Raw genomic sequence first — 144,179 nt, 5'->3', positions numbered from 1 at the left:
ATTTATGTCAAGTGGGGGCTTAGATTCCACATGGATCCTGGATGCACTCCTCCTGCTTTCAGTTGTAGGCACTCTAGGCTCCATGGTGTGGTGGTTGACCTTCTTCAACTCCATGTTAGCTGAGTAGGGTAAGTCCAATAAATAAGAGTGTAGGAGTTGAAGTCTGTTGAGGCTCTGGGCCTGGGTATCATATTGTCAGTCCAGAAATTCAAATCCCCTAAATATATCTTAAACCCCAGCACCAACTACAATTCCAGTAAAGTAGCATGCAAGTCTTGTGAAAAGAGATCCCCTCTGAGTCCAGTTCCATCACGCAGAAACACCAGCTCCAAAGAAGGGCCATCTGACATGGCAGGGAACCCCATCTGCCATGACCATAGAACCCATGGGTCTCTCTATCCCTCAAAAGAACCAATACTTGGGGTTGTATATACTTTATCTGTCTCTTAGACCTGCTCAGTTGTGCATAAGGGCATTCCTTCTGACAACCTCCAGACTCTTTTTTAGAGACTCGTAGCCTTATAAACTCATTTCTCCTTTCCATTTCCCCTTACATTAGGTCAAACAGCATTTTAAAGTCATGTTATTATATGTAGACAGGGATATTCTGCTGATCCGCATTGAACCTTTAATTCAAGATCATTTTCTAGTTGCATCTTCAGCTGGTATGTGGTAGTGATCCCTCGGTGCCAGGGAGGCTCATCCCCGGGTGTCATGTCCCACGCTGGGGGGAATGCACTGCTTCTACATGCTGAGTTTGGCTTTGAGAGTGGTCACATTTGAGTAACATGAAGGCTGTCAGGAGGAAACTCCCAGGCACAATGCTACTCTAGGCCTTGTTCTTATTGCAGGTGTATAGGCTCACAAGCATAGCCATTAGTATCAGGAGCACACTGTTGGGCACTCATTCCTTCCTGGTTCTTACTGTTGCACCTGGGAGACTGCAATTGCTCCCCCAGGAACCACAACAGAGACCCCCCGGCCAGGAACCCATTATCCCCCCAGCTGTTGTTTTTAATTGTTTCCACTATGAGTATATCTAAACATTACCATGTACCCTGGACATATGCCCTGTATAACTCCCTATCATATACAGCCTGTCAATAACATCCCATATCAGTATTCCTCCACCGCCATTGTTGAACCACTCTGTGATCCAAAACTTCCTGTAAAGTGAATCCCAACATAATGTCAGTTTCCCTTACTAGTAAAATGGAATATAGCGATGAGTTTAAAGGTTAGATCTAGAGTACATATTGATTTGGAAAAATTTCTACATCCTATCTTTTTCTTTTCTTTTTTTTTTTTCTAATTATTGAGCTTCTCTTCACAAGAGTCTTAGATCACAGTAATTCATATATACAATATACAGTACTCCCACACATCCACCATAAAACCTTTTCCCTTCCACAGTGATAATCTTTTAACTTATTCATATCATATTTCCTGAAACTGATGTACAGATTCTGAAACAATAGCTTTCAAACAAGGTGACATCTGTGCTTACAATGTGGTCCATACTTTAGGGTGTACAGTTTTCTAAATTTTTTAGTTATCCTATGTTTTGCATTATGGTTTACATTATTAGTCTGTCATCCCCTATATGATTTTGGTGTAATATTACATGTTTTATATTCATCCTCTTGTACTCTCACAAAATTCCTCACTTGCCCCCACATTTACCTTGGTTCCATCCATTCCACATCCATTTTCCCCTCCCCTTGGGGCCCACAGCACCAGCCAATCTCCATTTCCCAAGAAGCCACGTCCAGAGATACTTGCAGCAGTGTTCAGGGCCTGACTTTCTCACTGCCCTAATGCCCTGGGAGCCACCGTTTCTCACAAGAGATACAGTTCTCTCTCTTTGATGGCATTAGTCCTCCCCAGGATGTGGGTCCACCCCCACTCTCACTTCTTGGGTCTCTACCCAATGGTACAATCCACCCTGGCAAAATGAGCCTTCAGCTATTCCCCCGGAGTACGTCCCCCATCAGACCATCCCCCCTGAGCATCCTAAACAGGTAACCCTTCTAATTATATTTTGATACGATTTTCTCAACATTTTACTGTCGCAGTGTGGGCTCGCCCAGAGGGCCACTGCAGGGGCGGTGTGGGCTCAGGCGGAGGGCTGCAACACATGGAGGGGCCTTCCGAGAAGGCGCTCCGGGGCCGGCAAGGTGCGGAGGATGCGCGGTAGGAAGAAGACTACCGAAGAGACCAGGATCTGTGCAGAAGTCTGATTTATTCAGGAAGTACAGCAGTTAATATAAGGCGAAGATGGGGGAGGGGCAGGGGGCGTGGCCAGGGGGCGGCAGATGGCTGATAGGTTCGTGCAGGGGTGCATCACTGGTTGCGGGCAGAAGACGGGGTAGCCAGGGTTCTCGGCGGCAGCGAGGCGGGGCTGTCATGGCGCGGCGGTGGCCCTCGGGGGAGAGGCGGGGTTAGGCCACCGAGGGGGAAGTGGGTGCAACCGGGCAGAGGGGCGGGCAGTACACCCGAACCCCAAGCGGAAGGCCTTAACGCCCGTTCCCGCCACCCGGGTCCGACTCGCACCGGCGCCTGGAGACGAGCCGACCCTTGCTGTCGCCGCGCTCCCACACGGTGCCACCCTACATTTTACTCTCAACGAACACCTGACACTCTCCTATGTTCGTATGTTGCCCCTCCCTCCCCCCAATTTTTGGACAATATTACCCCTCCGCCCATCCCCAGCCCCCCTCAAACCTGCAAAGCCCCACCCAAAGTCAACCCCTTGCCCCATTTTGCCCCTTCTTTGTGCTCATACTTACCGCCAGCTCATCATAGATTCCACCCCTGCAGACGTTGGCTCACATCCTTCCTCCACCCCCAAATTTCCTATAAAGCCTCTTTTCCAGTCTCTAGCTCTCTGAGGCAGGTTGCTTATCTCATATCATTGAGGTCATGTAGTATTTGTCCTTCAATGCCTGGGTTGCTTCACTCAACATAACATTCTCAAGATCCAGCCATGTTATCACGTGTGTTTGTAGTGTATTTGTTCTTACAGCCGAGTAGTATTCCATTGTGTGTATATACCACATTTTATTGATCCACTCATCTGTTGATGGGCATTTGGATTATTTCCAACTTTTGGCAATAGTGAACAATGCTGCTATGAACATTGGTGTGCATATATCAGTTTGTGTCCTTGTTTTCAGTTCTGATGGGTATATACCCAGCAGTGGTATTGCTGGGTCATATGGCAAATCTATGGTTAGTTTTTTGAGAAACCACCAAACTGTCCTCCAGAATGGTTGGATCCTTCTGCATTCCCACCAGCAGTGGATGAGTGTTCCCCTTTCTTCACATCCTCTCCAGCATTTGTATTCTTCTGTTTTTTTCATAGCTGCCAATATTATGGGAGTAAGATGGTATCTCATTGTAGTTTTGATTTGGATTTCCCTGATAGCTAGAGATTTGGAGCATTTTTTCATGTGCTTTTCAGCCATTTGTATTTCTTCTTTGGAGAAGTGTCTGTTTAAATCTTTTTCCCATTTTTTAAATGGGTTGTTTATCTTTTTATTTTCAAGATATAGGAGTTCTTTATATATGCAAGTTATAAGTCTTTTATCAGATATATGGTTGCCAAATATTTTCTCCCATTGTGTGGGTTCCCTTTTTACTTTCTTGACAGACTCCTTTGAGGTGCAGAAGGCATTAATTTTGAGGAAGTCCCATTTATCTATTTGTTCTTTTGCTGCTCGTGCTTTTGGTGTGATATTCATGAAGCCGTTTCCTATTACAAGGTCCTGTAGATGTTTCCCTACACTGCTTTCCAAGATCTTTATGGTCTTGGCTTTATATTTAGGTCTTTGATCCATCTTGAGTTGATCTTTGTATAAGGTGTGAGATGGTAATCCTCTTTCATTCTTCTACATATGGCTATCCAGTTCTCCAGGCACCATTTGTTGAATAGGCCATTCTCTCCCAGTTGAGAGGGTTTGGTGGCTGTATCGAATATTATATGGCTATATATATGAGGTTCCATATCAGAATTTCAATTCGATTCCATTGGTCTGTGTGTCTCTCCTTATGCCAATACCATGCTGTTTTCACTACTGTAGCTTTATAGTATGTTTTGAAGTCAGGAAGTGTGTTTCCTCCAATTTCGTTTTTCTTTTTCAATATGTCTTTGGCTATTCGGGGCCTCTTTCCTTTCCAAATAAATTTCATAGTTAGTTTTTCTAGTTCCTTAAAGAAGGCTGTGTTGATTTTTATTGGGATTGCATTGAATGTGTAGATCAGTTTTGGTAGGATAGATATCTTAATAATATTCAGTCTTCCTATCCAAGAACAAGGAATATTCTTCCATTTATTTAGGTCTTCTTTGATTTCCCTGAACAGTCTTGTATAGTTCTCGGTGTATAAATTTTTTACATCTTTAGTTAAATTTATTCCTAAGTATTTGATTTTTTTATTTACTATTGTGAATGGTATTTGTTTCTTGATTTCCTCCTGATCTTGCTCATTATTGATGTACAGAAATGCTACTGATTTTTGCGCATTGATCTTATAACCTGCGACTTTACTGAACTCATTTATGAGTTCTAGAAGCTTTGTTGTATATCTCTCAGGGTTTTCTATGTATAGGATCATGTCATCTGCAAATGATGAAATTTTGACTTCTTCCTTTCCAATTTGAATGCTTTTTATATCTGGTTCTTGCCTCAGTGCTCGAGCAAGTACTTCTAAGACAATGTTAAATAGAAGGGGAGACAATGGGCATCCTTGTCTTGTTCCTGAGTTTAGAGGGAAGAATTTCAGGATTTCTCCATTGTAAACAATGTTGGCTGTAGGTTTTTCATATATACTCTTTATCATGTTCAAAAAGTTTCCTTGTATTCTGATCTTTTGGAGTGTTCTTATCAGGAAGGGGTGCTGTATTTTGTCAAATGCTTTTTCTGCATCTATCGATATAATCATGTGATTTTTTTCCTTCAATCTGTTTATATGGTGTATTACATTGATTGATTTTCTTATGTTGAACCATCCTTGCATACCTGGAATAAATCCCACTTGGTCGTGGTGTACAATTCATTTAATGTGTTGTTGAATATGATTAGCAAGTATTTTGTTAAGTATTTTTGCATCTAGGGTCATTAGAGAAATTGGTCTGTAATTTTCCTTTCTTGTGGTGTCTTTGTTTGGCTTTGGTACTAGGGTAATGTTGGCATCATAGAAGGAGTTCAGCAATGTTCCTTCAGTTTCGATTTTTTGGAATAGTTTCAGCAGGATTGGTGTTAGTTCTTTCCGGAATGTTTTGTAGAATTAACCTGTGAATCCATCTGGCCCTCGGCTCTTCTTAGTTGGGAGATTTTTAATGACTGATTCTATCTCTTTGCTTGTGATGGGTTTGTTAAGATCATCAACTTCTTTCGTCAATATGGGCTGCTTATGTGTTTCTAGGAATTTGTCCATTTCCTCTAAATTGTCATTTTTGTTGGAATATAGTTTTTCAAAGTATCCTCTTATGATAGTCTTTATTTCTGTGGGGTCAGTGGTGATATCGCCTTTCTCATTTCTCATTTTGTGTATTTGCATCTTCTCTCTTTTTTTCTTTGTTAGTCTCACTAAAGGTTTGTCAATTTTGTTGATCTTCTCAAAAAACCAGCTCTTGGTCTTGTTTATCTTTTCATATGCTTTCTTATTTTCTATTTCATTTAGTTCTGCTCTTATCTTTGTTATTTCCTTCCTTCTTCCTGTTGGATTACTTTGTTGTTGTTTTTCTAATTCCTTCAAAAGTGCAGTTAGTTCTTCAATTTTTGTTCTTTCTTCTTTTTTGATATATGAATTTATGGCTATAAATTTCCCTCTCAGTATTGCTTTTGCTGCATCCCATAAATTTTGGTATGTTGTGTTATCATTATCATTTGTTTCAAGGTAGTCATTGATTTCTTTTTGTCTTTGACCCACTGTTTGTCTAAGAGTGTGCTGTTTAATTTCCAAATCGTGGTGTGAAGTCTGAGCCTCTGTCCCTTGCAAATTTCCAGCTTCACTCCACTGTGGTCAGAGATATTGTTTTGTATGATTTTGATCTTTCTGAATTCATTAAGCCTTTCTTTGTGGCCTAGCATATGGTCTATCTTGGAGAATGTTCCATGTGCGCTTGAGAAAAATGTATATCCTGCTGTGTTTGCATGTAATGATCTATATATGTCTATTAGATCCAGTTCTTCTAATATACTGTTCAAATATTTTGTTTCTTTAGTGATTCTCTTTTGAGATGTTCTGTCCAGAGTTGACAGTGGTGTATTAAAATCCCCCACTATAATTGCGAATGCATCTATTTTTTCATTAGTTTTTCTAGCGTTTGCCTCACGTATGTAGAGGCACCCTTGTAAGAAGCATAAATATTTATGATCGTTCGATCTTCTTGACAGATTGACCCTTTCACTAAAATGTAGTATCCTTCTTTGTCTCTCACAATTGTTTCGCATTTAAAGTCTATTTTGTCTGATATTAATATAGCTACTCCTGCCTTTTTTTGGTTATTGTTTGCTTGTATGATTGTTTTCCAGCCATTCACTTTCAACCTCCATGAATCTCTGGGTCTAAGATGTGTCTCTTGTAGACAGCATATAGATGGGTCATATTTCCTTATCCAATGTCCCAGTCTGAATCTTTTGATAGGTGAGTTTAATCCATTGACATTCAGTGTTATTACTTTCAGGGAATTATTTGTGTTAGCCATATTTTGATTGGATTTGTGTTTGTCATATTTTGTTTGTATTTTTTTTCCCTTCTATTTTTGTCTTTTTTGTTGCTCTTACACTCTCCTCCAACTCTGCCTGTCCTGTTTTTTCCTTTCTTCCTGCAGAATTCCCTTTAGAATTTCTTGAAGGGGAGGTTTCTTGTTGGTATACTCTTTCAATTTCTGTTTATCTGTGAATATTTTGAACTCTCCATCATTTTTGAATGCTAGTTTAGCTGGATGGAGTATTCTTGGTTGGAAATTTTTTTCCTTTAGTACCTTGACTATATCATACCACTGCCTTCTTGCCTCCATGGTTTCAGATGAGAAATCAGCACTTAATCTTATGGAGCTTCCCTTGTATGTGATGGTTTTCTTTTCTCTTGCTGCTTTTAGAATTTTCTCTTTGTCTTGAGCATTGAATAATTTGACAAGTATATGTCTTGGGGTGGGCCTGTTGGGGTTTATGACCAGTGGAGCGCGCTGTGCTTCTTGGATATGCACATCTGTCTCTTTCAGTAGATTTGGGAAGTTTTCAGCCATTATTTCCTGCAACTCTCCTTCTGACCCCTTTCCCTTCTCTTCTCCTTCTGGAATGCCTATAATATGTATGTTTGAGCGTTTTTGCATTATCATTCAGGTCCCTAAGTCCTATCTGGATTTTTTCTATCTTTTTATTGACCACTTCTACTATCTGTTTGATTTCTGATGCACTGTCTTCCACATCACTAATTCTCTGCTCTGCCTCTTCTAGTTTGCTGATATTTGCTGCAAGTGTATTTTTTATTTCTTGAATTGTGGTGTTCATTTCCATCATATCTGTTATTTTTTTGCGTATGTCTGCAATTTCCCCTCCAAGTGTTGTCTTCATGTTGTTAACCTCTTCCTTTACTTCATCAAATTTGTCAGTGATAAATGTTCTGAGATCTTTCATTGCTTGTGCGAAGTTCTGCTCCCCTTCCTGATTTTTAGTTTGTTGATTGGATTCAGCCATGTTTTCCTGATTACTGGTTTGGTTTGTAGATTTTTGTTGCTGTCTGGTCATCATTTTTCTTGATGGGTTTAATCAGTTCCTTAGCTTCTTTGTCTAGTCTTGGAGATTAATTAGCTGTTGTTTTTGCGTGTTATATCTTCTCTTTGTCACTTTGTTCTTCTTATGCTAATTTCTTATTGCTGGTTAAGTTCACTTTAAAGGAAAGTATTAGTGCGGGGAAATGCAATTGTGTAAGGAAAAAGTGTAAAGTAGTATTGGTGATATATGTTAACAAAGCAACAATATGAGTTTTGGGAGGATGGAGGTTAGATTCATGTAAATTGTGTAGAGCTATAGCAGTAGGTAGAGTACCTATAATGAGGTAGATGACTGAATATGGGAGGAATATGGTACATTCTAAGAAGCTATTGTTTTCGTGAGAGAGGGAAAGAGAAAAGAAAGGTAATAATTTCAAGAGCGGACACCAGACAGAAAACAAAACAAAGGTATTAGAAATTAAGAGTTAGACAATTTGTGGATCAAAGAAAGGGAGGTGGAATATAGGAGAGATAGTAGATGGTGGAGGATATCAAGATGTAGGGGAAAGGGGATAGTGTAGATAGCCAAAATCTATTCACAGAGAAATGAGGCAGTGGAAGATGAGGTAACCCAGCAAATGTGAGGTGTTTCCTGCAGGACCTATTGTATTGTTAAGATAAAATAGAATAAGAAGAAGATGGGGGACAAGAAAGAGAGGGAAAAAAAAAACTTTGTGGGATATGCTGGGAGAAAAGACTAGGGGATAATGCAATGCCAGGAATCAGAACATTAAAAAAATAGAATAAAAAAAAACAAAACAAAGAAGAAAAAACACAAATGTTGAAGGCTAGGACATTCAAGTACCTCAGATGGACCTCAGGGCGTGGTGGATTCAGGGATGGAAAGTCTGAGATATTGAGGACTCAAGAGGTGTGAGTCTCTGGGGTGTGGGCCACCAGCGTCCAGGGAACTCAGACCTGGCAACCTCAAGTCCAGTTAACAGGAAGCCTGGGAGCACCCCAGCAGCTTGGGATCCCCGCAGCTGGGTGCCAACCCTATGGGCGAGGTCACATCCACAAGCTCTATCCTATGTTCTGTACCCTACAATTCACTCACTTACTAGGGTCTATTGTGTGGATATATCACCAATTGACTTCAGGAACCCTTCCACCCTGTGGTCCCCCGGATCAGCCACTTGGGGGTGCCTCTAGGCTGAAGCCAATTTAATGACTCAGATCAATATCCAGGTCCGGGGGAGGGGCTCCAGCCCAAAACGCTAATAACAGAGTCTAAACCCGAAATTCCCACGCTTCGCAAAATATTCCCCTAATCAGCTTCCAAATGTCTCCCACCCTACAAGACCCTGGTAGCGTCTCTTTGTTGCTATCACTTTAAGACTGCTGTAGGTCAGCAGCCGGGCTTGGGGGGGAGGGGGCATGGCTCTAGGTGGAAACGCTATTGTTTGTGTCCGCAATCAAAAATTCCCCCTGCTTTGCCATAAAACTCCCGTCTGTCTGCCCAAATCGGTCTGCAAGTGCCTCCCATCCCACCAACCCCCCAATAGGCCACCCAGGGCCCACGAAGTCCCCAGTACTGCAGAGCCTCCAAAAAAAAAAAAAAACCCCGCTGCAGCTCCCCGCGCTGCGGCAGCGCTGGATGCCGTGGCTCCGCCCACCCAAGGAGGGAATCTTCCGCGTGCAGCTGGGATCTCCGTGTATATTTCACAGACGCATCCTCTCTGTTACCTTCCCTCCAAATCGATGTCCAGACACCTCCCGACCAGCAAAAATCCCAAAACAGCCCGGTCCCAAAGAGCCTCCAATGCCACCCAGCCGACTCACCTGCAGGAGATAATATCAGGGAAGTTCACTCAGCCACCATCTTGCCTCATGTCCTGATATGATCCTATCTTAGACATTTTTGGTGTAATTTAACATATCCTATATCCATCATTGCATGACCTGTGGAACACTTCCATTGCCCCCCAGTTACCCTATTTTCATCTATTTTCTATCTCTCTCCCCTCTCCTCAGTGCCCAAAATGACAATCTTCCCTGCTTGAAGGATCAGATTCACAGATACTTGCAACAATGCTGAGGCCTTGACATACTAGATTGCACAAACCCAGTGGGAATCAACAATTTTCTTAAGAGACACAATTCCCTCTGTTTGAGAATATCAGGCCTCCCCAGGATGTGGGTACACTTCACACTCATTGTATGGGCCTCCACCCAATGACATAAAACACTATGATGAAATAAGTACTCACACCCTCCCTGGAAGTTTTCTCCTCTCCCAGATGCCTCCCTTAAGCACCTTAAACAGGTAATCCTTCCTTATATTTTCTAAAGAGTTTTCTCTACATTACAGTTTCAACCACATAGCAGACAGTCTCCCATGTTCATCAGTTGCCCCCAGCACTCCTCCCAATTCCTTGGGCCATCTGACCCACCATCCCTATCCTAGCCCCCCTCAAGCCTGCAAAGTCCCACCCAAAGGTATCCCTATACCCCCATCTTATTCCTTCCCTGTACAAATACTTACCTCTAGCTTATCATAGATTTCACCTATGTAGGCATCACTTCAAAACCTTTCTCTCTCCCCCCAATGCCCTTTAAACCTATCATCCAATCTCTAACTCTCTGAGACAACTTGGTTTACTTATTTCATATAAGAGATGTCATGTAGCATTTGTCCTTCAATACCTGGCTTGCTTCACTCAATATAAGTTCCTCAAGATTCATCCATGTTATCCCATATGTTTGTACTAATTTCCTTCTTATATCTGAGCAGCATTCCATTGTATGTATATACCACATTTTATTTATCCATTCATCTGTTGATGGACATTTAGGTTGATTCCAACTTTTAGCAATAGTGAATAATACTGCTATGAACATTAGTGTGCATATATGGGTTTGTGGCCTTGTTTTCAGTTCTTCTGGATATATATCTAGCAGTGGAACTACTGGGTCATATGGCAAATCTATAGCTAGTTTTTTGAGAAACTGCCAAACTGTCCTCCAGAATGGCTAGCTCCTTCTGCATTCCCACCAGCAGTGGATGAAGATGCTGATTCTTCTACATCCTCTCCAACACTTGTAGTCTTCTGCTTTTTTGATACCTGCCCATCTTATGGGAGTAAGATATTATCTCATTGTAGTTTTGATTTGCATTTTCTTAATAGCTAGTGATTTTGAGCATTTTTTTTCATGTGGTTTTTAGCCATTTATATTTCTTCTTTGGAGAAGCATCTGTTCAAATCACTTGCCTATTTTTTAAATGGGTTGTTTGTCTTTTTATTTTCTAGATACAGGAGGCCTTTATATATGCAAGATTTGAGTCTCTTATCAGATATATGGTTACCAAGTGATTTATCCCATTGTGTAGGTTCTCTTTTCACTTTCTTGACAAATTCCTTTGAGGTGCAAAAGGCTTTAATTTTAAGGAAGTCCCATTTATCTATTTCTTCTTTGGCTGCTCATGCTTTGAGTATGAAGTTCATGAAGCCATTTCCTATTACAGGGTTTTGTAGATACCTCCCTACATTATTTTCCAAGGTCTTTATGGTCTTGGCTCTTATATTTAGGTCTTTGATTCATCTTGAGTTGATTTTTCTATAAGGTGTGAAATGTTAATCCTCTCTCATTCTTTTGCATATGGATATCCAGTTCTCCAGGCACCATTTGTTGAAGAGGCCATTCTCCTACAGTTGAGTGGGTTTGGTGGCCTTGTTGATTATCATATGACCGTATATATGAGGATCTGTATCAGAACTCTCAATCAGTTCCATTGGTCAGTGTGTCTATCCTTGTACCAATACCAAGCCATTTCACTACTGAAGCTTTGTAGTGTGTTTTGAAGTCAGGTAGTGTGATTCTTCCAATTTCATTTTTCTTTTTCAATATGTCTTTGGCTATTTGGGGCCTCTTTCTTTCCAAATATATTTCATAGTTAGTTTTTCCAGTTCATTAAAAAATGCTGCGTTGATTTTTTTAAATCTCATCTTTGTGGTTCTTTGTGTGCTGTCTGCTCTCTGTGTCCATTTGCTCTGCGATCTTCTGTGTCTGTATTTACTTATTTTTTATTTCCCCTCCCCCCTGGCAGCTTGCTTGCTGTCTGCTCTCTGTGTCCACTTGCTGTGTGCCCTTCTGTATTTTTTTCTGTCTGTCTCCTTTTTTGGTTGCATCAACCTTGCTGAGTCAGCTCTCCACGGTACTTGATGACTGACCAACATTCTGCAGCATCTGTGGGCTGGGTGGTGCTCTGCACTGCTCTGTGGGCCGGGCAGCACTCTGCAACATCTGTGGGCCAGGCAGCACTCCACAGCATGTGGGAAAACCTGCCTCCACAAGGAGGCCCTGGATCATGAACCCAGGGCCTCCCATGTGGTAGAAGGGAGCTCAACTGATTGAGCCACAGCCAAGTCCCTGCTGTGTTGATTTATACTGGGATTGCATTGAATCTGGGTCAGATAGACATCTTAATAATATTTAGTCTTCCTATCCATGAACAGGGAATATTCTTCCATTTATTTAGGTCTTCTTTGATTTCCTTGAACAGTGTAGTGTCATTTTCATTGTATAAATCTTTTACATCTTTAGTTAAATATATTCCTAGGTTCTTATATTTTTTATTTACTATTGTAATATATTTGTTTCTTGATTTCCTCCTCAGATTGTTCATTATTTGTGTACAGAAATGCTACTTATTTTTGCATATTGATCTTATAACCTGCAACTTTACTGAACTCATTTATAAGTTCTAGAAGCTTTGTTGTAGACTTCTCAGGGCTTTCTATGTATAAGGTCATGCTGTCTGCATATAGTGAAATTTTAACTTCTTCCTTTCCAGTTTGGATGCCTTTTATGTCTGTTTCTTGCCTCAGTGCTCAAGCAAATACTTCTAACAGAATGTTAAATAGCAGGGGTGATAGTAGGCATCCTTGTCTCATTCCTAATATTAGAGGGAAAGATTTTAGGATTTCACCATTGTAAATGATGTTAGCTATGGGTTTTTAATATATACACTTTATTGTGTTCAGAAAATTTCCTTCTATTCTCATCTTTTGCAGAGTTTTTATCAAGAAATTGTGCTGTATTTAGTCAAATACTTTTTCTGCAACTATAGATATGATCATATGATTTTTTTCCTTCAATCTGTTTATGTGGTATATTACATTAACTGATTTTCTTATCCTGACCATCCTTGGATATGAGGAATAAAACCCAATTGGTTATGGTGTATAATTTGTTTAATGTGTTGTTGAATACAATTAGCAAGTATTTTGTTGAGAATTTTCACATCTAGGTTGATTACAGGATTGGTCTGTAATTTTCCTTACTTATGGTGTCTTTGTTTGGCTTTGGTATCAGGGTAATGTGTTGTCATCATAGAATGAGTTAGGCAATGTTCCTTCTATTTAGAGTTTTTGGAAGAGTTTAAGCAAGATAGGTGTTAGTTTTTTCTGGAATGTTTGGTAGAATTCACCTGTGAATCCATCTTGCCCAGGGTTCTTCTTTGTTGGGAGGTTTTAGTGACTGCTTCTCTCTTTACTTGTGATTGGTTTGTTGAAATTGTCAAATTCCTCTTTCATCATTGTAGACTGCTTATGTTTTTCTAGGAATTAATATAGCTACTTCTGTCCTTTTCTTTTTTTTATTGTTTGCCTGTAAGATTTTTTTTCCAGCAGTTCACTTTCAGTCTCCTTGAATCCCTGGGTCTAAGATGTGTTTCTTGTAGACAACATAAAGATGGGTCAGATATCCTCATCCAATCTTCCAATCTGTGTCTCTTAATAGGTGAGTTTAATCCATTGACATTCAGTGTTATGATTGTGAAGGAATTACATATTAGCCATATTTTCTTTGGATTTCTGTTTGCCATAATTTGCTTGATTTCTTTTTCTTTTTGCCTTTATAGTTGTTCTTACACTCTTCTCCAACTATGTCTCTGTTTCTTTCTTTCCTCCTCAAAACTTCTTTTAGTATTTCTTGAAATGCAGGTTTCTTGTTGGCATACTCTCTTAGTTTCTGCTTATCTGTGAATATTTTGAACTCTCCACCATTTTTGAATGCTAGCTTTGCTGGATAGAGTATTCTTGGTTGGAATTTTTTTTTCTTTTAGTACCTTGAATATGTCATACCACTGCCTTCTTGCCTCCATGGTTTCAGATGAGAAATCTGCACTTAATCTTATGGATCCTCCTTTGTATGCGATGGTTCTCTTTTCTCTTGCTGCTTCTAGAATTTTCTCTTTGTCTTGAGCATTGGATAATTTGACAAGTATATGTCTTGGGGAAGACCTGTTGGGATTTATGCTGTTTCAGGTGTGTTGTGCTTCCTGGACATGTACATCCATCTCTCTCAGTAGGTTTGGGAAGTTTTCAGCCATTATTTCCTTGAACACTCTTTCTGTCCCCTTTCCCTTCTCTTCTCCTTCTGGGATTCCTATAATGCATATATTTATGCATTTTTTACATTATCATTCAGGTCCCTAAGTCTCTGGTGGATTTTTTGTATCTTTTTATCAATCAATTCTACTATCTGTTTGAGTTCAGATGTACTGTCTTCTATATTACTAATTCTTTCCTCTGCCTCTTCAACTCTGCTGTTATTTGCTGAGAGTGTATTTTTTATTTCTTGAATTGTGCTGTTCATCACCATAATATCCATTATCTTTTTGTGCATGATTATAATTTCTTCTGTATATTCTCCAAGTGTTTTTCTAATATCCTTAATCTCTTACTTCACTTCATTAAATTGGCCCGTGGTATAATATATTTTGAGAGCTTTGGTTAGTTGTTTGATATTCTACTCCTCTTCCTGGATTTTATTTTGCTCATTGGATTGGGCCATGTTTTCCTGATTATTGGTATGGTTTGTAGATTTTTATTGCTGTCTGGTCACCATTTTACCTTGATGAGTTTATTCAGTTGATTAGCTTCTTTGTCTAGTCTCCAGGTTTAATTAGTTGTTGTATTTGTGTGCATGTTAAGTCTTCTCTTTGTCACTATATTCTTGTTATTCTATTTCTGTGTTCTTGGCTAAGTTACCTTGAAGGAAATTATTAGGGCCACAGAAAGCAAAAGAGGTAAGAAAAGGAAAAGTATAATAGTAGTATTGATAGTAAAGGTTAGCAGAAGAACCATGAGAGATCTAGGGAAATGGATATTAAACTCATGTAAGCTCTATAGTAATAACAGTAAAAAAAGTTGAGTACCTATAATGAGATAGTAAACCAAATATGGGGAGAAATACAGTGTGAATTAAAAGGTCAGTATTGTCAGGAGAGAGGGAAAGAGAAAAGAAAGGACAATAATATAGAGTGAATAAAAGATAGAAAACAGAAAAGAGGTATTAGAAATAAAAAGTCAGAAAAACTGGGTGCTAACAAAGAGAGGTGGAATGTAAGAGAAATGATAAATGATGGAGGGTAGAAAGATGTAAAGGAAAGGGGATGGCATTGGTAGCCAAAATCAGTACACACAGAAAAGAAGAAATCAAGGATGAGGAAAGAGAGCAAATAAGAAACACTGCCTACAGCACCTAATATAAAAAAAAGAAAAAGGAGGGAAAAAAGGGGGGAGGGAAAGTAAGCAATAAAAAGAAAAAAGGGCCATGGGGGGGGCGGGTAAAGAGGAATGAAAAGCAAGAAAACAAACCAACAAAAAGACCAGACAAGGCCTCAAGCAAGGAATCCTCTTTGCAATTGAATAAACTGCTTAAGAGTCTGATCTTCCCACTTTCTCCTTTCCTCACTTCCCTCTCTCCCAAGGAAGCAGGAAAGCTGTGTGAGGGGTCCTATAAGAGATTCAAATGGATCCCTGGTGAACCAACTCACCAGAGAAAATAATGACTCTTAAGTTCTTGAGAGAGAGCACTCACACCTTCCACGAACCCTAAATATGCTATTGGAAACCAGCAAAGCATGTCTTATGTCTTAACGTCCCTCTCCCTTAGCTGTGGTACAGGAGGGCTAATTAATTTTCTGACTCCACCTTCTCCCACACCAAGTTTCCTATCCCAGGGCATTTAAGTAAATTGGGCTCTCTCAGCAGATTCACCTCTCCTTTCTTCCTAGGCTCTCCTCAAGCCAACTGGTATGTTCCTCCAAGCTCAAAAAATTAAGGGGAGGGACCAGAAAATTGAACCTGCACTCCTCAGTCCCCTCTGCACTTCCCACCAAAATCCTCCCACTCCTGGAGTTAGTCCAAGAATGGAGGGCTAAGGGAATGCTGGATATCGGGGAGTGCTCACTTTGAGAAATGGAGGCATGGAAAAAATGTGGACTCAGGGTACATAGGTCTGTGGAATGTGGATTACAGTGGTTCAGGGAACACAGGTTTGGGGTCTCGTTTTTCATGAACACAGGGCTTGGGAGTGCTGCAGCATGACCGAACCTTTTCAAGGAATGCTGCATCCCTCAGCCCTGAGGGAAGGGTTTTGCCTTCCCACAGCATCCGACTTTACTGTTAGAAACCCTCAGTTTTACCTTGAGCAAGCACTACTTTGTCACAATCTCTCCAGATCGACATCCAAACACCTCCTGCTTTGTAGGTTCACTGAAAGTACACACAGTCAGATGCAGATCAAAGCCTTTTTCAGAAAATAAAGATAGAAAGAAAGAAGAAAAAGTATTTTACATGAGAAGAAAGTATAAACATTATATTCTGCCTATCAATTGGCATCACACTGGTAAGAAGGTAAAGGTGGGACATGTTAGGTTTCTCCATAGAGAGAGCCTTTTGACCATCTTGAATATTCTTTAGCTACATGCTTCCATGTGACAGTAAAGTGTCTTTTTGGCTAAAGGTATGTTTCCTGGAGAGAGAGAGGCCCTCATAGTAGCATTTTTTTTTAGAAAGGAAGAAGTTAACACCTTTTTTTTTTCTGCCAATATTATCATTTTTGTAGAAAAGTCTATAGAAGCTACCAAAATAATACTAGTAGGAATTAGTAAGTAAATTACAGTTGGAGGTCTTAGGTCACTACAACAGAATAAAGCCCAGAAATAGGCATACACATTATAGTCAAATGATTTTCCGTAAAAAGGGAAAGACTAGTCATTTCAGTAGCTTGGACTGAAAAAACTGGATAATCATACATGGAAAAATGATTCTTGCCCTACATCTCACATCATATACAAAAATTAACTCAGCATAGGCACTTATCTATAATGCTTCTAGAAGAAAGCATGTAGGAATTTGAGATAGGCAAAGACTTCTTAGGACACAAAAGTATTAATCCCAGAAGAAAAAATTGATAAATTGGAATTCATCAACTTTAAAACTTCTGATCACTAAAATACACTGTTAATTAAGCAAATAGACACCAGAGTCTTAGAAAAAAATATTTGCAGTATATATATCTGACAAAAGACTTTTATACAAAATACTAAAGAAGTGTTGTCATCCAATAATTAAAAAACAAAAAATCCATTTTCAAAACCAGGAAAATGTCCTGAATACCCAGTTCTTGGAAGAAGAGGTATGAATGACCAATAAGCTATATCAATAGTCATCAAGGAGATGTAAAATAAACCAGACAGAGACACAATTTTACACCCACCAGAATGCCTATAATTAAACAAATGTAATTACCACAGAGACTGTGGAACAGCAGGAAGTCTCCTATAATTTTTGATGGAAGAAAAAAATGTAAATTATTTTCAAGTACAGTTTATTTTCTCATACAGCTATCAAACATGCACCTATTCTACCGCAAGAAATTGTACTCTTTGGGTTTTATCCAGAAAAATTGAAAACATGTGCTCACAATCTTAGGCAAGAATGTTAATAGCAGTTTCATTACTGATAGCCAAAAAAGAAATTAACAAAACCAAAAACAGGACAAATACCCATCAACAAGTGAATGTATAAACATACACACCATCAGTAATGGAAGACTACTCAAAGGGCAGGGAGAGGGAAGAAGAGATGAGATGTGGGGACATTTTTAGGGACATGGAACTGTCTTAAATGATATTGCAGCGACTCATGCTGGACATTATATATCCTGCCATAACCCACTGAATGTACTGGGGGAGAGGGTAAACTATAATCCATGCGGTGCAGCAGTGCTCCAAAATTTATTCACCATGTGCAATGAATGTGCCATAATGGTGAAAGAGGTAGTTGATGTGGAAGGAATGGGGGGGGGGTACATGGGAACCTCTTATAATTTTAAATGTAACATTTTTTGTGTTCTACGCATCTTTAAAAAAAGACAATTTAATAAAAAAGAAAAGGAATGAATTATTTATAGGCAAAAATAATGAATGATTATTTTAATGTTGAGCAAAAGATCCCCAGCACAAAGAACAGCTTTTATATGATTATATTTTTTGAAGTTCCAGAACAGATAGGAGAAAGCAATATAATGGTTGCCATATCATGGGTTTAGAGTATATTTAAATGGAAAGGGGAAGAAGGGAACTTCTGCTTTAATGGAAGAAGCTTTTAAAATACTAAACTTCCCCTCCTGGCAGTTCTGGCTACATTATCAGATCAGATGACCAAAAGCTCTAGAACATATAAGCCTTGTCCCATAAAAGAAAATAGGTTAATAAACCAAGCCTTCAATTGTAATGCTTGCATCTATGAACCTTATTCCTGTAATAAGTAACCTAAACCTAATAACAATTAGTACCTAAGAGTTACCTCTTAAAATCAACTTGTTTCTCAAGCATGATCTCTCTCAAAGCCAAACTCTGCAAATAAATTCACTACTTTGTCCCCAACAAGGGACATGACTCCCAGGGATAAGTCTCCCTGGCACTGAGGAATTATTACCAAGCATTAATCTGTGATGTATTGAAGAAAGACCTTGATCAAAAAGGGGAAATATTAAATTTCCCTATTAAAATGGAGTTTTTATGCTTAAAGAGATTTCAGAGTGGGTCCACGATCATTCCAGAAGATTTTGCAGATCTCAGCCAGATTTCACTAACTGCCACAGTAAACAAAGCCGCAAACAAAAGTGCTCCTGAGGTCCTAGGAATGTTCAGATACCATGGGCAAGCCACACAACTAAATAAAATCAATACCCCATTGGCAGGTTCCATCTGGAAACATATGAAAAGATATTTTCCCAAAATAACATAGTTATGCTCATTTAAAAATCCCTAGTCTTGATTCTTCTACTTGTTTTACATTTCTCAGAGACTTAAAACCTTAAGATTTTTCTTATGCCAGGTGAGCCCTGAAACCCAGCAAATATGCAGCTAACTGCTACTTCCACTTTTTTAGGCCTACCTGGACAACTAAGAAAACAATGCTGGTGGACTGGCCCAGTCCAAAAGCAAAGGGTATCTTCAATAGCAAGAGAAAAATTTGATTCCTCTGCCTCAAAAGTATGTACTTTCTCAGACCAAAACAGAGTTGACATTTACCAAATCCCTCAAAATTAATGAATAACTGAAATAAGGGGGGAGTGTAACTGCTGACTAAAGCATATTTTTCATCATTGTAGTTACTATCTTTCATTAACTGAGTAACTTATAACATCATTGTTTAAAAAAAATAGGACAACTAAACAAACCAAGTTTCCTTTGAGAAATCACTGGTTGGTGAACTATGATAGAAAACTTACCTGGTGACCCTGGAATATCTAACTATGTAAGAAAATAGGAATTGCTCCAAAATAAATGGGGCAGGATTGTTGAAAACTGGCAACAGACTAATAGGCATTGCTGAATGCTCTCACAAAAACAAGGGAGAAAAAGCCAAAAGCCATCTGAGGGACCTGCTTTGAGAGTCAGCAGACCAGGACAGTGCTACACAGCTCCCATGAGGGTGAGGGAAAGAGAGAAAATGAAGAAGCTGAAATGACAGATTTGAGTTACCAAACCCTGGTGTAGGCCAGGAAGGACTCCTGTTCCCCAATCCCAAGATATATAACTGGGATAAAACACCAGCTCACTAAAGCTAACTGAGAGGAGTGCAGACATCATCTTCCATGTCAGCTGTTTCAAGGCACAAGTGATTGGAGGTCAGCAGACTTTTCTTCAGTTAAGTTGGCCAGCATTGCCTGCTTTGAATCTCTGATCTGCGGAAGCCCAGACTGAAATAGCTTCATGGAAAGGTGCACTGACCAGCACCATCTGCCAAGCAGTTTTGAAATTGTATGAACAAAACTGTTCATGGTCTCTGTATCCTAACCTGAGCAAATGTGCACCTCACTATTGAGTCACTGGCCTGATACTGAAAGCTTGAGCTAAGCAGTTTTAAAAATTTGGAATACGTTGAATAGAGTATCAAAGATAACTGAAAAAAAAAAAACAGTTAAGAGAAAAATTGGTCATAAGAATAATTTCACCAAAATTTTCAGATACCTAGACATGAGCAAAAAATTACAAGCCATACTAGGAAACAGGAAGAGATGACCCAGCCAAAAGAACAAAGCAAATATCCTAAGAGATACAGGATTTAATACAAATAATCAGTGATAATCACACAACTATCGTCAATCACTTCAAAAAAAATAAAGAAAGTATGACTAAAAAAAAAAAAATGCTATTATGAAGACACTGGGATAGCGTAAAGAACAATTTGAAAGCCTGCAAAGAAAAGTACCAAAACTTATGGGAATTAAAGACAACGGATGAAATTGCAAATGCATTAGTTGTGCATAAGAGCAGATTTGAATTGTTCAAAGACAGAATTGGTGATCTGAACATGGAACATTTTGAACTGGAAAAGACAACAGAACAAAAAGAAGAGAAGGTAAAAAAATGGAACAGTGTCTCAGGGAATTGAACAACAATGTGAATCACACATTCGCATTATTGGTGTCCAAGAAGCAGAAGAGAATGTAAAAAGGGCAAAAAGAATCGTTGAGGAAATATTGACTGAAAACTTTGCAACGTTTATGAAGGACATAAATATCACTATAAAAGAAGGACAATGCACTCCAAACAGAGTAAATCTGAATATCCTGAGGTATCTACTGTTCAGAATAACAAATATCAGAGATAAAGAGAGGATTCTGAAATCAGCAAAAGAAAAGCATGACATATATTGGAAACTCAATAAGATCAAGTGCTGATCTCTCATCAGAAATCATAGAGGAGAGAAGAAAATGGTGTGAACTATTTAAGGTGCTGAAAGAGAAAATCTGCCAACCAGGAATTCTGAAACTGGCAAAGCTTTCCTTCAAAAACAAGGATGAGTTCAAAGTCTTCACAGACGAACAAGACCTGATAGAGTATATTCCAAAAGACCAGATTTACAAGAGATAATAAATTGGGTGCTTCAGCCTGAAAGATAAAACAAGGGTAAAAGAATTGGAGAAGAGTTTACAAATAAACAAAAGGATAAGAAGGCAGACAATGGACAGATATGGCAACAGAGAATCAAAGGACAAAATAAATGAATTAAGTAATGAGTTTTACAATAATAATATAGAATGTTAATGGACTGATCTCCCCAATCAAAGCACATAGACTGATAGAATGGAATAAAAAAATATGAATGTTTACATGTTGTCAATACGAGACCCACCTCAGATGTAAGGACCCAACTAATTTAAAATTGAAAGGTTGGAAATGGATATTCCAAGAAATAGTAACCAAAAGAGAGCTGGTGTAGGCCAAATGAACGTAAAACAACTTTATAGTATTTGAACAGTAATTACTCGGTACAATCGGCAAATTGTTCCTGTGATCAGTAATCTGAAATTTTTTAACACTTGCTTTGTTTTTTACTTTTTATTTTTATTGAAGTATATCATTCATACATAAACACACATAAACAATAAGTATACGGTAAAGATTGCGAACTTACAAAATAAACATACATAACATCACACGGGGGTCTCATACATCACCCCTCCACTACCTCTTTGCATTGGTGTGAAACATTTGTTACAAACTATGTAAGTGCATCATCAAAATATTACTATCAACTATAGTCCTTATCTTACATTTGGTCTATTTTCCCCCCAACCCATACTATTTTTTTTTTCTTTTAAATTTTTTTTAATTTTATTAAAGTTAGTAGATCACATAAAATGTTACATTAGAAAAACATAAGGTTCCCATATAACCTATACCCCACACCCCACCCCATCATTTTTCTAAATTGTATTTATTTGAAGACACATACATCACAAAAAAGATTACATTATTAAAAACATGAGGTTCCTGTATACCCCCCATCCTCCCACCCAACTCCTCCCACACCAACAACCTCCCCCATCATTGTGGCACACTCATCGCACTTGGTGAACACATTTTGAAGCACTGCTGCACCACGTGGATAAGTTTACTCTGTAGTTAACACTCTCCCCCTGTACATTCAGTGGGTTATGGCAGGATAATATATTTTTGTTACAGATATTGTGAACTTCCAAAACAATCATACAGATGTGTAGATTTCCCATACAGCTCCACACACTGGTGGAACATTTGTTACAGATTATGAGACAATATCATCAGACTATTACCACCATCATGGACCATAGCCTACATTTGGAACACTTTTCCATTCAACAACATTATCAACACAGTACAGCTTTGGCATTGATGCAAGAATATTATAGTATTGCTGTTAATCACAGTCCACAGGTCGCACCAAATGTAATTTTCCCATGCTTCTCCAAATTCCCATCACCCTGCTATAGTGATGTACATCTACTCTAGTGCACAGAAGGACTCTCTTGCATTTGTACCCTTAACCACAATTCTCAACTGCCTCTGGGGACACTGTGTTATTCAGTCCCTAGATTATTCTTTAGCTTTCTTTCTATTGAAATGTACTTCCCCAAACTATCTTTTTCAGTCACTGTCCCATTTATAAACCAGTTGCTACTCACTGTCATGTGTTACTATCAAATCTATCAATCTCCACACTTACACAGTTAGGTTAATCAAAACTACATACATTAAGCATCCATAGTTCTTCTTAACCCTCCTCTTATCTCCTAATAACCTATACTCTAGCTTTTAATTCCATGTGTTTATTATTTGAATTTAGTGGACCATGCAATATTTGTCCTTTTGTGTCTGGGTTACTTAGTATAATGTCTGCAAGACTCATCCATGTTATCACATGTATCCCAATTTCATTTCTTCTATTGCAGCATAGTATTCCATCATATGTACACACTACATTTTGTGTATCCACTCCTTGGTGGATGGACACTTGGGTTGTTTCCATCTTTTGGCAATTGTGAACAATGCTGCTACAAACATTGGTTTGCAGATGTCTGCTTGTGTCATAGTTTTTAGTTCTTCTGGATATATTCCTAGCAGAAGAATTGCTGGATCATATGGCAGTTCTATATTTAGCTTCCTGAGGAACTGCCAAACTGTCTTCCACAGAGGCTGCTCCATTTTACACTCCCACCAACAGTAAAGGAGTATTCCTATTTCTCCACATCCTCTCCAGCAACTTATTGTTGTCTGGTTTTTTTAAATAATGGCCATTCTATGTGGTGTTAGATGATATCTTGTTGTTTTAATTTGCATTTCCCTAATAGTGATATGGAATATTTTTCATGTGATTTTTGGCCATTTCCTCTTTGAAGAAATGTCTATTTAAATCTTTTTAAATTTAAATGTCTATTTAAATCTTTTGCCCATTTTTTAATTGGATTGCTTGCTCTTTTATTGTTTATTTATGAAGAGTATGATCTCTTTATATAGAATGGAAATCAAACCCTTATTGGATAAGTAGTTTCCATATATTTTCTCCCATTGACTGGGCTGCCTTTTCACCTTCTTGGTGAAGTTCTTTGAATCACAGAAATGTTTAAGTTTGAGGAGGTCCCATTTATCCATGTTTTCTTTCATTGCTCATGCTTTTAGTGTAAAGTTTAAGAATCCACCACCTATCACCAGGTCTTGAAGATGTTTCCCTACATTTTATTCTAGGAGCTTTATTGTACTTCCTTTTATACTTAGGTCTTTGATCCTTTTTGAGTTAATTTTGTATAAGGTGTGAGATAGGGGTCTTTCTTTCTTTTGGCTATGGATATCCAATTCTCCCAACACCACTTGTTGAATAATCTGTTCTGCCCCCACTGGGAGATCTTGACAGAATTGTCAAAAATCACTTGGCTATAGATGTGAGGGTCTGTTTCTGAAGCATCAGTTTGGTTCCATTGGTCTATGTGTCTATCTTTATGCCAATACCATGGTTTGTTTTTTTTTTTTTTTTTTAACCACTGTAGCTAGGTAATATGATTTAAAGTCTGGAAGTGAGAGTCCTCCAACTTCTCTTTTCCTTTTTAAGATGTTTCTGCCTTTTCAGGGCATTTTACCCTTCCAGATAAATTTGACAATTGTGTTTTCCATTTGATTAAAAAATGCTGGTGGAATTTTTATTGGGATTGTTTTGAATCTGTATATCAATTTAGGTAGAATTCTCATCTCAATGATATTTAGTCTTCAAATCCATGAGAATGTAATGTTCTTCCAATTATTTAGGTCTTTTTTAAATTTCTTTTAGCAATGCATTTTGGTTTTCTGAATACAAGTGCTTTGCATCCTTGGTTAAGTTTATTCCTAAATATTTGATTCTTTCAGATGGTATTGTAAGTGGAATTTTTTTCCTGATTTCCTCCTCAGATAGTGCATTATTAGTGTATAGAAACACCACGGATTTTTGTGTATTGATCTTGTATCCTGACACTACTGAAATCATTTATTAACTCTAGCAACTTTGTTGTAGATTTTTCGAGACTTTCTAGGTATACAATCATATCATCTGCAAATAGTCAAAGTTTTAATTCTTCCTTTCCAATTTGGGTGCCTTTTATTTCTTTTTCTTGCCTGATTGCTCTAGCTAGAACCTCTAGCACTATATTGAACAACAGTGGTGACAGTGGGCATCCTTGCCTTGTCCCTGACCTCAACAGGAAAGCTTTTAGTCTTTCACCATTGAGTACAATGCTAGCTGTTGGTTTTTCATATATGGCCTTTATCATGTTGAGAAAGTTTTCTTCAATTCCTATTTTTTGTAGTATTTTTATCAAGAAAGGATGCTGTATTTTGCCAAATGCCTTTTCTGCATCAATTGATAAGATCATGTGATTTTTCTTCTTTGATTTATTAATGTAGTGTATTATGCTGATTGATTTTCTTGTGTTGAACCAGCCTTGCATGCCTGGTATAAAACCCACTTGATCATGATGGATAATTCTTTTAATGTGTTGTTGGATTCAATTAGCAAGCATTTTATTGAGGATTGTTGCACCTGTATTCATTAGAAAAATGTGTCTGTAATTTTTTTTTTTTTTTGTAATATCTTTATCTGGCTTTGGTATTAGGGTGATACTGGCTTCATAGAATGAGTTTGGTAGTATTTCTTCTTGTTCAATTTTTTTGGGAGAGCTTGAATAAGATTAGTATTAAATCTTCTTTGAATGCTCTCACCTGTGAAACTGTCTAGACCTGGGCTTTTCATTTTGGGGAGCTGTTTAATGACTGTTCCAATCTCTTTACTTGTGATCAGTTTTTTGAGGTCTTCTATTTCTTCTAGCATCAATGTACATTGTTTGTACATTCCTAGGAATTTTTCCATTTCATCGCCCTTGTCTAGTTTCTTAGTATGAAGTTGTTTATAGTACCCTTTTATGATCTCTATTATTTCTGCATCGTCATTTCATTTATTTGCATCTTCTCTCTTTTTTTCTTAGTCAATCTTGATAAGGGTTTGCCAATTTTGTTTAATCTTCTTGAAGAACTAACTTTTGGTTTGGTTAATTTTCTCTATTTTTTTTTTTTGTTCTCACTTTCATTTATTTCTGCTCTGATCTTTCTTATTTCATTCCTTCTACTTGCTTTAGGATTAGCTTGCTGTTCTTTTTCTAGTTCCTCTACCTGTGTAGTTAGGTCATTGATTTTAGCTCTTTCTTCTTTTTTTAATGTAAGCATTGAGGGCTATAAATTTTCCTGTCAACATTGCCTTCACAGAAACCCATAGGTTCTGATATGTTGTGTTCTCATTGCCATTTGTCTTGAGATATTTATTGGTTTCTCTTGAAATTCTAATTTCACCCTCATTTTAAAAGGTAATCTTGCTGGGTATAAAATTCTTGACTGGCAGTTTTTCTCCTGCAGTATCTTAAATATATCATACCACTGCCTTCTTGCCTCCAAGGTTTCTGATGAGAAATTGATACTTCATCTTATTGGGTATCCCTTATATTTTATGCGTTGCTTTTCTCTCACTGCTCTCAGAATTCTCTCTTTATCTCTGGCATTTGACATTCTCAGTATGTGTCTTGGAGTTGGTCTATTTGGATTTATTCAGATGGAAGTATGTTCTGCTTCTTGGACATAAATATCCATGTCCTTGAATAGGGTTGGGAAATTTTCCACCATTATTTCTTCAAATATTCCTTCTGCCCTCTTTCACTTCTCTTCTCCTTCTGGGACACCCATGATATGTATGTTTGCACATCTCTTGCTGTCATTTAATTCCCTGAAACCCTGCTCAATTTTTTCATTCTTTTCTTCCATTCTTTTGTTTGTTTGCTTTTGGAGGCCATGTCTTTGAGCTCTCCAATCCTTTCTTCTGCTTTCTCAAATCTGCTGTTATATGCCTCCAGTGTATTTTTAATTTCATATATTGCACCTTTCATTCCCATAAGTTCTGCTATTTTTCTATGTATGTTTTCAAATTCTTCTTTGTACTCACCTAATGTCTTCTTAATATCCTTAATCCCTTTAGCCATCTCATTGAATTTACTAAGGAGATTTGTTTGAACATCTAAGATTAGTTGTCTCAACTCCTTTATGTCATCTGCAGGTTTATCTTGTTCTTTATTTGGGCCATCTCTTCCTATTTCTGGGTGTGCATTATGATTTTTTTTTTTTTTTTTTTTTTTGGCATTTGTGCATCTGGCTTGCTAGATGTATTTATTCTGGGTGTAGTTTCTCCCTTTGGTTTAGAGATTCCTTATCTTTTCCCCCTTGCTGGTTGTGTAGTAGGAGCCCAGGATGTAGTTGGTGCTGTAAGTTATGGAGGCTGAAGCTGCCCACATTGCCCCAGCAAGTGATGAAGCTTCTCCCACCTTTCTCTTCTGTTGGCGGTTGGGACAGAGCTGTAGCCATGTATAATAATCCAAGTTGGGCACAACAAGACTCTCTGTAGTCACCCGGAGACACTGATGAAGCTTCACACCCCTTCCTCCCCTACCTTACACAGGGATGGAGCTATAGTTTTGGTGAGCAATCTATGCTGTGTGGGTCCAAAATGATCACTGTTGCTCAGGTAAACTGATGTAGCACCAGACCCTCTCCCTGCCAGGGGAGGGAATGGGCCTGCTGGAGTGCCAAACAATCTAATCTCTGTGGGCCAAATATGCCTGCAGTTGCCCTGGGAGGCTGAGAGAGTACTGTCCCTTTTGCCCTTTAGGGGGTGGGAACAGAACAACAAATGCTCAACAGTTCAGTCCTTTAAGCTGAAAGTACCCACAATTGCCCAGAGAGGCTGAGGAAACACCAGCTCCCTCCTATCCTATTGGGTGGTTGGGGTGGTACTATGAGTGCTCAATAGTTCAGTCCCTTTAGGCCAAGAATACCTGCTGTTGCCTGGAGAGGCTGAGGAAATACCAACCTCTTTCTATCCTCTTAAGGCATGGGGGTTGGATACACATGCAACCGACAGTTCAGTCTCTGTTGGCTGAAAATACCCAACATTGTCCAGAGAGGCTGTGGAGACATCAGACTCTCCTATCCTATTTGGGGTAGGGGTGGATTCATAGGCATCCATAGTCCAGTCTATGAAGGCCAAAGGTCTGCCATTGCCCAAAAATGCTGTGGAAAGAGCAGTCCCCTTCTTTCCTTTTGGGGGTGAGGATGGGTCTATAAGTGCCCACCAGACCAGGCTGTGTGGGCCAAAAGCACCTGCAGTTACCCAGAGAAGCTGGGCAAACACAGTCCATCTCTTGTCCTATTGAGGATGAAGTGGAGCCACAGGAGCCCAACAGTCAGTGTTGTGCAGCCTAAAACTGTTTGAAGTTGCCCTGAGAGGTTGAGGCAACACCAGCCTCTTCTTATCCTGTGGGGGGACAGAGGTGGAGATGGGTTCAAAGACACTCAGCAGACCTGTTTGTGTGGGCTGAAAATTTCTGCCATTGCCCAGAGAGGTTGAGGATACACAGCTCCTCTCCTACTCTCTTGGGATGTGGGGATGCAGCCCCAGGTGTCCGACGATTCAGGCTGTGCCAGTGAAGAACACTTGCAGTTGCCTGTAGAGCCTGGTGCAGGTGCCGCCAGCTACCTCTCTCCTGGATGTGGGGGTGCAGCCTAGGCTAGGGTGCAGTCGGATCTTGGTGGAAAGAAGCCTGTCCCTAACTTCACTGGATTTCAATCAGCCTGGCTTCCTCTCATGCCAGGGGCCAGAGTCAAAATGGCGGCTACCTGACTCTTTCCCACTTGGACACACTCAGACCCTAGCTGTCTCTAAGATTATACTTTAGCCAGCCAAGTCCACTAATCTGTAGCTGAGGTCAGTGGACATCCCTCTCTTCCTCCACCATTTATGGGAAATGGAGCTTCCAACCCCAGCCACAGAATAGCTCCTGAGGAAGCTTGTGCAACTAGAGTAGGATGGGTGCCACCTCTCTGGCATGGCTTGCAGCTTCCGAGAGAGGTGGTGCAGGTCCCCCCAGCTTCGTCCCTGCTGGAGGTGGGACTGGGGTTTAGGCTAGACCTGCCATCAAGCCTGCGTGGAAAGAAGCCAGTCCTTACAAACACTGTGATTTTCAGTCAGCGTCGCTTCCCCTTGTGCCTGGGGCAGTGTCAAAATGGCTGCCACCAGCTTCCCTATGACCTGGACAGGCTCAAAGTTTGTTTCTAGGATTCTACTTCAGCCCACTGAATCCACTAATCAGTAGCTGAAGCCAGTGCCACACCGTGTTTTCCTCTCATTTTTATTGGGGGAAATGGAACTTTCAACTCCAACCACAGAATAGCTCCCGACGTGAGTTGCAAGACACATGCACTGACATCCAGGGCATGGAGTACTCTACTCATGATTCCTATGTGCAGATGGGTAGTCTCCTACTGCCACACTGTCAAGAATGTTTCAGGATACTCCACTGGTCGCCTGGGTTCTCCAAACAGGTGTTTTGGGCAGCTCTGGGTGCACCAATTACCCTCTTTCACGAGGTGACTCCAGGAGCTCTTTAATCAGCCGCCATCTTGGCGCCACCACAGGAAATATATTTTTGTCACTATTCTTTATCCAATTAAGGATGTCCCCCCAAATCTTTTATTATTGTATTTTTTTAATTTTTAATTAATAGATCACAAGGAATTTTACATTAAAAAACATAAAAAAACAAAAACATAAGAAGTTCCCATATAACCCACTCCCCACTCCCCACCACACAATTTTTGTAAACTGTATTTTTTTGAAGATATATACATCACAAAAAAAAAATACACTAAAAAATAGAAGAGGTTCATGCATACCCCCACACCCCCACCCCACTCCTCCCACACCAACAACCTCCCTCATCATTGCAGCACCCTCATCGCACTCGGTGAACACATTTTGGGACACTGCTGCACTACACAGATCATAGTTTACCCTGTAGTTCGCACTCTCCCCCAGTACATTCAGTGGTTTATGACAGGATAAAGTCCAGCATCTGACCCTGAAATATCATTAAGGCAACTCAAAATCCCAAAAATGTCCCCATATCACATCTCTTCTATACTCATGTTTGTATAATTAATGGGTTCATAACTTTATCAAATGAATTCTCACTTACAGACATATATTTTGACCTCTCATTCCCCAGTATATACAAACACATGCACACATATACATATATATGTTCAGCTAGTATACATGTATTGATAAATGTATATGAAGACATCTGGATATTATTTTCTACATTTTGTATTTATATTCATAAAATATATTGATCTGCAATTTTTCTTTATTGAATTATTATTCTTGGATTTCTGATATGGAGGTAATATTTGCCTCAAAATAGAATGGAAATATTCTCTACCATGGTATATTTTATTGCCTCTCACCCAATTTTCTCTTGATTTTGTGACCACTAAGTCCTGTTTTGGGATAACTCATAATTTTTTACTAAATGCCAAAGATCATACATTTAAAAAGCGGAGGCACAGATAATGTTTGCCTTCTTCCAGAAAGCGTTCGTCACTCCTCCAATAATAAGATACAATGAAATAATATCTTACCTCCTTCAATATTGGAAATTAACATAGTTTAAAACTGACTGCAGGTGTCATCTTACTTACGTTTCCAAGTTTCTTCCACCTCTGGAATCTTGACACCAATTTTTGACCTGTCAGTTTTCCAATGCCTTCTAACACATGGTTTCTATATTTTTTCAGGTTTTCTAGTTGATATGTTGCAAGATATTTCATCCCTCAATTGATGTCAGCATATATTACTATTATATAAAATTAAATAACGAAAAATTATATTTTGATGATAAAGAATAGTTTCGGTATTTTGGTAAGGGTGGAATTTCTATGCCATTTCTGAAGAAGAGGGAATCAAGGCCATTATCAACAAGCAATGGATCTTATCACCATCAAGGGTTTGGAGTTCAAGTCCACTCTGTTTCATTCAAGGACACAACCAGGGAAAACCTTTTTTTTTTTTTTAATATTAGGCTGACAACAATTATCAATCAAACTTTCTTCTATTACTAGCTAATTTGAAACAGACCACAGATTCAGACAGGGACTGCCAATCTCACCATCTACTACATTCTGCTGCGCAGAGCATTGCATCTGCTAAGCAGACACTCATGCATCCCTCAACACGAGCTCATCTCCCACGCCCTTTGAGCTTAGAATGCTCAAAGCCTGAGGACAAAGTACCATCTCTTCTACATAAGGAACATACAACATGAGTCGCTGATTGTTCCTTTCTTGCCAATCAGGTAAATAATTTATTTAACACAGGATGGAGTCACCGCTTTAGGTGAAGATCATGATCTAAAACAGAAGTCTGCAGACTATTTTGGTAACAGATCAGAGAGTAAACAATTCAGCCTTGGGGCCATAAGGTCTCTGTTGCCAAATATTCAGTTCTGCCATTGTGGCAAGAAAGCGCTTGGAGACAAAAAGTAAATGTATAAAGAGGGCAGTGTTCCCATAGTAATGGAAACTGAAACTTCAGTTCACGTATTTTAACACTGTGAGTTGTTTTTTTTAATTAGAAAAGATAAAAAGGTTTACAGAAAAATCAGTCTTTCAATATTGAATTCCAAAGAATATCCTATGTCACACCTTGCGTTAGTGTGCTACCTGTGTTACAATTCATGAAGAAAGATTTTTATAATTATACTATAAACTGCAACCCATCATTTACAATTGGGTTTGCTGTTTGTGTTTTACAATCTTATGCATCCTTAAGTTTTTATTCTAGTAACATGCACAACCTAAAAATTCCGCCTTTAAACCATATTCACAAAAACACTTCAGCGCCATTAGCTATCTTCACAATGTTCTGCTATCATCACCACCATTCACTACAAAAACTTTTCAAAAATTGTATTATTCTTTTATATTTTATTTAATATTTTAATGAATAAATTGTCTGATTTTATTTTACTTACTCTTTTATCTTGTTCCTTTAGTTTCCTTAGATTCTTTGGATGCTTGCTGTACATTCCCATTTTTAAAGAATCCAACCAACTCTACGTAAAATGTTTCTCAGTCTGATTTTGTGTGATATATTTCAGGATGTTAAATTCCAAGTATATGCTTTTGATAAAACAACTCAATGGGTGATGTCTTTGCTCTATATCAGGGAAATGGGGGTACATAATATCAGATTGTCCAATTATTGGTGATAGTAAGTTTCTCACTTAGTGAGGAGTACCTACAAAATCTCTCCATTCCATATTTGATGTTTTTTTAACGTAATTAATAATAATCTGTGGTATAGTGCTTTAAGACCTTGAGTACATCCTATTTCCAAATCATTCACTCAACAGTTTACTATTAATTGATGACCTTGCCAGAACTGTAGCAAAATGATATTTCTAATTTTGCTATCCCTATTTAACTTGTATTCATCTGCAAAGAAAGCTCTTCCAAATTTTTTTAATTTACAAGCAAATTGCATTATTAACCTTCAACATTTGCTACTGGTCTTATTATTCCAGGAGACGCCATTTTAAATTAGATCAGACTGTATTTTTAAAAGCCCTATGAACTGATCAAGATAGTTCTGACTATTCCAGAACCAGCAGAAACTTCTATTTTAAACTATAATTCACATGTAAAATGTGCAAAACTGAAGTGATGAAATAGAGCAGGTGCTGCTTGGTCCAGCCTGATTATACATAAAGTAGAGGATTCAGAAGGTTTGACAATTAACTACTCAAGTGCTCACTACCTCAAATGCATTTGAGTCTATTTTAGCAAGATCAATGCCACTGGCCTTAAACTGATCCCAGCTTATTAAATGGTTTATCTTCCTGGAAATGTCATTTCCTTTCTTTACACATGGGTTTATTCATCTATACATTAAAGAGATTAAAGTAAGTGATTTCCTACACTTCCCCAGCCCCACAAATTCTTTATAATTCATTTTATCAATCTGTCCATTCTAGGGCATAACCTTATTACCAACGCTGCCTCCTGTGCTGCATGATAAGAAAGAATTCCCTAACCCAGAGAGGTTTGATCCTGGCCACTTTCTGGATGAGTGTGGCCACTTTAAGAAGAGTGACTACTGCATAGCTTTCTCAACAGGTAATAGAAATGGATGTCCATCTGCACTTCAAGGGATAAAATACTAATGGGAATCAGTTGGAATTTGCACGATGCTTATCCTGGAGCTGCTAGAACTGCTCTTTGTGGATGATCATGATACCACCATCATTACCAGTTATGTAATGATGCATTATTGGGCCAGATTAGTGGGGCTTTAGGGGAAGTGACCCTGTTCTGCCAAAGGAGGAAAGTAGAGTATGGGTTGATTGAATTCTACGTCCAGACTGATTTAGCAAACAGCTCCTCTAGAAAAGGAAACTCATCTAGATGGTCCTCAAAAGCCTTAAGAAAGGTATGACAAATACCACAGCTTTCCTGAGTCTCTTCTATAGGTGCCCCTCACCCCTTTGATGAGCTTTGATGAGCTCAGGAATATAAGTATGCATGAGAAGGAATAAGCATCAAGGGGCTCACACTACAGTTAGGGAAGGAGATGAGTGGCCAGATCATTATAATCAAATATGACCAGTTCTGTGAGAGAAGGTGTGGTGGTAATTTGATGCTTTGGTCCTAAAATCATTAGCATCGTGTTATCTCAAAAATGTAGATATTCAATCATTTTATACACTGCAAACCATAATCACCTTTTTCCTCCTTCTACCTGAAGTACTTATAAAGAAAATATATGTGAAAAGTACAGCTTTCACATATACCACCCTCCCTCATTATTAATACTTTACATTACTACGGTACCTTTGTTAAAATTGAGGAAAGACAGAGGGCGGGGCAAGATGGTGGCTGAGTGAGTACACCTTATAGTCTCTCCTGCAAAGGAGCGGCTGGGCACCATTGGAGGTTCTTCAGGACCAGGCTGTTTCAGGATTTTTGCAGGGCAGGAGGTGTCTGGACATCGATTTGGTGGGACGGTAACAGAGAAAATTCGTGTATAAGATATAATTGAGACTCTATTACACAGAGGTGGGAGCTGCGCGCTGGACACTCCCTCCTGGGGTGGGTGGAGCCACGGCACCGGCACTGCGGCGGCGATTTCTGGAGGCTCTGCGTTACTGGGGAATTCATAAGCCCTGAGCGGGCTATTGGGGGGCTAACAGGAAAGGAGGGCTTCGCAGACCGATTTAGGGAGACAAACAGGAGTTTTATTGCGAAGCGGGGAATTTTTGATTGCAGACACAAATAATAGCACTTCTGCCTAGAGCCCTGCCCCCCCAAGGCAAGCTGCCAACCTGCAACGGCCTTACATTGCTAGCAATAAAGAGACGTCACCAGGAGGCAGTTTCAGGGATTGGCAGGGTGGGAGACGTCTGGAAGCCGATTACAGGAATATTTTGCGAAGTCTGGGAATTTCGGTTCTGGACTCAGTTAGTGGCGTTTCCAGCTGGAGGCCCACCCGCCGGCCTGGCTACTGATCTGCATCATTAAATTGGCTGCAGTGTAGAGGCGCCCCCAGGTGGCTGTTCCAGGGGCTTACAGGGTGGGAGGTGTCCTGAAGTCGAATTGGTGATACATCCACAGAATAGACCCAAGTGAGTGAGTGAATTGCGGGGTTCAGACACATAGGATAGAGTTTGCGGATGTGACCTCTCCCATAGGGCTGGCATCCAGCTGCAGGGATCCCTGAAGGCTGTGTTGCACTGCGGTGCACCCAGGCTCCCTGTTAACTAGATTTGAGGTTGCCAGGTCTGAGTCCCCTAAACCTTGGTGGCCCACACCCCAGAGACGCACACCTCTTGAGTCTTCAATATCTCAGACTTTCCATCCCCGAATCCATCACGCCCTGAGGTCCATCTGAGGTCCTTGAATGTCCAAGCCCTCAATGTTTCGTTATTTCTTTTTTGTTTTGTTTTGTTTTTATTTTTATTTTATTTTTTTTATTTTTTAATGTCTTGATTGCTAACATTGTATTATCTCCTAGTCATTTCTCCCAGTGTATCCCCCAAAGTCTTTTTTTTTTTTTTCAGCTATTAAGGTTTTTTTGTTGTTGTTGCTGTTGTGGTTGTTCTATATCTTTTTTTTCTTTTCCCTACTTGTTCCCCGCCTTTACCCACCCCCTTTTTCTTTCTTCCTTTCTTCTCTCTCTTTTTTTTTTTTTCTCTCTCTCTTGTCCCTCATTTTCTTCTTGAAGGGAACATCTCACACTTGCTGGGTTTCCTCATCCTCTGCTGCCTCATTCCTGTGTGAATTGATTTTGGCTACCTACACTATCCCCTTTCCCCCACATCTTGATATCCTCCATCATCTACTGTCTCTCCTATATTCTACCTCCCTTTCTTTGATTCCCAAATTGTCTAAATCTTAATTTCTAATACCTTTGTTTTTTTTTCTGTCTTTTACACACTCTTGAAACTATTGCCTTTCTTTTCTCTTTCCCTCTCTCACAAAAACACTAGCTTTTTAATTCATACCATATTCCTCCCATATTCAGTCCACTGTCTCATTATAGGTACTCTACCAACTGCTATAACTCTACACAACTTACATGAATCTAATATCGATCCTCCCAGATCTCATATTGTTGCTCTGTTAACATTTATTACCATTACTACTTTACACATTTTCCTTGCTTACACAATTGCCTTTCCCTGGCCCTAATACTTTCCTTCAAAGTGAACTCAGCCAGCAATAAGAAATTAGAATAAGAAGAACAAAGTGACAAAGAGAAGACATAACACTTATGCAAAATAACAGCTAATTAATCCCCAAGACTAGACAAAGAAGCTAAGGAACTGATTAAACCTGTCAAGATAAAATGATGGCTAGACAGCAACAAAAATCTACAAACCAAATGAGCAATCAGGAAAACATGGCTGATTCCAATGAACAAAGTAAAAACAAGAAGGGGAACAGAACTTCACACAAGTAATTAAAGATCTCAGGACGTATATCACAGAAAAATTTAATGAAGTAAAGGAAGAGGTTAACAGTATGAAGACAACACTTGGAGGGGAAATTGCAGACAAACGCAAAAAGATAACAGATATGATGGGAATGAAACCACAGTTTTAAGATTTAAACAGACACTTCTCCAAAGAAGAAATACAAATGGCTAAGCAGCACATGAAAAAATGCTCCAAATCTTCAGCTATCAGGGAAATGCATATCAAAACTACAATGAGATACCATCTTACACCCATAAGATTGGCAGCTATGAAAAAAACAGAAGAATACAAATGCTGGAGAGGATGTGAAGAAATGGGAACACTCCTCCTGCTGGTGGGAATGCAGAAGGATCCAACCATTCTGAGGACAGTTTGGCGGTTTCTCAAAAAACTAACCATAGATTTGCCATATGACCCAGCAATACCACTGCTGGGTATATACGCAGCAGAACTGAAAACAAGGACACAAACTGATATATGCACACCAATGTTCATAGCAGCATTGTTCACTATCGCCAAAAGTTGGAATCAACCCAAATGCCCATCAACAGATGAGTGGATCAATAAAATGTGGTATATACGTACAATGGAATACTACTCGGCTTTAAGAACAAATACGCTACACACACATGTGATAACATGGATGAATCTTGAGAACCTTATGTTGAGTGAAGCAACCCAGGCATTGAAGGACAAATACTACATGACCTCAGTGATATGAAATAAGCAAGCTGCCTCAGAGAGCTAGAGACTGGAAGATAGGCTTACAGGAAATCGGGGGGTGGAGGAAGGATGTAAGCTGACATCTACATGGGAGAAATCTATGGTAAGCTGGAGGTAAGTATGTGCACAAAGAAGAGATAAAATGGGGGCATAGGGTTACCTTTGGGTGGGGCTTTGCAGGTTTGAGGGGGGCTAGGGATGGGAAGATGGGTAATACTGCCCAAGAAATTGGGGGGAGTGTGGAGCAACATATGAACAGAGGAGATTGTCAGGTGTTGGTTGAGAGTATAATGCTGAGAAAACCTTTGCAAAATATAATTAGGAAAGTTACCTGTTTAAGATACTCAAAGGGGATAATCTGACACAGGACAGACTCCTAGGGAATATCTGAATGCTCATTTTGCCAGAGTGGGTTATACCATTGGGTAGAGACACATATAATTAGAGTGAAGGTAGACCCACATCCTGGGGAGGACTAATGCCATCAAATAGAAGGAACTGTAAATCTCAAGAGAAAGGGTGGCTCCCAGGGCATTAGGGCAGTTGAGCAAGTCAAGCCCTCAACACTATTGCAAGTATCTCTGAACATGGCTCTTGAAGAAATGAAGATTGACTGTCACTGTGGGCCCCAAGGAGAGGGGGAAATACATATTGAATAGATGGAACCACAGTAAACACGAGGGCAAAAGAAGTGTTTCACAAGAGTACCCAAGGATGGATATAAAACATGTAATATTACACCAGAAACATATAGGGGACAACAGATTAATAATGTAAACCATAATGTAAAACATAGGATAACTAAAAAATTTAGAAAACTGTATAGTCTAAAGTATAAACCACAATGTAAACACAAATGTTACATTGTTTGAAAGCTATTGTCTCAATATCTGTACATCAGTTTCAGTAAATATGATATGAATAAGTTAAAAGATTATTGCTGTGGAAGGGAAAAGGTTTTATGGTGGATGTGTGGGAGTACTGTATATTGTATATATGAATTACTGTGATCTAAGGCTCTTGTGAAGAGAAGCTCAATAATTAGGAAAAAGTAAAGAAAAAGATAGGATGTAGAATTTTTCCAAATCAATATGTATTCTGTATCTAACCTTTAAACTCATTGCTATATTCCATTTTACTAGTAAGGGAACCTGACATTATATTGGGTTTCACTTCTCAGGAAGTTTTGGATCACAGAGTGGTTCAACAATGGCAGAAGAGGAATACTGGTATGGGATGTTATGGACAGGCGATATATGGTTGACAGGGAGTTACACAGGGCATGTGTCCAGGGTGCATGGAAATGTTTGGATATACTCATAGTGGAAACAATTAAAAACAACAGCTGTGGGGTACTGGGTTCCTGGCCAGGGGGTGCTCTGTCGTGGTCCCTAGGGAGCAGCAGCAGTCCCCCAGGTGCAACGGTAAGGACCAGGAAGAAATGGGGGTCCAACAGTGAGCCCCTGATACTAATGACTATGCTTGTGAGCCTATACACCTGAAATAAGAACAAGGCCTAGAGCAACACTTTGCCTAAGAGTTCCCTCCTGACAGCCTCCATGTTACTCAAATGTGGCCAGTCTCAAAGCCAAACTCAGCATATAAATGCAATGCCTTCCCCCCAGTGTGGGACATGACACCCGGGGATGAGCCTCCCTGGCACTGAGGGATCACTAACAAGTACCAGCTCATGACGTAACTAGAAAATGACCTTGAATTAAAGGTTCAACGCGGACCAGCAGATTATCCCTGTCTACATATAATAACAGGAGTTAAAAATGCTGTTTGACATAAAGTAAGGGGTAAATGGAAAGGACAAATAAGTTTATATGGCTATGAGTCTCTAAAAAAGAGTCTGGAGGTTGTCAGAAGGATTGCCCTTATGCAAACCTGAGCAGAGTCTCAGAGACAGATAAAGTAGATACAACCCCAGGTATTGGTCCTTTTGAGGACTAAAGAGACCCACAGGTTCTATGGTCATGGCAGATGGGGTTCACTGCCATGTCAGTTGGCCCTTCTTTGGAGCTGGTGTTTCTGCGTGATGGAGCTGGACTCAGATGGGATCTCTTTTCAAAAGCCTTTCCTGCTACTTTACTGGAATTGTAGTTGGTGCTGGGGTTTAAGATATATATAGGTGATTTGAATCTCTGGACTGACAATATGATAGCCAGGCCCTGAGCCTCAACAGACTTCAGCTCCTACATTCTCATTTATTGGACTTACCCCACTCAGCTAACATGGAGTTGAAGAATGTCAGCCACCACACCATGGAGCCTAGAGTGCCTACAACTGAAAGCAGGAGGATTGCATCCAGTGTCCATGTGGAATCTAAGCCCCCTCTTGACATAGATGTGGAATGGACACAACCAAGCCAAGGTCCACAGGAAGGAGGAAGACAGTAAGGATTAGAGTGGGCTTAATGATATCCTATTCATGAACTATTGTGGTTAATAATAGAGAAAATGTGGCATTGGTGTGGAAAAAGTGGCCATGGTGGCTGCTGGGTGTGGGGAATGGGAGGAAGAGATGAGATGTGGTGGCATTTTAGGGACTTGGACTTGTTCTGGGTGGTGCTCCAGGGACAACTGCCAGACATTGTAGGTCCTCCCATGGCCCACTGGATGGAACATGGGAGAGTGTGGGCTATGGTGTGGACCACAGGCCATGGGGTGCAGCGATGCCCAGAGATGTACTCACCAGATGCAATGGATGTGTCATGATGATGGGGGAGAGTGTTACTGTGGGGGGAGTGGTGAGGTGGGGGTGGTGGGGGTGAATGGGGACCTCATATTTTTTGAATGTAATATTTTTTTAAAAAATGAATAAATTCAGTAGAATTTGGAAAAAAAGAAAAAAAACAAAATGCGGGTTTGTGGAACACAGAGTTTGGGGAATACTTGTATGGGTATCGTGGTTCAGGGAACACAGGTTTGGGGACTGTGGGGTTCAGGTAATGCAGGATTTGAGGAACACTGCAATATGACCAGTGAGATTCAGGGAATGCCCTGGCTACCTGCTCTAAAGGAGAGGCTTAGACTTCCCATCACTCCACAAGTGCCCGAAACCCACAGTTTTACCTTGAGCAATCAGTTTTTCTCACACTCTCTCCAGATCCATGTCCAGAAGCCTCATACATTGTGGGTTCCCAAAACAGCTCACTCAGGCAGGATTTCTCCCCACTCAGTCATTTTTCTGTAGGAGAGATGATGTGGGTGCACTTATTCCAACACCATTTTCCAGTGTTGAATCGGGAGTATCTTTCAAAATACTAAACTTCCCTCCTAGGAGAGTCCAGCTATGTTACCAAGTAAGATAGTCAAAAGCTCTAGACCATATAAGCCTTGCCCCATAAAAGAAAACAGGTTAATAAATGAAGCCCTCCATTTTAGTGCTTGCATTTATGAACATTATTTCTGTAATAATTAAACTAAGTCTAATTACAATTAATGCCTAAGTGTTACCTACTGAAAACCTCCTTGTTGCTCAAGTTTGGCTTTCTCAAATCCAAACTCTGCAAATAAACTCATTATCTTGTCCCCAGCATAGGACATGACTCCCAGGATGATTCCCCCTGGCACTGAGGGATTATAACCAAGCATTAATAGGTGATGTATTGGAGAAAAACCTTGAACAATAAGGGGAAACATTATATAAAATAGAAGCTTATGCAGATCTCAGTCAGAGTTCACTAACTGCCACAGTAAACAAAAGTGCTCCTGAGGCCCTAGAAATATGCAGACACCATGGGCAAGTCACGAAGCCACAAAAAAATAAAAAATAAAAAAAAATAAACCCACCTCATTGGCAGGCTCTATCTGGAAACATATGAAAAGATCTTTTCCCAAAATAACATAGTTATACTCATTTACACATCCCTACTCTTGATATCTCAGAGGCTTAGAGCCTTCAGATTTTGCTTACGCCAGGTGAGCCCTGAAACCCAGCGAATATGCAGCTAATTGCTACTTTCACTTCTTTAGGCCTGCCTACAAAACTAGTAAAAGAATGTTGATGAGATACACACAGTCCAAAAGCAAAGAGTATCTTCGAGAGAAAGAAAAAAATTAGATTCCTCTCCCCATAATACGTACATGCCTTCTCAGCCTGAAACAGGGATTTTCCCAATCCCTCAAAATTAATGAATGACCAAAAATAAGGAGGGTGTGTAACTGCTGGTTAAAGCATTTTTTTTGTAATTGTAGTTACTATCTTTCATTAACTGATTAACTTGTAACATTGTTATGAAAAATAGGACAACTAAAGGCACCAAGGTTCCTTCAAGAAATCACTGATTGGTGAGATGGGATAGGAAAAATACCTGATGAGGCTGGAATACCTTACTGTGTAAGAAAATAGGAATTGTTCCAAAATTAATGGGGTGGAATCATGGGAAAATGGCAAGAGACTGACAGGCAGAGCCGACAGCTCTCACAAAAACAAGGGGGAAAGAGCCAAAAGCCATCTGAGGGACCTGTTTTGAGAGTCAGCAGACCAGGATAGTGCTACACAGCTCCCATGAGGGTGATGGACAGAGAAATGAAGAAGCTGAAATGACACATTTCAGGTAACAAGCCCTAGTGTAGGCCAGGAAGGACTCGTCTTCCCCACCACCAAGATATTGAACTGGAGTAAAACACCAGGCTCACTACAGCAAACTGAAAGGGGAGCAGATATCATCTTCCATGTCAGCTGTTTCAAGGCACAAGTGAGGGGAGGCCAGCAGAGTTTTCTTCAGTGAATTTGGCCAGCATTGCCTGCTTTGAATCTCTGATCTGCAGAAGCCCAGACTGAAACACCTTGGAAAGGTGCACTGACTAGCACCATCTGCCAGCCAGTTTTGAAATTGCATGAACAAAATCTGTTCATGCTCTCTACATCCAAATCCTGAGAAAAAATCTGCCTCCCACTAGAGAGTCACTGATCCGATTTTGAAAATTTTAGCTAGGCAACTTTAAAGACTTGGAATAAGTTGAACAGCATATCAAAGAAAAACTGGAAAAAAATAGGCAAGAGAAAAATTGGCCATAAGAATAAATTCACTAACATTTTCAGATACCTAGACATGAGCAAAAAATTACAAGCTATACTAGGAAACAAGAGGAGATGACCCAGCCAAAAGAAGCAAATATCCTGAAGAGATACAGGATTTAATACAAATTATCAGTGATAATCACACAACTATCCTAAATCACTTCAAAGAAATTAAAGAAATTATGACTAAAGAAATAAATGCTACTACAAAGACACTGGGAGGGAATAAAGAACAATTTGAAGGCCTACAAAGAAAAGTATCAGACCTTATGGGAATTAAAGACAACAGATGAAATTGCAAATGCATTAGTGGTGCATAAGAGCAGATCTGAATTGTTCAAAGACAGAATTGGTGATTTTGAACACAGTGTATCTGTGTATCTGGAAAAGACAGCAGAACAAAAAGAGAAGAGAAGGTTAAAAAAAATGGAAGAGTATCCAAGGGAATTGAATGACAATGCAAATCACACATTCACCTTATTGGTGTCCAAGAAGGAGATGAGAATGCAAAAAGGGCAGAAAGAATCATTAAGGAAATATTGACTGAAAACTTCACAGTCCTTATAAAGGACGTAAATAACACTATAAAAGAAGGACAATGCACTCCAAACAGAATAAATCTGATTATCCCAAGGCATCTACTGTTCAGAATAACAAATATCAGAGATAAAGAAAGGATTCTGAAAGCAGCAAAAGAAAAGTGTGACATACAAAGGAAACTCAATAAGAGTAAGGGCTGACCTCTCATCGAAAACCATGGAGGAGAAAAGAAAGTGCTGTGAACCATTTAAGGTGCTGAAAGAGAAAAACCTGCCAGCCAAGAATTCTGTATCAGCAAAGGTGTCCTTCGAAAATGAGGGTGAGTTCAAAGTCTTCACAGACAAACAAGAACTGATAGAGTATGTTACCAAAAGAGAAGATTTACAAGAGATACTAAAGGGGGTGCTGCAGCCTGAAAGGAAAAAACAAGGGTGAAAGATTTGGAGAAGACTTTACAAATAAACTAAAGGATAAGAAGACAAACAATAAAAAAAAAATGACAACATAGAGTTGAAGGACAAAATGAATGAATTAAGTAATGCCCTTTACAATAATAACACTGAATGTTAATGGACTGACCTCTTCAATGAAAAAACACAGACTGATAGAATGGATTAAAAAAAATATGAGGCATCTATATGTTGTCAATAAGAGACACACCTCAGACATAAGGACCCAATAAAGTTAAAAGTGAAAGGTTAGAAATAGATATTCCAAGCAAATAGTAACCAAAACAGAGCTGGTGCAGACCAAATGAATGTAAAACAACATTATAGTATTTGAACAATAATTACTCAATACAATTGGCAAATTGTTTCTGTGATCACGAATCTGTAATTTTTTTATCACTTGCTTTTAAGTGAAAAAAATATTTCAAAGGAACCACATTAAGGAAAATGGAACTTGAAAGAACCAAGTGAGTAAGATAAGCATTAGCCCAGGGCAGGCCTTTAAAGACCATTCTAGATCAGATGATCTCCAAAATACAGGTGACCCAGAAGGTGGATCCATGAATTGATTTCCAATGACATTCCATACAGTTATAAAGAAGTACAGCATAGCAAAAAGGACTACCTACAGAGTACTACATTTCGTGTGATTCCATTTATATAAAATGTAAATGTAAATCAATTTATATAGATGAAATTAGTTTACTGGTTATTTTGGATAGGGAAGCAATGTTAAGGAGTGTGGCGACTTTCTTTTTGGAATACTGAAATTGTTCCAAAATTTTTGAGATGATGAAAAATCAACCGTTGTTTATATTCTTTGGATAGATAATACGGTATGTGAATATATCTCAATAAAACTGTTTAATAAACAAATAAATAATTGTGCAGGAATATCCAGAATTAGTGGCTATGTAGTACAGGGGAAACATAGACTTAGAGATGAGGAATTTTCTTGTTTCTTTGTCTATTTCTTGTTTATTGTTATTATTATTGAAATAGTGAAAATGCTCTACTAATGGCTGAAGTGATAAATGCACAAATATGTGATTATACCAAATACCATTGACTGTACACTTTGGATGAATTGTATACTTTACTTATATATATATCAATAAAATTGATTTGTTTTTTAAAAATCTCATGGCAGTATGTCAAAGGAATTCAATCATTAGGAGACAATTTCAGCATCAAAATAAATAATATTGATAATGGATTATATCCCATTGATAAAATGTAATCTATGTGTTTTAGTTTCAGGCTTTTATATGGGGAATATATTTGGGGTAAAATCTTACAGTTCTGAAGTTTTGAAAATGTCCAAATTAAGACATCATCAGAGATGCTGTCGCACCAAACTGCAACTGAGGACAATTTTGGACTTCTGCCATGTGGAAAATCCAAAAGACCGCCAAGCTTTGCTTTATTCTCCAGGATCGCATGCGCCCCGGGTTCAGCGTGAGCAATCACACATATGGCTTTTCCTTCCAGGGTCTCCCCTCTTCAGCTTTGACTGCTCCTCTGATTCAAGTCTTCTGGCTTTCTCTCAGGTTCTTGGTGTCTTTCTCCTACAGCTGTAGGCCACCCTGGAGTCCTTTCTTACCTTCTGCATTAATCAACTGGTGCTGCAATTATTAACTGGATCAATGTTTACTTTGAAAGTCACTAATTAAGATGAGTCAAAAATACTGAATCATAGTACACTCAGTGAATCTTAGGGCCCCATGTTGAAGTGAATGCAGACTTCAAGAAAAGCACGCAAGACCCAGGGACATGGGTTGCAGCCTCAGTGCTACTCTCTGCAGACTCAGGATACTTGGCCAAGGCACTGAATGGCTGAGATTCAGATTCCTAATCCTGAAAATGGAAATACATTTACCTTAGGAAAAGGTACTTGAGAGAATCAAAGAAATATTATGGGTGTGAACATGCTCTGTAAAATGTCCATCTCCCTGTAAACAGGAGATATAAAACAGTTAATAAATAGTAACACAGTTTTTCCACTAGCAATAGACCATGAAATAACTGCACGTCAATTAGAACACACATGATGATGTCTTCACAGAACAGGTCTTTGGACATGTTCACAAGGTATAATAACCCCAGGTATGATTCCTTCCTCATGACCACTAATGTTTCTCCCTCACAGGTATATGGACTCTGCACACAGTGTTTGCTCTATTTTGAAATTCTGGATTGATTCATGAAGTCCTTCCCTCCCATCACATCTTTGCACATTCAATAATCTCTCTCTTCACAGATTGTTAATTCATTCAATTTTTTCAGACAACAACAGACCAAAAAAGCAACAGAAGCACTTGTGCCTGCAGATGCCTGGTAGGTGGGGAAACCATAATCTCTCCAGCCTCCCCTCTCAGTTCCTTTACACAGGCTCTTCCCTCAGTTGTGCTGAGCAAGTTCACCTCTGCAGTAAGGAAGAGTGGGAAAACTCCAGTCTTTTTACATTTTCTTGAGACCCTATGGCCTGGAGTCAAATGAAGGGATTCCATTTAATGTGCACCCTGTAAATCGAGAACAGTCAATGGTGTGTTCATCCAGTGTAACTAATGTCTTAGGAGTTCTGTTTCCTTTTGCTCTAATTGTTGTTGAGGCAGCTAGGGTATAAGAAATAGTACACAATGGACATCAGATTATCTAACTTCAAATCCCAGGTTTCATATTAATGATCCGTGTGAAACTGAGCAGGTCGCCGGTTCTCCCAGGTACTCCTTATACCCCTATTGCTTTTTGTAGGGTGAGTTTGAAGGAGTTACTGTTAAAAGGATTGTAAGTTTACTCAGCACTTATTAATTACTTGATGGAAATTGATCATTCAAGATGTATGATGTGTTAAGATGTGTTAGCAGTTTTGTTTAGGCAGTTTTGATGTCAGTAGAGTACATTAAAATATTTCAAAATGCTTCCATTTTCAAGGGGAAAAAAAGAATTTAGTGTTTGATAAAACATAAAAGGAGAAACATTTTTTTAAAAACATATAGAAAACACAGATTACTCTCAAGTCAGAAGTTGCCAAGTGAAAATTTGAGAATTGAGAATGTTCAGCAATTTATTTAATCAAACCATCTACTTCAGTAACCACCTAGAGTGTGTTCTTTTAATTTAAATATATTTAACAATACCTGGACCAATTAAATATTTAAATCCTATTAAATCAATTAAATCACAATCTTGAGGTTGTATCCTGGGAAAGAAGAAAAGCAAGACTAAATAACAATTTCTCAATATTTTCAATAGACCAAAGTCCATTTAGAAATGTTTTAAGTGAATCTAGCTGACTAGATACTTTTTAAGGTCCAAGACTCACAATTTGAATGGGTAGAGAGTGCTATAAAGCTTTGGACTGCACGTTCATAGTTGCCTTAGTGAGAAGAAAAGACTCCAATGGATCTAATCATGGTCCTGGTACTCTGCCTCTCTTTGCTTCTCCTTTCCCTTTGGAAAATAACTTATGGGAAAGGCAAGCTCCCACCTGGCCCCTCTCCTCTCCCAATTATTGGAAATATTCTACTGACAAATATTAAGGACATCACAAAATCCTTAAGCAATATAAGTATGCTTTAGTCTCTTCCAGTGCCTTGCAAAAGGTAAGTAAATTAATTCATGAGAGGACCTAAAGTACATACTTGGAGGCAATGTATTAAAATAGATCATTGCAAAATAGAAGTTCTCCTTTAGATTTTTGGTTGTTGTTGCTTTATTTTGTTGTTTTTCTGTCATATCAGAAATAGCAAATGAATTTATTCATTTTGTGGGAAGAGAAACTTTAAGGCGTTGTAAGGTAAAATCAAATTAATAAAATAATCAAGCAGCAAAGTAGAGAATGTGCTGCCTTCCATTGTTTTGCAGCCTTGGCTAAGATTTTCAGTCTGAAGGTCAAGCTAAAAGAAGTGTTCTCATGATTGTAGATATTCTAATAAGTCATCCACTGTCTAAACCCTGTGCCCTGTTCTGGTTAGCCAATAGGATTAAATTAGTCTGAGAAAGCCAACTAGGCCTGATGTAAGGAAATAGCCATGGGAGCTCAGGACCAGCATGAGTGATGAAACTGATCTGATCAAAATAGGTATTGAGAACTGATGAATTCATCAGGCGTCAGAGGTGATCAAGCAGCGTTCAAGTGTGGGTCTTGTATTTATTAAATGGGGGACCATGGATACAACATTTAAACTTCCTAAACCTCAATTTCTTTATCTGTAAAATGGAACTAAATAAAGCTAGCTTAATCAAGTAATAATGTGGGACCTCAGAGACCCTCCATAAATACCCATCATGTCGATGCATAAACTTCAGAATATTTTATGTGGCTCATGGCAGAATAAAAACATCAACAGACTGATAAAATCATCCTGCCTCATATATGCACAATATATAGGCCAAATAGTCACTTCCTTGCTAATATCTGTGCTTCCTTACCGTTTTCCAGCTCTCTGAAATCTATGGCCCTGTATTCACTCTCTATTTTGGCGTGAAGCCCACTGTGGTGTTGCATGGATATGAAGCAGTAAAGGAAGCTCTGAATGATCATGGAGAGGAGTTTTCTGGAAGGAGCAGTTTCCCACTGGCAGAAAAAGCTAATAGAGGAAAAGGTCGGTAGATGTGTGCCTGTGCCTGTGTTAGGCAATGGAGATGGGAGGGGAGGTGGGGAATTGAAACAGAGACTTGAGCTCCTCAGCACAGCTTGGTCCATACAGTAGCTCTCCACTATCAGCATCCTCATTGTTATCGAGGATCTCCTTCCTAGAGTCTATTTTCCCTCTTTGTAGGATTAATTTTGAGCCATGGAAAGACATGGAGGTATCTCCAACACTTCTCCATCATGACCCTGAGGAATTTTGGGATGGGGAAAAGGAGCATTGAGGACCGTGCTCAGGAAGAAGCTTGTTGCCTTGTGGAGGAGCTGAAAAAAAGCAACGATGGGTGAGTCTTCAAACTGTACCCCTGACCTTCCTAGAGTGCGCTCTTCTCTATTGACATCCTTAGAGAGCTTTCAGGATCAGCAGAAAGGTCATGGAATCAGCCTTCAGGGGGAGGAGGGTGGGTTTAATGCAAAGCCCCAAGGGAGCTGTATTTTGTGTGGTGTTTGTGTGTGTGTGTGTGTGTGTGTTGTGTGAATGCAGCATGCTTGAGGATAAAATGTGGGTATGCAAATCTCATTTAATCCTTTTCCACCATGAGCTGTCTATTTACTTGCAATCAGAATATCATGAAAATAGTGTGTTTTATGGTTTGTTTGTTTTTGCTTTTTTGGATAGAGGGTTCTGAATATCATTTTCCCAAGAGTTAAAAGGCCCATGTTTCCCTCTAGGCTTCATCTGGGTTACCTATTCCAGAACAGTGCACCAGGAAGCACTTATCCATGGACACCCTGGGAACAGACTCATCACTGCCCTGCAGGGCATGAAACAAGTGACATGTGCTTTTCCTCATGGGCATGACTGAGGGTTTCCTCCAAGGCCCATGACCCAGGCCAGTCATGATGCTCACCTGTGGGCTTCCCAGGGGAACGCTCACCATGTGACTTCCCTGTAAACTCAGCACTATTTATAAACTACCAACTTGAATTTTTAAGGTTACTCATACTTACACAACTGACTTATATAATAAAAGAAATATATGCTAAAACATTGTTCTCTACAATAGAGAACAGGCTATAAACTCTAGGCTGTAAAATGATTTACTTAACTGGATATCAACTACTCTTAACAATAATCAACCTGTCTTGCATGGTGTAAATTGTCCCTGCTTGCTTCTTAGCTTATCCTTCTCATCCACTTTACTGAACTTGTATTAACATGTTCATGGTAATTATTTAACACACACCTCCAGCTCTCCTGACCTGTGAAGTCCTGGTGAAATGATTCTGACTTTCAAGTGGGATTCCAAACTACCTTGTTTTTCATTCCTTCCTTCAAATGAAGTGAAAGGACAGGCAGAATATCAGTTTTACCTGTGAAACTCGTGTACACAAAGAAATCCCAGAGGCTTCCAAATTAGTCACGTCCCCAGCTAAAATAAAAACTTTCCTGAACTCTTAAAGCCCTGGAGTGTTTCTGTTCTCACCTGCAAAGGGTCCTGGTATTGTAGCAGCAACAATAACTGTTTCCTATTAGTCAACAGCTGGTCATTTCTTTACAACACCAGATTCAAGTTACCCTTAATTACTTTATAGACATGAATTTGTGGGCTTTTTTTGCATATAAAGTTTATTGATCCTTGATTAATATTATTTCATGTACACATGCCCCACCAAAAAATAATCTTTGCTCTGCTTTAATTTTTTTCATCGCTAAAATGATGGAATTGACCAAAATCGTGCTCAGTTTTAATATATATTAAGCCATACTGATTTCCATTGATGGCTAATATTGAGCAAAATCCCAGAAACCCACAAAGAGGGCAGCTTTGCCCAAATAAATTAAGTTTTGGGTTTTGATGTGTGATGACAAACAGAACTAGATCAGGATCTTGTTTTTCTATATTGAAATGAAGAAACCAAAGGACTGCATTCTTGGACTTAAACTTTTTTGCTTAACATACTTGTTACTGAAGTGAGAAAAAAATTTTCTTGATTTGCTTTTTTATTTGGCAATTAAAATATCTTCTCAGGTTTTATTATTGTATTTTTTTCTCATACAAAATGGATGGTTTGATTTTTTAACATTTGCTATTTAAAATATTGAATTTACCCTTAATTTTTTTTCACTTAGATCTCCACTCTGTTGTTCTCTATATGGTTCCATCAACTGCCTATAATATTTTAGAATTTTTGAGATGCCTAACTATCATCATCCTTGCTGGATCAATACTTAATTGTCTATAGTTGTTGTAGACAGAGGTGATCCTGCAGTGATATTTTGAATTTTTAGAAGTTTTAAAGAGTGGCCCCTTTTCATTCTTCTGCTTTCCCCCCCAAAGTACAGGTATGTTGGGTTAGAAGGGTGTTAAAAAAGGCAGTGAAGGTATTGGAATATTTGGAGAACCATTAACAAACCAATTATGATGGAATAGTCAATTGAGTTTGAGCGAAAAAAATGAAGTATTGCTCTGTGAATGCTGAATTTTTTACTGAGAAGAGAATTTGTAAATAGATAATTCTTCAGTAATTCTAAAATTACCTTTTCTTGTTTTCCTGGGAAAGAAAAGAGTTTCCTATGAGTATTTTAATGCTGTTGTAAAAATATTTCCAGCTCTTTCACATCACCCTGTGATCTCACTTTTATCCTGGGCTGTGCTCCCTGCAATGTGATCTGCTCTATTATTTTCCACAACTGTTTTGGTTATACAGATCAGGAATTTTTTAACGTAATGGAAAAACTCAATGAAAACATCAGGATTCTGAGCTCTGCTTGGACCCAGGTGATACCAAGACCTTTTTTTCCCTGAAGAACCATGTATTCTCTTTTGTCTGACAAGTTCTACATTCAGGAGAGATCAAAATGTGAAGTGAATGTTAGAACACCACAGTCCTGGGCCACAGCTTGGCAACAAACATTGAGGAAATACAGGCAACCTCTATATTTTGCATGCAAGAAAACACTTGCCCAGAATATTGAGCTCCAGTTCAAATCCTTTGGCTTCCTCTTCAGTGGTTTTTCCATTAAGCCCAAAGTCCAGTTTCCATAAAGTACTTTGTGACTTCCCAAAAGCATATCCACAGCACTCAAAGCAGTCCTGAGACCTTTGCTGATAAGCTTTCATTAGTGACAAAGCTAGTCTTCTTAAGAATTCTTCATCAAATTACTTGGCAGAAATAAACTAACTTAGGTGTTCAAGGAGGGAGCACGTTTGGGACCATGATGCCATCAGGAAACATTGACTAAGTAGAATGGAGTTTGATGCTCCAGTTGGGGCGATAGTTGACAAGGTCACGGGTTTCATGATTACAATATGATCCAGTTTATGCAGTATGAGCTGTGCTGAACTGGCCTGTCCAGCCCTCTACCTATATGATAATTGTGTGATCTTAGCATAGTCACTTAAGTGCACTGGTGTACAGCCACTTTATCTATAAATGCAAAGTTGGGTTTTATAGTACCTTCAATGTTTTAAAATACCAATTCTATATCTGAAACTGCTAGATAGAAGTAGAAACAGCAGATACTAACTTGTTGCTCTGTTTCATGTTGCCCTAATTTACTTAACCTGCCATCTCCATCTACAAAATGTGAATCATAGTAATCCATGCCATCCTTTATTTCAAAGTATAGGCAAGAATTATGAAACAGGAGAAAATTGTTATAAAGGCATTTTTAGTTTCTAAAAATTATGTATGAGTTAGGAAATGATTTTTATCATTGATCCAATGGTAAGAATTTTTCTCCCTCAATTCTATCAGCACAGAGAATTCAGGGTGGAGATGATTTTTTTCATCATTAAAGCTCCAGTTTCTAACCAGACTTGGCTTATAGCATATATGCTTCATTAAATTTTTATTAATCTAATAAATGATATTTTTTTCTATTTTAGGTCTGCCATACTTCCCCATTGTAATAGATTATTTCCCTGGCAGTCATAATAAATTACTGAAAAACATCTGTTTTTTAAAAACTTATTTTAAAAAAATGAAAGAACACCAAACATCCCTGGACATTTAAATCCTCAGGATTTTATTGATTGTTTCCTGATCATAATGGAACAGGTACAGTGTTACTGACAACTCGGTTATTTATTTGCCCATGAATTTTCTGGTCCATTGATTATTTCTCTACATACATGCACAAAGCATCACAGAAGATTTTTCTGAATTGTTACATAAATACAAACTTTGGCCTGTTTACTTAGGCACTGGTAATCTACCAGAGGAGAAACATAATGCCGAAATTCAGATGAAATGGAAGCAATTTCAAAGAACTTAGAAAATGCAAACTAGACAGTCATAAAATGAAGATGGAAAAGACTGTTGCACACAGTCTATGGGAAAATCAGACAGAAGGGTTAACCACAGTTCAAGTGCTTTCCACTGGCCCATCTTCAATTCCTGAGCACGACTTTACATCGGTTCCTTGGCTGTGACATCTGCATTAACGCTAGCATATCTCTCCCTTTTATCCCACAAGGGCAGTTAAGGCCCAAACTCTTGGTCTTTATGTTTGCTGTACTCTTCCACTTGCCTATTCCTACCCCTTCTTGCTATTTGGAGTAAGATGGCTGCTGACATCTATAAGGGTTCAGGCTTCCTGGTTCCTACATTCCTGGGGTTTGTTTTACTCTGGATTCAAGGTTCCTTCCATCCTGGGGCTGGCTTCTCTTTCCTCTGCTTGCTGACTTCCCAGGGCTCCAGTTTAAGTCTTCAGCATCAAACTCCAAAACCAAAACTCCAACATTAAAAGCCCTCAACTCTGTTCTTCGCTTTGCCTTTTATCTGCCCCTTTGCCACCAAGGGTGGGGACTCAACACCCTAAGCATAAGTCAATCATGCCCAGGTACAGATCAGATTACAAGCAAAACCCAATTTTCTTTTTGGAATTCATCAATTATATCAAACTGCTACACCGTGCATCTGTAATAAAATAGCCCTGACTCTACCCTGAATGGTAAATTCACTCTCTGTAGAGCATTCTAGGTTGTACTCTCATATTATCCTTTGAACAATTTAAATTTCATAAAGAGAGTGCAGGCAATTAGGGTCCGTAGCAATTCTTTAACAGAAGAAAATTAAAAACTCTTGGATGCAGGCTTATAACGACATATATGGTGCAGCCCTAATTTACCCTTTTCTATCAATTATTGTTAGTCTTTAAGTAGGAGAATCCCAGTTAATAATGGCTTAAGAAATAGTAAATTCATTTCTCTCAGATAAAAGAGTCACTTGGGACAGTCCAAGGGTAACACGGTCATCCTAAAGCATCCAGAAATTGGGTACCTTCCATTTTTTTTACCATATTTCCAAATAGACCTTTAGCCTCATGCTTATCCGTCTATCCCAAGATGATATCTGCCCCAAATCCATCTCCACATCTGTGTTTTGACTAAGACCTAAAGAGAAAATTCCCACCAGCAGGGTTCAGCTTAGATCTCACTGGGATGAACTGTATTGTATGGCCAATCAAACTCTAAATTTTATTGGGAAATGGAATTAATAGGCAAGGTAAGCTTAAAGGAGTAGGAAATAAAGATTGGAAGAAATAACAGAATGTCTCTTTTATATACTATGCAACATTTTTCAATACCTGTACTCTCCGATTTCTATGTTTCCATATTTTAAAATAATCTGAGTTATTTTGGATTCATTGCAATTAAATATGCAGGCAAACTAATTCATCAAATAATTTCATCATATCATCTCTAGGAGAAACACAATCAACACATTGAAATTTTGATAATGACTGTGTTAGATGCATTTTCTGCTGGAACGAAGACAACAAGCACCACCCTGAGATGTGGACTTGTGCTCCTGTTGAAGCACCCGGAGGTCACAGGTATGACCACATATGGTGGGTAAGGGGAATTTCAGAATAGAGGTTGGCAAGACACTGCTAGTGTACTCGATGTTCACTGTGTCCCAGAAGATCCATTACTAAGCTACCAGCTCTAACTTGTCCAAATTTGACTGACGAATAAAAATGACACCTTTGAATAAAAGGATGTTGACTGAAAGGGGTGAGGAACTCTGTGGACAGTAGACCCCCTGCAACTCCAGTGTGCTCTCTGAGTTCCAAGGTTGATGATTTCCTACAGGCACATTTGCATTGACCTAGGTTTACATTATGTTGTTGTTTGCACAAATAAACATATAGGCCCATATGGATCCAATGGTGGAATTTAATTTTAAAACATGTATTACTCTAACATAAAATTATTTTTGATTACTGCTTTTCTTTCTGTAAAGACAGTAATTTCTTAAGTTAATTATATACTACTCGTATTTTTAAAACACTTCATTGTTTCTAAGTATTATACATCTTGTTCTAATACATATGCATTTACAAATTTATATAATGCCTATCATATAGAAAGTTATATATAACTATAGTATGGAAATTTGATCTCTGTGTCCAGGTGTACTTCTAGGTATAAAATTAATGTTTATAATGATGTAGGACACTTTCATATACTTCCTGTAATCTTGAATTGCTATGGCAAATGTCCATTTTTACCCTTTTGCATCAGTGTTTTCTTCTGTCTTACCAGCTAAAGTCCAGGAAGAGATTGACTGTGTGGTTGGCAGACACCAGAGCCCCTGCATGCAAGACAGGAGCAGCATGCCCTACAAGGACGCACTGATGCACGAGATCCAGAGATACACTGACCTCCTCCCCAGCAACCTGCCCCATATGGTGACCCAGGATATTAAATTCAGAAACTACCTCATCCCCAAAGTAAGACTTGTTTCCCCTATCCTGCAACTAAGTGCATTCGAAGGGCTCATACCTACTGCATGATTCCCATGCTCTCTACTCAGGGGAGGTGAGGAAAGTTCAACCATCATACCTATGACACCTTGATGGATTTTGGATTGTTTCCAGTTTGGGATTATAAAGTTTCATAACAAAATTTGATAATAGGCAGTCTGAGTCTTCTGAATTTGCTCTCCTTTTTTACTGTTTTTGCCACTCTTAGCTTTTTACATCTCCAAATAAATTTTAATATCAACTTGTCAAATTCCCAAAACACTCAGCTAGGAGTTTTGTTAGGGTGGCCTAAAATCTATTGATCAAATTGGAAAGAATTGATTTTTTGACATATTGACTCTTCAATTTCTTTGTGCTGGCTTTAATTTCTAAATAATGTTATGTTCTCAGTACAGAGGTTTGCATATTTTAGTTAGGCTATTCCCTAAGTAGTTAATATTATTATGTAATTATAAATTGTGTAATTACTTTAAATGACCTTTCCATTTTTTTTCTGGTATGTGGGAATGGAATTGATTTTATTATTTTGATGCCATTAGAACTAACCTGGTTAAATTCACTTAATATTGATAATATTTTGTCTATAAATTCATTTGGAATTTTTACCTACACAATCCTGTAGTCTGGATTAATATTTCTTTCATTTCGTGTTTTCAAATTCTCATGGCTTTTATTTATATTTGTTGCATTATGGGGCAAGGTAGGATTTCAGGGATAGTTGTTGAACAGAAGTGAAGATAAGGGGCATTCTTGGTTTTTGTTGTTTTTGTTTTGCATCTCCAAGGAAATATAATTTTGCCACTATTCTTTACCCTATTAAGGATGCCCTCCCAATTTTTTTATTTTTGTGTGTTTTTATAACTCATGGGTTCATAATTTTATAAAATGAATTCTCAGTTACAGTCATATATTTTGGCCTTTATTTCCCCATGTATTTATAAATATATATGAAGACATCTGGACTTTATTTTCTATATTTTGTATATATATTCATAAAGTATATTGATCTATAATTTTTCTTTATTAAATTATTTTTTTCACATTTCTGATAAGGAGGTAATATTTGCCTCAAAATTGATGGGAAATATTCCCTACCATGGTATTGGTGTCATCTTACCTACCTGTCCAAGTTTCTTCCACCTTTGGAATCTTGCCAACATTTTTTCCTGTGTAGTTTTCCAGTGCCTTCTAACACATGGTTTCTATATTTTTTAAGACTTTCTAGTTGATATGCTGTGAGATATTTCATCCCTCAATGGATGCCAGCATATTTCACTATTACAGAAAATTAAAATAACTGAAAATTCTATTTTGATGATGAAGAATGGCTTGGGTAGTTTGGTAGGGGTGCAATTTCTATGTCATTTCTGGGGAAGAGGGAATCAAGGCCATTACCAACAAGCAATGGATCTTGTCCCCATCAAGGGTTAGGAGTTCAAGTACACTCTTTTTCACCAAAGGACAGAGAAAGTCTGTTCTTTTTTTTGACAAAAATTATCAATGAAACAAACTTCTCCTTCTATTACTAACTAATTTGAAATAGAACACAGATTCAGATAGGGACTGCCAATCTCATCATCTACTGCATTCTGCTGCGGGGTGCATTGCATCTGCTAAGAAGATGCCCATGCATCCTTCAGTATGGGTTCATCTCCCAACTCAGGCCTTTTGAGCTTAGAATACTCAGAGCCTGAAGAAAGGTACCAGTTCTTCTGCATAAGGAACATGCTAACATGGGTCGCTGATTGTTCTTTTCTTGCTAGTCAGGTAAATAATTTTTACCACAGGATCGAGTGACTGCCTAAGGTAAAGATCATGATCTAAAACAAAAGTCTACAGACTTTTTTGGTTACAGGTCAGGGAGTAAACACTTCCGGCTTTTGGGCCATAAGGTCTCTGTTGCCAATACTCAGCTCTGCCACTGTGGCACAAAAGAGCTTGGAGACAAAATGAAAAGGTATGAAGAGGATGGTGTTCCAATAGTAATGGAAACTGAAACTTGAGTTTCATATATTTTCATATAACATGAGTTCTTTTTTTATTATAAAAGATAAAGGTTTACAGAAAAGTCAATCTTTCAGTATTGAGTTTCCAAATAATACCCTGTAAGTCACAACATGCATTAGTGGGCTACATGTGTTAAAATTCATGAAAGAAAACTTTTATAATTATTCTATAAACTACAACCAATTGGTTACAATTGGGTTCGCTGTTTGTGTTGTACAATCCTATGCATCCTTAAGTTTTTATTCTAGTAACATATGCACAATGTAAAATTTTCCCCTTTAAAACCATAATCACAGAAATACTTCAGTACCATTAGCTACCTTCACAATGCGTGGCTAACATCACCGCATTCAGTAGAAAAGTTTTTCAAATGTTCTATTATTCTTTTATTTAATATTTTAAAGAATAAATTGAATGATTTTATTTTATTTACTCTTTTATCTTGTCCCTTTGGTTTCCTTGTTTCTTTGGATGCTTGCTTTCTTCAGTACATTCCCATTTTTAAAGAGTCCAACCAATTGTTATGTAAAATGTTTCTCAGCCTGATTTTGCATGATATATTTCAGGGTATAAATTCCAGGTATATGCTTTTGGCAAAAAAACTCAACTGGTGATGTGTTTGTTCTACATCATGGAAATGGGGGCACATATTATCAGATTATCCAATTATTTGTGATGTTAAGCTTCTCATTTAGTGAGGAGTACTTACAAAATCTCTCCATTGCATATTTGATTTTTTAATGTAATTAATAGCAATCTGTGGTATAATACTCTAAGTCCTTGAGCAAAACCCTTTTCTAAATCATTTATCAAACAAATTTCATATTAATTGATGACCTTGCCAAATTGTAGTAAAATGATATTTCTAATTTTGCTATCCCTATTTAGTTTGTATTCCTCTGCAAAGAAAGCGTTGCAAATTTTTTAAATTAAGAAAGCAAATTGCACTACTAACATTCAACATTTATTACTGGTCTTATTATTCCAACAAAGGTCATTTTCAATTAGAGCAGACTGTATTTTTAAAAGCCCTATGAAGAGATACAGATAATTCTGACTATTCCAGAACCAGCAGAAACTTCTTTCTTTAAATTATAATTCACATATAAGATGTGTAAAACTGAAGTGATGAAATAGAGCAGGTGCTGTGTGGTCCAGCCTGATTATACATAAAGTAGAGGATTCAGAAGGTTTGACACTCAACTACTCAAGTGTTCACTACCTCAAATGCATTTGAGGCTATTTTAGTAACATCAGTGCCACTGGCCTTAAACTGATCCCAGCTTATTACATGGTTTATCTTCTTGGAAATGTCATTTCCTTTCTTTAGACCTGGGTTTCCTCACCTATACATCAAAGAGATTAGAATAAGCGATTTCGTACATTTCCTCCAGCATGGAGAATTTTTGTAATTAATTGTTTATTAATGTTTGCATTCTAGGGCACGAACCTATTAACATCATTGACTTCTGCTGTATGATAAGAAAGAATTCCCAACCCAGAGAGGTTTGATCCTGGCCACTTTCTGGATGAGAGTGGCAACTTTAAAAAGAGTGAGTATTTCATGGTTTTCTCAGCAAGTAATAGAAATGGATGTCCGTCTGTACTTCAAGAGATAAGATACTTTTGGGGATCAGTTGGAGCTTGCTTGATGCTTATCCTGGAGCCGGTAGAAGTGGTCTTTGTGTATGATCATGACACCACCATCATTTCCAGTTATGTTTCCACCGCAAACTGTGTCCGCATTATTTTGTCGGGTCAGATTAATGGGGCTTTACGGGAGGTAACCCAGTTCTGCCAAATGAAGAAACTAGAGTATGGGTTGATTGAATTCTACCTCCAGATTGAGTTAGCAAAACTCATCTAGATGGTCCTCAAAAACCTTAAGAAAGGTATCACAAATACCACAACTTTCCTGAGTATCTTCTATAGGTGCCCCTCATGCCTTTGATGAGCTTTGATGAGCTCAGGAATATAAGTATCCATTAGAAAGAATAGGCATCAAGGGGCTCACACTACAAGTAGGGAAGGAGATGAGTGGCCAGACCATTATAATCAAATATGACCAGTTCTGTGAGAGAAGGAAGCACAAGTTTCACTAAGGGCCAAGAGAGGAAGTTGCCTACTTCTTGCTCACACATAGCCAATAGTGAAGTAAAAAATGGAATAAGTAACACTGGAATACAAGAAATGACACTTCAGCAGTCTCAAGGGGCAGAAAGCAAGGAAAGAAGAGAGTTCAAGACACGAGGGCAAAAGTAACAGGCACAGGGGAAGGAGCAGAATATTTACTTTAGATGGAAAAATTTAGAACTGTCTGCCAAGTAACTATGAGGTCAAGGAACACTTGGGATTTGGCAGGATACCATCATTCCAGAGCACCTTGCTCTTCCCTCTTTCATGACACCTCATATTGGATAGTGGGGTCTTCACTCCTGCAGTGTGCAGAGACTCTGCATGTAGAATTGCGGTAAGTTTTTCTATGGCTCTTGATGCTTGCTTTAGATCTGGCAGTATGGATTAGGGTTATGTTTAATAGTACAAACACAAGAATGTTCTTCTATGAACTGGAATAAATGTCTATCATTATTACAAGGTGGTAAGAATATGGAAATGTATGGGGAAAATATAATTATCGTAACTTGTTGACTATAGTTAACAGCAATATTGTAATATTCTTGCATAAAAAAATGTCAAAGAAAGTATCTTGTTAATGGAGGGTAGGAAAAAATATACCAACTGTATGCTACAGACACCACACTTTGTATATTTTTAGTGATAAGGTCTGAAGATGTTTTCTTTTAATCTGTAACAAATGTTCCACAACAATGTAGAATGTAATGTCCTTATGTAGGGATGGTATATGGGGAATCCTGCACATTGTGCACAATTGTTCTATAAGTTCACAATTTCTCTAATAAATATATATACTTAAACAGAGTTAAGCTTATTGAAAAAAGAAGAAAGAGGTAAAATAAAGACTTAACTGCACAACTGGAGGAACTAGAGAAAGAATAGCAAACTAATCCCAAAACAAACAGAAGAAAAAAAATAACAAATATTAGAACAGGAATAAATGAAATTGAGAATGTTTTAAAAAAAGACAATAACAGAACTATCAAAACAAAATCTGTTTCTTTGAGAAGATTAGTAAAATTTAAAAACCCTTAGATAGACTAACAAAGATAAAAAGAGAGAAGATGCAAATAAAATGAGGAACAAGAGAGGGGACATCTTCCTGACACCACAGGAAAGAAAAAGGATTATAAAAGAAAACTATGAAAAACTGCATGCCAACAATTAAGGCAACTGAGATGAAATGGGCAAATTCCTAGAAACCCACAAACAACTTACACTGACAATGGAAGGAATGTAAGACCCCATAAGATGAATCACAAGTAAAGAGATTGAATCAATTATCAAAAACATTCCAACAAAGAAAATCCCATGACCAGACTGCTTCACAGGTGAACTTGATTAATCATTCCTAAAATAACTAAAGTCAATCCTACTCAAACACTTCCAAAAAAAAAAAAAAAACTGAAGAGGAGGAAACATTACCTAACTCATTCTATGCTAGATCAAGTTGCCACAAGAAAAGAAAATTCTAAACCAACCTCTCTAATAAATTTATTTTTTTTCCACTCTAATCCATACTCTATTCCTCCATCTTGTGGACCTGGGATGGCTATGTCCAGTCCCCCTCTACATCAAGAGGGGGTTTAGATTCCACATGGATAATGGATGCAATTCTCCTGCTTGCAGCTGTAGGCACCCTTGGCTCCCTGGTATGGTGGTTGATCCTCTTCTCCTCCCTGTCAGCTGGCCAGGGTAAGTCCAACAAACCAGAGGGTAGGGACTGCAAGTCTGCTGAGGCCCAGGGCCTGGTCGTCACATAGACAGTTCAGAGATTCAGGTCTCCTGAGTATACACCAACCCAAACGCCAACCTCAGGTCCGGTAAAAGTAACAGAAGAGGCATGTATAGAAAGGTTATATCTGAGTCCAACTCCATCACACTCAGGAACACAAACTCCAAAGTAGGGCCAACTGACATGGCCTTGAACTCCAGAGCCATCTGCCTTGGCCATAGAACCGTGGGTCGCTGCAGCCCTCAGGAGAACCAGCACCTGGGTTTCCATCTATCTTGGTCTAATGAATTTAGATGCAAAAATCCTAAGCAAAATACTTGCAGATTTAATCCAGCAAAACATTAAACAAACTATACACAATGATCACATGGATGTTTTGGAAGTATGGTCCAACATAAGAAAATCAATTAATATACTTCACCACATTAACAAATCTAAGGGAGAAAATGACCAGACCATCTCTATTGACACAGAAAAGGCATTTGACAAAATCCAGCATTCTTTCTTGATAAAATTACTGCAAAAGATAGGAATTGAAGGAAACTTCCTCAACGTGATAAGGGACACATGAAAAATCCACAGCTAGCACCATACTCAAGGGTTAAAGACTGAAAGCTTTTCCTCAAAGATCCAGAGCAAGGCAAGGATGGCCACTGTAACCACTCTCAGTCAACATTGTATTAGAAGTTCTTGCTAGAGGAATAAGGAAGAAAAGAAATAAAAGGCTTCCAAATTGGAAAGGAAGAAGTAAAACTTTCACTATTTGCAGAGGACATGGTCCTATATAGAGAAAGTCCCAAAAAGTCTACGACAAACCTACTAGAGCCAATAAATGAGTTCAGCAAATTAGTGGGAATAAGGGCACCATGCAAAAACCTGTAGTGTTTCTATACAATAGTAATGAGCAATCTGAGAAGGAAATCAAGAAAAAAATTCTATGCATAATAACAACTAAAGGAATTAATTATCTAAGAATAAAACTAAAGATGAAAAGGACTTGCACACAAAAACAACAAAGCATTGCTAAAAGAAATCAAAGAGGACCTATATAAATGGAAGGATATTCGTTGTTCATGGATTGGAAGACTAAATATCATTAAGAAATCAGTTCTACCCAAAATGATTTATAGATTCAATGCAATCCCAATCAAAATTCCAACAGCTTCCCAATGTAACAGTTATACTAATTTATAATTTCCCTACTTGTGGCTCTTCTGCCCCTTTTATTTGAACCTATATGTAACACTATACTTGTTAAATATATGTCCCCCAGACTTAAATCTTCAGTCTGTTCATATGCTGTTTGAGCCCTGAATCTCAGCAGAGTGGGAGCCAACACCTATTCTCTGGTTCTTTGAATTCATTAATAAAAGGATGATGATGGACAACGGCCGTCACAAAAAACAGATTGTATTTATAATTGTATGCAAGACAGCTCCATCCATCTCCCCTTGCTGGTCTAAGTACCCTCTTAATCTGAAACATAGTGGGAAAAGCCATCCCCAAATCCTCAGGTTAAGGCACAAACAAACATAAGGGGGAATGCAACTATGGACTAAAGAAGACATTATTATTCTAGCAATGGAAGGAATTATAACATCGATATATACAGGCAGTGGCCACCAGAAGCTCTGAAGTGAGGAGAGGTAAGAATTGGTAGGACAGTGGAATTGTCCTGCATGACATGATGGTTACAGGCCATTATACATTCTGCCAAAACCTATAAAACTGTGTAGTGCAAAGTTTAAACTATAATGTGAACTATAGACCATAGTTAGCAGTAATGCTTCAATATGTGTTAGAGGTTCCCCCACACTAGGTTTGCAGTAATTAACAAGCTGTGACTCAGTTCCCCATGACATGCCCTGAGGACAGACAAGCCCCCCCTTAAGCCTACGTGTCTGAAAACACGGCACTCCCCAAAAGTTGAACAAAGAAACCACATGGAAACAGGAGTAAAGAGAGATAAAAACCTTCATTCCCTGCAAATCAAAGGAACACCTATTCCTCCAGCATTCCAAGAAAACATAATTCTCTAAACACCCTCTAGCCATACTAGGGAAAATTTTCACCTCTAGGGCTTCTTATTGGCCCCTGCACCTCACCTGGACTGTCGAATCCCTCTCTCTCTATCATTTCTCCACCAGGAATATACTGTATAAATTCAAATCCTCCCTTTCCAGAAGCAGGTTGAAGTCTCTTTAGATCCCTGCCATGCCAGCAGGGAGGCTGAAGTTTATTCTTCAGATCCCCTCCATTGAGAGAGCTTCCCAATAAACTTTCTACCTGCAATCAGTCCCCATGTCCCAGTAAGCAATCCCCCCTTTTCTCGAATATTTGGTGCTAAAAACCCAGGACTGGGTCATGTTGAAACTAATTGATGGGTAAGGAATCTCCCCTCTGCCACAGCCAAATGCCCATCCAACACTGGACATCAAATCTCAACTGGGTGAATTAAGGATTTCTGTGCTGAAGGATCCTGCCTAAAATGAGGATTTCAATTTCGACTCATCCAAAAACCTCACTTCAGGGCTGTTTCCTTCATAACTTTAGAACTCTATATCCAAAGGAGACATCAGACCTAAAAAGCTTGTTTTCTATTCGACCTCTGTGTGCAATCCAAATTGGACAATGAAAGTCAATGGCCGAACAACGGCACTTTTAATTTCCAAGTTCTCCAAGGCATAAAGAAGTTTCTCCAGTGTAATGGCAGATGGTCAGAGATCCCTTATGTTCAAGTATTTCTTTTCCTTCTTTCCCTCCCTCTGCCAATCCTGTTCTTCCTACCAAATTCTACTTTGACACCAGAAAACTCCTCGGCATCTTCATCCTCATCACTTTTACCCCCTAAAACTTGTGAACACTCCAACTTTGATCCCTCGGATCACACCCCTGCCCCCTACCTCCTCCATACAATACTCTGGAGTTATCTCTGAACTCACCCTCCACTCCTTCTCCCCCCCCCCCCCATCACTGCTCTTTCTACCTGTTCCATTCTCCTCTCCAAATCAGTGCTTACAGAGACTACCTCCTCCTCCTTCTGCACCGCAGCCCTCCACCTCCATCAGCACACAGGCTTCTAACTCCACACAGAGGCCAGCTCCTCTCTTATCCCTCTGGGAGCTGAAGGAACAGTCAGAGTACACATTTCTTTCTCATTCTCAGATTTAAGCCAGATAAAGAATCAATTAGGATCTTTCTCTGAAAATCTCTAAATCGTTCCTTCCACCTATCCCCAGAAAAAAAAGAGAATGTATTTGGTTGGCAACCCAAACCCTTGCAAATACCCTAAACCAATATAATGCTGCCAACAGCCCTGTCAGAGCCCCATAAAAAAACTAGCTGTAAATCCTCCACCACCCAGAGTTCCCAACCCTCCACTCGAGACAAGTACAAAAAACCCACCAAGGCCATGCTTCAAAGGCAATAAGCCTGGGCACTGGGCCAAGCAGTGTCCTAACCCACAACCTCCTTCAAGTCCATGCTATACAAGCAAGAAATCCACTGAAGTCTGATTGTCCCCAGGCCTCTCAAGGCAAATGAGCATCAGTTACCCAGTCAGACCCAATTCCCGGCTTCAATCTCCCAGACTTTATGGAGCCAGCAACAGATGATTAACGGTACCCAGAAACCATGCAGGCCCCCACGCCCATCTCCAAAGCAGAACCTCAGGTAACTCTGATGGTAGCAGGAAAGCCAATTCCCTTCTTAATACAAAAACCACTTATTCTGCCCTTCCCAAAGTCCCTAAAGACTTAACTACACTTCAGACTCAATAGTGAAGGTCAATAGAATAGTTTCACAATCCCTCTTTTACTGTACCCACTAAGAAGCCATCTGTTCACCTGCTCACTCCCTCCTCTGCTCCCCTTTGTCCACCAAATTCTGTCAATCCTGAAATCTAAAATACTGAAGTTCCCATCATTGCTGCCCATCATAAGCCAGTACAGTTCAACTCAAAAATCCTACCCACATCCCATTCAAACCCTAATATCCTGTCTTTCTTGATATTCTGTAAAGTATCAATTGTACAATTACTCACCTCTTACAAATAAACCTTTAGCTTACTCCTGAACTTTAAGTGTAAGTGTACTCTTAAAAAAGTCATAATTCAACATATATAGGTTCAATATCTTTCTATCTAAACTGCTAAGTTAAAGCTTAACTACATTTATATTGCTCAAATATTCCTAACTGGTTGCGAATTAGTAATAAAAATATTTCCAAGAACAAGCTTGCATATTACAGACAACACTGATCCCAGAAAAATCTTAAAAATCTTAAATGTAAATTAAAAATTGTGAAATAATAAAAAAGTTAATAACAGCCATATGAAAAGACTGAAAATCATAAGTCAAATTGGTGAGCTTTATGCTTCTGTTAATGTGTCTAACAAAGTCATTATTCTACCAAGTTTGTTTAATTTTAATGATAATTGTATGCTATAAGAAGTTTGCTTTGAAACAGTTTCCGAAATTGTTTTGGTAAATTAAATATGGAAAGTTTATAGAATGTGTTATTTTCTTTGTATTAAGAAAAAAGAAAGTAATTTTGTCCTAAAATAAAAAGCTGGTCATTAAGAGAGAATAAAATGTGGAACAAAACCTGAACAAGCTGCCCTGGATGGTGCTTCAGAGGTAATCACCGGACATTGTAAATCCTCACAGGGCCTACATGATGGAATAGAGGAGAGTATGGGCCATGATGTGAACCAATGTATATGAGGTGCAGAGGTGCCCAAAGATGTACTTACCAAATCCAATGGATGTGTCATGATGATGGGAACGAGTGTTGTTGGGGGGGGGGGAGAGGGGGGGGTGGGGGGGTGGGGTTGAATGGGACCTCACATATATATTTTTAATGTAATATTATTACAAAGTCAATAAAAAATAAAAAAATTAATAAAAAAAAAAAAAAACCTGAACAAATACAGAAAGTGCAAAAGGTGTGTGGTAAAGGAATTTTTGTGCCTAAAGTCGAATACTATTAATGGGTCTATCTATAAGTTTTAAAAGCTATAGTATCAAATAATACACTGGTGCAAAGTTAAAATTTTGTTTTCTCTGTTAAAGTAACAAAGTTTCTTAAATCATTGGTCTGTTTTAGCAAACGTTTACAAAGAGTTTTTCTCCTTACTAATTAATGTACAAAAAAGACTTTCATCAAAATAGTTTCTTGTACTTCAACCATATCATGTCCTTGGCTGTGTAAGAAAAACAAGTCTTATCACTCTCAATGAAACATAATGTTCAAAACCTATTTTCTCAAAATCAAATCCTGAAAAGTATCTTTTATTTCAAATTATTGCAAAAGATTTGTTCTTTCACCTTAAAAAATAAAGTAATAAAATAGTGTGTTCATTTAATGTTGAAATTTGAATGAAAGTGTTAAAAATGTGCTATAAAGTTAAAAGGAATTCTTTAACCCTCTGTTAATTAAAGTTGTATAAGTAAAAAGTTGATGTGAATACTTAAAATGAGTATAAAATTTCTGAAAATTTAACAATGTTCCCTCATAATATTAGATAAAAATATAATGTTGTTAATCATGGTTTTAATTATTATTAAAAATAGTATGTATCACAAAAACAACATCTCTGCCTGGAAATTAAAAAAAGCAAATGCTTTAACTCATACTTGTCTGATTTACACTGAAAGCTGTTGCAAATCAGAAGCTTTAACTCTTACTTATCCAATTAACATTGAAAGCTGCCACAGAATGATATAAAACAGTACGCTATCATAAATTAAAGTTACACCACTGCCGTATGTAGCAACCCCAAATATTGTTAGTTTATTACAAAAATTAATGTCCGATTATGTCACTATCATTTTGTTTTCAAACTTGCTAAAGCTTTCTCTAGTATCTCCTTAGGCAAATCAATTCAGCCTGCATTCACCTACATGTGAAAAAGCCAACAGTAGATTTTGCAGTGTTTTCCCAAAGCTGTGTGCATAACTGAGTCGTCTATCCGGACCTGGTGACAAAATTCTGACAGTGTGAAAAACCTGTAGCTATAACCCTATTTCATTTTATTGGAGATATTGTGTTAAAGAGTGATTCTTTTCACAGAATTGGAAAAATTATCTGAGACAATAGTATCTTATCTTAAAAACCTGAAATGAGCAAACAATTGGGACAAACTATTATGTCCAAGCTTTTCTGTCGAATTCTTTCATGTTGTTTAGTAGGATAAAACAAAAACTATTTCCTTCTACTGTAATTGATAAAGTACAGTGTTGTCTCAGATTAATAAGAGTTTGTAATATTGTTGAAATGCTGGGAACCCTTCGTCTCTCATTTAGCTTGAATATTAATACCATTGTATGTTTTAACTTAGAAAAGTTGTTCATGGAAATAAGAGAACCTCCAGCAGACTGCTTTAAAAAAAAAAAAAAGGAGTGAGGATATTGACACAAGCTTAAGCAGTAGTAAAAGATAAACTCTACTTTACCTTGAAAATTGAATCTAGCTAGCACCAACATTAGCTTTAAGTAAGGGTTGTGGTGGAGGCAACATTCTAAACAAATACCCTTGGGTTGTAATCGCAATTGTGAAAGGGACCAAATTACAGTATAGCTCCTTCATAAAATAAAACAAATAAATAAATAAATAAAAAGCTTTTTGCAGCATACACACCCTTTTGTAAGTAAAAGGCTAAAATCATTAATGTCTGGTCACTGAGGACTGCCACCTCTATCTAAAGGTGAATTGCAGATAGAAAAAACGAGACAAGAACAATGAACTGTCATAAAACACCCTCCGTAAAGAAGAAATCTATGGAAAGGCATCTGAAATGCCTGCCAGCAGAAACAGGTAACTGTCTACAATCCCTGCCAACTCCACTAAAAATTCCCCTTTTGAGACTATTAAAGCAAATACCCTCACAAAAATCCAGAGTCATACCATTGAAACCCAAAAAGCAGCAGAGAAAAACACAAGAATAACAAATATCATGACTACTGAAATCTGTAGCAGCATTTCCAGCTGCCTGTTGCTCACCAAGAGCTCATGGATATCACCCAGGAATATTCATCGTGCTCACTCAACAAATGAACATCAGGCCCCTCCTGCAATAATTAACAACCTGTGACTCAGTTCCCCCTAACATGCATTGAGGAAAGACAGTCCTCCCATAAGCCTATGTGTCTGAAAGCACAGCACTTCCCCAAAAGTTGAACAAAGAAACCATGTGGAAACAGGAGTAAAGGGAGATGGAGACCTTCACTTCCTGCAGATCAAAGGAACACCCGTTCCTTCAGCATTCCAAGAAAACAGAACTCCCTAACCCACTACCCTCTAGCCATACAAGGGAAAATTTTCACCTTTAGGGCTTCCAATTGGCCCCTGCACCTCACCTGGATTCCCAACCCTTACCCTATCTATCATTTCCCTGCCTAGGAATGTACTGTGTAAATTCAAATCCCCCCTTTCCAGAAGTGGGCTGGAAGAGAAGTCTCTCTTCAGAACCCCACCCTGCTGGATGGGAGGCTGAAGTCTATGCTTCTGACCCTCTCTGTCGGGAGAGCGTCCCAATAAACTTTCTACCTGCAATCAGTCTCCTTGTACCAGTGAGTGCCCCCTTTTCTCAACAATATGTGTTCATCAATTGCAACAAATGTACCTCACTAATGAAATGGGTAAAAAAATGGGGAAGGCAGAAAATGTGGCATATATGGGAATCGCCCTGTATTTTCAGTGTAATATTAATGTAATCTAAAGCTCCTTTCAAAATAACATTTTAAAAAATGACACCCAGGGGGAAAAAAACAACATACTTTGCAGAAATGGAAAAATCAGTTATCAAATTTACTTGGAATGCTAAGGGGCCCTGAATTGTCAAAAGCATCATGAAAAGGAAAAGTGAAGTTGGAGGATGCACATTACTTTAAGCATATATCAAACTCAAAGTTACAGTGGTGAAAACAGCATGGTGTTAGCACAAGGATAGACATACAGGAATGGAACTGAAATTTCAGAAATAGACCCTGACATCTACAGTTAACTGATATTTGACATGACTGCCAAGTCCACTCAAATGGGACAGAATAGTCTCTTCAACAAAATGGTGCTTGGAAAACTGAGGATCCATATTTAAAAGAGGACTCCTATTTCATATCCTAAACAAAAATTAGATGAAGATGTATCAAAGACTTAAATTTAAGAACCACAGTCATCAAACTCCTAGAAGAAAGTGGCAGGAAGTATTTTTGCAATTTGTGATAAGCAAAAGTTTCATGGTTCACTTTACACCTAATCCATGCACAACAAAAGAAAAGTTAGATAAATGAGATCTCCTCACAATTAAAAACTTTTGTGCTTCGAAGGAGTTTGTCATGAAAGTGAAAAGGCAGCCTTCTGAATGGGAAAAAATATTTAGAAACCATATTTTTTGTATGGGCTTAATATCAAGCATATATAATGAAAGCCTACAACTCAACAAAAAAAAAAGACAAATAACCCAATTAAAAACGGGCAAAAAACTGGTATAGACATTTCTGCAAAGAGGATATAAAATGGCTATTAAGCCCATGAAAAGATTCTCAACAATGCTAGCTATTAGGGAAATTCAAATCAAAACCACAATGAGGTAGCATTTAGTACCTACGAGAGTGGCCACTACTAAAACAAAAACAAAAACAGAAAACCAAAAGTGTTGGAAAGAAAATTAAGAAATAGAACACTTATTCCCTACTGGTGAGATGCAAAATATTGCAGCTCATGTAGAAGACAGTTCAGAAGATCCTCAGGAAGCTGATATAGAATTGCCATAAAATCTGGCAATTCTGCTACCATTAAATACCCGGAAGAACTGAAAGCAGGAACACGAGCAGATGTATGCTCCCCAATGTTCACAGCATTTTATTCACAATTGTCAAAAGATGGAAGCAACCCAACTGTCCATCAAAAGAGAAATGGGTAAACAAAATGTGGTAAGTTCATACGATGGAATATTATTCCCTTAAGAAGGAATGATGTGCTCATGAAAGTGACAACATAGGTGAACACTAACGATCTTATGTAGAGTATAGTAGGCCAGACACAAAAGGCCAAATATTGTATGATTTCAAAAATATGAACTAATTATAATAAGCGAACTCATAGAGGTAGACTACCAGATAGGTTACCAGAAGATATTTTGGGGTGAAAAATAGGGAAGTGATGCCTAATCTGTCAGAATTTATACTTAGTTTGATTGTAAAGATTTGGTAATGGACAGTGGTGATGGAAGTACAATATCGTGAGTTAATTATCAGAACTGATTTAGGCAGGATTGAGTCATATATGTTACTTGAAGGAAAACTACAAGATGAAATGGGATTATATAACAGTGAAACCTGTTGTGGTTGAGGATTGTGGTTAATAATACAAATATAAAAATGTTCTTTCAGAATCTATAACAAAATATGTTACTAATATAAGGCACTAACAATAGGATGTTATATGGGGAAAACACCCCTAAAGCAAATATGAACTATCGTTAACAGCAACATTCTAACATTCTTGCCTCAATTGTAATGAAAGTACCTCACCAGTGGTAAGTGCCAACAATAGGCAGTATATGGGAATGTATCCTTAGAAAAATGTTATATGTAACAGAAACAATAAAATTTCCTTCTCAGTTTTACTGTCTTAACTCTGAGACTTCTCTGAAAGTACATGCAACAGATGCAAGCTAAAGCTGCATCTTCAGTAAATATAGAAGGAAAGAAGAAGTATGTTGTACGAGAAGCAAGTGTATAAATTGTGTTCTAACTGTCGATTAACATAATGCTGTTAAGAAGATAAAGATGGGACATAGTAGGTGTCTAAACAGAAAGGATCTTTTAAACATCTTGAATCTTCTTTAACTACAAGCTTCCTTGGGAAAGTAATGTGTCTTTTTGGCCAAAGGTATGTTTTCTGCATAGAAAGAGACCCTCACAGTAGCTTTTTTTTTTCCAGAAAGGAAAAAGGTAACTCTTTTTTATTTTCTCTCAACATTATAGTTCATGTAGAAAAGCCTATAGAATCTACCAAAGTAATACTAGTAAGAATAAGTAAGTAAGTTAAGTAAGGTTACAGGTATTAGGTCATTCTAAAAGAATAAACCCCAGAAACAGACATACACATTACAGTCAAATGATTTTCAGTAAAAAGGGAAAGACTAGTCTTTTCAGTAGCTGCTGCTGAAACAACTGGATATCCATATGTGGAAAATGATGTTTGGCCTACATCTTATATCATATATAAAAATTAATTCAGCATACAGCACTTACCTATAATGCATCTAGAAGTAAGCATGTAGGAATTTGGGATAGGCAAAGACATCTTAGAACACAAAAATACTAAGCTTAGAAGAAAAAATTTATAAATTGAAATTCATCAAATTTAAAACTTCTGATCATCAAAATACTTAAAGTAGAAGAGATGCCACAGTCTTAGAGAAAATATTTGTGGTATGTATGTATATATCTGACAAAAAGACTCATATACAGAATACTAGAGAAGTGTTGCCACCCAGTAATAAAAACAACAACAACAACAACAACCCCTTTTAAGAAATGGGCAAAAGTCCTGAAAACCTACTTCACAAAAGAAGATATTGGAATGGCCAATAAGCATATCAATAGTTATCAAGAAAATGTAAATTAAAACCACACACCATATTATAACTATTAGAATGCCTATAATTAAAAGATTGTCATTAGAAAGTGTCACATGAGGAGGTGGAATAGCAGGAAGTCCCCTGAAATTTTTGGTGGGAGAAGAAATTGTAAATTATTTTCAGGAATAGTTTGTCATTTTCTTAATCAGCTATGAAATAAATACCTATTCTATGACAAGAATATGCACTCTTCAGTGTTTATCCAGAAAAAAATTGAAAACATGTCCACAAAAATCTTGGAAAGAATGTATGTAGCAGTTTCATTACTGATAGCCAACAAACAAACAAACAAACAAAAACCAAAAATCAGAAACAAGCCAAACACCCATCAGCAAGTGAATGTATAAACATATGTACAATCAGCAATGGAAGACTGATCAGTAATGAAAAGGAATTAATTTTTTATACAGGCAAAAAAGTGAATGAATTTTTTAAAAAATGTTGAGCAAAAGAACACCTTTGGTATGATTACATTCATTGAAGTTCTAGAACAGATGGAAGAAAGCAATGTAATGGCTGCCTTAGCATGGGTCTAGAATATATTTAACGGGAAATGGGAAGAAGGGAACTTTCTGCTTTAATGGGAGTAGTATTTATTCTTAATATTTTTATTTATTGTTTATCTTTTTTTCTAAAAGATACATAGATCACACAAAATGTTACATTAAAAAATATAAGAGGTTCCATGTACCCCATTTCCTACACCCCCCACACCTCCCATATCAACAACTTCTTTCATTAGTATGGTACGTTCATTGCATTTGATGAATACATTTTGGAGCACTGCTACATAGCTTGGATTATAATTTACATTCTAGTTTACACTCTCTCCCAGTCCATTCAGTGGGTTATGGCAAGATATATAATGTCCTGCATCTGTCCTTACAATATCATTCAGAACAACTCCAAGTCCCATAAATGCCCCAATATCACATTTCTTTATCCCTCTCCCTGCCTTCAGCAACTCCCGTGGTCACTGTCTCCACATCAAAGATATAATTTCTTACATTGCTAGAGTCACAATAATTCTATAGTAGGATATCAATGAGTCCACTTTAATCCATATTTTATTCCTCCATCTTGAGGACCCTTGGAAGGCGATAACCACTCCACCTCCAAATTGAGAGGAGGCTTAGATCCCACATGGCTAATGGATGGGATTTTCCTGCTTGCAGCCATAGATTTTCTCAGTTCCTTGGTGTGGTGGTTAATCATCCTCTCCTCCTTCTTAGCTGACCTGGATAAGTCCAAAGAACTGGAGAGTAGGTTTTGCAACTCTGCTAAGGCTCAGGCCCAGGTGGCACATGGACAGTCCAGAGATTCAAGTCACCTGGGCATACACCAACCCCAGCACCAAACACAGGTTCAGTAAAAGTGACGGAAGAGGCATGTGTAGAGAAGTCACATCTGAGTCCAACTTCATCACACTCAGGAGCACAAATTCCAAAGTAGGACCCACTGGCAAGGCACTGAACTTCAGAGCTATCTGCAATGACCGTAGGACCTGGAGGTCTCTGTAGCCTGCAGGAGCACCACTACCTGGAGTTGTAACTACTTTAGCTGTCTCTGAGTTCCTGCTGAGACATGTGTAAGCACAACCCCTCTGATGACCTCCCAACTCATTTTGAAGTCTCTTAGCCATATATACTCTTTTGTCTTTACCATTTCCCCCTTTTATTTAAGGTCTATTTCTGGTTGCATCAGAAGCCAGTTCTTGGTGGTAATTCCTCAGCACCAGGGATGCTAGGAATACATAAGCAGCCTACATTGATGAAAGAAGAAATGGACGATTCAACAAACCAATCACAAGTAAAGAGATAGAATTATTCGTTAAAAACCTCCCAACTAAGAATTTTTGGTGAAATTTAACACGACCTGTACCCATCATTGCATGATCATATAGAACACTTCTACTGCCCCCCAGTTACCCGCCCCCCCCCTTCCATTTATTCTATTCTTCTCTCCCCCTCCCCTCAGGGCCATCAGTGACAGCCAAACCTCACTGCTTGAAGGACAAGATTCATAGATACTTGCAACAATGCTAAGGGCTTGACACACTACCCTGTCCTCCCCCATTGGGAGCCACCTATGCTCTCAAGTGACACCTTCCCCTCTGTTTGAGAACATCAGGCCTCCCCGGGTGGAGGTACAATACCTTCCTGCTCATTGTATGGGTCTCCACCCACTGATGTAACACACTATGACAGGATGAGCACTCACACGCTCCCTGGAAGCCTGCTCCAGGTGCACCCTATGACAGCTGCGCCCCATCAAACACCTTAAACTCGTAATCCTTTCTTATTGTATTTTCTAAAGAAGTTTCTCAACTTTATAGTTTCAACCACCTACTTGACACTCTCTTGTGTTCACTTACTCCTCTCCAACCCTTCCCCCAGTTCCTAGGACCATCTGACCCATCTTCCCAACCCTAGCACCCCTCAAGCCTGCAAAACCTAACCCAATAGTATCTTTATACCCGTCTTATACTTTCACAGCACAACTACTTACCTCCATTGTATAATAGATTTCTTTCATGTGGGCATTGGCTCACAGTTTTCCTCTCCCCTTCCCTCCGCTCCCCCCCCCCCCCCATTTCCTGTAAGCATATCTTCCAGTCTCTGGCTCTCTGAGAAAGCTTCATTTGCTTAATTCATATCAGAGCGGTCATATAGAATTTCTCCTTCAACGACTGGTAGGGTTCACTCAACATAAGGTCCTCAAGATTGCTCCTTATCATCCTGTGTGTTAGTACTGTATTCCTTCTTACAGCTGTGTAGTATTCCATTGTATGTTTATACCACATTTTGTTTATCCAATCATCTGTTGATGGGCATTTGGGTTGATTCAAACTTTTGTCAATACTGAATAATGCCACTATGAACATTGGTGTGCATATATATCAGTTCGTGTCCTTATTTTCAGTTCTTCTGGGTTATATACCCAGCAGTGGTACTGGGTTATATGGTAAATCTATAGCTAGATTTTTAAGGAACTGCCAAACTGTCCTCCGTAATGGCGAGATCCTTCTACATTCTCACCAGCAGTGGATTAGGGTTCCCATTCCTCCACATCCTCTTCAACTCTTGTAGTCCTATGATTTTTAAATAGCCATCAGTCTAATGGGTATAAGATGGTATCTCATTGTAGTTTTGATTTCCATTTCCCTACTAGCTAGTGAGGTTGAGCACCTTTTCATGTGTTTTTTTACCCTTTGTATTTCTTCTTTGGAAAAGCATCTGTTCATGTCTCTTGTCCATTTTTTAATTGGGTTGTTTGTCTTTTTATTTTCAAGATGTATGATTTCTTCACATATACTGGACATTAAGCTCCTATCAGATATATGGTTACCAAATATTTTCTCCCATTGGGTAGGCTGTCTTTTCACTTTCTTAATAAAATCCTTTGAGGTTCAAAAGTTTTTAGTTTTGAGAAGATCCCATTTGTCTATTTTTTTCCTTTGGTGTTCATGCTTTGAGAATGAAGTTTGTGAAGGCATCTCCTATTACAAGTTCCTATAAATGCTTCCCTACATTGTCTTCCAAGGTCTATTTGGTCTTGGCTCTTATATTTAGATCTTTGATCCATCTTGAGTTGATTTTTGTATAAGATATGAGATGAGATGGTATTCTCTCTCATTCTTTTGCGTGTAGATATGCAGTTCTCCAAGTACCATTTGTTAATGAGGTCATTCTCTCCCAGTTGAGTGGGCTTGATGGCTTTGTCAAATATCAGATTACTTTATATGTAATGATTTATATCAGAACTCTCAATTTGGTTCCATTGTTCTGTATGTCTATCCTTGTGCAATACCATGCCATTTTGACTGCTATAGTTTGTAGTATGTTTTAAAGTCAGGTAATGTGATTCCCCTGGTTTCATTTTTCTTTTTCAATATGTCTGTATTAGTCAGCCGAAGGGGTACTGATACAAAATACCAGAAATTAGTTGGTTTTTATAAAGGGTACTTATTTAGGGTAGAAGCTTACAGATACCAGACTGTAAAACATAAGTTACTTCTGTCACCAAAGTCTATTTTCATGTGTTGGAGCAAGATGGCTGCTGACTTCTGTGAGGGTTCAGGCTTCCTGGGTTCCTCCCTTCCTGGGGCTTGCTTCTCTTCCCTCTACGAGCATAATTCCCAGGGTTCCAACTTAAGGCTTCAAAATCAAACTCCAACATCAAAACTACAACATTAAAACCCTTAATTCTGTCCTTTGCCGTGCCTTTTATCAATGTCCTACTGGCACAAGAGGTTTACATAATTACTTAATCAAGTAAACCTATGAATCCAATATAATCTAATATGCCCAGAGGAAAAGATCAGTTTACAAACATAACCCAATACTTCTTTTTGGACTGCACCAATAATATCAAACTGCTACAATATGTTTTGCTATTTGGGGCCTCTTTCACTTCCAAATAAATTTCATAGTTAGTTTTTCCAGTTCATTAAAAAATGCTGTGTGGATTTTTATTTGGACTGTATTAAATCTGTAGATCAGTTTGGCTAGGAAAGACATTTTAAAGATATTCAGTCTTCCTATCCATGAACAGGGAATATCCGTCCATTAATTTAAGTTTTCTTTGATTTCCTTTCAGTGTTGTGTAGTTTTCTGAGTATAAGTGTTTTATAGCTTTCATTAAATTTATTTCTAGGTATTTGATTTTTCTTATTTACTACTGTAAACGGCATTTTTTCTTGATTTCTTCCTTAATTGCTCATTATTAGTTTACAGAAGTGCTACTCACTTCTGTACATTGATCTTATAATCCACTACTTTACTGAACTCACTTATAATTTCTATAAGCTTTGTTGTACATTTCTGAGGACTTTCTATGTATAGGATTATGTTGTCTGCAAATAGTGAAATTTTTAATTCTTCCTTTCCAATTTGGATGCCTTTTATAACTGTTTCTAGTCTCACTGCTTGAGCAAGTACTTCTAACACAATGTTAAGTAGGAGGGGTGAGAGTGGGCATCCTTGTCTTGTTCCTGATCTTAGAGGGAAAACTTTTAAGATTTCACCATTTTTGGAAGGGAAAATGGACGTTAAATGTGTGGAACCAAAGTAAATGGGGGGCAAGGGAGGAGTTTCTTGAGAGTACACAAGGATGGATATAAAACATGTAATATTACACCATAACATATAGGAGACGACAGACTGATAATGTAAACCATAATGTAAAACATAGGAGAACTAAAAATGTAAAGAACTGTGTATCCTAAAGTATGCACCATAATGTAAGCACAGATATTACCATGTTAGAAAGCTAATATCTCAGACTCTGTACATCACCTTAAGTAAATATGATGTGAATAGGGTGTAAGAGTATCGCTGTGGAAGGAAAAAGGTGTTGTGGTGAATGTATGGGAGTGCTGTATATTATATATATGCAATGCTGTGGTCTAGGACTCCTACGAAGAAACGCTGAATAATTAGGGGGGGGGGGGAAGGATAGGATATGGAATTTTTTCAAGTCAACATTCTTTATCTAAGTTCTTTATCTAACTTTATCCAAGTTCTTTATCTATCCTTTAAACCCATCGCTATATGCCATTCCCTAGTAAGGGACCATGACATTATATTGGGCTTCAAATTTCGGGGAGTTCTGGATCACAGAGTGTTTCAACAATGGCAATGGAGGGATACTGGTATGGGATACCAATGACAGGTGATATATGGCTGACAGGGAGCTGTACAGAACATATGTCCAGGGTGCATGGTAATGATTGGATATACTCATAGTGGCAACAATTAAAAACCCAGCAGGGGGGGTACTGGGTTCCTGGCCAGTGGTGCTCTGTCGTGGTCCCTAGGGGAGCAGCGATAGTCTCCCAGGTACAGCGGCGGGGACCGGGAGGGAGTGAGGGTTCAACAGTGAGCCCCTGATGCTAATGACTATGCTTGTGAGCTGATAAACCTAAAATAAGAACAAGGCCTAGAGCAACATTGTGCCTGGGAATTTCCTCCTGTCAGCCTTCATGTTACTCAAATGTGGCCAGTCTCGAAGCCAAACTCAGCATGTAAATGCAATGCCTTCCCTCCAGCGTGGGACATGACACCCGGGGATGAGCCTCCCTGGCAACGAGGGACCACTATCAAATACCAACTGATGATGCAACTGGAAAAGGACCTTATATGGAAGGTTCAATGCGGATCAGCAGAATATCCATGTCTACATAAAACAACATGACTTTAAAATGCTGTTTGACCTAAAGTAAGGGGGAAATGGAAAGGAGAAATGAGTTTATATGGCTACGAGTTTCTAAAAAAGAGTCTGGAGGCTGGCAGAAGGATTGCCCTCATGCACAACTGAGCAGAGTCAGAGAGACAGATAAAGCAGATACAACCCCCAGATATTGGTTCCTATGAAGGCTAAAGAGACCCATGAGAGTTATGGTCATGGCCGATGGGGTTTACTACCAGGGCAGATGGCCCCTCTCTGGAAATGGTGTTTATGTGTGATGAATCTGGACTCAGATGGGATCTCCCTTCATAAGACTTTCATACTAATCTGCTGGAGGTGCAGTTAACGTTGGGGTTTAAGATATAGTTAGGGGATTTGAATCTCTGGACTGATAATGTGATAGCCAGGTCCTGAGCCTCAACAGACTCCAGCACCTACAATCTGATTTATTGGACTTACCACACTCAGCTAAGATGGAGTTGAAGAAGGACAATCACCACACCATGGAGCCTAGAGTGATTACAACTGAAAATGGGAGGATGGCAGCCAGCATCCATGTGGAATCTGAGCCTCCTCTTGACATAGAGGTGCAATGGACACAACCAATCCAATGTCCACATAGAAGAGGTGGCATTGGATTGGGAAAAGTGGACATGGTGGACGATGGGTATGGGGAAGGGCAGGAAGAGATGAGAGGTGAGGGCGTATTTGGGACGTGGAGCTGCCCTGAATGGCGCCTCGGGTGTGATCACCGGACATCGTGGATCCTCACAGGGCCCACTGGATGGAATGGAGGAGAGTATGGGCCATGATGTGGACCATTGTCTATGAGGTGCAGAGGTGCCCAAAGATGTACTTACCAAATCCAATGGATGTGTCATGATGATGGGAACGAGTGTTGTTGGGGGGGGAGAGGGGGGGTGGGGGGGTGGGGTTGAATGGGACCTCACATATATATTTTTAATGTAATATTATTACAAAGTCAATAAAAAAAAAAAAGGAAAAAAAAAATAAAAGGAGAAACAAAAAAAAAAAATGATTTCACCATTTTATATGCTATTAGCTGTGGGTTTTTCATACAGACACTTTATCATGTTCAGAAACTTTCCTTCTATCCCTATCTTTTGCAGTATTTTTATTAGGGAAGGGTGCTGTATTTTGTTAAATGTTTTTTGGGAATCTCTAGATATGATCATGTGATTTTTTTCCTTCAGTCTGTTTATCTGGTGTATTACATGGATTGATTTTCTTATGTTGAACCATTCTTGCATAACAGGGATGAAACCCACTTGGTCATGGTGTATAATCTATTTGATGTGTTGTTGAATATGAATAGCAAGTATTTTGTTGAGGATTTTAGCATCTAGGTTCATTAAGAGAGTTTGGCCTGAAATTTCCTTTCTTGTTTTGTCTTTGTTTGGCTGTGGTATTAGGGGCATGTTGGCATCACAGAATGAGTTAGGCAATGTTCTTTCTATTTCAATTTTTTTCGAAAAGTTGGAGCAGGATTATTGTTAGTTCTTTCTGGACTGTTTCGTAGAATTCACCTGTGAAGCTGTCTGGCCCTGGCCTCTTCTTAGATGTGATGTTTTAATGACTGTTTCTATGTCTTTACTTGTGATTGTTTTGTTGACATCATCAATTTCTCCTTTCATCAATGTAGGCTGCTTATGTGTTTCTAGGAATTTGTCCATTTCCTCTAAATTGTCCTTGTTGGCATATGGTTTTTCAAAGTATCCTCTTATGGTAACCTCTTTCTTTTGGGTCAGTGGAGATGTCCCCTGTCTCATTTCTTCTTTTGTGTATTGCATCTTCTCTCTTTTTTTCTTTGTTAGTGTAGCTAAGGGTTTGTCAATTTTATTGATCTTCTTAAAGAAGCAGTGCTTTGTTTTATTTATTTTTCTCTAGTGCTTCCTTATTTTTCTATTTCATTTAGTTCTGCTCTAGTCATTCTTATTTCTTTCTTTCATCTTCCTTTGGAGTTATCAACATTAGACAGAACATCTTGACAGAGACTCAATAAAGAAACAATGACTTTGAATAATATATTAGAAGATCTGGACCTAATAGACATAAGCAGAACACTATACCCAAATACAGCAGGATATACATTCCCTTTAAGTGCACATACATCATTCTCCAAGATAGACCACATGCTAGGCCACAGAAAAAGTCTCGATGAAGTCAGAAAGATTGAAATCATACAAAATAATTTCTCTGACCACAATGGAATAAAGCTGGAAATCTGCAACAGCCAAAGAACCAGATTAGGCACAAAGATATGGAAGTTAAGCAACATACTCATAGACAAACAGTGGATCAAGGAGGAAATCTCAAAAAAAATCAGAAACTACCTTAAAACTAATGAAAATGACAACACAAATATCAAAACTAAAAGTATGCAGCAAAACCTCTACTAAGAGGGAAATTCACAGTCATAAATTCATATGTTAAAAAAGAAGAAAGTGCCAAAATCCAAAACCTAACTGGACACTTGGGGGAGTAGCTTTTAAAATATTAAACTTCCCCTCCTGGGGGAATTCTGCTACTTTATCAAATAAGATGATCAAAAGCTCTAGAACGTATAAGACTTGCACTATAAAAGAAAACAGGCTAATAAACCAAGCCCTCAATTTTCATGCTTGCATTATGCTTATCCCTGTAATAATTAAAATAAGCCTAATTAAAATTAGTGTCTAAGAGTTACCTCCTGAAAACCTCCTTGTTGCTCAAGTGTGGCCTCTCTCTAAGCCAAACTCTACAAATAAACACACTTCCTTACCCCGACATTGGGGTTGAGAACCCTGGCATTGAGGGATTATTATCAAGCATTAATTAGTGAAGTATCGGTGAAAGACCTTGATAAAAAAGGGGAAATACAAAATAAAATAGAGTCATTATGGCTAAGAGATTTCACAGTGGGTCAAGAGTTCATCCCAGAAATTTATGTGGGTCTCAGCCAGATTTCACTGTCACAGTAAACAAAACCTCAAACGAAAGTGCTTCTGTGGCCCTAGGGAAGTCCAGACCCCATGGGCAAGCCACACAGCCACATAAAATCAACACCCCATCAGCAAAATCTATCTGGAAAAGTAAGAAAAGCTCTTTTCCCAAAATAACATAGTTATACTCATTAATAAATCCCTAATCTTGATTCTTCTACTTATTTAATTTGAAGTTATAATTTTCAATTTACTTGTTAAGTATATTCCTCAGGGACTTAAAGTCTTCAGATTTTTCTTATGCCAGCTGAGTCCTGAATCCTAGCAAGTATGCAACTAACTACAGCTTTCACTTCTTTAGGCCTGCCTGGACAACTAACAAAACAATGATGATGGACTGATCCCAGCCCAAAAGCTAAAAGTATCTTCAACAGCAAGAAAAAAATTCGGTGTCAGAGTTGACATTTTCCCAAATTCCTCAAGATAGATGAATGACTAAAATAAGGGGGGAGTGTAACTGCTGACTAAAGCATATATACTGTTATTGTAGTTTTTATCTTGTGTTAACTGAGTAGCTTGTAACATAGTTATAATAATAGGACAATTATAAAAAAGTGCTATCATCAATTCTAACACAGCCATGATGGTGAAAAAGACGACGACTCCTTGGTGGAAAGTTAGCCAAATTGGGTGCATCTCTGCTTCCAGAGGATGGGGCAGTAGTAGGAAATCCTCTTGCCAGAAAATTCCCTTTGCAAGTGGAAGCCAGAGGAAACTTCAGATTGGGGAACATAAGAGTGGGGAAAGAAGGAGAAGAAGTAGGAGAAAGAGGAGGTGGAAGCCCAGCAGCTAAGAAGAAGGTCTGGAGAAAAGGCTAAAGGACCCTTTTGTCTCAGGGGAAGTAGCACATTGCCCAACATTGGGGAGCAAAGGCTCCCTGCAAAGATGCCTCTGGGATCATCAAATGCTTGAACATCCATTTCTGGAAGCTTGAGTTTATTTGCTGTTCTAGTGTTCTTGTTGTTTTCTGAGTTCTGCAACAACATGTCTAAGATAAAGTATCATTCAGACTCCTGAGCTCCCAACTAATGATCATGATATTTTAGTTCAGGAACAGAATCTGCCTCTACGAAGAAGTAATGTCCATTCCAACTTTTATTGGGAAACTTTGGAGAGCTGCTGTAGGTGTCCAGCTCATCGTTTTATGGCTCAGTGGTTCATTTGCTTTAGAATATCCCATCTCTTTTTGCAAGTCATGATCTGCCTTGACAGGTAATACCCTGAGATGCTCCATTTCCTTTTGTTTGCAAATGCAATTATTTCATTTCCTCTCTCCTCACAATGTCAATCTCCCATTTGTACTGAGACTTCCTCAGTGTGGACACCTTCATGATGACCTGTCCGGTGGGCCTTTTTATTCTCTTCTACAGCCATATAGGCATAGGATGGAATTTCCTTTCTATTTCAAATGTTGAAATGTGCATTTGACTTTGCTGTATTCCTCAATTTCCTTCAGGATTTGTTTGCCTGGTCATCAGCATATTCTCCTTCCCCCAATTCTACATTGTCACGTGAGCCAGTGCTCATGTAGAGATGTGACCTGATGCCATGCAGTCTCTAGAAGTCACCATGGAGACCCTAAGTTCTCAGTTGCCCATACTACTTTCTGCATATATGTAGTCTTATTTGTACTGTTTAGTATTAATTTTTGATAATTGTCATTATAAAACAATAAAAGTACAGATTCTGCATCTCAAGGCCTCAATAAGAATTTATAAATACAAATGCGGAACATGTAGACCTCCCTTCTGTGATGTGCCTGTTCTTGTTTGTTAGATTAATGAATAAGTAACCTAGGGATAAGGTATTGTTGGCCTGTCCTGAGGATGCACACTGATCTCTGTAGACCCAGCAGATGGTTCCCCAAAGAATGGCTTAAAATCCCTGGGGATAAGGTACACATTACTGGAAGGTTTTAGGGGACATGTGAGGCCAACCCACCCACTGAGGAGGGTTAGGCAGGCTGACCCCACTACCTGAGAGGCAGGTGCTCCCCCATCTCTCTTGCTGTCATTCCCAGCCCTTCAAAACAGATCTAATAAGATGTTATTTTTACTTAGTCCTTTTCTAAAGTAGGTGCACTTTTTATATTTTCCTTAGCAGAGTATGAGAGTTCTCAGTTATTGACATCTTTGCACATTTTTATTCATGCTTTTTAAATTTAGCCTCTTTTTTTGTAGGAGTATAAGTGGTATCTAATTTTTCCTTAGTATTTCTGGTATGAATAGGGCTGCTGATAATTTTTCATGTGCTCCTTGAGCTGTTGTATTTTTTCATTGTGAATTGTCTTTTCAATGTTTTCCAATACTTAAAATTTCATTGAAATTTTATCCTTGGAGTTGAATAATTAATTAGTTAACTGTTAACATATTAGGGTATCAGAACTTGAGTGGGATGAGGATAGTATTAATGCAGAGAATGGGGCTGCTTGGGGACAGAACTTAGCACCAAGCAGGGTAAACAAGGTATTCCTGTGCAAGGGTGGCCTCCATTGGGTGCCTCAGTCCAAGAGACAGGAGGGAAGCACCCACACAGGGCAAGAGGGGAATGCTGCTTCGTTTGAGGAGTCACAGGCCAAGCAGATTGAGAAGAGTATCTGCATGTAGTTGGCTGCCTGATGTGGGGCAACAGAGAGAGCCCCAGCAGGTAAGAAGAGCTTCCCCACAGATGGGCACCCTGGTGTGGGCAATCAAAGCCTAGGCAGAGTCAGGAGAGAGTCCCCACATGAGGGTAGCCTGGAAGGAGGTAGCACTGTGAGGAAGGTATCTGCAAGGAGGAGTAGCCTGCTATGGATTATTATAGCCCCCACAGGGTAGGAAGGGCATGTGTTCTAGGGTAGGTGAGTAGGCAGAAATAGAAGGGTAATTCCAACGGAGAATTGATCAAACATGTAAATATATCAAAGATAATGAGAGCCAAGTTTCCCACTGCAAGCAAAGGAAGTTACAAATAAGGAAAGGAATATGTATCTACACAGCACTATTCACTCAGCAGGCCTGGGAGCTGTGACAGCCCAATAGCAATGAGGACAGATTTTGTCTTCTACATTATACTTTCAACTAAAGAACCCAGGTTCCTTTGAGATATCAGTGTTTGGCGAGTTGAGATAGGAAAAATACATGATGAGCCTGGAATATCTTACTGTGCAAGAAAATAAAAATTGCTCAAAAATAGATAGAGCAGGATTGTGGGAAGATGATGATGGACGAACAGGCAGCGCTGAATGGGCTCACCAAAACAAGGGAGAAAGAGCCAAAAGTCATCTGAGGGACCTGCTTTGAGAGTCAGCAGAACCAGGACAGTGCTACAGAGCACCTATAAGGGTGAAGGACAGAGAGCTGAAGAAGCAGAAATGACACATTTGAGTTACCAAGCCCTTGTAGTGACCAGGAAGGGCTCCCCTCCCCCACCGCCAACATACTAAGTTAGTAAAACACCTGGCTCACTGCAGCGGATTGAGAGAGAAGCAGATACCTTTTTGCATGTCACCTGTTTCAAGGGAATAAGGAGGGGAGGTCGAGGTGTTTTACTTCAGTGAATTCGGCCAGCAGATCTTGCTTTGATCTCTGGTCTGGAGATTCAGCACAGGAACCCAGGAAAGCCAAGACTGAAACACATCCATAAAAATGTGTGCTAACTAGTGCCATCTGCTTGCCTTCTGGAAATCGCATGGACGAAAACTGATCTTGCTCTTGTTTTCCAAACACTGGGAGAAAATCTGTGCCTCACTAGTGAGTCCTTGGCCCAATTGCAAAAACTTAAGCAGGGCAATTAAAGACTGAGAACAAGTTAAACCAAACATCAAAAAGAACTAAAAAAAAAAAAAAAATTAGGCGAGAGATAGAAATTGACCATCAGAGTAAATTCACCAACATATTCAGATTCTGAGACATCAGCAAAAAATTACAAACCATACTGGGAAACAAGAAAACATGGCCCAGCCAAAAGAACAAAGCAAATATCCTGAAAAGATATAGGATTTAGGAAAATTAATCAGTGATAATCACATAACTATCCTAAATCACTTCAAAGAAATTAAAGAAAATATGACTGAAAAATAAAAGATATTAAGAAGACACTGGGAGGCCATGAAGAATAATTAGAAAACCTGCAAAGAAAGGTAACAGACCTTATGGGAATGAAAGGCACAATGGTGGAGACAGTGGCTATGGGAGTTGCTGAGGGTAGGGAGAGGGAAGAAGAGGTGTGATGTGGGGGCATTTTTGGGAGTTGGAGTTGTCCTAAATGATATTTCAAGGCAGATGCAGAACATTATATATCCTGCCATAACCCACTGAACGGAGTGGGGGAGAGTGTAAACTACAATGTAAACTCTAATCCCTGTGGTACACCAGTGCTCCAAAATGTATTCACCAAGTGCAATGAATGTGCCACAATGATGAAAGAGGTTGTTGTGGGAGGTAGGGGTGGGGTTGGGGGAGGGGTATATGGGAACCTCTTATATTTTTTAATGTAACATTTTTGGGATCTTTGTATCTTTTATTAAAAAGAAAATTAAATGCAAAAATTTTTTTAAAAAGAAATACACAATGGATGAGATAAAAAATACATTAGAGGTACATAAGAGCAGATTTGAATTCCTCAAAGATAGAATCAGTGATTTCAATGACAGAACATCTGAACTAGAAAATACTGGAGAACAGAAAGAAAGAGATTGGAGGGTGGGGGTGGGGGGAATGGAACAGTGTCTCAGGGAATTGAATGACACTGTGAAACACACATTCATATTATTGGTGTCCCAGAATGAGAGGAGAATGGAAAAGGAGCAAAATGAATATTTGAGTAAATAATGATTGAAAACTTCCCAACCCTTATGAAAGACATACATAAATATCACTATCCAATAAGGACACTGCACCTCAAACAGAATAAATCTGAATAGACCTACCTGAGACACCTACTATTCAGAATGACAAATATCACAAATAAAGAGGATTCTGGTCACAGCAAGAGAGGATCAAAGCATCACATACAAAGGAAATTCAATAAGATTCAGTGCTGACCTTTCACCAGAAATCATGGAGGAGTGAAGAAAGTGGTGTGAGGTATTTAAGGTGCTGAAAATGAAAAACAGCCCTTCAAGAATTCTGCATCCAGCAAAGCTGTCCTTCAAAAAATGAGGGTGACTTCAAAGTCTTCACAGACAAACAAGAACTGATGTTACCAAAAGACCAGATTTATAAGAGGCATTAAAGGGCATGCAACAGCTTGAAAGGAAAAAAAAAGGGCAAGTGATTTGGAGAAGAGTTTAAAAATGAAGATTATTAGGAAGGGTAAACTAAAGGATAAGACAGACAATAGAAAGACATGACAACAGTGAGCCAAAGGACAAAAGCTAAAGTAAAGAATGCTTTTGCAATAATAACACTGAATGTTAATGGATTGAACTCCCCAATCAAAAGACTTGGACTGATAGAATGCATTTTTTAAATGAGCCATTAAATTGTTGTCTACAAGAGACCCACCTCAGATGTAGGGTTAATAGTGAAAAGTTGGAAAAATATATTCCATGCAAATAGTAACCAAAAAAGAACTAGAGTAGACCAGATAAGTGTAAAATAACAACATCATAGAACATGAACAATAATTGTTCAATGCAACCAGCAATTGTTCTGGTGATCAGTATTCTATAAGTTTTTCCCTACAAAATGAATACGTGATTTTAATTGAAAAAAAATTCAAAGGAACCATATTAAGGAAAATGGAGCGTGAAAGGAGAACCAAGTCAGTAAGATCTGCATTAGCCCAGGATGGGCCTTTGAAGACCCTTCTGGATCAGATGATCGCCAAAATACAGATGACCCAGAAAGTAAACCCATGATTTGATTTGCAATGACAATTCATAGAGTTAAAAAGAAGCAGAAACTCAAGGGGAGGAGCAAGATAGCACAGCTTTAAGTGCACACTCACCATCTCTCACGCAAAAAACAGCTGGGTTGGGGCTAGATCCTGCCCCAGGTAGATGTTTTGGGAACCCAAAGAGCAGGAAGCTTCAGGGTATCGATCTGGACAGAACTGGACAAAGAGATAAATTGCTCAAGGTAAAACCATGACTTTCTTGCCCTTGAGGCTGGAAACTGCAGGAGGCTAAGCCCCACCCTCAAGTCAAAAAGCCACCACAAGCCCTGACTCCCAGCAGCTGCCAAGCAGGAGAAAGCATTCTCTGAGTGTGGGAGGGTTCTGGAGCAGGGTGCAGAGGGATTTCCTTTCTGTGGGTTTGGTTGTCTAGACTTCCTTTGAGCTTCAAGGAGCATAACAGCTGGCACAAGATGGCACCAGGAAGAAGAAAGAGGTGAATCTACTGAGGCAGGCTGATTTACCTAACCACCCTGGGTTAGAGAAACTTGACCTGGATAAAAGTGGAGTCAGGCAATTGACTAGTTCTGTGCTGAAAGCCATCAAAATTTCAATTCCCCTAATGGAGGCAGGTAGTAGGAAGCCCTTAATAAGCTTCCAAGAGCCCATTTAGGGTCCCATGGGAGGAGGGGATGGTCTGCAAGAGGGTTGAGAGTCATTTTTTTCCCACAGTGAGTCAAGTCATCTGGGTCCCATTTGAATTTCAAAAGGGAACTCAACCTGACCAGGAGAGGTGATGGGGGAACAGCTCACACAGACTATTGCATCTTGCTGCTCTGGGAGAGAAAGCAATAAGAATAGAAAGGGGGCAGGGGCAGACTCTAATCAGCAGGAATTTATCAAACTGCAAAGAGTCAAATGCACCCGAGGGAAAGTGACTAGATAGATTTCTGAAGAGCTAACTGACCCAACAAGAAGGTTTAGCTCAATGGAGGACTTTCTGCCTTGAATATATGAGGTCCTTAGTTCAATTCCTGGCTCCTCTTAAGAGTAGTGATCTACTGGGACATCAAACATCCAACTGAAACCTTACAACAGGGAAAACATAGACATTATTTTTATATTAGCTTCTCTTGGTTCTCTTATTTTTCCTGAAAAAAAAAAAGTTTAATTATTTTAAAATTTTAACTTGCTTTACTTGCTAAAACCCATTTCAAAACCTGCAGAGCAAAGGCTGTAGGGTAATTTATTGATGAACACCAGCAGCCTGATAAGCTCCACAGGGTCCTAATAGGGAAGGCTTTCTTCCTAAATTTTTGTTTGAATTCATGCTTTGTGTTTGTTTGTTTGTATTGTTTTCTTGTTTTTCCTCCTTCTTTATTCCTTCCCCCTCAATTTTTTTTCTCTTCAATTAGTTGCTGCTGGCTTGTTTCTTCTTTGCTGTGTTTCCTCTTCAATGATTTCTCCTTTTCTGTGTATACTGAAATTGTCTACCAATGCTATCTCTTTTCTTTTCTTCATCTTTCTATCTTCCACTCTCTGTGATTGTTCTATAAGTTCCACCTCTCTTTGTTTAGTCCTCAATTTTTCTGGTTTTTATTACTATCTTGTCTATTCTAGTTTTTTTTATTTTCTCAATTTCCTTAATTTTTAGCCTTTCTTTTCTCTTTCAGTCTCTCCTCATCATTTGTGCCTTTTAACTCATTATATGTTTTTCTCTCTTCAGGTTCCCATTTTATTGCATATACTCCATTTTTTAATTCCTATTACTCTACACTGATTACATGAGTTAAATATTCATTTTCCTATGTCTTATACAGTTCCTTTTCTAAATTGTACTATTTTTATTACTATTATCCTTCTTCTATTCTTACCTCTTTCACTTTCTCTCGCCCTAATTTTTTTCCTTCAAGGGAGCATAGAAAAGAACAAGGAAATAGAACACAAAGAACAAAGTGTCAAAGAGAAAACTTAACACATACAAAAACAGCAGCAAAATAAAACCCTAGATTAGAGAGAGAAGTTAATCAACTGAATAAACCCATCAAGATAAAAGATGACCAGACAGCAACAAAAAATTACAAGCCACACCAAGAAAAATAATACATGGCCCAGTCCAATGAACAAACTGAAAACCAGAATGAGATGCATAACATCGAACAACTAATGAAAGCTGTCCAAACAAATATTATGGACAAATTTAATGAAGTGAAGGAAGAGATTAAGGATATTAAGACACTGGGAGAACATACTGAAGAAATTGTAAATGCACAAAAAAGATAATGGATATGATGGTGATGAATAGCAACATCCAAGAAATTAGAAATACACAGGAGGCACATAAGCACATAAGCAGATTCGAACAGGCAGAAGAAAGAATTAGTGATGCGAAGACAGCACATCTGAAATGAAACAGATAGTAGAACAGACAGACAAAAAGATAGGAAAAATCCAGCAAGGACTTAGGGATTTGAACAACACAAAAAGCACAAACATATTCATTATAGGCATCCCACAGAGAGAAGAGAAGGGAAAGAGGACAGAAATAATAGATGAAAATTTATTAACCCTATTGAGGGAGATGGATATACATTTCCAGGAAGCACAGCACACCCTAAACAGTATAAATCCCAACAGGCCTACTCCAAGACATATACTTGTCAAACTCTCCAATGCTCAAAACAAAGAGAAAATACTGAAGGCAGCAAGAGAAAAGAGAACCATCACATACATGGGAAACTCAATAAGATTGAGTGCTGATTTCTCATCTGAAACCATGGAGACAAGAAGGCAGTGGTATGCCATAGTTAAGATACTAAAAGAAAAAAATTTTTAGACAAGAATTCTCTATCCAGCAAAGCTGGCATTCAAAAATGGAGAGTTCAAAATATTCGCAGATAAACAGAAATTAAGAGTGTATGCCAATAAGAAACCTGCCCTTCAAGAAATACTAAAGGGAGTTCTACAGGTTGAAAGGAAAAAAACAGGAAAGAGAGTTGGAAGAGAGGGTAAAGAGAACTACAAAGACAAAAAGAGAAATAAAAACAACATAAGACATACATATACCCAAAGGAAATATGGCTAATGTAAGTAATGTTTTGAGACTAATAACACTGAATATTAATGGCTTAATCTCATCAGTCAAGAGACACAGATTGGCAGAATGGATAAGGAAATAAAACCCATCTATAAACTAACTACAAGAAACCCACCTTATGGGAAGCAGACTTGACCCAGTGGATAGGGCGTCCATCTACCACATGGGAGGTCCGCAGTTCAAACCCCGGGCCTCCTTGACCCGTGTGGAGCTGGCCCATGCACAGTGCTGATGTGCACAAGGAGTGCCCTGCCATGCAGGAGTGTTCCCCACGTAGGGGTGCCCCATGCACAAGGAGTGCACCCCATAAGGAGAGCCGCCCAGTGCAAAAAAAGTTCAGCCTGCCCAAAAATGGTGCCACACACACGGAGAGCTGATGCAGCAAGATGACACAACAAAAAGAAACACAGATTCCCATGCTGCTGACAACAGAAGTGGACAAAAGAACATGCAGCAAATAGACATAGAGAACAGACAACTGGGGTGGGGGAGGGGGAAGGGGAGAGAAACAAACAAAAAAATAATCCATTAAAAAATATCCATTAAAAAAGAAAGAAACCTACCTTAGACCTAGAGTTTCAAGGTGGCTAAAAATGAATGACTGGAAAACAATCTTAAAGGCAAACAATAACCAAAAAAGGGCTGGAGTAGCTATACTAATATCGGGAAAAAATAGACTTTAAATGCAAAACTATTGTAAGAGACAAAGATGGACACTATATATTAGTAAAAGAGGTAATCTTTCAATAAAAAATAACAATCACAAACATTTATGCACCTACCTAACCAGGGCGCCTCAAAATGCATGAGGAAAAAACTGGAAAATATACGTGGACAAGTAGATGCCTCTACAGTTATACTGGGGATCTTTAATACACCATTATCACCATTGGACAAAACATCTCAACAGAGAATCACTAAAGAAACAAAGACTTTGAATAATACATTAGAGGATCTGTGCCTAATAGACATACAAAACATGACATGCAAATACAGCAAGATATATATTTTTCTTGAGTGCACATGAATCATTGTCCAAAATAAACCATATGCTAAGCCAAAGAAAAATTCTTAATGAACTCAGAATGATTGAAATTATAATTTCTCTGGCCAAAATGGAATGAAGCTGAAAATCAAAAAGGGATAGACCACTATATTAGGCACAAAGATATGGAAGTTTAACAACTCACTCTTAGACAAACAGAGGGTCAAGGAAGAAATTTCAAAAGAAACAAGTAAATACCTTGAAATGAATGAAATGACAGCACAACATGTCAAACCTATGGGATGCAGCAAAAGTTATACTGAAAGGAAAATTCATAGCCATAAATGCATATATATATACACATATATATATACACACACACATATACAAAAAAAGAAGAAAGTTAAAACTGCAGAACTAACTGCTCACCTTGAAGAATTAGAAAAAGAAAAACAAACTAACCACAAAGGAAGTAGAAAGAAGGAAAGAGCAAAGATTAGAGCAGAATTAAATGAAATTAAAAATAAGAAATGACTAGAAAAAATAAAACCAAATTTGGTTCTTCAAGAAGATCAATAAAATTGATAAACCCCCAGCTAGACAAATGAAGAAAAATAGAGAGAAGATGCAAATACACAAAATAAGAAATGAGGAAGGGGTTATCACCACTGACCCCACAGAAAACAAAGAGTATCATAAGGGAATACTTTGAAAAACTGTATGCCAACATGAAGGACAACTAAGAGGAAAATGGACAAATTCCTAGAAACATACAAGTAGCTTACATTGATGAAATAGAAATTGATGGATTCAACAGACCAATCACAAGTAAAGAGATAGAATCTATCATTAAAATCATCCCAGATGACCAGCATGATGGCAGTGGAGTAAATTGCTACTAGAGTCAGCTCCTGCTACAAGGCAGTCAGTAAACACCCAGAGCAATAAGGAGCAAGCTGAAGCACCTCTTTGGGGGCTCCAGGAGGCCAGAAGAGCATCCTGCAACATCCTTGAAGGAATAGGAGGAGACTGCCCATCTGCAGGGAAGACTCATAAGTAGAGTGCTCCACACCCTGGAGGCTGGTGTCCATCCTCCACTGGAGGCACAAGTCAATCAGGAACTGTTCTGCAGCTGGAATTGAAAGCTCCACTTCCCAAAACTGTGAGAGGAAGAGATTGTTGAGCAGCAACCTCAGCTACTGAGAAATAAATTAAGTGGGCTAAAGTATAATCCTGAGAAAAGCTAAAGTTTGAGATGGTATAAGTCAGAAAGAGGCTGGTAGCCACCATCTTAATTCCATACCTGGTACAAGGGGAAGTGGTGCAGACTGAAAATCACAGTGCTGGTGGGGACTAGCTTCTTTCCATCCAGATCATATTGCAGCTCTAGCTGAGACCCCAGTGCCATATCCAGCAGGGAGGGTGATGAGGAGACCTGCACCATCCTCTCTAGGAAACTAGCTGCCAAGCCGTGGAGTCTGGTTATTATCCTACTCTGCTGGCATGAGCTGCCCCAGGACCTATTCTGTGGCTGGAATTGGAAGCTCCATTTAAACAAGGGAGAAGGAGATGGTTGGCTGCTGATTTTGACTACCGGTTGGTAGACTCAACTGGCTAAGACATAACCCTGGGAACAGCTGGGGTGTGAATCTGCAGAAGTCAGAAAGAGGATGGTGGCTGCCACTTTGACTCCAACTCCAGCCTGAGGGGAAGCTAGCTGGCTGAAAATCAGTGATAGTAGGAGCCAGTTTCTTTAACCCAGATCAGCCTGCAGCCCTAGACAAGGCTTCAGTTCTGCCTCTGGAGGGGAGGAGGCTGGCAGGCCCTGCCCTAGCCTATCCAGGTAAATGCAGGTACCTTTGGCTGGTCAAGATTGAAAATCAGAAATCTACTGGGGTGAATGCAGGCATTTTGGGCCCACACTGCATAGACTGCTGGCCACACCTATAGCACTATCAGGGAAAGGGCATGAAGCTTTCTGGGCAACTGCAGTACAGGTCTGCATGACTTGGATTATTCCATACAGCTGCAACTCTGCCTCTACCCCTGGCAAAGGAGAAAGTTGGGAGAAGTTTCATTGGTCCATGGCACAATGAGGGCAAATTGAACCTCCACAGCTTATAGCACCAATTGCAACATTGGTTCCTACTGCACAACCAGCAAGGGAGAAAGGTTAGGAAGCCTGAAACAAAAGAGAAAAACTGCACCCAGAATAAATACTCTAGAAAGCCAGATGCCAAGACACCAACAAAAAACTACAATCAACACCAAGAAACAGGAAGCTACGGCCCAGTTAAGGGAACAAGATAAGCCTCCAGATGACATAAAGGAGTTGAGACAACTAATCATTGATGTTCAAACAAATCTTCTAATAAGTACAATGAGATGGCTAAGAGATCAAGGATATTAAGAAGACACAGGATAAGCACAGAGAAGAATTTGAAAGCATGCATGGAAAAATAGCAGACTTTATGGGAATGAAAGTCACAATAAATGAAATAAAAAACACATTGGAATCATATAATAGCAACTTTGAGGCAGAAGAAAGGATTGGTGAGCTTGAAGAAATGGCCTCTGAAAGTGAACATACAAAAGAACAGACGAAGAAAAGAATGGGAAAAAATGAACAAGGTCTCAGGGAACTAAATGATGGCAAAAGGCATGCAAACATACATGTCATGGGTGTCCCAGATGGAGAAGAGAAGGGAAAAGGGGCAGAATGAATATTTGAAGATATAATGATAGAAAATTTCCCAACCCTATTGAAGAACATAGATATACATGTTCAAGAAGCACAACCTGCTCCAATTTTTAAAAAATCACAAAAGACCAACTCTAAGACACATACTCATCAGAATGTAAAATGCCAAAGACAAAGAAAGAATTCTGAGAACAGCAAGAGAAAAGCAATGCATAACATATAAGGATACCCAAAAAGATTAAGTGCCAATATCTCACCAGAAACCATGGAGGCAAGAAGACAGTGGTCTGATATATTTAATATACTACAAGAGAGAAACTTCCAGCCAAGGATCTTATGTCCAGTAAGGCTGTCTTCTGAAAATGAGGGCATTATTAGAATATTCAAAGATAAACAGAAACTGAGAGAATTTCTAAGCAAGAGACCAGATTTTCATACAATACTGAAGGGTGTGCTAGAGCCTGAAGAGAAAAGAGAGGAGAGAGAGACCTGGAAGAGAGTCTAGAAATGAAGATTGTATCAATAAAAGTAACTAAGGGAAGCAGACTTGGCCCAGTGGATAGGGCATCCGTCTACCACATGGGAGGTCTGCAGTTCAAACCCCAGGCCTCCTTGACCCACGTGCACCTGGCCCATGCACAGTGCTGATGTGTGCAAAGAGTGCTGTGCCACACAGGTGTGTCCCCCATGTAGGGGAGCCCTACATGCAAGGAGTGCACCCCATATGGAGAGCTTCCCAGCACAAAAGAAGTTCAGCCTGCCCAGGAATGGTGCTGCACACATGGAGAGCTGACACAGCAAGATGACGCAACAACAAAAAGATACAGATTCCCATGCTGCTGATAACAACAGAAGCGGACCAAAAAAAGAATGCACAGCAAAATGGACACAGAGAACAGACTACTAGGGTGGGGGAGGGGGGAGTGGAGAGAAATAAATTTTAAAAATAAATAAATAAATAAAAGTAACTGAAAGTGTCAAAAGAGTGGTGAAAATAAAATACAACAGATAAAATTCAAATAATCAGGAATAAATTTAACCAACAATGTAAAGCACTTGTATTCTGAAAACTGCAACTCAATGTTAAAAGAAATCAAAAAAATCCTAAATAACTGGAAGAACATTCCATGTTCATGGATTGGAAGATGAAATGTCATTAAGATGTCAATACTATTCAAATTGATACAAAGATTCAATGCAATCCCAATAAAAATTCCACCAGCATTTTTTAAAAAATTGAAAACACAATCATCAAATTTATTCGGAAGTTTAAGAGATGTAAAAAGCCAGAAACATCATAAAAAGAAAAGTGAAATCTCATCTCCAGACTTTAAGTCATATTACCTAGCTATAGTGGTAAAAACAGTACTGGCAAAAAGACAGACACATAGACCTATGAAACAATTTTGATGGTTCAGAAACAGATCCTCACATGTATGGTCAAGTGATTTTTGACTAGCCTGTCAAAACTTCTCAGCCTGGGGAGAACAGTCCATTCAATGAATTGGATATCCATAGCTGAAAGAAGGAAAGAGGACTCCTATTTCATACCTTATCCAAAAATTAACTCAAAATGGATCAAAAGCCCAAAAATAAAAGCAAGATACATAAAACCTCTGAAAGAAAATATTGGACAATGTCTTCAAGACCTGGTAGTAGGTGGTGAATTCTTTTTTTGTTTTTTGTTTTTTTTAATTGTCCTTTTTTAAAAAAGATATATAGATCACAAAAAAATGTTACATTAAAAATGCAAGGTTCCCATAAGTCCCGCACTCTACCCGACCCCTACCCCCACACATCAACAACTTCTTTCATCACTGTGGCACATTCATTTCATTTGCTGTATACATTTTGGAGCACTGCTGCACCACATGGATTATAGTTTACATTGTAGTTTACACTCTCCCCCAGTCTATTCAGTGGGTTATACCAGAATATATATTGTCCAGCATCTGTACCTGCAATATCATTTAACAACTCCAACTCCCCTAAATGCCCCCACATCACATCTTTTCCTCCATCTCCCTACCCTAAGCAACTACCATGGTCCCTTTCTCCATATCAATGCTACAGTTTCTTCCATTACTAGTCAAAATAGTTCTATAGTAGAATACAAGTAAGTCCACTCTAATCCCTATTACTTCCAATCTGCGGAACCTGGGATGATGATGATGACTCCACCTGTAAACTAAGAGGGGCCTTAGATCCCACATGGTTGATGGATGCAATTCTCCTGCTTGTAGTTGTAGACACTCTCAGTTCCCTGGTGTGGTGATTGACCATATTCACCTCCCTGTTAGATGACCTGGGTAAGTCCATCCAATAGAAGAGTAGGACTGGCAACTCTGCTGAGGCTCAGGGCCCAGCTGGCACATGTCCAGTTCAGACATTCAAGTCTCCTGAGTATGTACCAACCCCAGCACCAACCACAGTTTCAGTAAAAGTGACAGAAGAGGTATGTGTAGAAAGGACACATCTGAGTCCAACTCCATCACACTCAGGAACATAAATTCCAAAGTAGGGCGCACTGACAAGGCACTGAACTCCAGGGCCATCTGCCATGACTGCAGAACATATTTGTGTCTGTAACCCTCAGTAGCACCAGTACTTTGAGAGTCTCTGGGATCCTGCTGAGACATGGATAAGCATGACCCCTCTGATGACATTCTGACTCTTTTTTGAAGACTCTAAGGCATATAAACTCATTTGTCTTTACCATTTCCCCCTTTTATTCAAGGTCTTTTTCTAGTTGCATCACCAGCTGGTGATTGGTAGTAATCCCTCAGCACCAGGGAAGCTCATCCCCAGGAGTCATGTCCCATGCTGGGGGAAGGTAATGCAATTACATATTGAACTTGACTTAAAGAGTGACCACATTTAAGCAACATGGAGGCTCTCAGGAGGTAACACTTAGGCACCCTGAAGCTCTATGCCTAGTTGAAATTTCAGGCACACAGGCTCATAAGTATAATCATCATTATCAAGGGCTCATCATTGGACCATCCTTCTTTACTAGTCTTTGCCCTTGCGTTGCAGAATTGTTGCTGTTCCATTGGGGAATGTGACAGAACTCCCTGGATCAGAATTCAGCGCTCTCTCAGTTGTCTTTTGTACTTTTAACTTTAATGAAAATGCCCAATGAAACAGATGAAGATTGGAGATTGTTTGGTATGTGGTTGAAACTATAAAGTTGAGAAAACTCTTTAGAAAATATAATAAAGAAGTGTCACCTGTGTAAGGTGCTTAATGGTGGGCATCTGGCACTGGTACAGGCTTCTAGGGAGTATGTGAGTGCTCCTCTTGTCATAGTAATGTTATATCACTGGGTAGAGACACATAAAATGAGTGTGAAGGTGTAGCTCATGAGGAGGCCTGATGTTCTCAAACATAGGAAATTGTGTCTCTCAAGAGTATTGGTGGCTTCCAATGGGGGAAGACAGTCTAGTGTGTCTGGCCATCAGCATTAGTGCAAGTATCTGTGAGTCTTGTCCTTTAAGAAGTGAAGCTTGTTGTCACTGTGGGACCTGAGAGGAGGGGGAAAGGGGAATAGATTGGATGGAAGCAGGGTAACTGGGAGCCAACTGAAGTGTTCCACAAGATCGTGCAATGATGGATATAGGACATGTTGAATTTCACCAAAAATGTATAAAAATCTATAGGCTAAAATGTAAACCATAATGTAAATCATAATGTAACTTAAAATTTAGAAAATTGTAGAGTCTAATAAATAAACTGTAATGTAAACCAAAATGGAACCATGTCTGGTAGCTATGTTCCAATATCTGTATATCAGCTGCAGCAAATATAACATGAACATGTAAAAAGATCATTGCTGGGAAGGGGGAAAAGGGTTTGATACTGGATATTTGGGAGTCCCCTATATTGTAGATGTGACTTTAATGTGATCTAAAACTTTTTTGAAGATAAAATTAAAAATTAAAAAAAAAAGGATGTAGACAGTGAGGAAGGAATGAAAGAGATTGCCTTGCCACTGTGCATACAGGGTAACAACTATTACAGTGCTGAAATGCAAAATGTCAAAAAACATTTTATGATATTTTTCATTTTTTAATACCCCAATCTATTTTTTACTTTATTTTAGGTTTTCTAAATTAGTATGCATTCTATTTCTAATTTTTAAACCTATCATTTCTATTTCATTTTTCTACTAAGTGAATTTGACAATATATTAGGCTTCATTTTTAAAGAAGTTTGTACCACAGAGGGGTTCAACTATGGCAGGGAAGGAACACCAGTGTGGGTGTTATTGAGAGGATATGTGGTTGGGAGGAAGTTCTCCAGGGCGTGTATACAGGATGGTGTACTCTTAAAGGAGATAAGAGCAGGACTGAGATGGACTACTGATGTTTAATGTATATAGAAGTTTTAATTAGCTTTACTGTAAATGTGTGGAAATGTATAGAGTGGATGATAACACAGTGAGTAACAGCTAGTTTATAAATGGGGATATGGCTGAAAATGGTATAGTCTAGGTATGTAAATGCCAATTGACAGGATGCTAGATTATAATCTAGGAACTGAATAGCACAGTAAACCAAGAGGTGGATGAGAATCGTGGTTTAGGGTACAGATGCGAGAGTGTCCTTTGTGAGCTAGAGCAAATGTGCATCACTACTGCAGGATGTTGGGAATGTGAAGAAACATGGGAAAAATACAGCTGGTGTGACCTATGGGATGTGGTTAGCAGTAATAATAATAATATTCTTGAATCTTTGCAAAAGATGTACTGTGTTGATCATAAGGCAGTATGGAAAATGTGAGCCAAATGTGCACTATGGATATGGTCACAATCAGATGATATTATCTTACTGTACGAAATGCATCATCACAGTGTGGTGTATGTTGATGGAAGGGAGTTGTTTGGGAATACTGTACATGTGCATGATTGTTTTATAAGTTTACAACTTCTGTCATAAAAAAATATATATTTAAAAAACAATGGGAAGCAGACTTGGCCCAGTGGTTAGGGCATCTGTCTACCACATGGGAGGACCACAGTTCAAACCCTGGGCCTCTCTTGACCCATGTGGAGCTGGCCCACATGCAGGGCTGATGCACACAAGGAGTGCTGTGCCACACAGAGGTGTCCCCGCATAGGGGAACTCCAAACGCAAGGAGTGCGCTCCATAAGGAGAGCCGCCCGGCGCGAAAGAAAGTTCAGCCTGACAAGGAATGATACTGCACACATGGAGAGCTGACACAACAAGATGATGCAACAAAAAGAAACAGAGATTTCCATGCCACTGACAACAACAGAAGCAGACAAAGAAGAACACACAGCAAATAGTCACAGAGAACAGACAAGGGGGAGGGGGGAAGGAGAGAAATAAAATAAATAAATAAATCTTTTAAAAATAATAATAATAATAATAGAATGTGTTGGGGGAAAAGCACACCAAATGTAAGATATGGACTATGATTAGTAGTAAGATTTTGACAATATTCTTTCATAATTTATGAGAAATATCTCACTACAATGCAAGGTATTTGTGGGAGGTTGATGTATGGGACCCATATATGATGATATGCATGTTTGCTTTGTAAATTCACAACTTTTACTATACACTTAATTGTTTATGTATGTTCATATATAAATGATATAAAGATAATAATAATAGGATTTGTTGGGGGGGAAATGGTTAGTATAATATTTTGACATTGCTCTTTAATCACTACTATATAAAGTTTAACAACTGTGCAAGTTATTGATGGTAGGGTGAGTTATGAGAGTCCTGTATGACGTGATATGTTTGTTTTGTAAGTTCACAACTATTATTATACACTTATTATTTATGTGTTTTTATATATTCTTGCTGTACTTCAATAAATTACCTAAAATCACAAAACTCACAAATAAGAAGAGCCAAGGGTCAGACGATTTCACAGGTGAATTCTACCAAACTTTCCAGAAACAACTAACACCAATCTTGCTTAAATTCTTCCAAAAATAGAAATAGAAGGAAATTGCCTAACTCATTCTATGAGGCAAACATTACCCTAATACTAAAGCCAAAGCCACCAAAAGAAAGGAAAATTATAAACCAATCTCTCTAATGAACCTAGATGCTAAAATTCTCAATGAAATACTTGCTAATCATATTCAACAACACATCAAATGAACAATATACCATGACCAAGTGGGTTTCATCCTGGGTATTGCAAGGATGGTTCAATGTAAGAAAATCAATCAGTAGGATATACCACATGATTGAAAGAAAAAATGATATGTTCATCTCTATAGACTCAGAAAAGGCATTTGACAAAATTCAGCACCCTTTCCTGATAAAAATAGCTGCAAAAGATAGGAATAAAAGGAGAGATTCTGAACATGATAAAAGGTAGATATGGAAAACCCACAGTTAACATCATATACAATGGTGAAATCCTAGAAACTTTCCCTTTAAGATCAGGTACAAGACAAAGATGCCCACTATTGCCCCTCCTATTTAACATTGTGTTAGAAGTACTTTTTTGTCTTTATTTATTTTTTAATATTACATTCAAAAAATATGAGGTCCCCATATACCCCTGCCCCTTTCACCCCAATCCTACCCCCCTAGCAACAATCTCCTCCATCATCATGAGACATTCATTGCATTTGGTGAATACATCTCTGAGCACTGCTGCACCTCATGGTCAATGGTCCACACCATAGCCCACACTCTCCCACGTTTCATCCAGTGGGCCATGGGAGGACATACAATGTCCAATCACCCAGGACAACTCCAAGTCCCGAAAACACCTCCACATCTCATCTCTTCCTCCCATTCCCCACACCCAGCAGCCACCATGGCCACTTTCTCCACACCAATGCCACATTTTCTTCAATTACTAATCACAATACTTCATGAATAGAATATCAGTAACTCCACTCTAATCCATATTCTATTCCTCCATCCTGTGGATCTTGGAATGGTTGTGTCCACTCCACATCTATATCAAGAGGGGACTTAGATTCCACATGGATGCTGGATGCATTCCTCCTGCTTTCAGTTGTAGGCACTCTTGGCTCCATGGTGTGGTGCTTGACCTTCTTCACCTCCATGTTAGCTGAGTGGGGTAAGTCCAATAAACTAGAGTGTAGGAGCTGAAGTCTGTTGAGGCTCAGGGCCTGGCTATCACATGGTCAGTCCAGAGATTCAGATCCCCTGGGTATATATTAAACCCCAGTACCAACTATAGTTCTGGTAAAAGTAACAGGAGAGGCTTGTGAACAAAGATCACATCTGAGTCCAGCTCCATCACACAGAAACACAAACTCCAAAGTAGGGCCAACTGACATGGCACTGAACTCCATCTGCCATGACCATAGAACCTGTGGGTCTCTGTAGCCCTCAGAAGAACCAATACCTGGGGTTGTATCTACTTTATCTGTCTCTGGGACTCTGCTGAGGTGTGCATAAAGGCAACCTCTCTGATAACCTCCTGGCTCTTTTTGGAGACTCATAGCCATATAAACTCATTTGTCCTTTCCATTTCCCCCTTGATTCAGGTCAAAAAGCATTTTTAACTCCTGGTATTATATGTAGACTGAGATATTCTGCTGGTCCGAATTGACCCTTTTATTCAAGGTCATTTTCTAGTTACATCATCAGTTGGTATACTTTTTTGAACACTGAGGCAAGAAACAGATTTTAAAAAGGCGTCCAAATTGGAGAGGAAGAAGTAAAAAATTTCACTATTTGCAGATGGCATGATCCTATACTCAGAAAATCTGAGAAATCTTCAAGAAAGTTTCTAGAACTTATGAATGAGTTCAGTAAATTTGCAGGTTATAAGATCAATGTGCAAAAATCAGTAGCATTTCTGTACATCAATAATCAGCAATCTGAGGAGGAATTCAAGAAAAAATGCCATTTACAATAGTAAATTAAAAAATCAAATACTCAGGAATAAATTTAAATAAAGATATAAATGAGTTATACACAGAAAACTACACAACATTGCTAAAGGAAATCAAAGAAGATTTAAATAAATGGAAAAATATTCCCTATTCATGGCTAGGAAGACTAAATATCATTAAGATATCTATAATACTCAAACTAATCTACAGTTTTAATGCAATCCCAATAAAAATCAACACAGCATTTTTTACTCAATTGGAAAAACTATGAAATTTATTTGGAAGGGCTAGAGACCCTGAATATCCAAAGAGGCCCCAAATAACCAAAGACATATTGAAAAAAAAAATGAAATTGGAGGAATCACACTACCTAATTTTAAAATATACTACAAAGCTACAGTGTTCAAAACTGCATGGTACTGGCACAAGGATAGACATACCAACCAATGGAACCAAATTAAGAGTTCCAATATAGATCCTCACTTATACACTCATCTAATATTCAACAAGGTCAACAAGCTCAATCAACATGGAAAGAATAGCCTCTTAAACAAATGCTGCTTGGAGAACTGGATATCCATATCCAAAAGAATAAGGGAGGACACTATCTGACACCTTACACAAAAATCAACCCAAGATGCATTAAAGAAACTCAAAATGGATCAAAGATGTAAACATAAGAGTCAAGACCACAAAGACCCTGGAAGACAATGTAGGGAAGCATCTACAGGAACTTGTAATAGGAAATGGCTTCACAAACTTCATATCCAAAGCACAAGCAGTGAAAGAAAAAACTGATAAATGGCATTTCCTCAACATTAAAACATTTTGCACCTCAAAAGAGTTTGTCAAGAAAGTGAAAAGACAGCCTACCCAATGGAAGAAAATATTTGGTAACCCCTTATCTGATAGGAGCCTAATATCCAGCAAATATAAAGAAAACTTCTATCTCAAAATAAAAAGACAACTCATTTAAAAAATTGGCAAGTGATTTAAACAGACACTTCTCCAAAGAAGAAAAACAAATGGCTAAAAAGTACATGAAAAGATGCTCAACATCATTAGCTATTAGGGAAATGCAAATCAAAATGACAATGAGATACCATCTTATACCCAGTAGACTGGCAGACATTTTAAAAAAATGTGGACTACAAGTGTTGGAGAGGATGTAGAAGAATAGGAACCCTTATCCACTGCTGGTGGGAATGTAGAATGGGCCAGCCATTGTGAAGAACAGTTTGGTGGTTCCTCAAAAAAATAACTATATCTCTGCCAGGTGACCAAGCAATTCCACTGCTGTGTATATACCCAGAAGAATCGAAAGCAAGGTATGATCAGATACATGCACACCAATGTTCATAGTGGCATTATTCATTATTGACAAAGGTTGGAATCAGCCCAAATGCCCATCAACAGATGAGTGAAAAACAAAATGTGGAATATACATACAATAGAATATTACTCAGCCATAAGAAGGAATAGAGTACTAACACACAGGATAACATGGATGAATCTTGAGGACTTTATGTTGAGTGGAGGAAGTCACGCATTGAGGGAACTCTATTACATGAGCTCTTTGATACGAATTAAGCAAATCAAGCGGAGTCAAATAGCTAGAATCTGGAAGATAGGTTTATAGGAAATAGGGAGGTGAAGTTTGTGAGCCAATGCCCACATGGGTGAAATCTATGATAAGGTGAAAGTGAGTAATTGTGCAGTGAAGAATATGACAGGGTTGTAGGAATACTATTGGGATGGTCAGTGCAAGCTTGACATGGGGCTAGGATTGGGAGGATGCATTGGACTGTTCATGGGACTGGGGTAGGGTTGTGGGATGAAGCAAGTGAACACTGGGGATTGGTGGGTACATGGTTGAAACTACAATGTTGAGAAAAACTCTTTTGGCAATATGACAAGGAAAGATTACTAGTTTAGGGTGTTGGATGGGGGCAGGCATTTAGGACAGGCACACCTGGGCAGTCTTCTAGAGAATGCATGAGGGTTCATTCTTTCATAGCGTGTTGTATCAATGAGGGGAGATCCCCATAATGAGTGGGAAGGAGTTGGACTCTCTTACTAGGGAGGCCAATATGTTCTCAAACAGAGGGAAGGTTGTCTCTCGAGCACGGGCTGTCCCTAATAGGGGAAGATGACTAGTGTGTCAAGCCCTCAGCATTGTTGTAGGTGTCTATGAATCTTGTCCTTCAAGGAGTGAAGCCTGGTGATCGCTTTGGGGCCTGAGGGGAGAGGGAGAGAGAAACAGAATAGATGGAAGGGGGATAGTTAGGGAGCAATGGAAATGTTCTGCACTGTCTTGCAATGATAGATAGAGACCATGTTAAATTTCACCAAATATTTATAAAAGTGTATGGTCTAAAAGGTAAACCATAATGTAAACTCTTGAACATGGTTAGTAGCTATGTTTCAACATTTGTACATCAGTTGTAACAAATATACCATCTACATGTAAAAAGTTTATTAATAGGGAAGGGCTAAAGGGGTAGGATGTTGGGTATATGGGAATCTCTTTATTCTGTATGTGACTTTACTGTGACCTAAAACTTCTTTGAAGACCAAATGAAAAAAGTAAGACACTGGGGAAGAATGGAAGAAAATGCCACTGCACATACAGAACAACAGTTATTATAGTGATGAAAGATAAAACGTAAACAAAATTTTTACAATAGTTTTCATTTTTTAATACCCAATTTTTTAAACCTTATTTTAGTTTTAGTTTTTCTAAATTCTTATGTATTTTATTTCTTATGTTTAAACCTATCATTATTATCTCATTTTCCTATTAATTGAATTTGGTGATATTCTTGGCTACATTTTTTAAGAAGTTGTAGACCACAGAAGGATTACAATTATGGCAGGGGAGGATCATTGGTGTGGAGTGTAAGTGACTGGGGATACATGGGAGGACGTTCACCTGGGCATACATATACTCTATATAAATATGTTCAAATGTTCATGGGCCATTGCCACAGCAGGCAGAGTTTCACACAACTGAAAGAATACTGAATTCCAATCCTGGAGAGTTCTGCCACATACTCTATTGGAAAAACAATGATCCTCCAAGTACAGCGGCAAGGCCTAGTGAAGAAGCATGGTCCATTGATGGGTGGGCCTTCAATATTGATGACTATGCTTATGAACTATTTGCTCTTGAAATTGCAGCTTAGCTTAGTGTTGTAGGGCGAATGTGGCCACTCTCTAAGCCAAATTCAGCATATAAATGTATTACCTTCCCCCGAGCATGGGACATGACTCCCAGGGATAAGCCTTCTGGACACCAAGGGATTACTACCAAGCACCAGCCCTGGTGATACAACTAGAAAAATATCTTGAATAAAAGGGGGAAAAGGCCAAATGAGTTTATATTGCTAAGAGTCTTCAAAGTGAGTCAGGAGTTCATCAGAGAGGTAATGTTTATGCACATCTCAGCAGGACCTCATAGTCAAAGTAGATACTACCCCAAATAATGGGGCTCCTAGGACTCTGGAGACAACCAGGTCCTGTGGCCATGACAGATAGCTCTGGAGTTTGGTGCCTTGCCAGTGTGTCCTATTTTGGAGTTTGTGCTCTCGAGTGTGACAGAGTTGGACTCAGATGTGACTTCTCTACACATGGCTCTTCTGTCCCTTCTATTTGAACCTACACTTGATGCTGGAGTTGGTAGGTGTATGTCCAAGAGACTTGAATCTCTGGGCTTTCCATGGGCCAGCTGGGCCCTGAGCCTCAGCAGAGTTGCAACACCTACTCTCCAGTTCATTGGACTCACCCAGGACAACTAACAAGGAGATGACAATGCACAACCACCACACCAAGGATTAAAGAGAGTCTACAACTGCAAGCAAGAGAGTCCCATGCATCAGCCATATACACTCAAAGCCCCCTCTCATTTAGAGGTGGAGTGGGCATGACCATCCAAGAATCCTCAGAATTGGGGAATAAAATATGGACTAGAATGGACTTACAGGTATTCTACTGTACACTTACCATGATTTTAGCAATGGAAGAAATTATATCATTGATGTGGAGACAGTAGCCACTGGAGGTGCTGAAGGCAGGGAAAGGGAAAAAGAGATGGAATATGGGGGTATTGTGGGGACTTGGAATTGTCCTGAATGACATTGTAAAGACAGATACAGGCCATTATATATTCTGCCATAACCTACAGAATGGAGTGGGAAAGAGTGTAAACTACAATGTAAATTATTTTCTATGCTGTGTGGCAATGCTCCAAATGCGTTCATCAACTGCAATGAATGAATCACACTAATGAAAGAGGTTCTTAATGTGGGGAAAATGGGAGGTGTAGGGATGGGTGCATATGGGAATCCCTTAAAATTTTTTATGTAACACTTTATGTAAACTAGTATATTTTAAAAGTAGTTTTAAAAGATATTAAGAAAAAATAGAAGCATAGTCTAGCAATAAGGACTACCTACACAGTACTACATATTATATGAATCCATTTATATAAAACATAAATATAAATCAATTTATAAGGATGAAATTAGTTTAGTGGTTATACACAGGTGAAAAGAAAAGTTAAGGAGTCTTTGTTGTTGGAGTAATGAAATTGTTCTAAATTTTTTGAGGTGATGAATGTACAACATTGTGTATATACAGGCAGCCACTGATTATACACATTGGATAGATAATATGGTATGTGAATATATCTCAATAATACTGCTTAATAAACAAATAAATAACTGTGCAAGAATTGCCAGAAATAGTAGCTATGTACAGCAGGGGAACAAAGAGAGATAAAGAGGTGAGGAATTTTCTTGTTTGCTTGTCTTTTTTTGTTTTCTATTATTATTATTATGGAAATAAAAGGCTCTATTAATGATTAAACTGATGAATGCACAACAATGTGATTAAATAACAAATCATTGATTGGTACACTTTGGATGGAATGTATGCTATATTAATATGTATCCATAAAGCTGATTTATTTTTTAAAAAATTGATGGGACCATGTCAAAGTGATAGAGAATTAAATCATTAAGAGACAATTTCAGGATCAAAATCAATAACGTTAGTAATGAACTATACTCCATTGAATAAAATGTAACCCATGTGTTTTAGTTTTAAGCTTTTATATGGGGAATTTACTTGGGGTAAAATCTTAGAGTTCTGAAGTTGTGAAAATGTCAAATCAAGGCATCATCAGAGATGCTGTCTCACCAAATTGCAACTGAGGACGATCCTGGACTTCTGCTATGTGGAAATCAAAACGGTAGCCAAACTGCTTTCTCCTCCATGTTCACTTTCTCCTCAGGCTCAGCTGTGGGCAATGAGGTATATGGTTGATCTCTTCCTGGGTCTCCCCTCTTCAGCTTTAACTGCTTTGCTGATTCAAGCCTTCTGACTCTCTCTCAGCCTCTTGGGGTTTTTCTCTCTCTACAGCAGTAGGCAATCCTGGAGTCCTTTCTCACATGGTAGGGTTCGCTGGCAACTGGTCTTTTCCTCTGTGTTTCTACTTTCAGTTCTCTGCTAATATAGGACTCCTCCAAGATAGCAGAGACACAACCTGGTTCATGCCTCACACATATAGTCCAATCAAAGACCCTAAAATGAACTAATGAAAGGTAATCTAATCAAAGTTCCCTTAACTGACTCTAACACAGTCAACAGGCCCCAAACCCATAGGAATGGAGTAATTCTAACAATATGATTTTTCTGGGATTCCCAAAACAATGGCAAACTGTCACACCATGTTCCACACTAATAACATAGTGAATAAATTGACAAGTTGTTAAGGAATAGATAGTTACATCTACTTCTATTCAAATTATCTATCCACAAAGTACTCTTAATTATGAAGGTAGAAGAGTAACTTTACAGTAAAGTGAACTATTAGACACTATTTTAAAGAAATAATCAAAATTAGCAGCTTCCAATATGGAACAGTGAAATTGGTTGTCACCTAATAGGATGCAATGAGAAGAAAATCATCATTCCTGACAAAGATGCACAAACTGAATCTAATCATGAAGTAGCATCAGACCATCTAAATAGAGAGGTATTTTACAAACATGCAACCTATGTCTTCAAAGTGGAAATGCCAGAAAAGTTAAGGAAAGACAGGAAATATTCCAGACTGAAGTTGATGGAAGAGTCAACAAGGTTCCTATTAGTCAACAGCATTTCTTCACAATGCTGAATTCAACTCACCCTTAATTGTATATATGAATTTGTGGGCTTTTTGCATATAGAGTTTATTGATCATTGATTAATAGTGTTTCATTTACAGATTCCCCACCGAAAAGAAAAGTATCCTTGGTTTTAATTTTTCTCATCTCTAAAATGATGTAATTGACCAAAATATGGTCAGTTTAAAGATATATCATGGCATACTGATTTCTGTTGATAGTTAATATTGAACAAAATCCCAGAAATCCACAAAGTGGAGGATGACCAACACCATGAGATCAGGATACCTTGTGTTTCTATATTGAAATGAAAAAAAAAAAAACAAAAGGACTGCATTCATGGATTTAAACTTTTTTGCTTACCATAATTGTTACTGTAGTTAGAAAAAAAAATTCTTGATTTGCCTTTTTTTTGGCAAAGAAAAATGTCTTCTCACAAGTTTTCTTTATTATTGTAGTTTTTTCATATACAAAACAAATGGTTTTGACTTATTAACATTTTTCATTTAAAATCTTGAATTTGGGAAGCAGATTTGGCCCAATGGATAGGGCATCCACCTACCACATGGGAGGTCCAGGGTTCAAACCCAGGTCTCCCTGACCTGTGTGATGAGCTGGCCCACACGCAGTGCTGATGTGCACAAGGAGTGCCGTGCCATGCAGTGGTGTTCCCTGCGTAGGGGGGCCCCATGCTCAAGGAGTGCACCCTGAACAGGGAGCCACCCAGCACGAAAAAAGTGCAGCCTGCCCAGGAATGGCACTGCACATCCAGTGAGCTGATGCAGCAAGATGACGCAATAAGATGATACACAGATTCCGATGCCACTGACAAGAATACAAGCAGACACAGAAGAATACACAGCGAATGGACACAGAGAGCAGACAACTGAAGGGGGTGGGGAAAGGGAGAGAAATAAATAAAATATAAATCTTTAAATAAATAAAATAAAATCTTGAATTTACCCATGTTCTTTTTCCTTTGGATCTCTCCTCTGTTTTTTCTCTATATGGTTTCACCAACTGCTTAACGTATTTTAAAATTGTTGAGGTCCATAACCATCATTGTCCTTGCTGGATCAATGCTTAATTGTCTATAGTCTTTATAGACAGTGTGATCCTGCAGTGTTAATTTGAATTATTAGAAGTTTTAAAGTGTGGCCTTTACATTCTTTTCTTTTTCCCCCCAAAATGTAGGCATGTTGGGTTAGAAGTATAAATAAAGGGAGTGGAGGTAATGGGATATTTGGAGACCCATTATTAAACCAGTTATGATGAAATGGTCTAGTGATGTTGAGGGGGAAAATGATGTATTGAAGTTATGCACGTTGAATGTCTTACTATATTTCTAAACAGATAATGCTTTAGTGATTCTAAAATTACCTTTTCTTGTTATCCTGTTAAAGAAAATAGTTTCATATGTGTATTTTAATTGTGTTTTTAAAATATTTTCAATTCTTTAGCATCACCCTATTTGAGACTTCCAAAATTCAAGCCCATAGCACTGAATGGAGACCCAAGCCTTGGTTGATAGGCTTCCATTACCAACATGCTTGTCTTCGTGAGACTTCTTCATCATATTACTTAGCAGAAATATCCTAATTTAGGATATCAAGGAAGCAAAATATTTGGGACCATGATGCTGTCAGGAAACAATAAAATAGATGAGAGTTTGATAGTCCAGTTGGGACACTAGCTGACAAGGTCACTGGGTTATAGATGATGATATGATATAGTATATGAAGTATGAGCTGTGCTGAACTGGCCTGTCCTGCCCTCTGCCTAAATGATAATTGTGTGATCTTAGAAGAGTAACTTAAGTGCCCTGGGGCATAGTCACTTTATCTATAAAATGGAAAGTTGGGTTTTATAGCACCTTCGATGTTTTAAAATAGGAATTCTATAGCTGAGGCTGCTAGATAGAAGTAGAAACACCATGCTCTAGTTTTGTGCTCTGTTTTGGGTTGCCCAAATTGCCTTAAACATCATCCTCATCTATAAAATATGAATCATAGTACTACATGCCACCCTTTATTTCAAAGTATAGGAAAGAATTGATGTAAAAATGAGAAAATTGTAATATAGGCATTTTTAGTTTCTAAAAATTATGTATGAGTATAGTAAATGATTATCATCATTGATTCTTTGGTCAAAATTTTCTCCCTCAAATCAATCAGCACAGAAATTCATGGTAGAGATGAATTTTATTATCACCATTATAGTGCCAGTTTCTAATTACACTGAGACTTTATCATATATGCCTTCATTAAGTGTTTTAATTAAATTTAATGAATGATTTTTTTCTATTTTAGGTCTGCCAAATTTTCCCCATTCTCATAGATTCCCTGAGAGTCATAACAAATTACTTTTTTTTAAGATTGATTTTTTTAAAAGTTATACTTTGAAAAAAATAAAGGAACACCAAGAATCCCTGGCCCTTCCAATGCTCATGAGTTTATTGATTGCTTGCTGAACAAAATGGAACAGGTACAGTTTCAATGACAACTCAGTTATTTGTTTGTCAGTGTATTTTCTGGTCCATTGATTAATTCTCTACATACTAGGGATGTTCACATGATCAGACAAATAGTGATAGACGAACACTTTATGTTCCTATTGTGTGCATGAATCTGCACAACACATCATGGAAGATTTTCCTGAATTGTTAAATAAAATAAAATAGAATAAATGGGCCCTGCTCTCTTAGACACTAGTAATCTATCTGAGGAGAAAGAGAATGCACACTTCAGATGAAATGGAAGCAATTACAAAGAAATTAAAAATGCAAACTTGCCAGCCATAAATGAAGATGGAAAAGATCATTGCACACCATGTATGAGAGAATGAGATGGAAGGGTTAACCACAGTTCAAGGGCCTTCCACTATCATAACTTCAAATCCTGAGCCCCCCTTTCAATCAGTTCCTTGGTTTTGGCATCTGCATTAACCCTAGTATATCTATCTCCTTTAACCCACATGGCAGTTAATGACCAAACTCTTGGTCTTTAGGTTTCCTATGTCTCTTCTACTTGTGTATTACTACTCCTTCTTGCTCTTGTTTCCTAGACTGAGTTGTCTAATTCCTCCAATCTGGAATACAATAACCCTGTCTCCACCTAGAATGGTGGACTCATTCTTTACAGTCCATTCTAAATTGTGCTTTCATATTATCTTTTGGACAATTTAAATTTCATAATGAGAGTGCAGACAATATTGGGCCCCAGAAAATCTTTAACAGAAGAAAATTGCAAACTTTTGCATTCAGGCTTATTACAACATACATAGTACAGCCCTAATTTACCCTTTTCTATCAATTATTGTTAGTCTTCAAGTAGGAGAAATCTGAGTTAATAATGGCTTAAGAAATAGTGAGTTCATTTGTCTCACATACAAAGAGTCACTTGGGTCAGTCCAAGGCTATCACAGTAGCCCTAAAGCGTCCTGGAAATGGGTACCTTCCATTTTTCTTTACCATTCCTATATAGGCCTTCAGCTACATGTATATCCTCCTCTCCCAAGGTGATGTCTGCCCTACCTCCATCCTCATCTGTGTTTTGTTAAAGACAAAAAGAGGAAAGTGGTACCACCAGGATTCAGCTTAGATCACATTGGCATGAACTGTATTGCATGGCCAACCAAGCTCTAAATTATATTCAGAAATGGAATTAATAGGCAAGAGAGGCTTAAAGGAGTAGGAAGTAAAGATGGGAGCAATTAACATATTGTCTCTAATATACCATACAAAACTTTTTCAAATCCTGTACTCTCCAATTTCTGTTTCCTTAATTTTAAAATAATCTGTGTTATTTTGGATTCATTGCAATTAAATATGCAGGCAAATTAATTCATCAAATAATTTCATCATATCATCCCTAGGAAAAACACAATCAACACTCTCAAATTACCTTTGAAAGGTTGATAATGTCTGTGCTAGATGTGTTTGCCGCTGGAATGGAGACAACAAGCACCACTTTGAGATATGGACTCCTGCTCCTGTTGAAGCACCCAGAGGTCACAGATATGACCACACATGGTGGGTAAGGGGAATTTCAGGACTGAAGTTGTCAAGACACTGCTAGGGTACTCAATGTTCACTGTGTTCCAGAAGATCCATTATTATAGCCACAAGTTCTAACTTGTCCAAATTGATGAAGGAATAAAAATGACACCTTTGAATAAGAGGATGTTGACTGAAAGGGGTGAGGAACTGTGGGGACAGTGGGAGAAGCCCTGCAGTCTCCTGTGTGCTAAGTTCCAGGGGAGATGATTTGCTACAGGTACATTTGCATTGGCCTATGATTACATAATGTTGTTTGCACAAATAAGCATGTATGCCCGTATAGATCTGAGGGTAGAATTTAATTTTAAATCAAGTGTATTATTTTAACATAAAATTATTTTTGATTTCTGCTTTTCTTTCTGCAAGGACAGTAATTTCTTGAGTAAATTCTACATTATTTACGTTTTAAAACATCTCTTTATTTCTAGGTATTACACATCGTGTTTACATATTTACAGATTTATATAATGCCTATCATACAGGAAAGTTATATGTAATTGTATTATGGCAATTTGATCTCTATGTCTAGGTGTACTCAGCATAAAATTAATGTTTATAATGATGTAGGACCCTTTCATAATACTTCCTGTACTCCTGAATTGCTATGGCAAATGTGTATTTTTCTCCTTTTGTATGTGTTTACTTCTGTCTTATCAGCTCAAGTCCAGGAAGAGATTGACCATGTGGTTGGCAGACACCGGAGCCCCTGCATGCAGGACAGGAGCAGCATGGCCTACACGGATGCCTTGGTGCATGAGATCCAGAGATACAATGACCTCCTCCCCAGCAACCTGCCCCATGTGGTGACCCAGGACATTAAATTCAGAAACCACCTCATCCCCAAAGTAAGACTTGTTTCTCCTATCCTGCAACTCAGTGCATTTGAACAGCTCATATTTACTGCGTGATTCAAATGCTTTCTACTCAGGGAAGATAAGTTCAACCATCATACCTATGACAACTTGATGGATTTTGGATTGTTTCCAGTATGGGATTATAAAGCTTCATAACAAATTTTGATATCTGGCAGTCTGAATATTCCAAATTTGCTCTTCTTTTTTGGTCACTCTTAGCTGTTTACATTTCCAAATAAATTTTAATATCAACTTGTCAATTTCCGAAAACACCCAGGTAGGAGTTTTGTTTGGGTGACGGTAAATCTATAAATCAAATTGGAAAGAAGTGATTTTTTGTCATATTGGATCTTGCAGTTCTTGACTATGGCATGTGATTGCAATTTTTTGTGCTTTAGTTAACTTTCTAAGTAATGTTATGTTCAAATGCAGTGGTTTGCATATTTTTGTTAGAACTTTCCCTAGGTAATTAATATTACTAGGTTATTATAAATTGTGTAATTATTTTAAATAACTTTTCCTTTTTTTCTGGTTTATGGGAATGGAATTGATTTTCCTATTTTAATGTCATATGTACTAACCTGATTAAATTCACTTAATCCTGGTAATGATTTGTCTATAAGTTCATTGGAATTTCTACCTACACAAAAACTTGTAGCATATCAGCTAGAAAGTCTGAAAAAATTAGAAATATATGTTAGAAAGCATTGGAAAACTGACAGGACAAACATTGGTGTCAAGATTTCAGAGGTAGGAGAAACTTGGAGAGTTTCTGACCTTCAGTCAGTTTTAAACTGTGTTCATTTCCAATTGAGAAAGAGGGAAGACATTATATCATTCTGTCATCTTAGTGGAGGAGGGCTGAACGCTTTTGGAAGAAGGCAAACATTATCTGTGTCTCTGCATTTTTAATGTATAATCTTGGGCATTTAGTAAACAATTATGAGGTATCCCAAGACTGAACTTAGTCGTCACAAAAACAAGAGAGAATGGGGAGAGAGGCAATAAAATATGCCACGGAAGGGAATATTTCCCACCTTTTTGAGGCAAATATTGCCTCTGTTTCAGAAATATGAAATGAAAAATTTAACAAAGGAAAATTGCAGATCAATATATTTTATGAATATAAGTGCAAAATGTCGTAAATAAAATCCAGGTGACTTTATATACGTTTATCTATACATGTACATATCAGAGCATATAGATATGTGTGTGTGTGTGTGTGTGTACTAGGAAAATAGAGGCCAAAATATGTTATTGTATTTGAGAATCCATTTGACAAAATTATGAACCCATTCATGGCAAAAACATACAAAAATAAGAGAAGAGGGGGACTTCCTTCATTGGATAAAGAATTCTGACGAAAATATATTTCCTTGGAGTTACAAAACAAAACTAAGTTTTTCAGACTTTCTAACTGATATGCTACAAGATATTTCATCCCTCAATTGATACCAGCTTATATTACAATTATATAAAATTAAAATAACTAAAAATTCTATTTTGATAATAAGGAATGGTTTGGGTAGTTTGGTAAGGGTGGAATTTCTATGCCATCTCTGGGGAAGAGGGACTCAAGGCCATTACCAACAAGCAATGGAGCTTGTCCCCATCAAGGGTTAGGAGTTCAAGTCCACTATTTTTCACACAAGGACACAACCAGGGAAAGCCTTTCTGTTTTTTTTTTTAATATTAGGTTGACAATAGTTATCGATCAAACTTATGTCACCTCCTATTATTAAGTAAAGTGGAAATAGTCCACAGACTCAGAGAGGGACAACTATCTCACCATCTAAAACATTCTGCTGCAGGGAACATTGCATCAGCTAAGCAGACTCCCATTCAGGACTCACATCCCAGCTCAGCCTTTTGAGCTTAGAATGCTCAGAGCCTGAGAACATGGCACCATCTCTTCCACAAAAGGAACATGCAGCTATGGGGTACTGATCATTCCTTTCCTCCCAGTCAGGTAAATAATTTACTTACCATAGGATGGAGTCACTGCATTAGGTGAAGATCATGATATGAAACAGAATTCTGCAGACTTTTATGGTAACAGGTCAGAAAGTAAATATTTCCGGCTTTATGGCGGTAAGGTCTCTGTTACCAATACTCAGCTCTGCCATTGTGGCAGGAAAGTGCTTGGAGACAAAGGGTAAAGGTATGAAGATGGCCGTGTTCCTATAGTATTGGAAACTGAAATTTCAGTTTCACTTATTTTCATATGCCATGAGTTCTTTGTTTAAATTAGAAAAATTAAGGTTTGCAGAAAAATCAATCTTTCAGTATTAAGTTCCCAATTAAGACTCTATAAGTAACACCTTACATTAGTGAGCCAGTGAGTTACAGTTCATGAAAAAACATTTAATAATTATACTTTAAACTATTGTTCACCGTTTACATTTGGGATCACTGTTTGCATCATACAATCCTATGCATCCTTAAGTTTTTATTCTAGTAACATATGCAAAACCCCTTTTAACCATATTCGCACAAATACTTCAGTGCCATTAGTTACCTCCACTATGCTCTGCTATTATCACCATCATTCACTAGTAAAACTTTTCAAATATTCTATTATTCTTTTTATTTCCTTTATTTTATATTTCAATAAATAAATTGTCTGATCTTATTTTATTTTATTCTTTTATCTTGTCCCTTTAGTTTCCTTAGTTTCTCCCCAACCTAGAGAGGTTTGATCTTGGCCACTTTCTAGATGACAGTGGTAACTTTAAGAAGATGGACTACTCCATGACTTTCTCATCAGGTAATAGAAATCGATGTCCATCTGTACTTCAAGGGACAAGATACACATTGGGGTCAGTTGGAACTTGCACCCTGCTTACCCTCGGGCTGGTAGAACTTCTCTTTCTGCATGATCATGACACCACCAGTCATTCCCACTTATGTTTCCACCACAGGTTATGTGTGCATTATTGGTCAAGATTAGTAAGGCTTTAGGGGAGCTGACCCAGTTCTGCAAAATGAGGAAGCTAGACAATGGGTTGATAAAATTCTGCCTCTAGAAAGACTTACCAAAGAGTTTCTCTAGAAAAGAAAACTCAACAAGATGGTCCTCATCAACCCTAAGAAACCTATTGCAAATACCACAGATTTCTTAGAATCTTCTATCAGTGCCCCTCACTCCTTTGAAGAGCTTTGATGAGCTAAGGAATACGAGTATGAAAGAAAACAGAATAGGCCCTCAAGGGGCTCACACACTACTCTCAGGGAAGGAGATGAGTGGCCAGATCATTTTAATCAAATATGACCATTTCTGTGAAAGAAGGAAGTGTAGGCTTCATTAGGGTTAAGAGGGAAAGTTGCCTACTCCCTGCTCATGCTTGCCCAATAGTGAAGTACAATATGGAATAAGAAACACTGGAATAGAAGTGACACTTCAGCAGCCTCAAGGAAGCCAGGAAAGAAGAGCAGTTAAGGCATGATGACAAAAGTAATAGACATAAGGAAAGGAGCAGAATGTTTACTTTAGTTGGAAAAATTCAGAACAACCTGCCAAGTAACTGAGGTCAAGAAACCCTTGGAATTTGGCAGAATACCATCATAGATTCCAGGGCACCTTGCTCTTCCTTCATTCATGACACTTCATATTAGATAGTGGGGTCTCCGCTCCTGCAGTGTGTGCTGACTCTCTGGATATGGAATTACCTTAAGTTTTTCCATGGCTTTTGATGCTTGCTTTGGCAGTGTGGAACCAAGATGACAAGGACTGACTTCAAGGAAAGCACATTTCATAAAGGTAGATAACCAAACAAACAAAGAATTATGATTTAAAATGATATATGTTTCAATGGAAACCTGAATATAATGCTGAGGAAATCCAGTGAGGGCAATTTCTACAGCCTGAGGGGACCACAAAATGATAAAGAGGAAATTACATTTACCTAGGTTGTAAACAAGAGTAATACATTTTAGGCAAAACAAAAAACAAAAAAACTAAACACGTGGCATTATGACTTGAAACAACATAGTTTGCTGGAGACTGATGGAGAGTAGAGAGTGTAAGGAGTATAAGGAAAGATCATGGAAAGTCAGACTGAGAACAAAATATAAAGAGGAAAGTCACAATTTGGACATAATGCATAGGACAGGCACAGGAACCATTCAAAAATTTAAGTGAGAGGGTGACAGGTTTAGATATTTGCTTTAGAAAATACTTGAGGAAAAAAAATCTTTCTTTGAATTTGAATCAGAGGTAGAAAGTGAAGCACAGATATGTTTGGGAGCCCCCTCTTCTCAGTACTTCCCTTTTCATCCCACTTGGACAAGCAATGTGGGTGTGAGACACTCAAAAAGATTGACAGAAACTTCAGGGTCAAAAGAGTATTTGTAATGAGGGAATACTCACTGAAGTACTTGACATAATACTTGTTCTCAATAAATATTTTAGAGTGGGGAGTGCCTACTAAATAAGAATTAGGTGGTGTCGTAGTTTGATATTATCGATGAATTCCAAAAAGAAATTTCAGATTATGTTTGTAATCTAATCTGTACCTGGGCATGATTCAATTATGATTAGGGCATTGAGTCCCCACCCACCAAGTCCCCACCCACTCACAGATAAAAGGCATGGCAAAGAACAGAGTTAAAGGTTTCTGAAGTTGGAGTTTTGATGTTAGAGTTTGATGCTGAAGACTTAAGCTGGAATGCCAGGAAGTCAGCACACTGAGGAAAGAGAAGCCAGCCCCAAGAAGAAAGGAACTTTGAAACCAGAGAAAAGCAAGTCCCAGGAACCTTCACAGACGTCTGCAGCTATCTTGCTCCAAAGAGACTTTGGTGAGGGAAGTAACTTATGCTGTATGGCCTGGTATCTGTAAGTTCAGACTGATACAGGTCCCACTGTATCTCTGTCTTTCCTTCAATTCACCCATCAAGTCAATCATTCACCATATAGCTACTGAGTATTCTGTGGTAGTTCAGAAACAGAGTGTTATAGTAGTAGCTACCCCTGTGTTTATCATCTCCAGGAAAACGAATTTGTGTGGGTGAGGGACTGGCCTGCATGGAGCTGTTTTTATTACTGACCACCATTTTGCAGAAATTTAACCTGAAGTCTCTGGTTGACCCAAAGGACATTGACACCACCCAGGTTGAGACTGGGTTTGCCTCTGTGCAGCCTTCATACCAGCTCTGCTTCATTCCTGCTTGAAGAAGGGGCAGGTCATCTACCTGCTGCTGTGTCATCACCTGCAGCTGGTCTCCTTGGGGGCATTGTTCACCTCCTTCCCTCTACTGGGGATAACTTCTATGACCTCCCCTGTTCACATCCCTCTATGTCCTGAAGAACCAGGGGGAATCCAATCTCCATTAAGGACTGAGTCCTGCATTTCACTGTACAAGATTACCTGCTATTCTCCATGCTCTGTAGTATACTACTGCCCACCACATACCTTAATAACTTATCTAATACTGAGTTACTACTCTATCGCTGTGAAATATAACCCAAAAAAAATGATAGTGTGTATCAATTCAGTGACATGCAATGTTCTCTGTGATCTAATGAAATGTATTATTTTTGCTGTGTTTGCTCTGAGTTGTTCCTTTATTTGTACATAATAAAGTAAGAAATGAAAGAGGAGGGAAGTGGACTTGGTCCAATGGACAGGGCGTCCGCCTACCACATGGGAGGTCCGTGGTTCAAACCCCGGGCCTCCTTGACCCTTGACCCATGTGGAGCTGGCCCATGCACAGTGCTGATGCACGCAGGGAGTGCCGTGCCACGCAGGGGTGTCCCCCGTGTAGGGGAGCCCCACGTGCAAGGAGTGCGCCCCATAAGGAGAGCCGCCCAGCGTGCAAGAAAGTGCAGCCTGCCCAGGAGTGGTGCTGCACACAAGGAGAGCTGATGCAGCAAGATGACACAACAGGAATAGACACAGATTTCTGGCGATGTTGACAACAATACAACAGTGGACGCAAACATGGAAGAACATGCAGTGAATAGACACAAAGAGCAGAAAACTGGGGCAGGAAGGGGAGAGAAATGAAAAAAAAAAAAAGAAATGAAAAAAAGAAACGAAATCACATTCAAAGAAGCCTTGCTAATCTTCTTAATGGGAGCACTAGGAGTGGATAAGGAGAATTGGGTCCAATAAGATCTTATAGAAAATAGCTGCAGACAGTCTCTGGAGATTTGGGTTTGAAGGTGACAGAAAGTGTGTCAACAAGCAGTTCCAACTGGTAGGGACATATTGAGAAGATCAGTCATGGGGAGAAATGAGCATTGAACTATGAGAATTCATGTCCCCACTTTGGTGTTACCATCAAAAAAATGGAAGATTTGAACTATTTTAATACTTCTTATTTACTAACTTATGTTCAAGTAATGCTATATGTTTCCATACTGCTAATCATGTGTTCTGGGTGTTAGACTTCTTTTCCCAACAAGACAACAATATCTCTTCAAGATAGCATCAGGCTTTATTCTCTTTCTGTTGGCATCACACTGTTATACCCTTAACATGAGTGTGGTGGTAATTTGATGCTTTGGTCCTAAATCATTAGCATCGTGTTATCTTCAAAATATAAATATACGAACATTTTGTACACTTCAAACCATACTCATCTTTTTATTCCTTCTATCTGAACTACTTTAACAGAAAAAAAGTTTCTAAATAAGACAGTTTCCCACATACCTCCCTCCCTCATCATTTACACTTTGCCTTACTATAGTACTCTTGTTAAAATTGAAAAAAAGAATAGTTTCATTGTACTACTAACTGCTAACCATAACTTATATTAAGGTGTATTTTCCAATCTACCACCCTATTATTAAAACCTTCCATTGTTGTGGTTACCTTTGTTATAATTCATCAAAGAACATTTATGTCATTGTCCTAATTACTTTAGTCCATCATTTAAAATAGGGTCATTCGTATCATACATTCATATGTTTTATCTTAATTTTTATTCTAGTAATATTTATAGGACTTGGAATTGTACCTTTAAAACACATTCACATATATAGTTCACATATGTAATTCACTGCCATTAATTATACTCACAATGTTGTGCTACCATCAACACCGTCCATTTCCAAACATTACATGTGGGCATGTGGGAGAAGGTAAGAGAAGAGAGCATTGCTGAGCCTCCAGTACTGAGGAGATCTCCAATGTGAGGCCCAGGCCAGTCTCACCCTACAAACAACAGGTCACGTTGTGTGATCTGGATACTGCTCCACAGCCTCAACCCTTTATACCTCAGCATGGATGACAGTCGTACTAGTATCTGCATCACAACAACTTTGATATCAGCATGGTCAGTGTTTGTAAGTTTCAAGAGATTAGAGACCATCTGAGTGTCACCAAGCCTTAGGCTCCCGGTTCTTATAAGATGCAGCACTAGCAACTGCTTTTCAGTGTTTCTGAGATAGCAGTGGTGTGTTCAGAGGGTAACACTAGTACCTGGTACTTGGCAGGTCTCTGGATTGTACACTCTTGTTGTGCGAAAAGGATGGGCCAAGCAATCTGTGGTTTCAAGAAATAAAGGAGCATCGTGAAGGATGAGATTTTCTATATATGTGTGACAATCCAGTGACAATAGCAAAGGGTGAGAGGCAGATGGGAATATGTGGGGATACAGCTTGTGGACACAGGATTAAACTGCATCCTGCACCAGCTTCCCCATACACTCTATCTAGGCCTGTTACTGCACATTTGCAGAACATAACTTCTTAGAAGATTCTGTTAGAATCCATCTTTTGCAAGGTCAAAGAATTCCATGTTAAACCCTGCCTGAGATGTTCATGCTCTCTTCTAGTTCCTGTTACCTTCATGTCCATCATTCCCTTTGGTTTTCTTGTTTGTGACCCAAGGGAAGAGCAGTCCATCTCTGCCTCAGGATCATGCATCGGGGCAGTCAAGTGTCTACCTCCTTGCATAGGTGAGCATGGATAAGGGAGTATAGGCTTCCCAGTATTCCTAAGAGCTGGGGCATGGTCATAAGAACTGCGAGGGTAACTTAGAAGTTTAGTGCATGTTGGACATGAGGAGCTGGTGTTTCTGGGACCAGTACTATGTATCCCATCAGGAACTCACTCCAGGAAGAGTGTGCCTGACAGAGTAACAAGTTCTACCTCACTGGCCCTCAGCAACAAAGAAGGGTCTGGGGAAGGTGCACTGATGGAGAGACCAAAGGGTTGTGTTGGGGATTGAATTACCTTAAAAAGGACATGTTCTGGTCCTAATTCTCAGTCCTCTGGATGGGAACTCATTTGTAAATAAGATCCTTGAATATGTTATCAGTTAAGGGGAGACCAAAGTGAGTAAGGGTGGCCCTTATCCATTACAGCTGGAATCTGTATAGGGAGGTGACTGAGCAGGAGGAGAAGGAAACCAGAGGCAGGGCAGAGACAGGTCACCATGGGTCGCAGGCAGAGCTGCATCTATATGCCAAGGAACAGCAGGACACTAACCAGTCCCCACCAGAACACCACAGATGCCAGGAGGAAGCCTGGTGTGCCAGTGAATGATTTGGGGCACCTGGTCTCCAAAACTATCAGATAAATTCCTGTTAATTAAGCAAGCCCACCCAGGGGTATTTGTCATGATGGCCTGGAAATTGGTAAGGTGGGGAAGGGCATAGGAATTGGCTGCATCCTGGTTCAGCCACTGGTCTTACTGGCTTTCCTTTCCTGACACTCGCTTCTGGCATTTTGAAAAAAGTCTGCCATTTTAATATGGAAATTCAAAGAGATGTTGCTACTTAAACAAGAGCTAGCAACAAAAATCAGATGCGCAAAAAAAAAGCGCTCTGTTTTCTTGTCCTTACCACAGACAACAAGATATCCATATTCAAAGAATTGAAGGAAGACCTCCACCCCAATTCATAAACAAAATTTAAATATTAATGGTTCAGAAACCTAAGTATGAGAACCGGCATTATTACGCTCCTCTAATTACACATAACAGAGCATCTTCAAGAACTGTGTTAGACAATAGTTTCTTAGATTTTATACCAAAAACATGTGCAACAAAAGAAAAAATCAGATCAGTGGGACCATCCAAATTTAAAACATTTGTGCTTCAAAGGACTTCATTATGGATACAAAAGACAACCTACAGAATGGGAGAAAATATTTGGAAGCCACATATCTCATAATGCATATAATTATATGTGTGTGTGTGTGTATCTATGTGTATGTCTTCTACAATTCAAGAACATAAACAACCTAATTTAAAATTTGCAAAATTCTTGAATAGACATTTCTCCAAAGAATATATATAAATAGCCAATTGTCACATGAAAATTGCTCAACATCAACAGCGCTTAGGGAAATGTAAATCAAAATCACAATGAGAACCATTAAACACTCACTAGAATGGCTACTCTTCATAAAATGGAGAGTAATAAGTGTTGGAAAGAATGTCAAGAAATGGAAAGATTGGTTCATTGTTGGGGGGAGATATAAAATGGTGCAGCCACTCTGGAAAATAATGTGGCAGTTCCTCAGAAAGTTAAGAATAGAATTACCATATGACTCACCAGTTAGAGAAAAATGGCACCCACTGGGACACAGAGACTAAAGACTGGAGGCAGAAAAGTTTAGAGACACTTTCCCAATGGAGAGGGTCTGAAGAATAGATTTCAACCTCCCCGCTGGCATGTTGGGAGTCTGACTTATACAGTACATCTACAGGTAGGAAAATGCTTAGTAAGCAGGAGGGGGTTGGGACTTGGGAGTGCCAATAGGAAACTTTAGAGGCAAATTTTTTTCCTTGTATGTCTAGGGGTTGGTGGGCTAGTGGTAGTGGATTCTAGGGATGCAAAAGACGTCATGTGACTCCTTTGTCTATTCTTGTGAGGAAAAGAGCTGTATCTGAGCACATAGGCTATGGATGGGGGACTCTTCTATGTCATAGGGAATGCATATCACTATTTTTACCCATTATGAACCCTCTGATAAGTTAATCATTATAAACCTTGTACAGGAGAAATCTCTAACACCACCGATACCACTACTAGGCATACACCCAAAGACATGAGAGCAGAGACTCAAAAGATATTTGCACACTGATTCTTCTCACATAGCTAAATATAGAACTGTTATATGATCTGGCAATCCCTCACAAGGAATACCCAAAAACACTAAAAACAGTGATGTGAACATAAATTTGCACACCAATGTTTATAGTGGCATAATTCACAATTGCCAAAGAATGGAAACAATCAAAATGTCCACCAACTGGTGAAATAAATATACAAAATGTGGTATACACAGTCAATACAATACTATCCTTCTTTAAGAAGATATGAATTTGGACACATAATGATAACATGGATGAACCTTGAGGACATGATGCTGAGTGAAATAAGCCAGCACATGGACTTAAAACCTATAATACATGTGCCAGGAGCCACTACGCAGGCTGAGAAGAAAGAGGTACTATGTTAAATATATATATAATTTTTAATTGCCTTTACTCTAAAAGCGTGGAAGTGGATAGAGTTGATAGTAAAAACATTATAGTGAGTATAACCAACACAGCTGGTTTGTAAAGGAATGGCTGTAAAGGTATAGTCTAGAGATGTAAATATAAATTGCAAGAAAGCTAGAGAATAATCCAAGAACTGAAAAACATAGGTGACCTGGGGGTGGATGAGGATTATGGTTAATAGTTCAAGAATATTCTTCTATGAACCAGAACAAATGTTTATTATTACAAGGTTACAAGGATATGGAGAAGCAAGGGAAAAATATAATTAATGTGATTTGTGGATTATAGTTATTAGCAATATTGTAATATTCTTGCATCAGTGTCAGCGAAGGTACCTTGTTCATAGGGGGTATAGAAAAAATATACCAACTGTATGCTATAGACCATACAATTGCTTCTATTTTATTGGTAATTGCCTGATTATGTTCTCTCATAATCTCTAATAAATGTTCCACAACAATGTAATGTATTGATGAGTGGCTGTGTTATGATAATTCTGCACATTGTGCATAATTGATTTGTAAGTTCACAGCTTCTCTAATAAATATATTTTTTTTAAATGAGAGGTATGCTTAATTTAAAAAAGAAGAAAGAGGTAAAATAAAAACCTAACTGCACACTGGGGGAACTAGAGTAATTATAGAAACAAACCCCAAAGCAAACAGAAGAAAAGAAATAACAAAGATTGAAACAGGAATAAATGAAATTGAGAATTAAAAAAAAATACAATTACCAAAACAAAACCTGGTTCTTTGAGAAGATTAATAAAATTTACAAACCATTAGCTAGACTAACAAAGATAAAAAGAGAGAAGATGCAAATACATAAAATCAGAAATAAGAGAAGGGACTTCACCAATGACCCCAAAGGAAAGAAAAAAGATCTTAAGAGAAAACTATGAACAACTGTGTGCCAAAAAAGAAAAAAACTAAGATGAAATGTGCAAATTCCTAGAAACCCACAAGTAACTTACACAGACAGTGGAAGGAATGCCAGACCACATGAGACCAATCACATGTAGAGATTGAATCAGTCATCAAAAACATCCCAACAAAAGCCCAGGACCAGACAGCTTCACAGGTGATATGATTAATCATTCCTAAAATAACTGATACCAATCCTACTCAAATTCTTCCAAAAACACTGAAAAGGAGGGAATATTACCTAACTCATTCTATGAAACCATCATTATGGTAGTACCAAACAATGCTAGATAAAGAAACCACAGGAAAGAAATTTCTAGACCACACTCTCTATTGTATTTAGATAGAAATTCTTAAACAATATACTTGCAAATAGACTCCAACAGTAAATGAATTATACACAATGATCAATTGGGTTTTTAGAAGTGTAGACCAAAAAGAGAAAATCAGTTAGTATAACACACCACATTAAAGGATCAAAGGGAGAAAATGACATGACTATCTCTAATGACAAAGAAGGGGCATTTGATAAAATCCAACATCCTTAGTTGATAAAAATACTACAAAAGATAAGAATAAAGGAAACTTCCTCAAAATGATAATTGACACATATGAAAACCCCACAGCTAACACCGTACTCAAGTGTCCCAGAAAATTATATCTTCTGTCCATTCATATGCTGTTTGAGCCCTGAGTCTCAGCAGAGGTGTAGCCAATACCAACTCTCCAGTTCTTTGAACTCACCCAGGACAACTAAAAAAAGGATGATGATGGACAACGCCCATCCCCATAAACAGGTTGTATCCACAACTGCAAGCAAGACAGTTGCATCCATCTGCCCCAGGGGATCTATGCACCCTCTCAATCCAAAACACCATTACAAAACATCGAGATTGAGGAATAAACAAACCTAAGGAGGGAATGCAACTATGGACTAAAGTAGACTTATTAATTGTCTAGCAATGGAGCAACAAGTAACACTGATATATGGGCATTTGCCACTAGAGGCTCTGAGGGGAGGAGAGGGAAGAGTTGGTAGGACATTGGAATTGTCCTGCATGACATAGCAGTGATGGTTATAGGCCACTAGGCATTCTGCCAAAACCTATAAAATTGTGTGATGCAAAGTGTAAAGTATAATTTAAACTAGACCATGGTTAGCTGCAAAATTCCAATGTGTTCATCAATTGTAACAAATGTACCCCATTAATGAAAGAGGTTGTAAATGGGGAAGAATGAGGGAGGGGGAATAAGTAGGCTAAATGGGAATCTTCCTATATTTCAATGTAACATTTATGTGGTCTAAAGCTTCTTTCAAAATAACATTTTAAGAAATGGCACCCAAGAAAGAAAACAAACTCCAACAACGTTCTTTGCAGAAATGGAAAAGTGAATTATCAAATTTGTTTGGAACAGTAAAGAGTACTTATTTTCAAAAACATCGAGAAAGAAAAATTAAGATAGAGGACGCTCGCTACCTGACTTTAAAGCATATTACGAAGCTCAAAGTTACACTGATGAATGCATCACAGTGTTGAACAAGGATAGACATAATGACCAAAGTAATGGAATGGAGTTCAGAAATGGGCCATTGCATCTACAGCCAACTAATATTTCAGAAGTTTTCCATATCCACTCAAATAGGAAAGACTAGGCTCTTCAACAAAATGATGCTGGGAGAACTGAGTATCCATATTTAAAAGAGGACCCCTATCTCATATCTTATACAAAAAAAATCTGACGATGTATCAAAGACTTAAATAAAAGAGCTAAGACCATCAAACTCCTAGAAGAAATACTGGGAAGAAGGGAACTTTCTACTTTAATGGGAGTAGCTTTTTTTTTTAATATTTTTATTACCTTTTTCTTAAAGATACATAGATCACACAAAACATTACATTAAAAAATATAAGAGGTTCTCATATACCCCACTCCCCACACCCCCGCTACTACGCCCAACATCGACAACGTCTTTCATTAGTGTGGTACATTCATTGCATTTGAGGAGTACATTTTGGAGCACTGCTACACAATGGATTATACTCTGTGTTGTAGTTTACACTCTCTCCAAGTCCATTCAGTGGGTTACGGCAACATATATAATGTCCAGCATCTGTCCCTGCAATATCACTGGGGACAACTCAAAGTCCTGAAAGTGCCTTTTTCCTTCTCCCTGCCTTCAGCAATTCCCACTGCCACTGTTTCCACAACAATGAAATAATTTCTTCCACTGCTAGAGGCACAATAATTCTATAGTGGGATACCAGTAAGTCCACTCTAATTCATATTTTATTCCTCCATCCTGAGGACCCTGGGATAGTGATGCCCACCCCCACCCCACCCCCCCCCACCCCCCATAAATTGAGAGAGAGCTTAGATCCTACATGGCTGATGGATGGAATTCTCCAGCTTGCAGCTGTGGACTCTATTGGTTGCTTGGTATGGATGTTAACCACCCTCACCTCCCAGTTAGCTTACCTGGGTAAGTCCACTGAACCAGAAAGTAGATTTTACACCTCTGCTGAGGCTCAGGGCCAGACTGACACATAGACAGTCCAAAGATTCAAGTCTCCTGAGCATACACTAATCCCAGTGCCAACTAAAGCTTCAGAAAATGTGACAGAAGAGGCATGCGTAGAGTGGTGACATCTGAGCCCAATATCCATCACACGCAGGAGCACAAATTCCAAAATAGGGCCCACTGGCAAAGCACTAAACTCCAGAGTCACCTGTCATGACCATAAGACCTGGGTGTCTCCAAGCCCTCAGGAGCACCCCTACTTGGAGTTATACTTACTTTGGCTGTCTCTGAGATCCAATGAAATGTGTGTAAGAGTGACCCCTATAATGACCTCCTGACTCATTTTGAAGTCTCTTAGCCATAAAAACTTGTTTGTCTTTACAATTTCCCACTTTTTATTCAAGGTCTTTTTCTAGTTGCATCACCAGCTGGTGCTTGGTAGTAATACTTTGGTGCCAGAGATGCTCATGCCCAGGAGTTATGTTGTACGCTGGGGGAAGATAATGCATTTACATCCTGAGTTTGGCTTAGAGAGTGGCCACATTTGAGCAACATGGAGGCTCTCAAGAGGTAATCCTTAGGGAACCTGCAGCTTTAAACCTAGCTGAAATTTCAGGCACACAGGCTCATAAGCACAATCATCAGTATCAAGGGCCCATCCTTGGACTATCATTTCTCACTGGTCTTTGCCCTTGTACTTGGGGGATTGTCTGCTCCATTGGGGAGTGTAACAGAGTTTCCCAGAATGGGAACTCAACACTCACTCCTCAGTCGTCATGTGAAACTCTACCCCTATGTCAATACCCAATGAATATCCAAACGTATGAACATATTTATATACCTTATATGCATGCCCTGGAGAACTCCCTCCCACCATGCATACCCCATCAATTTCACCCCACATCAGTGCTCCTCCCTTGCAATTGTTGAGCGCCTCTCTGATCCAAAACTTCTTCAAAAATGAAGTCTAATATATTGCCAAAGTTAATTAATAAGAAAATGAAATAGTAATGATAGGTTTAAAGATGAGAAATACAATACATAATAATTTAGAAAAGTTAAAATAAAATAAAAAATAAATAGGGGTAATAAAAAAATGAAAAATATCATAAAAATTTTTTTCGATGTTTTGCCTTTCATCACTGTTATAGGTGTTGCCCTGTATGTACAGTGGCAAAGGCAATCTCTTCCATTTCTTCCATAGTGTCTACATCCTTTTTTTTTTAATTATGTCTTCAAAAAAGTAAAAGTGTTAGGTCATATATAGAATATAGGGAACTCCTATATACGAACATCAAATCCTTTTCCCCCTTCCCCAGCAATTATCTTTTTACATATGGATGTTATATTTGCTGCAACTGATGTACAGATATTGAAATGTAGCTGCTAACCATGGCTCCATTATGGTTTACATTTTAGAAGGTACACATTTATAAATTTTTGTTACATTAGGTTTACATTTTAGACTATACACTTTTACACATTTTGATGAAATTTAACATGGCCTTTACCCATCGTTGCACAATCATGCAGAACACTTTCATTGCCGGCAACTTATCCCCTCTTCCATCTATTCTATTCCCCACTCCACCCCCACTGCCCCTCAGGGCTCACAGTGAAAACCCGGCTTCACTGCTTGAAGGACAAGATTCATAGATACTTGCAACATTTCCGAAGACTTGACACACTAGTCTGTCCTCCCCCTTTGGGAGCCAGATATGCTTTCAAGAGACAGCCTCCCCTCTGTTTGAGAACATCAGGCCTCCCTGGATGGGGGTACAATACCTTTCCATTCATTGTATGGGTCTCCACCCACTGGTATAACACACTATGACAAGAGGACCACTCACATACTCCCTAAAAGTGTGCCCCAGATGCACCCTGTGCCAGATACCTATCCCCCATCAAACACCTTATACCAGTAATCCTTCCTTACTATATTTTCTTGAAGTTTGCTCAACATTATACTTTCAACCACAAACCTGACAATTTCTCATGTTCACTTGCTCCTCTCCAACCCTCCCCCCAATTCTTGGACCTTCTGACCCATCCTGCCAACTCTATCCCCACTCAAGCCTGCAAAGCCCAATCTAATAAGTTCCCTATGCCCCTGTCTTATGTCTTCACTGCACAACTACTTACATCCACTTTATCATAGATTTGGCCCATGGGGGCATTGGCTTATAACCTTCACCTCCCCCCCCCCCCATTTCCTGTCAGCCTATTGTCCAGTCTCTAGCTCTCTGAGACAGTGTGATTTGGTTAATTCCTATCAGAGAGGTCATGTAGGATTTGTCCTTCAATGTCTGGCTTGCTTCACTCAACATATGTTCCTCAAGATTCATCAATGTTATCCCATGTGTTAGTACTGTATTCCTTCTTACAGCTGAGTAGTATTCCATGTATATACGACATTTTGTTTATCCATTCAGCTGTTGATGGGCATTTGGGTTGATTCCAACTTTGACTTATTATATAATGCTGCTGTGAACATTGTTGTGCATATATCTATTTGTGTCCTTGTTTTCAGTTCTAAGTATATACCCAGCAGTTGAATTGCTGGGTCATATGGCAAATCTATAGCCAGTATTTTGAGGAATGGCCAAACTGTCCTCCATAATGCCTGGATCCTTCAACATTCCCACCAGCAGTGGATGAGGGTTCCCTTTCCTCCACATCCTCTCCAACACTTAGTCTTCTGGTTTTTTAATAGCCACCAGTCTAACGGGTGTAAGATGGTATCTCATTGTAGCTTTGGCTTGCATTTCCCTAATAGCTAGTGTTGTTGAGCTTCTTTTCAAGTGTTTTTTAGCCATTTGTATTTCTTCTTTGGAGAAGCATCTGTTCAGTTTTTTTGCCCAATTTAAATGGTTTCTTTGTCTTTTTATTTTTGAAACATAGGATTTCTTTATATATGCTGGATATTAGGCTCCTGTCAGGTATATGATTACCAAATATTTTCTCCCATTGTGTAGGCTGTCTTTTCACTTTCTAGATAAACTCCTTCGAGGTGCAAAAAGCTTTAATTTTTAGCAGGTCCCATTTATATATTTTATCTTTTGTTGCTCATGCTTTGGGTGTGAAGTTCATGAAGCCATTTCCTACTATAAGGTCCTTTGATACTTACCTACATTGTCTTCCAAGGTGTTTATGGTCTTGGCTCTTATATTTAGATCTTTGATCCATCTTGAGTTGATTTTTATGTGAGGTGTGAGATGGTAATCCTCTCATTCTTTAGCATATGGATATCCAGCTCTCCAAGCACCATTTGTTAAAGAGACCAGTCTCTCCCAGTTGAGTGGGCTTGGTGGTCTTGTCAAATATCAAATGACTGTAGATGTGAAGATCTCTATCAGAACTCTCAATTCGGTTCTATTGGTCAGTATGTCTATCTTTGTGCCAATGCCATGCCATTTTGACTGCTATAGCTTTTTAGTAGGTTTTTTTAAAAAGAGATATTTATTTAATTATTATTTATTTATTTTTCCCCCTTCCCCTCCTCCTCCCCTGCTGTTTTTGCTGTCTCCATTTTCTTCTCTTCTCATTTTCTCTCCTTTAGGATTCACTGAGATTCAATCCTGGAGACTCCTGAAGTGGAGAGAGTTTCCCTGTCAATTACACCAGCTCAGTTCCCAGTTTCTGGTTTGTTTCACCTTGACTCTTCCCTTGTAGCACCTTTGTTGCATCATCATCTTGCTGTGTGAAACACTTGCATCGGGCACTGGATCACCATGAGGGCACTGGATAACCACACAGGTACTTGTGCTCACCACATGGGCACTCATGCAGGCACTGGCTCACTATGCGGGCAGTCATGCAGATACTGGCTCACTATACAGACATGTTTTCTCTTTTTTTTTCACCAGGAGGCCCCAGGGATCGAACCCAGGCCCTCACATATGGTAGGTGGAAGCTCTATCATTTGAGCCACATCCACTACCCGTAATATGTTTTAAAGCAGGTAGAGTGATTCCTCCAATTTCATTTTCCTTTTTCAATATGTCTTTGGCTATTTGGGGCCTCTTTCACTTTCAAATAAATTTCTTAGTTAGCTTTTCTTGTTCATTAAAAAATGCTGTGTTGATTTTTATTGGGATTGCATAAAATCTGTAGATCAGTTTGGGTAAGATAGACATCTTAATGATATTTAGTCTTCCTATCCATAGTCTTCCTATCCGTTCATTTAAGTCTTCTTTGATTTCCTTTAACAACATTGTGTAGTTCTCTATATATGTCTTTTACTTCTTTGGTTAAATTTATTCCTAGGAATTTGAATTTTTTATATACAATTGTAAATGGTATTTGTTTCTTGATTTCCCCCTCAGATTGCTCATTATGGGTGTACAGAAATGCTACTGATTTTTGCGCTTTGATCTTATAATCTGCAACTTTAATGAGCTCACTTATAAGTTCCAGAAGCTTTGTTGTAGACTTCTCATGACTTTCAAATGGATAGGATCATGTCACCTACAGATAGTTAAATTTTGTCTTCTTCCTTTCCAATTTGGATACCTTTTTATTTGTTTCCTGCCTCAGTGCTCAAGCAAGTACTTCTAAGGCAAGGTTAAATAGGAAGGGTGATAGTGGCTATCCCTGTCTTATTTTATTCCTGATTTTAAAGGGACTTTTTTAGGATTTCACCATTGTAAATGATGTTAGATGTGGTTTTTCATATATACCCTTTGCCATGTTAAGAAAGTTTCCTTCTATTCCTATCATTTGCAGTGTTTTTATCTGAAAAGTGTGTTGTATTTTGTCAAATGCTTTTTCTGCATCTATAGATATGATCATGTGTTTTTTTTTCTTCGATCTGTTTATATGGTATATTACATTGATTGATTTTCCTTTAAGACCTTGGAGAATGAACATTAAACTCATGTAAGTAGTGTAGAGTTATAGGAATAAAAAAGTGGAGTCCCTACAATGCAATGGAAAACTGAATATAGAGAAGAATATAGTGAAGAATTAAATGGACAGTATGATGAGGAGAAAGGGAAAGAGAAAAGAAAGGACAATAACATAAAGAGTTAATAAAAGATAGGAAACAGAATAGAAGTATTAGAAATAAAAGCCAGAAATATTTGGGGCAAAATATGAGAGGTTGAATGTAAGAGCAAAAACAGAAGTTGGAAGATAGAGAGATATAGGAAGGAAAAGAGATAGCATTGGTAGCCAAAATCAGTACACACAGAAAAGAGGAAATCAAGGAGGAAGAAGCACAGCAAACAATCAACAAGCCAGCAGTACCTAATAGAAAAAAAAGTAAGGAGGTAAAGATGAAGGGAAGGGAAGAAAACAAAACAAAACAAAAAATCAGGCAAGCTCTCAAGCAAGGAATCAACCAAACATTGAGTAAAAGCAGACTTCCCTCCCACACGCCTGTGGAGCTTGTCAGACAGCTAGTGGTCATCAATCAATCACCCTGCAGCTCTCTCACTTCAGACCATGAAGTGGGTTTTAGTGAGTAAACTAAGTAAAATTTTGTAACAGAAGTAATCCCTTCTTTTAGGAATAATAAGAGACCCCAGGGAAGCTAATACAAAGATAAGGTCTATGTTTCCCCTGCCTCAAAGTATCAGCTAGATGTTTAATATCCCCATGGGTCACTACTCTATGAGGAACCAGGAACTGAACCGGAGACATTTCACCTTCAAGGCTGAAATTCCTCCACCAAGTCAAACCCTCTTTCAGGATCGACCTTCTCCTCAAAAAGAGTCCCCTTCCCGGAATAGGATCGACTCTTTGCTATTTAATAAACTGATTAAGAATCTGCCCTTCCCCCGGCTGCCTTCCTCGCTTCCCTTTCTCCAACGAAGTAGGAAATCCATGTGAAAGCTCCCATCAGAGATTCAAATGGGAGCCTGGTGAATTAATTCACCACAGAAAATAATGACTCTTAGTCTCTTTGAGAGAGAGCACCCACACCTTGCCGGAAAACCTAAATATGCTCTTGGAAGTCTACCAAGCACTTCCTACTGTCTCCCTCCCTTATATGTGTTGCACAACTAGTTAATTGTCTGACTCCACCTTCTTCCAGACAAATTGTTCTTATTCCAGGGTGTTTAGGTAAATTTGGCTGCCTCATCAGATTCACCTCTGACTTCTTCCTAGTTTCTCTTCTTATGGGAATGAAAGACACATTGGATGAGATTAAAATGCATTACAGGCACATAACAGCAGATTTGAATGGCTCAAAGACAGAATAGGTGATTTTAAACACAGAACATCTGAACTGGAAAAGACAGCATAACAGAAAGAGAAGAGAAGGTAAAAAAATTTGGAACAGTGTCTCAAGGAATTGAGTGACAATGTAAATCACACATTTGCATTATTGGTGTCCCAGAAGGAGAAGAAAATGGAAAGGGGACAAAAGAAGAGTTGAGGAAATATTGACTGAAAACTTCGCAACCTTTATGAAGGATGTAAATATTACTATAAAAGAAGGACAATGCACTCCAAACAGAATAAATCTGAATAGACCTATCCCGAGATATCTGCTGTTCAGAATAACAAATATCAGAGATAAAGAGAGGATTCTGAGCAGCAAAAGAAAATCATGACATACAAAGGAATCTCAGTAAGATTAAGTGTTGATCTCACATCAGAAACCATGGAGAAGAAAAGAAAGTGGAGTGACCTAATTAAGGTGCTGAAAGAGAAAAACTGCCAGCCAAGAATTCTGTATCTGGCAAAGGTGTCCTTCAAAAGTGAGGGTGAGTTCAAAGTCTTCACAGACAAACAAGAACTGATAGAATATGTTACCAGAAGACCAGATGTACAAGAGATACTAAAGGGGATGGCTGAAGCCTGAAAAGAAAAAAACAAAGGTGAAAGATTTGAAGAAGAGTTCACAAATAAACTAAGGGATAAGAAGACAATGGAAAGATATGACAACAGAGAGTTGAAGGACAAAATGAATGAATTAAATATTGCCTTTTACAATATTAACACTGAAATATAAAGGACTGAAATCTGCAATCAAAAGACATAGACTGATAAAATGGGTTAAAAAAAGTATGAGACATGTAAACTACAATGTAAACCACTATCCATGTGGTGCAGCAGTACTCCAAAATGTATTCAACAAATGCAATGAATGTGCCATGATGATGAAAGAGGTTGTTGACGTGGGAGGAGTGGGGTAAGGGGGGTGGGGGCTATATGGGAACCTCATATTTTTTAATGTAACATTAAAAAATAAATTTAAAAAACAACAATAATAATAGAGTATGAGACTACTCTATGTTGTCAACAAGAGACCCACCTCAGACATAAGGACCTAACAAAGTTAAAAGTGAAAGGTTGTAAATAGATATTCCCAGCAATTAGTAACCAAAACAGAGTTGGTGTAGACCAAATGAATGTAAAACAAAATTATAGTATTTGAACAATAATTACTCAGAACAATTGGTAACTTGTTCCTGTGATCAGTCATCTGTACTTTTTTAAACACTTACTTTTATTTGAAAAATTTTTTTCAAAGGAACCATATTACAGAAAATGGAACTTGAAAGGAGAACCAAGTCAGTAAGATAGGCATTAGCTCAGGACAACCCTTTGAAGACCCTTCTGGATCACATGATCTCCACAGTAGAGGTGACCCAGAAAGTGGACCCATGAATTGATTTGCAATGACATTTCATATAATTATAAAGAAGCACAGTGTAGCAAAAAGGAACACTGACAGAGTACTACATATTGTGTGATTATTCCATTTATAGAAAATGTAAATATAAATCAATTTATATAGGTGAAATTAGTTTACTGGTTATTTAGAACAGGGAAAGGAATGTTAAAGAGTGTGGAGACTTTCTTTTTAGAATAATGAAATTGTTCTAAAATTTTTTAGATGATGAACGTATAATATTGTGATTATAATCAACCATTAATTATACACTTTGGTTATGTGAGTATATCTCAATAAAAATGTTTAATAAACAAATAAACAATTGTGTAAGATATCCAGACATAGTAGTTATGTAGTACAGCAGGGAAAACATAGATTGAGAGGTAAGGAATTTTCTTGCTTCCTTGTCTATTTCTTGTTTATTATTATTATTATTGAAATAGTGAAAATGCTCTAATCATGATTGAACTGATGAATGCACAAATATCTGATTATACAAAATACCAGTGACCGTTCGCTTTGGATGAATTATACACTTTTCTTATACAATAAAATTGAATTGTTTTTTAAAAACCCATATGAGTGTGTCAAAGGAATTCAATAATTCGGAAACAATTTCAGCATCAAAGTAAATATTAGTAATGAATTATACCCCGCTGAATAAAATGTAATCTATGTGTTTCAGTTTTAGACTTTTATATGGGAAATTTACCTGGGGTAAAATCTTTTAGTTCTGAAGCTGTGAAAATGTCCAAATCAAGACTTCATCAGAGATTCTGTCTCACCAAGTTGCAACTGAAGATAATCTTGGACTTCTACCATGTGGAAAATCCAAATGGCAACCAAACTCTGCTTTCTCCCCCAGGCTCACTTTCTCCCCAAGCTCAGCTGTCGGCAGTCAGGCATATGGCTTGTACTTCCAGGGTCTCCCCTCTTCAGCTTCAGCTGCTCTCCTGATTCCAGCCTTCAGGCTCTCTCTCAGCTTCTTGGGGTCTTTCTTCCTCTGCAGCTGTAGGCAACCCTGGAGTCCTTTCTCACATGGCAGGGTAAAGTGGCAGCTGGCTTTTTCCTCTGTGCTTCTGCTTTCAGTTCTCTGCTACTTTAGGATTCCTCCAATAGAGCAGAGGCCCAATCTGCCTTATGCCTCACTCATATAGTCCAATCAAAGGCCCTAAAATGAACTAATGAAAGGCAATCAAATCAAAGTTCACTTAACTAAATCTAACTCAATCAAGAGACTACAAAACCCATGGGAATGGAGTAGTTCTAAGAACATGATTTTTCTGGGATTTCCAAAAAATTCCAAACTCTCATACCATGTTCAATACTGATAAAATAAGTGAATAAAGTGACAACTTATTGAGGTATGGATAGTTACATCTACTTCATTTCACAGAATCTACCCACAAAATACTTTTAATTATGAAGGTAAGAAGAGTCACTTTTTCTACTTTCAGATCTCTGCTAATATAGGACTCCTCCAAGAGAGCAGAGACACAACCTGGTACATGCCTCACTCATATAGTCTAACCAAAGAACCTAAAGTGAACTAATGAAAGACAATCTAATCAAAGTTCCCTTAACTGAGTCTAACACTGTCAACAGGCCCTAAACCCATAGGAATGGAGTAATTCTAACAACATGATTTTTCTGGGATTCCCAAAAAAACAGCAAACTGTCACACCATATTCCACACTGATAACATAGTGAATAAATTGACAAGCTGTTAAGGAATAGATAGTTACATCTACTTCATTTCAAAGAATCTATCCACAAAGTACTCTTAATTATGAAAGTAGAAGAGTAACTTTACAGTAAAGTGAACTGTTAGACACTATCTTAAAGAAGAAATCAAAATTAGCAACATCCAATATGAAAGAGTGAAATTGGTTGTCACCTAATAGGATGCAATGAGAAGGAAATCATCATTCCTGACAAAGATGCCCAGACTGAATCTAATCATGAAGAAACATTAGACAAACTAAATTGAGAGGCATTTTTAAAATATATACCCTATATCTTCAAAGTAGAAATATCACAGAGGTCAAGGAAATACAGAAATTTTTCCAGAGTGATGTTGATGAAAGAGACAGGATGACTAGTTACAGCTTTTGATTGTGAACTGGATTCTGAAATGAAACAGGACATCCATGTTGCTTATCAGTGAAACAAGAATAGAGTCTGATCTTGAATAAAAAGGGGAAATGGAAAGTACAAATGAGTTTATATGGCTATGAGTCTCCAAAAGAGTCAGGAGTTCATCAGAGGGGTCACGCTACACACGCCTCAGAAGGGTCCCAGAGACAGCCAAAGTAGAGCCAGGTACTGGTTCTCCTGAGGGTTACAGAGACCCACAGGTTCTATGGTCATGGCAAATGGTTCTGGAGTTCAGTGCCAGGTCAGTAGGCCCTACTTTGGAGTTTGTGTTCCTGAGTGTGATGGAGTTGGACTCAGATATAACCTTTCTACACATGACTCTTCTGTTACTTTTACCGGACCTGTGGTTGGCACTGGGCTTGGTGTATACTCAGGAGACCTGAATCTCTGTACTGTCCATGTGACAGCCAGGCCCTGAACCTCAGCAGACTTGCAACTCCTACCCTCTGGTTTATTGGATTGCCCTGGCCAGCTAACAGGGAGGTGAAGAGGGTCAACCACCACACCAGGGAGCTGAGGGTGCCTACAACTGCAAGCAGGAGAATTGTATCCATCATCCATTGGAATCTAAGCCCCCTCTTGATATAGAGATGTAGTGGACATAACTATCTCAGGGCCCTAGGGTGGAAGAATGAGTATGGATTGGACTGGACTTGTTGATATTCTACTATGGAACTATTGTGGTTCGTAATGGAAGAAATTGTGGCATTGATGTGGAGAAAGTGGCCACGGTGGCTGCTAAGGATAGGGAGAGGGAGGAAGAGATATGATGTGGGGGCATTTTCAGGACTTGGAGTTGTCCTGGGTGGTACTGCAGGGACAGATGATGGACATTGTATATCCTTCCATGGCCCACTGGGTGGACTGGGGGAGAATGTGAACTACAGTGTGGACCATTATCCATGTGTTGCAGCAGTGCTCCAGGGTATATTCACCAAATGCAATGAATATCCTGCCATGATGAGGGAGATTGTTGATGTAGGAGGAGTGGGGTGAGGGGGGTGGGGGATATATGGGGACCTCATTTTTTTTAATGTAACATTTAAAAAAAATAAAGAGAGGGGTAAAAAAGAAAGGCAATACGTCAAAACAAAACAAAACAAAAATAATAGAGTCCAAGAATTAAACTGAACTGATGCATCCATAATACACAAATCCTTTCTATATTCATTTAATTTGTGCAGGCTTGTAATTACAGTATATATATATAGTTATAAATAAATAAGTAAAGGTATAATTTAAAATATAAATGTAAATGTATACTTAAAATTTATATAGAAATTCTTTAAAAAGAAATTGTTCTAATCCAAATGCTAGCCAAGCTAAGGTCTACATTACTAAGTGATATGGGAGGGCCCACACTGATGTCCTCCCTGCCAGCTATGGGGACAGTGATGGGAATGCTCTTCCATAAGAGAATCCCTGAATAGGAGTTGGGGAAACTGGATTCTAGGACAAGGTTTGTAGTGATGCATTGACCATTCTCTGCCTCTCTGAATAACGAAATCCACATTCCTAAAAGAAAGACAGGATTAGAGTAGTGGACAATGGAAATCCTTTCTGTCTCTAAATTATTTATGATTCTTCATTCTATAAAAAGAGAAGGGGCCAAGCAAGAGGAAGAGGAAGAAGAAGGAAGATATCAACACCCATCTCTTGGGGAACAAAACGGCGAATCTAAAGACAGCTGTGGAGTGTATTTTGCCCCAAAAAGGGAATGTGCTTTTTTTAGAATCTGTAGCTAGGAGTTAAGCAGCACAAGAACTGTACTCTTTTTCATGAATGAACAGGTCTCTGACACCTGGTATTCAAGTTCTAAAATGGTAACAAATTTGAACATTTCTGACATCCTGCATTAATCAGCTGGTCGTGCAATTATTAACTGGATCAATGTTTACTTTGAAAGTTACTGGTTAGGATGAGTTAAAAATGCTGAATCATAGTACAGCTGAGTGAATCTAGTGCTCCCTGTTGAAGTGAATGCATATTTCAAGGAAAGCATGCAAGTGTCAGGGGACATTGGTTGCAGCTTCAGAGCTACCCACTGAAGATTCTGGGTACTTGGCCAAGGCACTGAATCTCTGAGATCCAGATCCTAATCCTGCAAATGGAAACATGTTTACCTTAGGGAAAGGTACTTGAAAGAATCAAAGAAATATGATGGTTGTGAACATGCTTTGTAAATTGACCATCTCCCTGTAAACAGGAGATATAAAACATTTTATAAATAGTAACAGAGTTTTTCCATTAGCAGTAGGCCATAAAATAACCACACACCAATTAGAACACATATGATGATACCTTCACAGAACATGTTCTGCTGTGAGCCACAAGGTGTAACCCCAGGCATGATTCCATCCTCATGATCACTAATGTTTCTCTGTCTCAGGTCTATGAACCTTGCACTCAGTGTTTGCTCTATTTTGAATTCTGGACTGATAAATGAAGTCCTTCCCTCCCATCACACCGTTGTTCCTTCAATAATCTCTCTCTTCACAGTCTGTTAATTCGTTCCATTTTTTCAGACAACAACAGATGGAAAAAGCAACAGAAGTACCTGTGCCTGCAGGTGCCTGGGACGAGAGGAAGCCATAATCTCCCCAGCCTTCCTTCTCAGTTCCTTTGACAAAGGTTTTTCCCTCGGTTATACTGAGCAAGTTCACCTCTGCAATGAGGGAGAGAGGGAGAGCTCCAGTCTTTTTACATTTTCTTGAGACCCTATGGCCTGGAGTCAAATGAAGGGATTCTATTTAATATAACCTGTGAATCAAGAACAGTCAATCAGAGAAATTGCTGTATTGGCGGGGCAAGATGGTGGCTGAGTGAGCGCACCTGATAATCCTTCCTGCAAAGAAGCGGCTGGGCAGCGTTGGAGGTTCATCAGGACCAAGCTGTTTCAGGATTTTTGCAGGGCAGGAGGTGTCTGGATATTGATTTGGTGGGAAGGTAACAGAGAAAATTCATGTATAAGATATAATTGAGACTCTATTACATGGAGGTGGGAGCTGCACGCAGGACGATCCTGGGGTGGGTGGAGCCGAGGCACCAGCACTGCAGGGACAATTTCTGGAGGCTCTGCGGTACTGGGGAATTCATAAGCTCTGAGCGGGCTATTGGGGGGCTAATAGGACAGGAGGGCTTTGCAGAACGATTTGGGGAGACAAACGGGAGTTTTATTGCGAAGCAGGGAATTTTTGATTGCGGACACAAATAATAGCGCTTCCGCCTAGAGCCCCGCCCCCCCAAGGCCGGCTGCCGATCTGTAGCGAATTAAATTGCTAGCAATAAAGAGACGTCACCAGGAGGTTGTTTCAGGGTCTGGCAGGGTGGGAGACGTCTGGAAGCCGATTACAGGAATATTTTGCAAAGTGTGGGAATTTCGGTTTTGGACTCTGTTATCAGCGTTGCCGGCTGGAGCCCCACCCCCGGGTCTGGCTACTGATTTGCGTCATTAAATTGGCTGCAGTGTAGAGGTGCCCCCAGGTGGCCATCCCGGGGGCTTACAGGGTGGGAGGTGTCCTGAAGTCGAATTGGTGATACAGCCACAGAATGGACCAAGTGAGTGAGTGAGTGAATTGCAGGGTTCAGACACATAGGATAGAGTTTGCAGATGTGACCTCTCCCATAGGGCTGGCACCCAGCTGCGGGGATCCCTGAAGGCTGTGTTGCACTGCGGTGCTCCCAGGCTCCCTGTTAACCAGATTTGAGGTTGCCAGGTCTGAATTCCCTAAACCCTGGTGGCCCACACCCCAGAACTCACACCTCTTGAGTCTTCAATATCTCAGACGTTCCATCCCTGAATCCATCATGCCCTGAGGTCCATCTGAGGTCCTTGAATGTCCTAGCCCTGAACGTTTGCGTATTTTCTTTTTTGTTTTGTTTTGTTTTGTTTTTATTTTTATTTTATTTTTATTTTTTTTTAATGTCCTGATTACTAACATTGCATTAACTCCTAGTCTTTTCTCCCAGAATATCCCCCAAAGTCTTTTTTTTTTTTCAGTTATTTAGGGGATTTTTTGTTGTTGTTGCTGTTGTGGTTGTTCTATAACTTTTTTTCTTTTCCCTACTTGTTCCCCTCCCTTTACCCACCCCCTTTTCTTTCTTCCTTTCTTCTCCTTTTTTTCCTCTCTCTTGTCCCTCATTTTCTTCTTATTTTATTTTATCTTAATTATACAATAGGTGCTACACAGAACACCTCACATTTGCTGGGTTTCCTCATCCTCCACTGCGTCATTTCTGTGTGAATTGATTTTGGCTACCTGCACTATCCCCTTTGCCCTACATCTTGATATCCCCGGTCATCTACTGTCTCTCCTATATTCCCCCTCCCTTTCTTTGATCCTCAAAGTGTCTAAATCTTAATTTATAATACCTTTCTTTTGTTTTCTGTCTTTTATCTACTCTTGAAACTATTGCCTTTCTTTTCTCTTTCCCTCTCTCACGAAAACAATAGCTTTTTAATTCATACCATATTCCTCCCATATTCAGTCGACTACCTCATTATAGGTACTCTACCTACTGCTATAACTCTACACAACTTACATGAATCTAACATCCATCCTCCCAGATCTTATATTGTTGCTCTGTTAACATATACCACCAATACTACTTTACACTTTTTCCTTGCTTACACAATTGTCTTTCCCTGGCCCTAATACTTTCCTTTAAAGTGAACTCAACCAGCAATAAGAAATTAGAATAAGAAGAACAAAGTGACAAAGAGAAGATATAACACTTACACAAAAACAACAGCTAATTAATCCCCAAGACTAGACAAAGAAGCTAAGGAACTGATTAAACCCATCAAGATAAAAGGATGACCAGACAGCAACAAAAATCTACAAACCAAACCAGTAATCAGGAAAACAAGGCTGAATCCAATGAACAAACTAAAAACCAGGAAGAGGAGCAGAACTTCCCACAAGTAATTAAAGATTTCAGAACATTTATCACCGACAAATTTAACGAAGTAAAGGAAGAGGTTAACAGTATGAAGACAACACTTGGAGGGGAAATTGCAGACATACGCAAAAAGATAACAGATATAATGGGAATGAAACCCCTTCAAGAAATCCTAAAGGGAGTTCTGCAGAAAGAAAGGAAAAAACAGGACAGGCAGAGTTGGAGGAGAGTATAAGAGCAACAAAAAAGACAAAAAGAGAAGGGAAAACAAACAAACAAAATATGACAAACACAAGTCCAATCAAAATATGGCTAACATAAATAATTCCTTGAAAGTAATAACACTGAATGGCAATGGATTAAACTCACCTATCAAAAGATTCAGACTGGGACAATGGATAAGGAAATATGACCCAACTATATGCTGTCTAAAAGAGACACATCTTAGACCCAGAGACTCATGGAGGCTGAAAGTGAATGGTTGGGAAACAATCATACAAGCAAATAATAACCAAAAAAAGGCAGGAGTAGCTATATTAATATCAGACAAAATAGACTTTAAATGTGAAACAATTCTGAGAGACAAAGAAGGATACTACATATTAGTGAAAGGGAAAATCTGTCAAGAAGATCGAACAATCATAAATATTTATGCTCCTAACAAGGGAGCCTCTAAATACGTGAGGCAAACGCTGGAAAAACTAAGTGAAAGAATAGATGTATCTACAATTATAGTGGGGGATTTTAATACACCACTATCAACTCTGGACAGAACATCTCAAAGGAGAATCACTAAAGAAACAAAATATTTGAACAGTGTATTAGAGGAGCTGGATCTAATAGACATATATAGATCATTACACCCAAACACAGCAGGATATACATTTTTCTCAAGGGCACATGGATCATTCTCCAAGATAGGCCACAAAGAAAGGCTTAATGAATTCAGAAAGATCAAAATCATACAAAATAATATCTCTGACCACAGTGGAGTGAAGCTGGAAATTTGCAAGGGCCACAGGCCCAGATTTCACACCATGATTTGGAAATTAAACAGCACACTTTTAGAAAACCAGTGGGTCAAAGAGGAAATCTCAAAAGAAATCAATGACTACCTTGAAACAAATGATAATGATAACACAACATACCAAAATTTATGGGATGCAGCAAAAGCAGTACTGAGAGGGTAATTTATAGCCATAAATTCATATATCAAAAAAGAAGAAAGAGCAAAAATTGAAGAACTAACTACACATTTGGGGGAATTAGAAAAAAAAACAACAAAGTAATCCAACAGGAAGAAGAAGGAAGGAATAAAGATAATAGCCAAAGACATATTGAAAAAGAAAAACGAAATTGAAGGAATCACACTACTTGGCTTCAAAACATACTACAAAGCCACAGTAGTGAAAACAGCATAGTATTGGCATAAGGAGATACACACAGACCAATGGAATCGAATTGAAAGTTCTGATATAGAACCTCATATATATAGCCATATAATATTCGATAAAGCCACCAAACCCTCTCAACTGGGAGAGAATGGCCTATTCAACAAATGGTGCCTGGAGAACTGGATAGCCATATGTAGAAGAATGAAAGAGGATTACCATCTCACACCTTATACAAAGATCAACTCAAGATGGATCAAAGACTTAAATATAAGAGCCAAGACCATAAAGACCTTGGAAAGCAGTGTAGGGAAACATCTACAGGACCTTGTAATAGGAAATGGCTTCATGAATATTACACCAAAAGCATGAGCAGCAAAAGAACAAATAGATAAATGGGACTTCCTCAAAATTAAAGCCTTCTGTACCTCAAAGGAATTTGTCAAGAAAGTAAAAAGGGAACCCACACAATGGGAGAAAATATTTGGCAACCATATATCTGATAAGAGACTTATAACTTGCATATATAAAGAACTCCTATATCTTGAAAATAAAAAGATAAACAACCCATTTAAAAAATGGGAAAAAGATTTAAACAGACACTTCTCCAAAGAAGAAATACAAATGGCTAAAAAGCACATGAAAAAATGCTCCAAATCTCTAGCTATCAGGGAAATGCAAATCAAAACTACAATGAGATACCATCTTACTCCCATAAGATTGGCAGCTATGAAAAAAACAGAAGAATACAAATGTTGGAGAGGATGTGGAGGAATGGGAACACTCATCCACTGCTGGTGGGACTGCAGAAGGATCCAGCCATTCTGGCGGATAGTTTGGCGGTTTTCCAAAAAACTAACCATAGATTTGCCATATGACCCTGAAATACCACTGTTGAGTATATACCCAGCAGAACTGAAAACAAGGACACAAACCGATATATGTACACCAATGTTCATAGCAGCATTGTTCACTATTGCCAAAAGTTGGAATCGACCCACATGCCCATCAACAGATGAGTGGATCAATAAAATGTGGTATATACATGCAATGGAATACTACTCGGCTTTAAGAACAAATACACTACAAACACACGTGATAACATGGATGAATCTTGAGAACCTGATGTTGAGTGAAGCAACCCAGGCATTGAAGGACAAATACTACATGATCTCAATGATATACAATAACCAAGCTGCCTCAGAGACCCAGAGACTGGAAGATAGGGTTACAGGAAATCGGGGGTGGAGGAAGGATGTGAGCTGACGTCTGCAGGGGTGGAATCTATGATGAGCTGCTGGTAAGTATGAGCACAAAGAAGAGATAAAATGGGGGCAAGGGGTTGCCTTGTTTGGGGCTTTGTGGGTTTGAGGGCGGCTGGGGATGGGTGGATGGGTAATATTGCCAAAAAAATTGGGGGGAAGGAGGGGCAACATATGAACATAGGAGAGTGTCAGGTGTTGGTTGAGAGTAAAATGCTGAGAAAACCGTATCAAAATATAATTAGGAGGGTTACCTGTTTAGGATGCTCGGAGGGGATGGTCTGACACGGGACGGACTCCTGGCGAATGTCTGAATGCTCATTTTGCCAGGGTGGTTTGTACCATTGTGTAGAGACCCAAGTAGTGAGAGTGGGGGTGGACCCACATCTTGGGGAGGACGAATGCCATCAAATAGAGGGAACCGTATCTCTCGAGAGAAAGGGTGGCTCCCAGGGCATTAGGGCAGTTGAGCAAGTCAGGCCCTCAACACTGTTGCAAGTATCTCTGGAAGTGGCTCCTCAGGAAATGGAGATTGGCTGTCGCTGTGGGCCCCAAGGGGAGGGGAAAATGGATGTTGAATGGATGGAATCAAGGTAAATGTGGGGGCAAGAGAGGAGTTTGGCGAGAGTACACAAGGATGGATATAAAACATGTAATATTACACCAAAAACATATAGGGGACAACAGACTAATAATGTAAAGCATAATGTAAAACATAGGATAACTAAAAAATTTAGAAAACTGTATATCCTAAAGTATGGACCACAATGTAAGCACAGATGTCACCTTGTTTGAAAGCTATTGTCTCGGAGTCTGTACATCAGTTTCAGTAAATATGATATGAATAAGTTAAAAGATTATCTCTGTGGAAGGGAAAAGATTTTATGGTGGATGTGTGGGAGTACTGTATATTGTATATATGAATTACTGTGATCTAGGGCTCTTGTGAAGAGAAGCTCAATAATTAGGAAAAAAGAAAAGAAAAAGTTAGGATGTAGAATTTTTCCAAATCAATATGTATTCTAGATCTAACCTTTAAACTCATCGCTATATTCCATTCTACTAGTAAGGGAACCTGACATTATATTGGGCTTCACTTTTCAGAAAGTTTTGGATCACAGAGTGGTTCAACAATGGCAGTGGAGGAATACTGGTATGGGATGTTATTGACAGGCGATATATGGTTGACAGGGAGTTATACAGGGCATGTGTCCAGAATGCAAGGAAATGTTTGGATATACTCATAGTGGAAACAATTAAAAACAACAGCTGGGGGGGTACTGGGTTACTGGCCAGGGGGGTCACTGTTGTGGTCCCTAGGGGAGCAGCGGCAGTCCCCCAGATGCAACGGTAAGGACCAGGAAGGAATGAGGGCCCAACAGTGACCCCTTGATACTAATGACTATGCTTGTGAGCCTATACACCTGAAATAAGAACAAGACCTAGAGCAGCACTTTGCCTAAGAGTTCCCTCCTGAGAGCCTCCATGTTACTCAAATGTGGCCAGTCTCAAAGCCAAACTCAGCATGTAAATGCAATGCCTTCCCCCCAGCGTGGGACATGACACCCGGGGATGAGCCTCCCTGACACCGAGGGATCATTACCAAGTACCAGCTGATGACGTAACTAGAAAATGACCTTGAATTAAAGGTTCAACGTGGACCAGCAGAATATCTCTGTCTACATATAATAACAAGAGTTAAAAATGCTATTTGACCTAAATTAAGGGGGAAATGGAAAGGACAAATGAGTTCATATGGCTATGAGTCTCTAAAAAAGAGTCTGGAGGTTGTCAGGAGGATTGCCCTTATGCACACCTGAGCAGAGTCTCAGAGACAGATAAAGTAGATACAACCCCAGGTATTGGTCCTTTTGAGGGCTAAAGAGACCCACAGGTTCTATGGTCAGGGCAGATGGGGTTTTCTGCCATGTCAGTTGGCCCTTCTTTGGAGCTGGTGTTTCTGCATGATGGCGCTGGACTCAGATGGGATCTCTTTTCACAAGAATTTCATGCTACTTTACTGTAATTGTAGTTGGTGCTGGGGCTTAAGATATATCTAGGGGATTTGAATCTCTGGACTGACAATATGATAGCCAGGCCCTGAGCCTCAACAGACTTCAGCGCCGACACTCTGATTTATTGAACTTACTCCACTCAGCTAACATGGAGTTGAAGAATGTCAACCACCACACAATGGAGCCTAGAGTGCCTACAACTGAAAGCAGGAGGATTGCATCCAGTATCCATGTGGAATCTAAACCCCCTCTTGACATAGATG

At 38.7% G+C, this 144,179-nt stretch overlaps 1 pseudogene; it reads left to right on the top strand.

Annotated features, from left to right (window-relative positions):
- The first annotated feature begins 45,432 nt into the window (after window positions 1–45,432).
- On the top strand, window positions 45,433–115,831 carry LOC101435853 (cytochrome P450 2C9-like; annotated as a pseudogene).
- The last annotated feature ends 28,348 nt before the right edge of the window (window positions 115,832–144,179 follow it).

The sequence above is a fragment of the Dasypus novemcinctus genome, chromosome 6 (assembly GCF_030445035.2).
Source record: "Dasypus novemcinctus isolate mDasNov1 chromosome 6, mDasNov1.1.hap2, whole genome shotgun sequence".
Classification (NCBI taxonomy): Eukaryota; Metazoa; Chordata; class Mammalia; order Cingulata; family Dasypodidae; genus Dasypus; species Dasypus novemcinctus.
This window is presented reverse-complemented; position numbering and strand designations above follow the sequence as displayed.